Consider the following 144179-nt stretch of genomic DNA (forward strand, 5'->3'; position numbering starts at 1 on the left):
TTGGCTACTGTGCTGCAGCTCAGTTTCAGGGTGTTGGCAATCTTCTTGTAGCCTTGGCCATCTTCATGTAGCGCAACAATTCGTCTTTTAAGATCCTCAGAGAGTTATTTGCCATGAGGTGCCATGTTGGAACTTTCAGTGACCAGTATGAGAGAGTGTGAGAGCTGTACTACTAAATTGAACACACCTGCTCCCTATGCACACCTGAGACCTAGTAACACTAACAAATCACATGACATTTTGGAGGGAAAATGACAAGCAGTGCTCAATTTGGACATTTAGGGGTGTAGTCTCTTAGGGGTGTACTCACTTTTGTTGCCGGTGGTTTAGACATTAATGGCTGTATATTGAGTTATTTTGAGGGAAGAATAAATTTACACTGTTATATAAGCTGCACACAGACTACTTTTCATTGTGTCAAAGTGTCATTTTGTCAGTGTTGTCCCATGAAAAGATAAACTTAAATATCTGCATATATATATATATATATATATATATATACAGTGTATCACAAAAGTGAGTACACCCCTCACATTTCTGCAAATATTTTATTATATCTTTTCATGGGACAACACTATAGAAATAAAACTTGGATATAACTTAGAGTAGTCAGTGTACAACTTGTATAGCAGTGTAGATTTACTGTCTTCTGAAAATAACTCAACACACAGCCATTAATGTCTAAATGGCTGGCAACATAAGTGAGTACACCCCACAGTGAACATGTCCAAATTGTGCCCAAAGTGTCAATATTTTGTGTGACCACCATTGTTATCCAGCACTGCCTTAACCCTCCTGGGCATGGAATTCACCAGAGCTGCACAGGTTGCTACTCGAATCCTCTTCCACTCTTCCATGATGACATCACGGAGCTGGTGGATGTTAGACACCTTGAACTCCTCCACCTTCCACTTGAGGATGCGCCACAGGTGCTCAATTGGGTTTAGTCCATCACCTTTACCTTCAGCTTCCTCAGCAAGGCAGTTGTCATCTTGGAGGTTGTGTTTGGGGTCGTTATCCTGTTGGAAAACTGCCATGAGGCCCAGTTTTCGAAGGGAGGGGATCATGCTCTGTTTCAGAATGTCACAGTACATGTCGGAATTCATGTTTCCCTCAATGAATTGCAGCTCCCCAGTGCCAGCAACACTCATGCAGCCCAAGACCATGATGCTACCACCACCATGCTTGACTGTAGGCAAGATACAGTTGTCTTGGTACTTCTCACCAGGGCGCCGCCACACATGCTGGACACCATCTGAGCCAAACAAGTTTATCTTGGTCTCGTCAGACCACAGGGCATTCCAGTAATCCATGTTCTTGTCTTCAGCAAACTGTTTGCGGGCTTTCTTGTGCGTCAGCTTCCTTCTGGGATGACGACCATGCAGACCGAGTTGATGCAGTGTGCGGCGTATGGTCTGAGCACTGACAGGCTGACCTCCCACGTCTTCAACCTCTGCAGCAATGCTGACAGCACTCATGTGTCTATTTTTTAAAGCCAACCTCTGGATATGACGCCGAACACGTGGACTCAACTTCTTTGGTCGACCCTGGCGAAGCCTGTTCCGAGTGGAACCTGTCCTGGAAAACTGCTGTATGACCTTGGCCACCATGCTGTAGCTCAGTTTCAGGGTGTTAGCAATCTTCTTATAGCCCAAGCCATCTTTGTGGAGAGCAACAATTCTATTTCTCACATGCTCAGAGAGTTCTTTGCCATGAGGTGCCATGTTGAATATCCAGTGGTCAGTATGAGAGAATTGTACCCAAAACACCAAATTTAACAGCCCTGCTCCCCATTTACACCTGGGACCTTGACACATGACACCAGGGAGGGACAACGACACATTTGGGCACAATTTGGACATGTTCACTGTGGGGTGTACTCACTTATGTTGCCAGCTATTTAGACATTAATGGCTGTGTGTTGAGTTATTTTGAGAAGACAGTAAATCTATACTGCTATACAAGTTGTACACTGACTACTCTAAGTTATATCCAAGTTTCATGTCTATAGTGTTGTCCCATGAAAAGATATAATGAAATATTTGCAGAAATGTGAGGGGTGTACTCACTTTTGTGATACACTGTATATACATTATTACTTTTTTTTTGGTATGTGGAGGGGTATAAATATACATGTTCAGGTAAATGTCACCTTTCTATTACGAGAGGGTGTCAGACAGCAACATGGGGATCTTGGTAAAAACTGCACCTTTAGTCAAAGTCTGTGATGGATTTTGGCATTCTGGAGGTTTGGATCTTTACCATGTCCATGAGGGCTTCCAGGCTTTTCGGTTTCCTCCATCCTTTTTAAAATCTGATAATAATTATGTGCTGATGTACTTTATGTACACAGAACTCTACACATATTGCACAACCATACAGTATAGAAAAAAAAAACAGTAAGGGAGATACACAGGGGCATCACTATATACAAATATGGAGCATAACGTAAAGAATCAATATACACATTTATTATTACCATTATAATTACCAATACCATTATCACCACTATTATCAACAATATTACCATTACTATCACCAGATTAATAACAATAATAATAATAATATAACAATAATAATAATAATGTGACAGTATTTTACTGTAAGTTGAAAAAGCATTTTTCAGGTGTCATTTGGAGCATTCAAGTAAGAAACATCATTTGTTAATAGCATATTTCTTAATGGCATTAAATATGTCCGATTTATCTATCAACTGCATGTCTCATTTGGAGTCTAGACTTGTTACTGGTTACTGCTACACTAATAAATCTGAATTAAATTAGGAACTGTAAGCAGGCTGTCTTTGAATGAGCCAGCCGTCATCTTTCACAATATTAAAGATGTTTAAAGTCTTAGGAGAAATGATCTATGAACATTGGTTACAGTCCACAGACTTCCTAAAATCCACAGAAAAATAAAGGTTTCAGACGAGGTTTACTATTTGATTTAGTTCTGTGGTTTTGATTCACTAGTGTACTTTTAAAGTCTTAAAGGTTTATTCATGAGAACATCATGTGTTATATAATATGTAACTATACTGTTAGTATTGCACTAATCAGAGATAGTATTAAGTATACTAGGGATGCAGTTCGGATTTTTCTCTAAACATTTATACCATTACTGATAAAATCTAGTCTTGTGAGATTTAAAAATAAGAAGAACCACCACACATCTTTTATTAATGGTAAGTTTAATCATCACACACAACTTAAAAAAGCAAAAGATTTTCAAGTATCATAAAGGTTAAAATATTTTGTTGACATTGTTCAACAGTTAATACAAATGTAGAATTAATTACATTTTTATTGTATTAAACTAAGTCATATATGATGTAAAAAATGAGAAAATACAAACTAGTTTTAACTTATAAAAAATGTAACTGGAATTACATTCATAAAAACATTAAAAAGAAGAAAATATCAAAGTAAATAACAAAATAATAAAAAAGCTCATATATATATGATTATAGCTGAAACACAACATGCATACATACAACCATCAACTGTTTTGTAACTGTAAAACTTAACAGTAAAACTATTTAAGGTCTGCTTACAGTGTGCTTTACACCACTCTTCTATAAGTATTTTCTCTAATGCAACTTTGACATGATTAAAGGTAAATAAATCCAAAACATTCAACTTATTCAACATAATTTTTGATCTCAGACTAAAATTTAAGAGAATTCTAATCTTTAATTAGAGTAAATTTATTTAAATTGAACTAAATAACTGTTAAATAATTGACATGTCAGACAAAACTGGTTAGAAACAATTTTCTCCACACATTAACTGAGTATCTGTTAAACTCTGTTCAGATGCTGCTGATGTCTAGAATGTTTATACTTAAGTACTGAAACAAAACTCTCTTTCCAAGACTTCACCCACCAGAATCCACATGTAACCTGGTCTCTGTTAGTATCCGCATTGATCATCCTTAAGAAGTCATGACTTTCTTCATATACCTATAGAAAGAACCTTTGTGCAGTTAGCAAAAACTTATTTACTCCTTTCTTCAGCATCTTTAGTAGTGCTTTGTGACTTTTTGCCATCACTAAGAGTGTTGCACTTTTGTTTCAGACCATTGTGAGTTTAAAGCCAGGCATGATCCTGGGTCCTGGGTATTGATCTGGTTCATCTAAAAAAATGCTGGGTTGACTATAAATGAGATTGCATGTGGACCACACTGTGTGTAAATGCAGTTCTACTCCTGAGGTCAGGAAAAGAGAAATGTATCTAGTCACCCATGTTAGATTATTTCTATATCAGGTTTTATACTGGAGGGAACAAGATGCTGTCATCAGCAGATGAATCATGCATATAGTGTGTGTTTGAAAACCTAGGGATCTCTCTATATAGTCAGTATTTTACGTCATCCTATGCGTGCTCCCGAGAAGGAGGCTGTTCGAAATCCTAGATGCCTTAAAATATTGTCTACTAAGGTACCTTAAAATGTCAATGTTATTCTGATTCAAGAACGAGTGAGCATCCAATGCTGCCTTAGCGGCCAAGGCAATCTCAGCATTCATTGCGGCACAACTTTTCTCACAGAAATAAAAAAACATGGTGGATAGTGCGGAGAACCAAACAAAGTTATTTTCAAACCTAAATAAATTATTATTGATTTTTAATTTGTATAAACTTGTACAAGTGTATTTATTTGCAAGTTCGGGCTTGTCAGGGACAGTTTAACCGTTTTCAGTACACAGAGGGAGATGGTATTTGACATGCTAGCATGTTGTGCTTAGCTTAGTAAGCGCAACCAGATGTTATGTCTGTCTAAGTAGTGCGTTCGAGTACCCTGCCTTATGAGTCAATGACTTATTAGAATCCTCTCTACTGATGCAGCTGCCTGTGTAGACAGTAAGACAGCAAGGCAGCTCACTAGGTTTTCGAACACACCCATATTGTATATATTATATTCTTTAATAAAACAGAATTACACTGTGGGAATTATTAGCTACAACTAATAAAAGTCTGAAAAGCTTCAACAGTTGCTTCAACTGAATACTTAATTACTGTAGCTATTAACATTCATTAGCTATTAGCTATTGATTTGAAATAAACATGTATTCATTCAGCAATTTACAGAGGCACAAAATGAGTCACAGTATGTGTCCCCCCTGGTCTACACCAATAACTGTTGTAAAACACAAAATTACAAAATAAAAGTATAAACATCATGAAAGGCACATGAATAAATATGTATTGGAATATGAGGAGTTTATTGTCTGTCACCTCATCCTAACCTGCTTACTCGTTGTTCTGTTCATATGAGAGGTAAGGGTCACTTTGACCTGCTTAGGAACCCTGATCCTTTTCTTAACATATTGACGCAGATGTTACTTATCAGATGTTCTTTGCATGTTTTAGTGGTCAAGATTTGTCTGGGCAGGCCACCATTTAAACTTACTTTTGCGTATTTTGGTAAACTGAATATTTTGGGAAAACAGTCATGTTCTTATTACCATTTCCAGAATAACAGTCTAGGAATAGAGGCACATTTCCTGTGCTGATATAAAAAAAAGTGTGTTTTGCGCCTGAGGGAGTTTTTGACTTCTTAGATCCAGACATGGTGAGATTAAGTGAATCCATAGCTGTTTGGTGAGGTTGTGCTTATTTTTCTTTTATTTTGCCATATGCTACATAGGTTAGTAATGTTACAGTCATTAATGTGCTTTATGTATCATTTATAGTACTTTGCTTGTTATTGCTTGTTTGTTAATAAATATATACATTATTAATTCATGAAAGCTTCGGTCCTGTGTTGATATTGTTTTCAGTTAAGTTTAAATTTTACTTGATACTAATTTTGGTCAGGAAAATCAAAATCCTACCTGTTTTACCTTTTTTGCTCTTTTTATTAACCTGTGCATATGTCGAATCAGTGGCTTCAACGGCATTACCTGGAGAAATGCAACACAAAAACAGTTTCAGAATGTGAGGATGGTACTTCAATATCTGAACTGCAGAAAAATAAAGATGTTAAAGAAATGCAAAGTGGATTGGTGAACACAACATCCAGCACTAAAGTCACATTTTAGATTTCTAATATAAAAGCTATTAAATGTACTATTACAATGTTGGAAAGTTGCTGATTGGTTTTTTTTTTGTTTGCATTAATTAAAAAACATGTTTATAAATGCTTTGCATTATTATTTACTATTAAGTTAGTTGTAAGCCATGATGGGACAGTAGCTCAGCGGTTAAGGTACTGAATTACTGATTAGAAAGTCGATGGGTTAAAGCTCCTGAGCAAATCCCTTTACCTCCTCTGCATGATTACTGTAGCTAACAACATCTATTAGCTACTGTTATCAATAAACATTGATTCATTTAGCTATTTAGAGAGGCACAACTTAAAATGAAAGAGTTACAGCCTGTGTTTGTCTGTTCTACACTAATAACTACTGTAAAACACAAAATGTTATAAAGTAAAAGTAAAAACATCATAAAACGCACATGAATAAAATGTATTGGAATATGAGGAGTTTATTGTCTGTCACCCACTTACTTGTGGTTCTGGTTATTGGAGAGATAAGGGTCACTCTGACTCACTTAGGAAACTTGTTTTGCACATATTGATGCAGATGTTACTTATGTTACTTATTGATCAGATGTTCTCCTCTACCTCCTCTGCATGATTATTGTAGCTAACAACATCTATTAGCTACTGTTTTTTAATTAAACATTTATTCATTCAGCTATTTACAGAGGCACGACTCAAAATGAAAAAGTCACAGCCTGGGTTTGTCTGTTCTACACCAATAGCTGTTGTAAAAGACAAAGTTACATCCTAAAAGCACACATGAATAAATCTTACCCGTTTTACCTTGCTTGCTCTTTTTATTAACCTGTGCATATGTCGAATCAGTGGCTTCAGAGGAATCACCTGCAGAAATGCAACAGGAAAAGCACAAAAAATTCAGAATGTGAGGATGGTACTTCTGTATCTGAACTCTAAAAAGATAAAGAAGTTAAAGAAATGCAAAGCAGCATCCAGCATGATATTTAATATAAAAGCTATTTAACGAGGCATGGTAAGGTTTACAAGTTGAAAATGAAAAAAAAGTACCTGAAATAGTGAATCCAGCTACAAGAGAATACGCAAGAGAGCAACAAGCAGGTATGTAGATCAGCAGGTAACAGAAATACTTAAAATGCAAACAGGCAAAGAAACATGCCAGACCAAACATGTTAAGCATTAAAGCATGAAAGCTCGATCAGCGAAAGGATTAGATGAAGCATTTCACATGTTGATAAACTTTCTTTTTCTACATCAGTTATATAAATTAGGTGGGTTTTAAACACATCTTTATTTTTTTTTGCAGTTGTTAGTATATTTTAAAATATACATTATTCAAACAAATTAAATATACAATTATGTATTAATTTGTTTGCAGGATAAGCTTTTTTCTGATGTATCAGCTATTAAAAAGAATATTCCACTGGTGTTACACTGTATATCTGTAACCACACTGACATGGTGTTTCCCAAAAATCAGATGTTTACATACAACATTTAAGGTATTATTTTACACACGCAATACTGAGTGTGAACTGAACAGACACACTGCTGGTTTTTAGGCACAAAATAACTGCGTGCTTTACTGGGTTCAAGTAAGGAGTGTTCATGTTGGTGTTTAGAATTAAACTGACTATGTAAAAAGATTTGTTGAATAAGATTCACCAAAAAACTATTTCTTACCTTTGTCTGTGTTTTGCTTCAGTTCTGAATAAACGGTGTCAGCAACCACACTTGTCTTTCCTGGTGGGTATGAAAAGAAACAGATTTTACTAGGGCTGCACAATAATGGATAAAATTGATCATATGCATTTTTTCAAGTATTGTAATCATGACTTTAAACTTATTTAGGAACTAAGTGGATCATTTGCACAACTATACAGTGTTTTACATTGTGGCTCAGCAGTTAAAATACTAGACTATTAGGGTACGATTTGACTCCGAGGTGGCGCATCTGTCGGCAAACGAAAATCAGGGCAAATCAGGACATGATCTTTGGGGACAGAAGCATCTTCCAAATGCCATAAATGTAAACGTGTCTCGTAGACCTGTAAAACTTTTTAAAAAAATCCTGAGTCACATGAACACATCACATTTCACACTTGTGTTGTGTGATGCACCCAGGTCCTGAAGGAGCGTTGTTTCATTAATATGTACTTGCTTAATTAGCTTTTTGCTGTGGGGATTTAAAAATGATCATTGTGATTTATTTTTTAAAACACAAACACACAGCTGTGAACGAATAAAAAAGCTAGCACCGTGGCCATGTTTAATGTTAATTAGGTGTTTAGCTTTTATTTTAAATGGAAAAGTCCTGCCTTTGCTTTTTTTTGGCTTCTTGGGTTTCAGGTCAATATCAGCATAAGTCGTATCACTGGGTTCAGCAGCAGCATCTAAAATGAGAACAGAAACAGTTTTCATCTCCTTCAGTAATTGTATAACAACAAATAATGTGTATTATGTGGTGTTACCTTTAATGGGAGTTTTCAGGTCTTTCAGATTAATATCAGAGTATAGGACATCCTTTGCTCCCCTGACAGCATCTAGGGCAGGTAAGAAATTACAGAGAGGTGATTGTTGCAAAAACTGGGAAAATGTATTTTGCAAGTAAATGTAATGCAGTAAAAATAAATATTATTATTTGTTGGGTTTGAACTGCAGACTGTGTTGTAGCATTAGAACAAACCTCTATACAGGAGGTAAATACAGTAAATAGGTGGGTTTTATATTGCTATTAGGGCACTAGATGAAGCCCTGCAACTGCAAGATTTAAAGATGGACCCAAGTGCAAGATACTTGAATCAAATGCAGAACAATATTTTGTGCAAACAAAAAGGAATGACATAATAGAAAATGGACAATGTGATAAAAGTATTAAAAGAAATCCCATTAAAATAATCTACAGCCCCAAGGAAAGACAGATAACAGAAAACGTGAGGACTGGTCACAAATGCTCAGTTCACCAATATGTGACAACATAGTTCCTAAAAATTATGTCACGCTGTACGGTAAGTGAGTCTGTTACAGTTAAAGTCAATAATGGTGCACTGGATCTAAACACCTCCAATGGAACTAAATAAAATGGTTCCTCAGTTTTTGAAACATTAGCTTTCAAGATATGTCTTGTTTAGACAGGTTTGCGACATTCTGTGTGTATTGTTGCATTTTTTAAAGTTAATTTAGGGGGCCTTTAACAAAATAATATTACAATTATTTTCTTTATGTAAGTAAACAGCATTTTATTTCATTAGAACATTATTACCTTTGTTTTTCTTTTGTTTCTTCTTGGTTTTCAGGTCAATTGCAGCATAAGTAACATCACTGGGCTCAGGGGCAGTATCTAAAAAATAAAAACAACAAAGTCTCCATCTTTTTATCTTACAGGCTAGTCATAACCAATTACCCAGATGTTACTCCTCACCACTGCAGACCCCTAATCTGACCAAGAAGAGCCATGCCTAACGTATAACCCTTCAACATTTGTGCAATAGCTACCGGCACAAGAAACTGTATCACATTTGGGAAGTCACATACTGCTCTCCATTATTCACCGTCTATGTGCAGGTACTTTTGACCAGCCAGCAGAGACAGCAATTTCAGCAGTAATGAAGAATCACTTTGGCCCTCCCACCATGAGACATAGCCTGTCACATCTGTGTAGGCTAGCACATTAAACCACTGCACATAGTGCTAAAATAATTCTTAAACTTCTAAAGATCCACTGTGTTATTACACAGCGTCATCAACTACTAATACAGTCTTAGATGCCAACACAAAGCTAGAGAAGGACTGTTGGTCACTGTAGGTGCCTAGATAATTTAATCATTTATGTTTTTTATGTTTAAGTTATATTCATATGTGGATATGTTTGTATTGAAATAATTTTGTTATTTCTGAGTTTGAAAGTCCATATTTGTTTATATTAATCATTGTTGTTTTCACATGTTTAAGTGATAGCTGTCACTTTAAGAATGACAGTCATATTTGCTATGCTGAGTGCGAGTGAGCAGGTTAGATTTAAGATGATGTAGGACGGAGCCAAATGGTTTTCTGACCATGTCACATAATTTAGATTAATTTATTAAAATAATTAGACACTGTGAAGTACATGCATTTTTAGTTACTTTATATGTTTATAGTTACATAAAAGTTGAACATATAAAGAAAAGTGCAGTCTTTTTTTGTTTTTATGGATTGAGTGGACTGGATATCACACGTCAGCCATAGGTCTCCGCATCATCTTAAAAGTTTTATGAACTTAGGATCTACAGACACCAAAAGATATTTAAAATAAAATGCAGTATGAAACAGTATCAGTGAGCCTGGTCAGCAAAAAAGCCCAAGGTTCTGTATCTTATCAGTAAGCTGCTGGAATGATCACCTCTGTACCAAATTTGTTGCGTTAAGTCAGAATAAATGTGAAAGTTTGAGTTTTCTTTTGCTGTCCTCTAAAAGAGTCAGTGCATATTTTTGATCAAGGTATTATCGAACCATAATACACAGAATAATGTGCAGTATTTTGTGTTCTGATGTTGATTTCTTACCATTCTGATCATGTGCTGCACTGCTGGAGTTGACAGCAGCAGAATCATCTAGAACAGCAGATGATGTCATTAGAGAAGCTATTGCAAATCTCTCTTACATTAAAAAGCATTAAATATCTTTTAAGATTAAATTTACTTCTGCTCTGGTTAGTCAGTACATGAGTATTTGCATAAATATCACCAGCACCTAAAAATAAACCAGGAGGTTTAGTGAAAATCATCAGTGAGTATAAACACAGTGGATTTACTGGTACTGCAGACTGACCTGCAACCTGATCAGTGTTGTGATTTGCAGTAGATGAGGGCCTTATCAACAAATGCAAAAAAAAAAAATGCACTTTATAAACAAAAGTACACTACATGGAAAAATATTGGGACACTTGACCATGAGCTTGTTGGACATCACATTCCAAAACCACAGGCATTTACATCAAATTGCTCCCTCTCTCCTTTGTAGCTTTATTACTATCCTCCTTCATTTTTGTCCAAAGCGACTTATATTATGCAGTCTACGCAATATAAGGTTAAAAGCCTTGCTCAAGTGCCCAACAGTGGCAACCTGGCGGGATGAGAAGCTTTTCCATAAACCTTTGGAGTGTATCTTTGGGGATTTGTGGCCTTGGATGAGCTTATTTGGCCTTGAATTGGTTATTTACATGGCAGGAAAGGTAGGTAATTCTCATATTTTATTTTATATTCCTTGTCAAGTGTTGTTCTTTTGATGTGCCACTTTAGACCAATTTTTGTTTCAAAAACTTAAGAATTTAAAGATTTTTCTCATAGTCTTAAGAATTTCTATAGATTGTTGTTGTATTTAGGACATTCAGTTAGTATATGTTTCATATAGACAGGTATACAGTGGGTATCAAAGAGTTTTTGGATCAGTTTATTATGCTTTATGATTTAATTATAGACAAATCTGAATTTGTCAGGGTGTAACTTTTGGTCATGTTTGTAATATGTATATATACACCAATCAGCCATAACATTAAAACCACCTCCTTGTTTCTACACTCACTCCTTGTTTATCAGCTCCACTTACCATAAAGAAGCACTTTGTAGTTCTACAATTACTGACTGTAGTCCATCTGTTTCTCTACATGCTTTGTTACCCCTTCATGCTGTTCTTTAATGGTCAGGACCACCACAGTCCTGCCCACGGGGCGCTGTTGGCTGGATATTTTTGGTTGGTGGATGATTCTCAGTCCAGCAGTGACAGTGAGGTGTTTAAAAACTCCAGCAGCGCTGCTGTGTCTGATCCACTCATACCAGCACAACACACACTAACACACCAGCACCATGTCAGTGTCACTGAAGTGCTGAGAATGATCCACCACCTAAATAATACCTGCTCTGTGGTGGTTCAAAGAGCTTCTATATGGTAGGTCTTAATCTTTTTTAAAAGTTAAAAGGCTAAAGAACAAAATAAATTCATCAGTCATAGATTATCAAATCAAACCTTTGTTCCTCTTGTAGCGACAAAGTAAGATTATCAGCACGAGCAGCAACAAAGCTGAACTTAATCCTACAGCAACTCCTATAATAGTGGCTAAAGGTTTTGAAACTGGAGAACAAAAAGAACCAGATTTATTATTTATTCACTGCACTGTTTATGAATTAAATAGAATTAAATAGCAAACTGTCTGTATCACCTCTGATGATCACCCAACTCTTTGGTGAGTCTCCTCCCTCGGGGTATTTACAGTGGTAGAAACCTTCATCTGACTTTGAGACTTGATGGATCATCATCTCTCCTGAGGTCTGGTTCTGCACGACTGATCCATCTTTATAGAAATCAGCTCGGAGGTTTGAGGGTTTAGTTTTGTGATGCAGACAGTGTAAAGTAAGAGATTCTCCTTCAGTAAGAGGATGAACAGGACTCTCCAGAATCACGTCACCATCTTCAGAAGAGAAAGATCTGATGATGAATTCTGAAAGCTTCACAACTTTTTATTAGCCCTCCTGTCGTGTTCGGGTCAAATCTGACCGATTTACAACTTAAAACACTCATAAATATTGTGTTTTACATCTGATTGCCTCAAGGCATCATGATATCCTCCACAATATGCACTTGAACATATAAAAGTGATGATCACCTTGTTCATTGAATTTTGAGTGTTTTAGTCAGCCTTGTTACACCTGTGGTGTTCCCGGTCAAAAGTGACCGCCATAGGAAATGAATGGGTATCCAGACTATATTCATCCATCAGACAGAAAACATCCCCATACACACCACCCAAACTCACTCACTCACTCACACACACATTTCAGACTGAACAATGTCTTTTGCGGGTACACATCTCTTTCCCGCGCTTATGTGCCGATCCTCCCACGTGAACCAACTTCCTGATGAAACAATGGATCATATCTTGACTAGACTAAACAGGTGTCTGTTATGTGAACCCATCTCTTTCCCGTGCTTATGTGCCTATCCCCCACGTGAACCACATGTTAACCACACCTTCCAGACTAATCAATGTATCATCTTCACACAGACCCCATATATATAGCTTGATGTTTGCCTTGCACTCCTTTTACTCTGAGCACAATGAGTAGGCGACTGACCAAGCGGTTATCTGTCGAAGAGGTTCTGGTCCAGGTTTTTGGACATGATGAAGAGGGCACTGAAATTGAACCAGAGATAGAGGAGGATGTCTCGGAAGTGGAAGACAACACAGATTTAGATCCAAACTTTGAGGAGACTGACCAGTCAGATGGGGAGGGAGAGGCACCTGAAGAACAGGCACCTGAGGAGAGATTCCAGTCCAAAAGTGGACACTTGCTCTGGTCTTTATCCCCCCAGGACAGAGGAAGTAGAGCAAGAGTGGAAAACATCATAAAGATGACGCCAGGGCCAACACAGTATGCGACATCTAGTGTGGATGACATCAAGTCCAGCTTCCAACTCTTTTTACCAGAGTCCATTGAGGGAATTATACTGGAGATGACAAACCTAGAGGGGAAGCGTGTGTTTGGGGACACCTGGAGAGAAATCGACCTGGTAGACCTCCAAGCCTACTTAGGTCTGTTGATTTTAGCAGGAGTATATCGCTCAAACAATGAGGCTACAAAAAGTCTGTGGGATGCAGAGTCTGGCAGGCCTATATTCCGGGCAACTATGTCCTTACAACAGTTTCATGTCCTTTCAAGCTTACTGGTACATACACCTGCAAGCGAATGACAGCCCGCTGGCCTGTGGCACTGTTCCACAACATCCTTGATGTGTCTGCTTACAACGCATATGTGGTGTGGACAGCCATCGACCCAACCTGGAATCAGGGGAAGAGTTTCAAGAGGAGACTTTTCATAGCAGAGCTGGGAAAAGCCTTGGTGACTCCTCTTATTCAACGGTGTCAGCACATTCCCCGCACACCAGCCTCTGCCAGTCTGGTTAGGAGTGTGCAAGCCCCAGCCCCAGCCGCTGCCCTGGCTGCTCTCCCCCAACAAGGACATGGGCAGAAAAAGAAGCGCTGTGAGAACTGTGCCCCTAGAGACAACAAAACAAGCCTGAGATGCTGCAAATGTGATGCCTATGTTTGCAAGGCCCACTCTGACCTGAGTGTCACATGCCACACATGTGCATGAATTCACATGCACACACACACACACACATACACACACACGACTTCATGTTGAGTTTGGTCTTTGGTTTTCAATTTATTTTTTACATTACATGTTCATTTTGTATTTTCACTGCAGTTATTTTATGTCTAATTCTATAAATTCATGTTAAACACTACTTTGAGACATTGATCACAGCTAAAGAATGTTGAATAAAAATTTGGTGGTGAAAAATGGTTTTTGTGCTAATTTAAGAGCAGTTAAAACAGACCGGTCAATTTTGACCGGGAACACTAAAGTAAGGGGCGGGAGGTGAACATGACAGGAGGGTTAGTTCCACTATTAATCATTAACATACACTTCTGGTTCTACCCACCATTCAATCCACTATAGATAATTATTATTATTTCACAGTAATGGTTTTCACCTACAGATTTATACTCCTATCAATATCACTTAGTTATGCAATTTACATATTAACTGTCATTGTATGTGTTATGTTTTAGGGCTCAAACATTATAATGATTAAAACACATAGTGCTGTGAGTTTGATTACCTGAGTGAGAGAAATGATCAACCAAACAAATTAAATCTACTCATCTGTTATGAATTTAATTTTCATGGTAATTCTCCCTTAAAAATGCCAGTGGTGTCCCATAATTGATTATTATCTATCAATTATATAATTAATTAATTGATTTCTACAATCTTCCCAAGAGTGGATATGTAGATAAAGTAAAGATAAAGAAAGTATTTCAGCTTTTATTTCATCCCATTCTTTCTGCAAACACATCTGCTGTGCAACAGTAGCTTTATTGTAGTGCTTGCCAAACTAATCCCTTGCCCATGTGGTTCTATCAGCTGTGGATGAATGATGGTTCTTGATGCAGCTCTGTCTGAGGGATCAGAGATCACAGGTGTTTAGCTAAAGCTTGTGCCTTTGCCCTTTATGCACTGAAATTGTTCCAGATTCATTGAATCCTTTATTAATATTGTGCACTGTAGAGGGAGAAATATGCAAATTCCTTCCAATTTTAAACATTTTAATAATTTTCTCACACATTTGTTGGAAGACTGAAGATCTTCTGCCTGTCTTTGTGCGTAATAGACTCAGCCTTTTGAGGATGCTACTTTCTTTACCAAATCTTGATTATTGATTCTGGCAAAAGCAAATATAGTATTTTACAGTGAGATCATTATACCAGCACTCAAACATACCAGGGTAAGTGTGATGATATGGGGGTTCTTTGCTTCATCAGGTAATAATGTCTTGCAGTAACGTGACTAATATCAAATTACAGAAAGTGTTTGGTTGCATTTATATTATGCATGTATCTTACTAAATTAACACTCCATCTATAAGCCTTACCAATAATTTCTTAGATTTGAAAATGGACTCTTCAGTTTTGTAAGATGAAGATTAATAATAAGAGCTCTGTAGACTCACCATGTACTGTGATGTTGACAGGATTACTGCCTCCAGATTCAGATTCACACCAGTACACTCCAGTGTGGGATGTGCTGAGGGAGCTGATGTTGCATGTAGATTCTCTAGCTGATCCTGATACTGATGAACAGTCTAACACTCCCTGATGGTCAGTGTATCTTCTCACTCTCCATTCAGTAGATTTACTCTGATCCACACAGCTCAGTGAGAGAGATTCATCAGTAAAGTGTTGAGTTCTGCTGGGACTGATGATCAGAGAAACTGAAGAAGATTCACCTTAAACACACACATGATCGTTTACATGATTTTTCTTTTAACATCCCTCTGGTAAAATATCTACATTGTACAGACTCCTGCCAACATCTGCTTTATAAAACATTGTTACTTATTAAAATTAACAAATATTATTTCTAGATTACAAAGATAAACTCATTATTAACCATTATGTAAACCATCAGAATATGGAACCAGTGGAAACACTAGTGCAGGGTAAGAATACTGTAGGTTTTCTCCAGGTACTTAATTTTTATTCCACCCCCCAAAACAGACTGAAGGTAGATTGGCTGTGCTATATAGTCCCTACATGTAAATGAGGGAATAGGTGTATGGTGTGTATGGTGTACTGCAATTGATTAGTGACCTGTCCTGGGTGTGTTTTTACCCTGCACTAGTGTTTCCACTGGTGCCATATCCTGATGGTTTACATAATGGTTAATCATTAGTTTATCTTTGTAATTTAGAAATAATATTTGTTAATTTTAATAAGTAAAAATGTTTTATAAAGCACCAGGAAGTTCACTAACTATGAGGTTCACAAGCAGTACAAATGTGAAGGATTCACTATTTTAGAGATGACCAGTTTAGATAGAGTCTATAAGAACTCTAACTAAGATAAGATAAGAGTCTAATAGAACATAATATTGGCTCCTCTTTTGGGTAAAAAAGACAGGATTCATATCTTTACTATTTATTACAGTAACACTAGCACCATCTATGAGTTTAGGAGTATAGATTATAGCAATGAACACCCCTGAGAACATGACAAGTTGAATATCTGCAAGGGAACATGGCAAACTTCTCAAATAAACAGAGACATCCAGGAAACAGTTTATGAGTGACACAGGAGGAACAATTTTACTCACCAGTAACATTTACCCAGAGTGCATTGCTGTAATGTGTGTAATAGACTGGGTTTCCTCTTCCGGCTCTGCACCAGTACTGGCCTCCATCAGAGACACTAACTGAGTAGATGGTGTAGGAGGGGTGTGTTGTAGTCTCAGTCTCAGTGTTCTGTGTGTGTTTGTACCAGTAGAAGTTCCATCCAGCAGTTGGGTTCACTTCACAGTACAGAAGCACTAAGTTTCCTGCTAGTGCAGCTACTTTATGGTTAGATGTGAGTTCAGGTTTTAGTTTTTCTGTTAGAGATGAAACAAAGTTCAGTTCACATGTTGATCTGTTTATCACAGTAATCACTTGTACAGAAACACACACTGTTACTGATCATGTGATCCACTGTATCAGATAAACTAAGACTTCAACAAACATTACAATTATAAACATTTATAAACAATATAAGAGATAAAACATCAGTGTGATCACAGTCTGGATTAGAAAGGAACTGCAGTGAGATAATGTAGGTCTCTAATCTCTGTCTCCTCTACACCAGTACTGAATACATGCTGATGTGATACAGATGTTAATCCATACAGATGATCAGACTCACCTGATACAGTCAGTAGAACAACATCACTGGGGTGTGAGGAACGTGAGCCTCCTGTCTCTCTTCCTGTACAGGTGTATTTACCTGCATGATTCTCTGTAACATCACTGATTATGTACTGCTGATCATTACTGACAGTTTGGTCTGAACCTTCTTTATTCCAGCTGTACCTCCAGTTCTGGACACCTCCTCCATTCTCTATGTTACATGTAAGAGTAACAGTCTCTCCTATAAACACGTGATTATCAGGATTTGTGGTTACAGTGGGTTTTGGTCTCTCTGTAGAAAGAAAATCAAATGAATTAATGAATGAAAACTGCTTTGATAAATTAGTCTTCATAAGTGTGCATGATAATTAAAACAACAGAACACATGAAGCAGAAGTTATAAACAGGTGCAAATAATATATAGGAGTAATAGTTCTATTAATGGCTCCTACACTAACTGTGATGAATTTGTGCCCTGTTCATAACCCAGCTGTGGGGAGGACATTCACATCAGGATTTTCTGATAGAAAGCTGATTTTATTGTTCCATCAGTAATGACAAGTCGTCTAGGTCCTGCAGGAGCAAAGCAGCCCCAGAACATCATACAACCACCACCATGTTTCACTGTTGGTATGATGTTTTTATGGTGGAATGCAGATGTAACAGGACCCCTGTCTTCCAAAATGTTCCAACTTCGACTCACAGACTATCATCCAAAAAAGTCTTAAGGGTCATCTAGATGTTTTTTGGAAAATGTGAGACACACCTTTGTGTTCTTTTTGGTCAGCCGTGGTGTGCACCTTGCAACACGACCATGGACGCTATTTTCCCCCAGTGTTTTTCTTATTGTGAAATTGTGTATATTGACCATAACTGCAGTTCTTTAGATGTTTGTCTGGGTTCTTTTGGGACTTCCTGAGTGAGTCGTTGATGCGTTCTTAATAAAATTTTGGTAGGCCGTCCACTCCTGGGAAGGTTCACAACTATTTCAGGTTTTCTCCATTAGCTCTCAATATGGTTTGCTGGAGTCCCAAAGGTTTACCAATGACGTTGGTATTTAGATTCAGCAGGTCTGGCAGTGATCATGTCTGGGTGTGGCGAGTAAAATTAAACGCAATTGTAAACTGAAATAGTATAACTGTACACAGGACAGGTAGGGCTTAACAGCAATATTTCATCAACAAATAAAATCATCATTTAAAAAAATCACTTTGTGTTTATTTGGGTCTTTGCTTATTTATTTAATTAATACAAGTGTAACAAATATGCAAAACGAGAAGAAAGTGGAAAAGGGGGCAAATACCTTTTCACAGCACTGTACAGATGTTATTAAATACAAAAGAGATGATCAGACTCACCTGATACAGTCAGTAGAACAGCATCACTGGGGTGTGAGGAACGTGATCTTCCTGTCTCTGTTCCTGTACAGGTGTATTTACCTGCATGATTCTCTGTAACATCACTGATTCTGTACTGCTGATCATTACTGACAGTTTGGGCTGAACTTTCTTTATTCCAGCTGTACCTCCAGATCTGGACACCTCCTCTATTCTCTATGTTACATGTGAGAGTAACAGAGTCTCCACTGAACACATGATCACTAGGCACTATAATCACCACTGGTTTTGGTCTCGCTGTAGAAAGATAATAAAATATTAAATGAATGAATAAATAATTTTAATTAATTTTTCCCAATAAATGCAGATGACAATAAAATAGTGAAACATGAAATATTAACAATTATTAACCACCAAATACTAACTAATATTAACTAATAATCTCTGTATCAGTTTTAAATATTTGGAATTCAAACGTCCTCAAATTCTCTCCTAAATACAAACTCAACTAGCTGCATCATGTAGAAAATCATTCAGTGTAAAACTCAACAGCTTAGCAAATAAAACCTCTGAAATTTAAACAAATGATTCTAATTTCTCATGATGTGATTGTTATTAAACTATTATTGAATTATTTAACATTAATCTTTATTTAATAAAGTAAAAATAGTTTTACCACCTTGGAAAGATTAATTTTGGCATTAACTAAAGTTAAATAATGTTAAAGTTAAGAAAAACTTTTAATTAAAAAAAAAAATTACGAAGAGATCATTCTTCAGCCCTCAAAGTTTTATGGAATAACATGGACCTAATTAAATTATCACATTACTTTCTTGACTACATTAAATCTGTAATAAAAAGTATAAAACACGGCAAACCTTCAACTGTAACAGTAACTGGATCACTGAACTCTGAGTCGTAGTATTTGTAGTTGAAGTAGCTGTAGTAGTAGTTTAATCTTTGTGCTCTACATTTGTACTTTGTTGTTCCTGTATAATAAAGTTTCTCACTGAGTTTGTTGGTTTTATCTGCAGAGATCTGAGGATTTACTTCCCAATTATTTCTGTACCAGGTGAAAGTCCATCCTGTAGACCACAGATCACAGGTCAGAGTAACGGTGTCTCCAGTGTAGATGAAGTTCTGAGGTTCTAATCTCACAGTTGGTTTGGGTTTTGCTGTTAACAGAAAATAATAAAGATTTTAAAGCTGTTTGTTCTTTTACAGCTAAATCAGCAGTTTAATCACTTTTATTCCCTTATTTTCTCCAAATTTAATCCCGAAGCTGCTGAAAAAGCTACACTGCTACAACTTCCCTAAATATACCACATCGCCAAAAGTTTGTGTACAGCTGATGTTTAAATTTCACATCAAAACTATATACAGTGTTGTGAACATGTGAAACAGTATTTGCCCCCCTGATCAACTCTCTTATTGTTTATTTCAGAGATTCAAGGAGCTTTCAGTTTATGTGCTGCTTACATTTAATTACACACACATGCACACAATTACAAACATACACACACACACACATGCACACAGCTACAAACATACACACACACAAGCACTTAAATAATTACACATTTAGCTACACTAGCACACACAATTACAAACATACATACGTCTACATTTATATACAATCTACACACACACACCTACACATGCATATCCACACACATACAAACACACACTCACAGACGCATACACAGGAACAAAGACATACATTTACACACACACATGCACACACATTTACAGTCCCCTCCACAATTATTGGCTGGTACAGATCAGATGAGTATCAGATTCATCTCACACTAAAAAAAAAAGAAAAGTCCAACATTTAACTAAAGTTTCCATCAGATTACGGACCATGCCAACAGATTATTTGGAAGGCTTACAAGGAAAAGGCCTTTCATGTTTGTTAAAGGCTACTGGGACTTTGACTGGAACCTTGTTCTATGGTCTGATCACTCAAGGTGGGACTACACTGAAAAGAACCTGATGCCCACTGTTAAGTATGGTGGAGGGTCTGTGATCTTGTGAACTGTTTTTCTTCCAAAGGCCCCAGGAGCCTAGTCAGGATACATGGCATCATGGACTCCACAAAGTACCAGGACATTTTAAATCACACTTCATCATTGAAGAGACTAAGAATTGGTTGTCACTGGTCTTCTATCAGAATTCAAAACATATGTCCAAAATAAACCAATTATTTATTGATGATCATTTACATCAACAAAAATCAAGCTTCTGCCATCAGCCCCCTGATCTAAAGCCCATAGAAGAGCTGTGTGGTAATATAAAGAGAAGAAAGCACCAAAGAGGACCTGAAACCCTGGACGATCTGAAGAGATACATGGGTGCCAATAACTGTGGTTGTCAGATTTTTTATTTAATGAAATGATTTTTCTCATTTTTTTGTGAGATTAAGCAGTTTTACCAGATGCTGTATTTTTATAACCCTTCTATTATTTGTTTGTGGAGAAGACATTCACACACTCGTGTCCACAGAAAATTTCACAATTATACACACACACACACACACACACAGAGTTTTAGCTATATATTCTTTATAATACAGCTCACTGTGCTCTTACATTCATCCCTTGAATAAAAGTGTAAATGTTTCTCAGTTTAATTATGTTTTTAAGATACAAATTTTAATTTCACTGAATTTGAGGTTTATTTCTGTAAATGTTTCTAAATGTATATCTGTGGTTCTAGTCTCTTAACAATAGAAGCACATGTGCTAAAAAACTGTTCGATTTCAGCTCTAATTAAATGACAACAAATCAGGTCACTAACGAGCGTTCTTGAGGTGGAATATTAGTGCTGCACCAGAAAGGCAGAAATTATATTACAGATGATTCTTTAATAATGAAACAACCACTAACTGCTCCAGCATTTTACCTTCTGTTACATTTATACTGAATCCTAAATGGAAGAGAAAATTTTATGTAATATGACGAGCACCAGCAGTGTAAATATTTTCAGATGTTAATACTCATGTAGCTCTAATCAGATCTTACACTGTGACTGAGTTACTGTAACATCTAAACAATCCTCTCACTTCTACACCAGTACTGAATACATGCTGATGTGATACAGATGTTTATCAATACAGAAGAGATGATCAGACTCACCTGATACAGTCAGTAGAACAGCATCACTGGGGTGTGAGGAACGTGATCCTACTGTCTCTGTTCCTGTACAGGTGTATTTACCTGCATGATTCTCTGTAACATCACTGATTCTGTACTGCTGACCATTACTGACAGTTTGGGCTGAACCTTCTTTATTCCAGCTGTACCTCCAGTACTGGACACCTCCTCCATTCTCTATGTTACATGTGAGAGTAACAATCTCTCCTACAAACACGTGATTATCAGGATTTATGGTAACAGTGGGTTTTGGTCTCTCTGTAAAAATAAAATCAAATATTATTCTCATTAATAAAGACACTTTGTGGTTTGTGGTTGTGAGTGTTTAATGGTGGAGAATTAAAACACAGTTTTAGTCACAGTGCAGTTGGGTTTTGCAGCAGGAAAATAATCTGATGCACACAAGCAAGTCCATCACTGAATGGCTCAAAACACAAACAAACAAACAAAATGAAGCTTTTGGAGAGATCGACTTGAATCCCATTGAGAGTCTGTGGCGAGACCTTAAACAGGCAGTTTATACTAGAAAATCCTTCAGTGTAGCTGAATTAAAACAATTCTGTAAAGAAGAACAAAACTAAATATCTCCACAGTGACATAAAAACTCTTCACAAGTATCACAGACGTTTGATTGAAGTCGATACTGCCAAGGGTGGCACAAGCAGTTTTTAGGTTTAGAATCAGGGGCAATTAATTTTGCTCATGAGTGATATAAGTTTTAAATAAATCTTTATACATAATAAATTAAATGATGATATAAAAGCAGAATCTTGTGTTTACACGTTTTGTTTCTTCTATTAAAATAAGTTGATCTGAAACATTTTTTTACAGTTATTTAAAGCGGGTCAGTGGTAGCTCAGTGGTTAAGGTATTAAACTAGTGATCAGAAGGTTGCTGGTACAAGCCCCACTACCACCAAGTTGCCATTGTTGGGCCCCTGAGAAAGGCCCTTAACCCTCAGTTGCTTGAATTGTATTTGGCCACAAAAATTAGTTGTTTTGGATTAATTTGTTGTTGTATTATTATATATTATTAATCTTTATTTATTTGAAGTAAAAACAGTTTAACTGCATTAAAATGATGACTTTTAAATAATTGGGCTATTTTTTACAAGCTAAGAGATCATTCTGCAAATTATTTGGTGAAATTATTACATTGATTTCTTGACTACATTAAATCTGTAATAAAAAGTATAAAACATGAAAAACCTTCCAGTGTAACAGTAACTGTAAATGTACAGTAACTGGATCACTGTACAGTGAGTAGTAGTGGTAGTAGTTATTAACTCTTTGTGCTCTACATTACTACAGAGCGACATTAAAGACTCTTTATAAGCATCACAAACGTTTGCAGTTGATTGCATTTACTTTTTTACATTGGTGATACAATTTGAAAAATGTTTATAATTAATAAACTGAATGATTATTTACAAGCTGCATTTTGTGTTTGTGTGTCACCTTTAGTTATTAGAGGCCGCTCAGGTGGTGCAGCGAAAAAACACACACTAGCACACCCGAGATGGGATCTTGAATACATCGTATCGAGTCTCAGCTCTACCATCCGGCTGGGCTGAGTGGCCAGATGAAACCAAAATGGAACTTTTTGGTAGAAACTCAACTCGTCGTGTTTGGAGGAAGAAGAATGCTGAGTTGCATCCCAAGAACACCATACCTACTGTGAAGCATGGGGGTGGAAACGTCATGCTTTGGGGCTGTTTTTCTGCAAAGGGGACAGGACGACTGATCCGTGTTAAGGGAAGAATGAACAGGACCATGTATAGTGAGATTTTAAGCCAAAACCTCCTTCCATCAGTGAGAGCATTGAAGATGGAACGTGGCTGGGTCTTCCAGCATGACAATGATCCCAAACACACCGCTCGGGCAACGAAGGAGTGGCTCCGTAAAAAGCATTTCAAGGTCCTGGAGTGGCCTAGCCAGTCTCCAGACCTCAACCCCATAGAAAATTTGTGGAGGGAGTTGAAAGTCTGTGTTGCCCAGCGACAGCCCCAAAACATCACTGCTCTAGAGGAGATCTGCATGGAGGAATGGGCCAAAATACCAGCTACAGTGTGTGCAAACCTGGTGAAGACTTACAGGAAACGTTTCACCTCTGTCATTGCCAACAAAGGTTATGTTACAAAGTATTGAGTTGAACTTTTTGTTATTGACCAAATACTTATTTTCCACCATAATTTACAAATAAATTCTTTAAAAATCCTACAATGTGATTTCCTGGATTTTTTTTTCTCATTTTGTCTCTCATAGTTGAAGTGTAGCTATGATGAAAATTACAGACCTCTCTCATCTTTCTAAGTAGGAGAACTTGCACAATCAGTGGCTGACTAAATACTTTTTGGCCCCACTGTATACGTTTAATGTGAGAAACTCAGCCTGTAATTTAAACAAATGGATCTTATTTCTAATGTGATTGTTATTAAATTATTATATAATTATTCAACATTTATCTTTATTTTATCTTTATACAGTAAAAACATGCATTGGAAAGAAGAATTTTATTATTAATTGAAGTCTTTTTTTACAAACTAAGAGATCATTCAGCAGCGCTCAAAGTTTTATAAAATAACATGGATCGGTGAAATTATTACATTAATTTTGTGACTACATCAAATCTGTAAAAAAAATTATAAACATGACAAACCTTCCACTGTAACGATAACTGAAGAACTGAGCTCCGAGTCGTAGTATTTCTTGTGGTAGTTTTTTCTTCGTGCTCTACATCTGTACTTTGTTGTTCCTGTATTAGAAAGTTTCTCACTGAGTTTGTTGGTTTTATCTGCAGATATCTGAGGATTTACTTCCTGATCATTTCTGTACCAGATGAAAGTCCATCCTGTAGACTGATTCAGATCACAGGTCAGAGTAACGGTGTCTCCAGTGTAGATGAAGTTCTGAGGTTCTAATCTCACAGATGGTTTGGGTTTTGCTGTTAATAGAAAATAATGAAGATTTTAAAGCTGTTTATTTTACAGTTAAATCAGCAGTTTAATCACTTTTATTCTCTTATTTTCTCCACATTTAATCCAGAATCTGCTGATAAAAGCTACACTGCTACAACATCCCTAAATATACCACGTGACCAAAAGTTTGTGGACAGCTGATGTTAACCTCTCTTGTTTATTTTACAAAAACAAGGAGCTTTTAGTTTACATGCAACTTACATTCAATCACACACACACACAAACACATAATCACACACCATACAAGCACACACATCTCATACAGAAATCTACACTCATACAGGCTGTGGATTCGAACCCTGGATCTTAGAGGTAGTGGGTCAGCGTAACAAGTGCACAAAACGTTTAGTTCTAATCACAATCTACATACATCCTTATACACCCACACATCCACACAGATACAAATACACTCACACACACACACAGGCACAAAGACACGTGTTTACACACACAAACACACAAAAACCTTAAAATTTCTGTTTTAATGAATATCGGGCATAGACCACTGAAGTCGTGTCGTCATTTGTAATTCACACCACGTTGTTATGCCCATATTTATTGCAATTACCTTCAGGATAAATAAAGTGTTATCTTATGTTATATTATATTATCTTATTTGGTAATCCGGGTCTAAGAGAAATTTTGAATAGGAAAAATGAATGGAGATTTTGAAATATTGCCTCTCTCACATCCTGTAGTCATAAAAAATGTTCCAGAGCTGTTACGTTTTGTTTTATGGAGGTTCTTCTGTCTATTATCACTGGATCCTCTGAATTATGAAGCGTCAATATATGAATATTGCTACATATAAGCTAATGCTACTGCGCACTTAATTGACGTCACTAGACTGGAAGCCACTTAACAAGTGCTACAAGATGACCTGCACTGAGGCTTCACTGCTCAACATGACCTGACAAAGTGGTTTTCACCTCTTTTAATACTTTTGTAATCATCCTTGAAAAAGGAGGACAAACCACAAAGCGATACGACCACCATAGTACGCCTTGCTTTGGTGTAGTTCAGTGATGTCTAATTAATGTGCAGTAGCATTAGCTTTCGTGTAGCATTATTAGTATTACGATCCTTTAACAACCTCGTAATTCAGAGGATCCGTACAGGGTTCTGAACATGTTTATTTAGCACAGGATGCGTTAGAGACGATTTTTTGAAAACCCCGTTCATTTTTGCCATTGAAAATCTGACTTAGACCCGGGTCTCCAAATTTGGGCATAACGAGGACTACAGAATGATACACGACTTCAGTGGTCTATTTTACAACGGATTCGAACGCGGCTAAGCCAATCAGATTTTAGGACCAGAACTATCCATTTCATAATACACAGTTTACAACTTCTTCCTGTTAATAAACCAGTTTAAACCAGGTTTGAGTGTTTACATTCACCCCAACTCAGCTTTAATAATCTTACTCTTTATAAGCAAGTGCATGAATTGCATCAACATGATCTAAATCACTTCTCAGGACCATAGTGTTGTATAAAGTATCATTTAGATTTCTTGTTTTTGTTGCTGATTGTGTAAATTCTGTAAAATATTTTGCTGTTTCATATGTGCAGAAAACAAATCAGGTCAATAACGAGGTACATTTAAGGTGGAACATCAGTGCTGCACAGGAAAAACAGAGATTATATTAAAATAATACAGATTATTTATGTATCCTGAAACAAGCAACAAACATTCAAACATTTTACCTTCTGTTACATTTATACTGAGTGAAGAGGACAGTAAAAGTAATAAGACGATCACCAGCAGTGTAAAAAGTTTAGATGTTATTTTGCGGAAATGAACTTTAATCTATTTTTAAAAAGTTTGTGGTTCAATAATCCTACATTGTCCGAGTTACTGTAATATCTTAAGAACCCTCTCTCCTCTACACCAGTACTGAATACATGCTGATGTGATACAGATGGTAATCAATACAGATGATCAGACTCACCTGATACAGTCAGTAGAACAGCATCACTGGGGTGTGAGGAACGTGAGCCTCCTGTCTCTGTTCCTGTACAGGTGTATTTACCTGCATCAGCTACTATAACACTATTGATTTTGTACTTCTGTTTATTACTGACAGTTTGTTCTGAACCTTCTTTATTCCAGCTGTACCTCCAGTTCTGGACACGTCCTCCATTCTCTATGTTACATGTGAGAGTAACAATCTCTCCTCTAAACACGTGATTACCAGGATATATGATCACAGTGGGTTTTGGTCTCTCTGTAGAAAGAAAAAGAATATTATTTTCATATTTTACATATTATTAAAGACACTTTGTGGTTTGTGTTTGTGAGTGTATAATGGTGGAGAATTAAAACACAGTTTCAGTCACAGTGCAGTCGGGTTTTGCAGCAGGAAAATATTCTGATGCACAGAAGCAAGTCCATCACTGAATGACTCAAAACACAAACAAACAAACACAATGAATCTTTTGGAGTGATCATCTTGAATCCCATCAAGCAATTAAAACAATTCTGTAAAAGATTTTTCACCACGGCTGGTGTTGTGTTTTACGGAAGCGTATTGCTGCCACACAGTTAAAAAAAAAATACCGTCAGTATGTCGTTATAACGAGAAAGGATGTCGTTATAACGAGAAAAGGATGTCGTTATAACGAGAAAAGGATGTCGTTAAAACGAGAAAAGGATGTCGTTATAACGAGAAAAGTTCATTACCTCAAATGCTGCACAGCTGATGGAGCGTATCTGCTGATGGAGAGACAGTTTGCACACATGCATGATGCTGTAACTTGTGTAACCTTACAGCTTGTGGTGCCGATCAAGATTCTCCTTTAGGATCTAAACTTGGTTTAATATTCAACATTTGTCTGACATTCGGCATTCCGATCTAAATAAGTGCTTCAAAAAACACCTAAGACCTTCTTATTTGATGATTTCTTACACAAATGAAAATAGTCAACATACTACAAAAACAAGTTTATGTTCAATTTAAGATTACGTCTATTTATCTAAAGAAAGGTTATAATGAAACCGTTTATCCAGCTCCCACTTCATGTAACGAGTTAGGGACCGTCATAAAACTAACTGAGAAACGTAGGAAACATGCACTTATCCACACTAATAAATCCATTTAAATCTGGTATGATTTGTATTTTTGGAAATATAATTTGTATATTTGAAATATAAATTTATTACAGATTTATTTATCTTTATTTAAATGTAATGTAAAATAAATACCATGTTATTTCAAAAAATAAGGTTTTTGTAGTAGGTGAGAAACATTGATGTGTTTTTGTAAAAACTGTTTGACATTAATTCATCAAATCATACCAGATTTAAATGGATTTATTAGTGTGGATAAGTGCATGTTTCCTACGTTTCTCAGTTAGTTTTATGACGGTCCCTAACTCGTTACATGAAGTGGGAGCTGGATAAACGGTTTCATTATAACCTTTCTTTAGATAAATAGACGTAATCTTAAATTGAACATAAACTTGTTTTTGTAGTATGTTGACTATTTTCATTTGTGTAAGAAATCATCAAATAAGAAGGTCTTAGGTGTTTTTTGAAGCACTTATTTAGATCGGAATGCCGAATGTCAGACAAATGTTGAATATTAAACCAAGTTTAGATCCTAAAGGAGAATCTTGATCGGCACCACAAGCTGTAAGGTTACACAAGTTACAGCATCATGCATGTGTGCAAACTGTCTCTCCATCAGCAGATACGCTCCATCAGCTGTGCAGCATTTGAGGTAATGAACTTTTCTCGTTATAACGACATCCTTTTCTCGTTTTAACGACATCCTTTTCTCGTTATAACGACATCCTTTTCTCGTTATAACGACATCCTTTTCTCGTTTTAACGACATCCTTTCTCGTTATAACGACATACTGACGGTATTTTTTTTTTAACTGTGTGGCAGCAATACGCTTCCGTAGAAAAGAAAGAATACAAAAGCAGAAAGAAAAGGAACTACAGCAAGCACCTCAGGGTAGCAGCTCTCTTTTATGGAGTAAACCATCTACCATCTAAAGCGAATGAGGGAGATGTATCAGTATCAGTTGTTTGGTTATTAAAAAGCGTGCACAATATGGCCGTGTTTTTGCCTGTTTTTCATTTATTTATGCAATTTGATAATTTGAGTTATTTGATTAGATGTGTATTGATTGAAGTTAAATATCCTACTGTTTTGTTTTGTTTTTTATTTATAATTTTGGCGATGGGTGCCCTTTTTTTGGCTTGAGCACCTGCCCCCAAAAATGTCTGTGCATGTGCCTGCATGAATTGCATTAACATGATCTAAATCACTTCTCATTACCATAGTGTTGTATAAAGTATCATTTAGATTTCTTGTTTTTGTTGCTGATTGTGTAAATTCTATAAAATATTTTGCTGTTTCATGTGTGCAGAAAACAAATCAGGTCAATAACGAGGTACATTTAAGGTGGAACATCAGTGTTGCACAGGAAAAACAGAGATTATATTAAAATAATACAGATTATTTATGTATCCTGAAACAAGCAACAAACATTCAAACATTTTACCTTCTGTTACATTTATACTGAGTGAAGAGGACAGTAAAAATAATAAGACGATCACCAGCAGTGTAAAAACTTTAGATGTTATTTTGCGGAAATGAACTTTAATCTATTTTTAAAAAGTTTGTGGTTTAATAATCCTACATTGTCCGAGTTACTGTAATATCTTAAGAACCCTCTCACCTCTACACCAGTACTGAATACATGCTGATGTGATACAGATGTTAATCAATACAGATGATCAGACTCACCTGATACAGTCAGTAGAACAGAACTGGGGTGTGAGGAACGTGATCCTCCTGTCTCTGTTCCTGTACAGGTGTATTTACCTGCATGATTCTCTGTAACATCACTGATTCTGTACTGCTGATCATTACTGACAGTTTGGTCTGAACCTTCTTTATTCCAGCTGTACCTCCAGTTCTGGACGCCTCCTCCATTCTCTATGTTACATGTGAGAGTAACAATCTCATCTATAAACACGTGATTATCAGGATTTATGATCACAGTGGGTTTTGGTCTCTCTGTAGAAAGAAAAAGAATATTATTTTCATATTTCACATATTATTAAAGACACTTTGTGGTTTGTGGTTGTGAGTGTATAATGGTGGAGAATTAAAACACAGTTTCAGTCACAGTGCAGTTGGGATTTGCAGCAGGAAAATATTCTGATGCACAGAAGCAAGTCCATCACTGAATGACTCAAAACACAAACAAACAAACACAATGAATCTTTTGGAGCGATCATCTTGAATCCCATCAAGCAATTAAAACAATTCTGTAAAAGATTTTTCACCACGGCTGGTGTTGTGTTTACTTGTGTAGTTTTTTCTTTTTTTAATTAAAATTAGATGCCATTTAATGAATTATTGAAAAAGAAAAAAACATGTCAGAAATAATTTTTGACAAATATTTGTCTCCAGTGTTTGTGAACTCTGACCAGTTTAAAGAAGGTAATAAAAATAAAATAAATAAATATTGGAATATTTGAACATTTACTTGAAGTGGGTCAGTAGTAGCACAGCATTTAAGCTACTGAACTGGTGATCAGACGGTTGCTGGTACAGGCCCCACTACCACCAATCTGACACTGTTGGGCCCCTGAGAAAGGCCCTTAATTTCTTTGTTCTAGTTTCATTGTTATTGCATGTTTAAATACTACATTTAATAATGAGGTTACTTTACATTTTCAATTACAATCTTTAAACTTATTTTTCATTGTGTTTATATTTGTAGCGTTTTTAAATGTATCTAATATAGATTTTAAAAAGCTTTTTAAAAATTGTAAAAACTTTGGTTTATTTTTTATTTTTAACATTGTTTAACACTGAACCTCTTCAAGTCAGTAGATGTGATGTAAGTTTCTGTTTACTGAAATCACTCCACATTAAAACTCTACATGTTATTAGAAAGTGCCTTTTTTAAATAAGTTTAGGTGGTATTTGGGTCTCTGTGCTCTGTGTTAGTTCTTGAGCTCATCATTTCTTGTAGTGTTACTGTAGTGCAGGGGTCACCAGCATGGTGCCCGAGGGCCACTGGTCGCCCGCAGGGCATGTTCTAAAATAGCACTAGTGACTATAGAGCTCTGTCTAAACATTATATCTGCCTTGCTGTTCTTATTGAATCAACACGACTTGCATTGATGTAGATTTGTAAATGACAATAGTGAATATACCATTTTAAAAACAGAAATGTTGGATGTTTATATGAACTCTGGTCTGGTCTGGGTGCAGAGTTTTATATCGTGTGCATATTAACGCTGAGACAAGCGAGGTACGCATGAGCAGCTGCGATTCGGAGAGAGATGCGGGTTTTACCCCGAAATAATAATAATAAAGAAACACACAAGAAAAGCGAAAGAAAACTTAATACTGAATACATGCTGATGTGATACAGATGTTAATCAATACAGATGATCAGACTCACCTGATACAGTCAGTAGAACAGCATCACTGGGGTGTGAGGAACGTGAGCCTCCTGTCTCTGTTCCTGTACAGGTGTATTTACCTGCATGATTCTCTGTAACATCACTGATTCTGTACTGCTGATCATTACTGACAGTTTGGTCTGAACCTTCTTTATTCCAGCTGTACCTCCAGTACTGGACACCTCCTCCATTCTCTATGTTACATGTGAGATTAACAGAGTCTCCTATAAACACGTGATTATCAAGATAGATGGCCACAGTGATTTTTAGTCTCTCTGTAGAAAGAAAAATAATATTATTTTTATATTTCACATATTATTAAAGACACTTTGTGGTTTGTGTTTGTGAGTGTATAATGGTGGAGAATTAAAACACAGTTTCAGTCACAGTGCAGTCGGGTTTTGCAGCAGGAAAATATTATGATGCACAGAAGCAAGTCCATCACTGAATGACTCAAAACACAAACAAACAAACACAATAAATCTTCTGGAGCAATCATCTTGAATCCCATCAAGCAATTAAAACAATTCTGTAAAAGATTTTTCACCACGGCTGGTGTTGTGTTTTCTTTTTTTAATTAAAATTAGATGCCATTTAATGAATTATTGAAAAAGAAAAAAACATGTCAGAAATAATTTTTGACAAATATTTGTCTCCAGTGTTTGTGAACTCTGACCAGTTTAAAGAAGGTAATAAAAATAAAATAAATAAATATTGGAATATTTGAACATTTACTTGAAGTGGGTCAGTGGTAGCACAGCGTTTAAGCTACTGAACTGGTGATCAGACGGTTGCTGGTACAGGCCCCACTACCACCAATTTGACACTGTTGGGCCCCTGAGAAAGGCCCTTAATTCTTTTGTATTTGGCCACAACTGTAAGTTGTTTTGGATAAGAGTGTTTGATAAATGTAATAAATATATAAATGCATCATTTCTTTGTTCTAGTTTCATTGTTATTGCATGTTTAAATACTACATTTATTAATGCAGTTACTTTACATTTTCAATTAAAATCTTTAAACAAATTACTTATTTTTCATTGTGTTTATACAGGTGCTGGTCATAAAATTAGAATATCATGAAAAAGTTGATTTATTTCAGTAATTCCATTCAAAAAGTGAAACTTGTATATTATATTCATTCTTTACACACAGACTGATATATTTCAAATGTTTATTTCTTTTAAGAAATGTTTCACTTTTTGAATGGAATTACTGAAATAAATCAACTTTTTCATGATATTCTAATTTTATGACCAGCACCTGTATTTGTAGCATTTTTAAATGTATCTAATATAGATTTTAAAAAGCTTTTTAAAAATTGTAAAAACTTTGGTTTATTTTTTATTTTTAGCATTGTTTAACATTGAACCTCTTCAAGTCAGTAGATGTGATGTAAGTTTCTGTTTACTGAAATCACTCCACATTAAAACTCTACATGTTATTAGAAAGTGCCTTTTTTAAATAAGTTTAGGTGGTATTTGGGTCTCTGTGCTCTGTGTTAGTTCTTGAGCTCATCATTTCTTGTAGTGTTACTGTAGTGCAGGGGTCACCAGCATGGTGCCCGAGGGTCACTGGTCGCCCGCAGGGCATGTTCTAAAATAGCACTAGTGACTATAGAGCTCTGTCTAAACATTATATCTGCGTTGCTGTTCTTATTGAATCAACACGACTTGCATTGATGTAGATTTGTAAATGACAATAGTGAATATAACATTTTAAAAACAGAAATGTTGGATGTTTATATGAACTCTGGTCTGGATCTGTGGTCTGGGTGCGGAGTTTTATATCATGCACATAACGCTGAGGCAAGTGAGGTACGCATGTGCAGCTGCGATTCGGAGAGAGAAAAGCGAAAGAAAACTTTCACAATGTTTGGGAGGAACGTGGAGAGACACTTCAGTACGTGTCACAAAAACGTCCATGTACATCACAGCTTTTTTTTTTATCGTACATAACTGATCATTTGTACAAACATGGGACAGAGTTCATGATTTGTTCTAAAATGTTGCAAAGGAAGTGATGAGTACAAACAAGACATGATTTGAAGATGTGACTTAATGATTTTCTAAAAGATGGTACAGAAGTGATCACTTGTGAAAAGATTTTGATCAAAATACTACAAATGTGCTCATTTATACAAAACTGTCAGGAACAAAATTTACAAAAATATCAGAGATGTGATAGCTCTGACTTTCAAATATTGAAATATTGATATTTAGATTAATAGAGATGAATAATGTTACATGCTGAAATATATCTGTGTTTCCTACCGTAGTAAATCGTTGTTAATAATTTTTCTGAGGAATCATTAACATTAACATATGATCACACTCTTCATATATATGAATAATATTAATAATGCTAATAATAATGCTAATAATAATAATAAAAATAAGAAGAAGAAGAAGAAGAAGAAAAATTATAATATTATAATATTCATTGCGAATTTCCCCACTGTGGGACTAATAAAAGAATATCTTATCTTATCTTATCTTAATTAAAGGTGAACCGTGCAGCTTTATGTTATTCAGGAAGTTTGTATCAAACAAGTAGCTTCGTATTATTCAGTACCCTTAAAGTAGCTCTCGGTCTCAAAGGTTGGTGACCCCTGCTATAGAGTCTCATCAACAAAGAAATGAGTTTGTTTTTCTCTTCAGTTACTGAATAAATTGTTTTAAAAACATAAACAATAATCAGAATAATATTGTAGATTCAACCTTAAGAAATGATGATATTTTTCTAGATCACTCACCCCCTCGGTCCATCCCTGCTCATAAACATTTTTCATTAACACTTATGACATCATTAATTGTCTCCAAAACAGCTGTTTTTGACAAAATCATCTTATAACGCCCAGCTTTTTATTATTATAATTTTAATTCGTATGATTCAACATTAGTCTTTATTTATTTAAGTAAAAGTTGTTTAATTGCATTAATTAAAGCATTCTTCTGAGCTAAGAGATCGTTCTGCAAATTATTTGGTGAAATAACAACATATTTCCTGACTACATCAAATCTGTAATAAAAAGTATAAAACACGACAAACCTTCAACTGTAACTGTAACTGGATCACTGTACAGTGAGTAGTAGTATTTGTTGTAGTAGTTTCCTCTTAGCGCTCTACAGTTGTACTTTGTTCTTCCTGTATTAGAAAGTTTCTCACCGAGTTTGTTGGTGGTGATTTTATCTGCAGAGATCTGACGATTTACTTCCTGATCATTTTTGTACCAGAAGAAAGTCCATCCTGTAGACTGATTCAGATCACAGGTCAGAGTAACGGTGTCTCCAGTGTAGATGAAGTTCTGAGGTTCTAATCTCACAGTTGGTTTGGGTTTTGCTGTTAATAGAAAATAATGAAGTTTTAATCAGTTTAATCACTTTTATTCTCTCATTTCCCCCAAATGTTATTACATTTAAGTTAGAATGAACTCAAGATATTTCATGTTTTATCTGCTCAACTTCAATTCATTTATTAATAAACATCCATTCCTGCATTTCAGGCCTGCAACACATTCCAAAAAAAGTTGGGACAGTAAAGCATTTACCACTTTAATATGTTGTTATTCCTTTTTAACCCCTTAAAAGACGTTTTGGCACAGAGGAGACCAAGTAAACATGACAGACCCTGGTACTGACACACTCCATACCATGACAGACCCTGGTACTGACACACCCTCATACCATGACAGACCCTGGTACTGACACACCCCCATACCATGACAGACCCTGGTACTGACACACCCCCATACCATGACAGACCCTGGTACTGACACACCCTCATACCATGACAGACCCTGGTACTGACACACCCCCATACCATGACAGACCCTGGTACTGACACACCCCCATACCATGACAGACCCTGGTACTGACACACCCCCATACCATGACAGACCCTGGTACTGACACACCCTCATACCATGACAGACCCTGGTACTGACACACCCCCATACCATGACAGACCCTGGTACTGACACACTCCATACCATGACAGACCCTGGTACTGACACACCCTCATACCATGACAGACCCTGGTACTGACACACCCCCATACCATGACAGACCCTGGTACTGACACACCCCCATACCATGACAGACCCTGGTACTGACACACCCCCATACCATGACAGATCCTGGTACTGACACACTCCATACCATGACAGACCCTGGTACTGACACACTCCATACCATGACAGACCCTGGTACTGACACACCCCCATACCATGACAGACCCTGGTACTGACACACCCCCATACCATGACAGACCCTGGTACTGACACACCCCCATACCATGACAGACCCTGGTACTGACACACCCCCATTCCATGACAGACCCTAGTACTGACACACCCCCATACCATGACAGACCCTGGTAGTGACACACCCTCATACCATGACAGACCCTGGTACTGACACGCCCCCATACCTTGACAGACCCTGGTACTGACACACTCCATACCATGACAGACCCTGGTACTGACACGCCCCATACCATGACAGACCCTGGTAGTGACACACCCTCATACCTTGAAAGACCCTGGTACTGACACGCCCCATACCATGACAGACCCTGGTACTTACACACCCTCATACCTTGACAGACCCTGGTACTGACACACTCCCATACCATGACAGACCCTGGTACTGACACGCCCCATACCATGACAGACCCTGGTACTGACACACTTCCATACCATGACAGACCCTGGTACTGACACGCCCCATACCATGACAGACCCTGGTACTGACACACTCCCATACCATGACAGACCCTGGTACTGACACGCCCCATACCATGACAGACCCTGGTAGTGACACCCCCCCATACCATGACAGACCCTGGTACTGACACGCCCCATACCATGACAGACCCTGGCTTTTGGACTTGTTGCTGATAACAGTCTGAGTGGTCCTTTCTGTCTTTGGTCCTGAGTATGCAGCATACGCTTACCTACAAAAAATATCTGAAACACTGAATCATCAGATCACAAAATGTTTCCACTGTGTGATGGTCCATCCCAGATGCCTTTCGTGGATACAGCTTTTGTACCAAATCATGATTACAATCACCTGTTTAAAATAACAACATTATTTAGTTTGTTTTTACCATCATTACTAGCACTAAATTGTCCCTGTCCCAACATTTTTGGAATGTGTTGCAGGCCTAAGACCATTGAAGCTGGTGAGAGATAAACACTGGTTTAAAAATCTTTTCTTTGTATTTTTGTTAAATTAAAGTTTAAGAGAATTTAAAAATCTCAGATTCTGCTTTTTATTCCATTTTCCAAAATGGCCCCAAACCTTTACTGATTGGGGTTCTACAACTTCCCTAAATAAACCTCATGACCAAAAGTTTGTAAATACATGCTGATGTGATACAGATGTTATTAAATACAGAAGAGATGATCAGACTCACCTGATACAGTCAGTAGAACAACATCACTGGGGTGTGAGGAACGTGAGCCTCCTGTCTCTGTTCCTGTACAGGTGTATTTACCTGCATGATTCTCTGTAACATCACTGATTCTGTACTGCTGATCATTACTGACAGTTTGGTCTGAACCTCCTTTATTCCAGCTGTACCTCCAGTTCTGGACACCTCCTCCATTCACTATGTTACATGTGAGAGTAACAACCTCTCCTACAAACACGTGATTATCAGGATTTATGATCACAGCAGCTTTTGGTCTCTCTGTAGAAATAAAATAAAACGTTTTCATTAATAAAAACACTTTGTGGTTTGTGAGTGCTTTTGCTTTATTTTCTCAAACCAAACCATTTTAACATTTCTTTAAAAACATAACACCAACTTATTCCATCACCAACCTCTCTCACCTCAGATAAAATCAGTGTTCATGATTCCACCGTCAGAAAGAGACCAGGTTCAAATATCCAAGAGAGAATTTCTTCTATTTTTGCATATTTGTCACTCTTATATGTTTTACATCAAATTACTTTTAATATTAGACAAAGACCGCAGGAAACACATAAAAAAATTTTAATCAACCAGTCTAAAAAATTTGGTTTATTTTTACTAGCCACACCCAGACATGATCACTGCCAGACCTGTTGAACCTAAACATCACTTTAATAGAACCTGTGTGGCAATGTGAAGCATTATAAACTCTTTTTTTTTTTTTTACTTCAACCGAATTTGAAATAATTGAAGACAAAATTTAAGTTTCAAACTTTAGTTGATTCTATGTTTAGTATTTTTTATCACTTAGTCTAAAATTGATTAGAAAGAAAAAGTCTGCTCCATGGTACAATGACCACACACATGCTCTAAAAAGAAGAAGAACATAGATATACTTTGTCATATACAGGTGCTGATCATAAAATTAGAATATCATGAAAAAGTTGATTTATTTCAGTAATTCCATTCAAAAAGTGAAACTTGTATATTATATTCATTCTTTACACACAGACTGATATATTTCAAATGTTTATTTCTTTTAATGTTGATGATTATAACTGACAACTAATAAAAACCCCAAATTCAGTATCTCAGAAAATTAGAATATTACTTAAGACCAATACAAAAAAAAGGATTTTTAGAAATGTTGGCCAACTGAAAAGTATGAGCATGTACAGAACTCAATACTTAGTTGGGGCTCCTTTTGCCTGGATTACTACAGCAATGCGGCGTGGCATGGAGTCTATCAGTCTGTGGCACTGCTCAGGTGTTATGAGAGCCCAGGTTGCTCTGATAGTGGCCTTCAGCTCTTCTGAATTGTTGGGTCTGGCGTATCGCATCTTCCTCTTCACAATACCCCATAGATTTTCTATGGGGTTAAGGTCAGGCGAGTTTGCTGGCCAATTAAGAACAGGGATACCATGGTCCTTAAACCAGATCCTGGTAGCTTTGGCACTGTGTGCAGGTGCCAAGTCCTGTTGGAAAATGAAATCTGCATCTCCATAAAGTTGGTCAGCAGCAGGAAGCATGAAGTGCTCTAAAACTTCCTGGTAGATAACTGCGTTGACCTTGGACCTCAGAAAACACAGTGGACCAACACCAGCAGATGACATGGCACTCCAAACCATCACTGACTGTGGAAACTTTACACTGGACCTCAAGCAACGTGGATTCTGTGCCTCTCCTCTCTTCCTCCGGACTCTGGGACCTTGATTTCCAAAGGTAATGCAAAATTTACTTTCATCAGAGAACATAACTTTGGACCACTCAGCAGCAGTCCAGTCCTTTTTGTCTTTAACCCAGGCGAGACGCTTCTGACGCTGTCTCTTGTTCAAGAGTGGCTTGACACAAGGAATGCGACAGCTGAAACCCATGTCTTGCATACGTCTGTGCGTGGTGGTTCTTGAAGCACTGACTCCAGCTGCAGTCCACTCTTTGTGAATCTCCCCCACATTTTTGAATGGGTTTTGTTTCACAATCCTCTCCAGGGTGCGGTTATCCCTATTGCTTGTACACTTTTTTCTACCACATCTTTTCCTTCCCTTCGCCTCTCTATTAATGTGCTTGGACACAGAGCTCTGTGAACAGCCAGCCTCTTTAGCGATGACCTTTTGTGTCTTGCCCTCCTTGTGCAAGGTGTCGATGGTCGTCTTTTGGACAACTGTCAAGTCAGCAGTCTTCCCCATGATTGTGTAGCCTACAGAACTAGACTGAGAGACCATTTAAAGGCCTTTGCAGGTGTTTTGAGTTAATTAGCTGATTAGAGTGTGGCACCAGGTGTCTTCAATATTGTACCTTGTCACAATATTCTAATTTTCTGAGATACTGAATTTGGGGTTTTCATTAGTTGTCAGTTATAATCATCAACATTAAAGAAATAAACATTTGAAATATATCAGTCTGTGTGTAATGAATGAATATAATATACAAGTTTCACTTTTTGAATGGAATTACTGAAATAAATCAACTTTTTCATGATATTCTAATTTTATGACCAGGACCTGTATACATATACAGGTGTACAGTACATTGAAATTCTTCACATATCCCAGCTTGTTTGAAAGCTGGGGTCAGAGCGCAGGGTCAGCTGTCGTACAGCCCCCCTGGAACAGACAGGGTTAAGGGTCTTGCTCAAGGACCCAACAGCGGCTGTTTAGCAGAGCCTGGATTTGAACCACCAATCTTCTGGTTTATAGTCCAAAGCTCTACACACTAGGCTCCCACTGTCCTTAAGTAAAGCAGCACAAAAATTAGCACGAATGGCAGCACACTACACTGGAAGTGTAAAATAGCATGAAAGCATAAAAACATGCACTAATAAAAGTCACAGTTATGCAAACTTGACGCTGTTCTAACCCATTTACTCCCAGATTTACTCCCAGCCATTGTGGAGCCCCTGTTTACTTTAATAAATGCATCGCTTAGCCTTGGGTACGTAACTAAATTGTTCAAAAGTACTTTTAATAAACCCCTGATTAAAACCTAATCTTGATCCATATGGTCTGTCCAAAGGCAGATTTTAAATCTTCCTTTTGTCTCCAAGATTCTATAAAAAGTTTCTAAACCGTTCTTTTCTTATCTGCACAAAAACAGTATCATGAAAGATTTCAGTCAGGATTTAGCCCAACCACAGTAACTGCATTAATTAGGGTAGTTAATGATTTATTAATGTTCTCTGGTAATGGATGCGTCTCTTTTCTTGTTCTATTAGATCTTAGTGCAGTAAATGCAGGTTAAAAAAGGTATGTAGATAAACAGATGGACTACAGTCAGTAATTGTAGAACTACAAAGTGTTTCTATATGGTAAGTGGAGCTGATAAAATGGACAGTGAGTGTAGAAACAAGGAGGTGGTTTTAATGTTATGACTGATCAGTGTAGGGGGTGATTACTTTTAACATGATTGATACAGTTTTCAAATAAATTTTAAATAAATTATTTTCCATAAACATTTGATGTGATAAATGAACTTTTACAGTAGTGCATGTTGTGTAAACTCACCTGACACAGATACAGTAACAGAATTACTCATTATGATCTGTTGTTTATTATCGTTCTGTGTTCCACTGCATGTGTATCTGGTATATTTGGCCTCTTCATTCACCTCAAAGCTAAATTCACTTTTATTTTCAGAAGGAACTTCAGTTTCATTCTTATACCAACTGTAACTGTAACTCTGACTGTAAGTGTAACTCTGACTGTAACTCTGACTGTAAGTGTAACTCTGTAAGTGTAACTCTGACTGTAACTCTGACTGTAACTCTGACTGTAACTGTAACTCTGACTGTAACTCTGACTGTAACTCTGACTGTAACTCTGACTGTAAGTGTAACTCTGACTGATCTCTCCTCCTACAGAACATGTAAGAGTGATTCTCTCTCCTATGAAAAAATCTTTCCTATCAGACTTCACTGTAAGAGTAACTTTTAGCTTCTCTGTAAAACAAAAATATTGAAGTTTTAATAAAACCATCACTGATCGACATAATCTCACATAGAAAAACCAGATTCATTTCAATGAGTTTTAAATTATGGGTCATATAAATTTTTGCAGAACTTCTTCATTACATACAGGTGGATGTAAAAAGGTAGAACAGTTGGTTAGTTACTTTTTACATTTTTAAGTAGGATGAATTTAACAAGCAGATTGGAAAACAGTGATTAATAACATTACTACATAATGACTGACATGCAGTTATATATATTTTATACAGTGGGGCCAAAAAGTATTTAGTCAGCCACTGATTGTGCAAGTTCTCCTACTTAGAAAGATGAGAGAGGTCTGTAATTTTCATCATAGGTACACTTCAACTATGAGAGACAAAATGAGAAAAAAAAATCCAGGAAATCACATTGTAGAATTTTTAAAGAATTTATTTGTAAATTATGGTGGAAAATAAGTATTTGGTCACCCACAAACAGGCAAGATTTCTGGCTCTCACAGACCTGTAACTTCTTCTTTAAGAAGCTCTTCTGTCCTCCACTTGTTACCTGTATTAATGGCACCTGTTTGACCTCGTTATCTGTATAAAAGACACCTGTCCACAGCCTCAAACAGTCAGACTCCAAACTCAACCATGACCAAGACCAAAGAGCTGTCGAAGGACACGAGGAAGAAAATTGTAGACCCGCTCATGATCCAGAAGAGGATTTGGAGAATATCATGTGGTCAGATGAAACCAAAATGGAACTTTTTGGTAAAAACTCAACTCGTCGTGTTTGGAGGAAGAAGAAAAACCCAAGAACACCATACCTACTGTGAAGCATGTGGGTGGAAACATCATGCTTTGGGGCTGTTTTTCTGCAAAGGGGACAGGACGACTGATCCGTGTTAAGGGAAGAATGAACGGGGTCATGTATCGTGAGATTTTAAGCCAAAACCTCCTTCCATCAGTGAGAGCATTGAAGATGGAACGTGGCTGGGTCTTCCAGCATGACAATGATCCCAACCACACCGCTCGGGCAATGAAGGAGTGGCTCCGTAAAAAGCATTTCAAGGTCCTGGAGTGGCCTAGCCAGTCTCCAGACCTCAACCCCATAGAAAATTTGTGGAGGGAGTTGAAAGTCTGTGTTGTCCAGCGACAGCCCCAAAACATCACTGCTCTAGAGGAGATCTGCATGGAGGAATGGGCCAAAATACCAGCTACAGTGTGTGCAAACCTGGTGAAGACTTACAGGAAACGTTTGACCTCTGTCATTGCCAACAAAGGTTATGTTACAAAGTATTGAGTTGAACTTTTTGTTATTGACCAAATACTTATTTTCCACCATAATTTACAAATAAATTCTTTAAAAATCCTACAATGTGATTTCCTGGATTTTTTTTCCTCCTTTTGTCTCTCATAGTTGAAGTGTACCTATGATGAAAATTACAGACCTCTCTCATCTTTCTAAGTAGGAGAACCTGCACAATCAGTGGCTGACTAAATACTTTTTGGCCCCACTGTAAGTTATTTCCCATAAATGACGCCACTGTCCTGTTAAAGCATTTATAAGTAAAGCTGCAGTAACCATTTGAGTCCAGTAGGTGGCGACCTGCACCTACATACACAGAGAAATAAACCATTCAGCTACAGTGACCCAAACTTTTATCTGCAGTGTGGAATTAGTATGATTTTTAATCAGATGTCACTGAGAAATCATCCTAAAACTGACCTGTCAGCAGTCCATACCTGTCTCCTAATGAAAACGTGGGGCACATTATCAAGCGCAAAAACAGTTTTGACACACTGAGGAATGGACGCCACAAGATCTCTGTAGTATTTAGCACCATAACAAAAGCAGAAGCTCCGTTAAGACCTATAAGTTGTGAGGTGAGGCCTCCATAAATCTTACTGATGTGTAATCGTACTGAGTCTGAGAAAACTGGAGCATAAAACTTTATCCTTAAACTCTTTGTTCTTATACAATTTTTGCAGTGTGGCAGGGTGTGTTATCCTGCTGAAAGAGGGCACTGCTATTAGGGAACACCTTTGCCATAAAAAGATAGTCTTACTCTACTTAGTCTTAAACAATGTTTAAGTAGATGGCATGTATCAAAGTAACATCCTATGAATGGCAGGACCCAATGTTTCCCAGCAGCACCTGCTCAGAGCATCACAACACGTCTGTTGGTTTGCCTTCTTTCCACAGTGTATCCTGGTGCATCTCCTCCTCAGTTAAGCAATACACACACACACACACACACACACACACCTGACCATCCTCACAATGTAAAAAGAAACATGATTTATCATGATACTCACAGAGGTGTTGTGATGCTCTGAGGTACTGCTGGGAAACATTGGGTCCTGGCATTCCTGCTCTGTGGGGGTCCTGACTAGGGGTGGGCGATATAATATCGTTCATGATAATACCGGTATAGTTGTAAATTCGATATGATTTTTGTCGTATCGCAATATTATCAGCAAACGCGCGTCACTCGCTCTCAAGCTCGTAACAGTGAAATAATGGTGACCAATGCAGAGAGTCGTACCGGAGTTAGCACTGAGGATGAACTAGTCCCTACAAGGAGAGCTTCATCACTAGTGTGAAAGATTTTCGGATACAGAAGGTCAGACTCCAAACAAACGACTGTAATCTGCAAAACGTGCAAAAATACTGTGACGACAAAAGGTGACAACACATCACATTTATTTCAGCACCTAAAGCAAAAGCACCCGCGTGAGTACAAGGAGGGTCAATCACTGCATGAGCCCCAGAATGATGTGAGGCCAAAAACTGTGTCAGTGAACGAACATAAAATAAACAGGTTACCAGGTTACCACACAGGTTACCATCTGAGAAGGTTTAAAAGACAAGAGCGCTAAGCGGAACGCTTTCCTTCACATATGAGCATGGAAACTGAATCACTGAGTCAATGAGTCAGAAACGACTCTTTTCAGAAGAATTATTCATTGGAATCGAATCAGAAAACTGTGCTCTTATCTGTGGTAAAGATTCATTAGTGTTACTGACTCTGTGGGCAAAACAACTCCTGTTCAAGAGATTCAGATGTATAAACCAATCAGAGCTTCTGAATTTACATTTTGGGCAGAATCTTTCTCTTCATTGGTTGCTGTATAATTGACAGATAATTATCTGCGCTCTCACTTTGCAATGACAGAAAAGCATTATCAAATATTAAACGTTTTTGGGATTTTTTGATGCTCATTAATTTGAAGTTAAACGGAGCAGAAATGTGATTGTGAGATTCTGCTGGTTTGTTTAATATAAATGTTGTTAATATTAATACAAATACAGCCTGTAATAATACACAATATAAACAATGTAAATAGTCAGAATTGATCAGAACTACAGTGTTTTGTGTTTTTAAGAGAACTTATAAACATAATAAGGTAAAATACGGGCGGTGGCCTGCCATTGTACTTTAAGTTTACATTATATCGTATCGTATATCACCACTTCTCAAAAGCATATCGAGATATGAGTTTTTTAGCCATATCGTCCAGCCCTACTGGAAGTGATGCTTAATTTGATGTACATTTTGTAACATTTGGACCTTAGATTTCCTGAGTGTCTGCAAAACAAAAGTGTTTTTAAAATAAACTTTAAAAAAAGTGTTCTTATATATCGTTGAATATCGTTATCACAAAAATATCCCTAAATATCATTATATTATTTAAAGGCCATATCACCCACCCCTAGTCCTGACCATTGAAGAACAGGGTGAAAGCAGGTTAAAAAGTATGTAGAGAAACATATGGACTACAGTCAGTAATTGTAGAACTACAAAGTGCTTCTATATGGTAAGTGGAGCTGAAAAAATGGACAGTGAGTGTAGAAACAAGGAGGTGGTTTTAATGTTATGGCTGATCAGATTATATCATTGCAAAACATCAAGGTACATTATAATGTAAATATAATTATACAACAAAATAAAATAAACATAAATTACCTTCAGTTACTCCACAGTGGAAGAGTCCAGTCAGCACTGAATGTGGGGAGAAAATGTAATCACAGACAAAATGTATAAATCTTTTCTTATAATTTGCAGGGTGCTTAATCAAAGTAGCACATGTATGTATAGTTATAGTTAAAAAGCCACAAACAAATAGAGCAATAAAAATGATAAGATTAGATTAGATTAAACTTTATTGTCATTACACATGTACAAGTACAAGGCAATGAAATGCAGTTTAGCATCTAACCAGAAGTGCAATAAGCAGCAAGTGCAGGATAAACGGCATCTACAATATACATTATTTACAGGATATGGGCAGTGGTATGAACAAGATATACAGGTGAATATATTATTGAATGTACTATAAACAAGATATATAGCTAAAGACATAATATACAGATTAAGGTGCAGATTAAGATTAAGGTGCTGTGTAGATTAAGGTGATACAGATTAAGGTGCTATGAACATAATAGAGGAATGTATATATAAAACATAGTAAACAGATGTATACAGTATAGATGGAAATTATGAATAAATGAGATATGAGGTATGTACCAATGATATAATATACTAAGCAGAAAAAGGATAAAAAGATTTGTAGTGCAACCTTTACCAGGAGCAGAGATGTGGGGGGGTTAACGGGGGACAGAGTTCAGTATGGAGACAGCTCTGGGAAAAAAGCTGTTCCTCAATCTGCTGGTCTTGGTCCGGAGGCTCCTGAAGCGCCTGCCAGAGGGCAAAAGGGCAAATAGTCTGTGTGCAGGGTGGGATGAGTCCTTAAGAATGCTGTGAGCTCGACACAGACAGCGTTTCCTTTGGACGTCCTCAATGGGTGGAAGTGGAGTCCCTGTGATGCGCTGGGCCGTTTTCACCACTCGTTGCCTTGCGGTTCGCAACAGTGCAGTTCCCATACCAGACTGTGATACTGCTGGTCAGGATACTTTCAATTGCACAGCGGTAAAAGTTCACCAGGATGGTCGGAGATAGGTGGTGTTTCTTAAGTGTCCTCAGGAAGAAGAGGTGCTGGTGAGCCTTCTTGGCCAAGCTGGAGGTGTTGGTGGTCCAGGACAGGTCCTCCGATATGTGGGTCCCCAAGGACTTGAAGCTGGAGACACGTTCAACAGCTATCCCATCGATGTGGATGGGTTCATGCGTGCCTCCTCCTTCCCTCCTGAAGTCCACGATGAACTCCATAGTTTTGTTAGTGTTAAGGAGCAGGTTGTTGTCCTCACACCATGTGGCCAGGTGCTGTACTTCCTCCCTGTAGGCTGTCTCACCATTGTTACTGATGAGGCCAATCACCATGGTGTCGTCAGCAAACTTAATGATGGAATTCGATCCATGCACAGGCCTGCAGTCGTGGGTGAAAAGGGAGTAGAGGAATGGGCTCAGCACACAGCCCTGTGGTACGCCTGTGTTGAGTAAGATGGTGATGGAGTAGGTGTGGCCTGACCTAACATGCTGAGGTCTGTTGGTAACAGAGGGGGGTGTTAATACCCAGATCTCCAAGTTTAGTGACTAACTTAGAAGGGATTACGATATTAAATGCTGAGCTGAAGTCAACAATCAGCATTCAGCTGATGTGGGTCCAGTGTGGGTGGGAGACAGTTCTTCAGGTGTGCCAGGACCAGTCGCTCGAAGCACTTCATAACAATGGGTGTAAGTCATGAGAATGAGTAGTCATTAAGGCATGTCGAGCTGGAGTGTTTCGGCACAGGTATGGTGGAGGTGGATTTGAAGCATGTTGGTACAGCTGCCTGGGTGAGGGACAGGTTGAAAATTCCAGTCAGCTGCTCTGCACATCCACAACCAGCAGCTTTGCGTGCGTTGATTTGGTTCAGTGCGGTGTAGACGTCTGTGGAGGAGAGTGTGAGGGGCTGTTGGTCTGCAGAGAGTCTGGTCTGGGTAGCAGTCTCCAAAAAAGTCATTTAGCTCGTTCAGGAAGGAGACCGGGGTGGAGTTGCTGGGCTTGTAGTCGCTGATGACCTGGATGCCCTGCCACATGTGTCGGGGGTCGGAGTTGGAGAAGTGTTCCTCTACCTCTAGCTTGTAGCAGTGCTTGGTCTTTTTGTTGCCCCTCCTCAGGTTCGCCCTGGATGTGCTGTAGGCCTGTGCGTCACCTGTTCTGAAGGCGATGTTGTGGGCTTTCAGCAGAAGACGCACCTCCTTATTCATCCATGGCTTCTGATTTGGGTACGTGGTGATCTGTTTCTGTGTGGTAACACTGTCAGTGGTGGTTTTGATATAATCCAGCACAGAGGAGGTGGAAGTGTCGATATTCGTGTGAGAACCACAAGTAGCCTGTGAAGCTGAAACCTGTGTGTTGGAACCCGTCCTGAAGTACAGCGTCTGATCCCGCTGGCCACACTGTCATGGTTGATGTTGATGGCTTCACATGTTGGATAAGTGGAGAGTACTTAGGGATGAGAAACAAAGAAAGATGGTCTGACTGTCCCATGTGGGGGAGGGGGGTCGCAGTGTAAGCTCCAGCAATGTTTGTATTGACATGATCCAAAGTTTTCTTTCCTCTTGTATTGCAGGAAACATTACTTACTTACTTACTTACTGACTTACTGACTTACTTACTTACTTCCTCCTCTTCGTCCCCTGTGGGACATAAGGCTTCAATGAGCTCTCTCCATCGCATGCGGTCCTTGGCAGCATGTTGTGCTTCACCCCACGACAGGTTCATCTTTTGAAGCTCCTGTACCAAGGTTCTACGCCAGGAGATTTTTGGTCTTCCAGGTTTTCTTTTTCCAGGTGGTGTCCATCTTAAGGCAACTCTTAGGATGTGGTTTTGCTCCATCCTTAACACATGTCCAAGCCATCTTAAGCATCTTAATGTAATGTCCTTGGTGATGATTTGACTGCTGATTTTCTTATATAGTTGTTGGTTGGATATTTTGTTGGGCCAAAAGATCTGGCAGATTCATCTGAGGCATCTATTGTGAAAGACCTCAAGTCTCCTCATGTCTGTGCTGACCGCACGCCAACACTCTGAACCATACAGGAGGACAGACTTTACGTTGCTGTTGTACTGGAGCATCTTTGTTTTTAGGCTGTATTGTTTAGAGCTCCAGATGGAACGGAGTTGGGAAAAGGCACCCTAAACCTTTCCCAGCCTTGCTCTAATGTCTTTATGGACAGCGCTGTACTTGCTGATAAGGCTGCCAAGGTAGGTGAAGTCCTCCACAAACTCGATGGTGCTCCATTCACCTGGATGGGTACTGTGGAGGTGGAGTTTATGCACATCACTAGGGTCTTGGAGGTATTGATGTTAAGTCCGACCTGTCTGGCATATTTGTTGAGCCTGTCAGTTTTCGATTGCATGTTAGAGTGGTTTGTTGAAAGAAGAGCAAGGTCATCTGCAAAGTCAAGGTCTTCCAACTGAGAGGACAAAGTCCATTGGATGCCTCTAGGTTTGTCTGCTGTTGTGTTGGTTGTGATCCAGTCTATTGCAAGTAGGAAGAGGATGGGAGAGATGATGCACCCCTGTCTCACACCGTACTGTACAGAGAACCATTCAGTGAGAGTGTTGCTCATAAGGACGCTGCACTCAAATTTTCCATAGAAGATTTTTATGCAGGAAACATGCTGGTGGAATTTTGGGAGTGCTGTCTTTAAGTTTGAGTGATTAAAATCACCTGAAACTATAAATGCAGCCTCCGGGTGAGCAGTCTGTTGTTTGCTAATGGCTGAATAAAGTTCCTTTATAAGCAGCAGCCAGAATAATGGAAGCAAAATAACAAAAAAAAAAAAAACACATTAAAAAAAATAAAATAATGAATAAAAAAACCACAAAACATCCAAACACAGGACCGCTCTGAAACAAGTGGTTTTGCCACGATGGCTGAAAAGTGCAGCAACACCGGCTGAGTCTGTGTTGACAGAAAACTGGACTAGATTGCCCAGCATCATGGTTCTAAGATAAAGCAGGTTACTAACAGAAGAGCTGGCAAGTTCAAGCAAAGAAAAGCTTAATAAATAGAAACCCTTCCACCTGGAGTCAGCAGTGCTTCTAGATTGTACTGATCATGACTATCACTGTATGTAGTTTAGTCTTGCATTTGTAGACACAGAGACACAGTGTTTATACCTGCAAGTGTTTTCTAAAGGATTTCTGAGCCCATGTTCATCTAGTTTTACAAAATAAGAAAGCTTGAACCATCCTTGCTTGGCGATGACTGAGGCATCTGTTCATTTTGTTCCAAACTTTGGTGTTTTTTAATTATTCTACAAACTACTCAGTCTAACTTCACCTGTCCCAACTTTTATGGAATGAGTTTAAGATATGAAATTATAAAGTAGTACAATATGGACAGTAGTAGCTCAGCAGTTAAGGTTGTTCAAACCCCACGGAAACTCCTTTGTGCTGTTTTCATTTAAATCACCACTTTCTGTTTTAATTCACATCTTTCAGTAACTGTGTGATGAAAAACACATGGGAACAAAAACACCTCATATATTTTAATACACACAAACACAAACGTACATGCACACATGTACAGAAGCCCCAAAAAATGAATTTCTTTTACCAGGGTGCCAGTAATTGAGGAATGAACTGTAAATGCATCTCATTAATAAAAAAAAAAACCCCATTAGACCCCCACTCACCAGAAATTATTGGTGGACTATTTTCAGTATTGCGGTGACATTAACGTGGTGCTGACATGTTTGTGTGTGGTGTACTTGTATGAGTGCATCAGGTGCAGTAGTGTTGTTGGGATAGTTAATACTGAGAATAGTGCTCCAACCAACAATATAAAGCCAACAGCATCATGTGATCAAAAAGTAATGAAAAAAGACCGGAGTAACATTAACATACTTTGTGCATGATAAAGTTCTAGTTTCTAACTGTACACCTACAACTAGTGTGTTCCTAATAAAGAGGCCAGTAAGATTAAACAGTATTCAAAATCCCAACAACATTGCTGCACCTGATGCAGTACCAGTGCAACATACATTACTGCAGTAGTGTCATTTCAGTGCTAGGAATGGTTCATCTGGTCAGTAGGGGATTCTATGGGGACAAATAGAGTATTGGGGTCACAAAGTGTACAGAAAAACAGACAGGCTACAGTCAGTAATTGTGTACCCACACAGTTCATCTGTACGGTAGGTGTAACTCATAAAATAATCAGTGAATGTATGTACCAGAGAGGTGTAGCTAACTGTGTTCTCAGAGAGTGTATACTGGTATCAGAATCAACATCTGCACATATATCAGCATCTGTATTATATCAGCAACTGAAAATAACTCAGCATCAGACCGGAGTTTCAGTATCACTACATCATCATCCTGTCAGGGTAATTTTGGATCGTTAGTTGCCCTGGAGGGGTTTGGTGTCATTTAAATTCTTTAACATTTGTACTGCGTGATGTGATTCTGACACAGTAGAAAAAAGCTGCTGCAAGGACTCAACACGCTGCAAAAAAAAAAAAAAACTAATCTGTAAAGTTAACTTCCCTTTTTTCTTAGGGTAAATCATTAGAGGAATTAAATTAATGTCATAGTTTAGTGTGAACCTGGATTATATTAATATTAATAAAGCTTAGACAAAAAGTTCAATAGTTATTTACTAACAGATTATAAATACGCTACATCTTTAAAAACTATACTGCTGTATTTTATTACATCAATTATTTCTATACTAGTTCAGAGCTATACACTTAATAGAGTAAAATGACATTATCTCCCAGTATAGAAAACTTGGAACAGTGGTAAATTACCCAAACGTAACTGGCCTTTGAAAGTGCATTGGTGGTTCATCTAGCAAGTCGTGCATCACAGTGGCTCAGTGGGTAGCACTAACACCTCACAGCAAGAAGGTCATGGGTTTGATTCCCAGGTCCTTTCTGTGTGTAGTTTGCATGTTCTCCCTGTGCCTGTGTGGGTTTTCGCCAGGTGCTCCGGTTTCCTCCCACAGTCTAAAGTGAGGAGCAAGTGAGGTGAACTGGAGACACTAAATTGTCCATGACTGTTTGATATAACCTTGTAAACTGATGGATCTTGTGTAATGAGTAACTACCGTTCCTGTCATGAATGTAACCAAAGTGTAAAACATGACAATCTGAGGAACCTCAGGACTCGCTGGACTCAGATGAGATAGTTTATGATTTCCCCAGCAGAAAGTAACTGGGTTTGGTATCTATGGGAGATTGTCAAGAAACTTAAAGGTGCTCACATTTTCCACAAGTGACCCACAAGTCTTTAGGTGTAATGTTGGAGTGAATGTAGATGGTAAGTGGAGCTGATCAAATGGACAGTGAGTGTAGAAACAAGGAGGTGGTTTTAATGTTATGGCTGATCAGTGTATATTAGAATCTAAAACACAGATTCCTTTATACACACTAGTGCTGGATGATTTTCACGATGAATTCGGTTAATTCGAATGAATGTTTTCACACGATGTTAGAAATGTGACAATCGAGATTAAAATACCAACAAAAGCTGTTCTCACAGGCCACCTCTCACAGGTCTGTGCACTAACCTTAGACATGCGTGGAAGAAGAAAAAACACTTTAGTGTCTGTTGGAAGTAGCTCTCTACATAGACTCTCTACATCTCTACATACATTTTACATCATCCTGTGTGAGCTCCCGACAAGTAGGTGTTCAAAATCCTAGATCCCTTAAAATGCTCCCTAGTTAGATATCTTAAATGTAAACTGTACTTTCAGTGAATAATGAGGAAGCATCCCAGCATTCAGTGCGGCACTATTGGCACTATACGGAGTTATTTACAAATGTAAATAAATTATTACTGAATTTCAGTTTGTTTAACCTTGTACAAGTGTTTAAACTTGACAAGTTCGAGCTTGTCAGGGACAGTTTAATTATTTTCGGTACACGAAGGGAGATGTTAGTTGACATGCTAGCACGTTGTTAACCGTGTTAGCTTAGAAAATGGAACCTGATGTTATCTCTGTCTAAGTAGTGTGTTCGAATAATCTGACTTATAAATCAGTGACTTATTAGAATCGTCTCTACTGAGGCAGCTGCATATGTAGGCAGTAACACAACAAGGCAGCTCACTAGGTTTTGAACACACCCAGGGTAATGTTAATGTAAGGAGGTTATGTTTGCACATGATTTAAAGTGAGAGTTTGTTTGTGAGCTAATCTTACAAAGAATAGAGCTCATTAAGATTTCTATTTTGTTTTAATTGTTGTTATAATTTTTGTTACAGATTTTGTTGTCTGCACAGTCTGAGTCCCTTGAAAGGATATTTTAAAGTACCATTATTTGCACAATTTAATAATTATAGGTGATGCTGTTACTCTGTTTGCACTTCTGCTTCTACTGTCTTTTAAATTCAAATGCAAACAAGAGATTTGTGTCTTTTTTTAATGGCATTATACAAGAATAAACAAAAAAATCACAATGGGCATCAAGAATCATTAATACATTTAAAAATAATTAAGATTTATTCTTTTTGCAATATTGCTCAGCCCTAATACACACTCCAAAATCTTGTGGAAAGCTTTTTCAAAAGAGTAAAATCTGTTAAAGCTGCTGAGGGGTGGAGTGGAATAAGAGGAAACCAAAGTACCTGATGGGGGAAAAAACAGACGGTAACAAAGACGAGGACTGAACTCGGGGTACCAAAGTCCATGTTGCTGTGAGGCACCAACTCTAGTAGTTTGTCACTGGGCTGCTCTAAACTGGGTGTAATTAGGATGATGTAGGTCTGACTGAAGTCACTCCTTAACACTGGGTGATTCACACTGCAAGGAGGCATTTTTGGCAGGTCATGACCTGATCATTTCTGTGACAATACAGGCAGGAGTCATAAACATCAACCATAAACTAAACAAACTCATCATAAAGTGCAAGAGAGCAACATCCAATCTCTACACTTTACATTCAGTATCAGAGGAAAGTCTGAAAGCTGAACTCTGCACAGAATCTCATAAATTCTCATTCTGTTCTCAGACTGTTAATTAACATTATTAACCCTCATTTCTTAATTATTATTTATCATCCCTCATGTTAATGAAGATACAAGAACAATTTATTACTCACAGAGCATCACAGGAAGTGTCCTGAACTCCATCCTGTCCAACTAACTGATCGACTGAGTGAGAATTAAAGTGTAAATACTTCCTGTAGGTTTGTTCTCAGAAAGAGAGAGAGAGAGAGAGAGAGAGAGAGAGAGAGAGAGAGAGAGAGAGAGAGAGAATAATGGTTGGACGGTTGGGCTAAAAAAATGAATTAAAATCAAGTAAAATACAGTTCTATCAATTCTACATCAGATTTGAGTTTTTAACATAAACTCTATAAATCTAATAAATAATAAAATGAGCAGTTATTTAGGGACATGAGGCCAGGGTGTCCAAACATGGTGAGATAAGTGTAAAAACAGAGAAGTGCAGAAGTGCAGCCGGAACAGGTTTTATATGATGCTAACACTTGTGGTATTGCTGAATGTAACAGTGTTAGTTAAAACTGTCATGTAACAGCCAGTAATGTCTAGTTCACACTACACGACTTTTGCCCTGATTTTTGCTCGGCGACTGGTCGGCACTAGATTTGTCGGCTCGGGAGCAACTCGGCATTCGCTCGGCAATCGAAACTCGGCTCTCAGTCGCTATGTGTGAACTACTCAACAACTCGACCCGACTGGCTCGCCGAGTAATCGCAGAGTGCTCGCCAAGTGAAACGAGATTTCTAGCATGTCACATATCTCAATCTGAGTTGCACAACTGGCAATGAGTGCGGTGTCAAACAGCCAATGAGAACGCAGGATACAGTGTGAGGGGGAAACGCAGGGGAGGTGTGTAAACAGGTGGGACAGGGGCTTAATATAGTTTATATCTGAATATTTTTTTAAGTAAGTTAAGTTTTACAGTATTTCTGACCTGATCGTTCTCTACAAACCTGTGGTCAGCAGGATGAAGAAATGGACTAATGAGGCTAAAGAAAGGCTTCAGGACTGCATGGAATTAACAGACTGGTGTGTGTTCGATGATGCCACAAGCAGCCTGGATGAATACACGGACACTGTGACCTCTTACATCAGCTTTTGTGGAGACATCTGTGTTCCCACCAGGACTCGCATTAAATATAATAATGACAAGCCCTGGTTTAATGCCAAATTAAAACAGCTGCGCCGGTCTAAGGAGGTAGCATATAGAAGTGGGGATCGAGCACTGTACAACCAGGCAAGGAACACCCTAACCAAAGAGATCAAGGCTGCAAAGAAGAACTATTCCAACAAGCTAAGCAGCATGATGTCCACAAATGAGCCATCAACCACCTGGAGGTGTCTGCAGAACATCACCACCAACACAGACAATGGGAGATCGTCAACTGGCCGACAACCTTAACAGATTCTACTGCAGGTTTGAATAGCCCAGCAACAAGCACCTATCCAACACCACTTCACACCCATCTGATTGTCAGTCATTCATCCAGCCTGCCCTAAAGATCTGTGAGGAAGACGTGCTTAGACTTTTTAAAAAAACAGAAAGTCCAGAAGGCCCCGGGCCCTGATGGAATCTCTCCCTCCTGCCTGAGGACCTGTGTGGACCAGCTTGCACCTGTCTTCACTAAGATCTTCAACAGATCACTGGAGCTGTGTGTTGTTCCATCCTGTTTTAAATGCTCCACAATAATACCCATTCCCAAAAAGGCAACTACCACAGGACTAAACGACTACAGACCTGTTGCCCTGACCCTGTGGTCATGAAGTCCTTGGAAATCACGGACTCCCTGCTAGACCCCCTGCAATCTGCAACCGGTCGGTGGACGATGCAGTGAACATGGGTCTCCACTTCATCCTCCAACACCTTGATCACCCAGGAACTTATGCAAGAATTCTGTTCCTGGAGTTCAGCTCAGCCTTCAACACAATTATTCCAGGACAATTACACAGCAAACTCACTGAACTCAGCGTACCAGCCTCCACCTGCCAGTGGATAACTGACTTTCATACTGGCAGAAAACAGCAGGTGAGGCTGGGAAAGTGTACTTCAGGGACCCGAACCATCAGCACGGGTGCCCCTCAGGGTTGTGTACTCTCCCCACTCCCCACAAATTAACTAAAAACGTCAATGAAACTGAATCTAATATACCGCCTGACTGTACCAGCGATGATTTTTTAAAATTCTTTAATGACAAGATAGAAAAAATACGACTTCAGAGTCAAAGTGTGTCACTTGCCAACATTAAGTATGGACTCACTCTGAGCAGCATTGGTGAGAATAGTGATGATAATGGTAACGAGTTAATCCAACTAAATTCCGTTAATCCAATCTCCCAAAATGAACTAACTGTGTTGATTAAATCATCGAAGTCATCATCATGTATACTCGATCCTGTTCCAACTCGTTTACTTAAAGATTTACTCCCAGCTATTGTAGAGCCCCTGCTTACATTAATCAATGCTTCCCTTAGCCTTGGATATGTACCTAAATTGTTTAAAAGCGCCGTTATTAAACCCCTGATTAAAAAACCTAATCTTGATCCACATGTTTTATCTAATTAGAGGCCAATTTCAAACCTTCCTTTTGTCTCTAAGATATTAGAAAAAGTCGTTTCCAAACAATTATGTTCTTATTTGAATGAAAATTGTATTCATGAAAAATTTCAATCTGGTTTTAGACCCAACCATAGTCCCGAAACCACATTAATTAGAGTAGTTAACGAGTTGTTAATGTCTTCTGATAATGGATGTGTCTCTTTTCTTGTTCTATTAGATCTTAGTGCAGCGTTTGATACGGTCGATCAGAACATTTTACTGGAGAGGCTAGAAAATACAGTAGGTGTTAAAGGACTCGCACTCTCTTGGTTTCAATCATATCTGGCTGACCGCTCGCAATTTGTTTATGTAAATAATAAATGCTCGGAAACTACAAAAGTAAAGTGTGGTGTTCCACAGGGGTCGGTACTGGGACCGCTATTATTTACACTTTATATGCTACTAGGTGAAATTATTCATAAACATGGCATAAAATTTCACTGCTATGCAGATGACACACAGCTGTATATATCAGCCAAACCAAATGATACTGACACAATCAGTAAGATAGAAAATTGTGTAAACGACATAAAAAACTGGATGTCGTGTAATTTTCTTTTACTTAATTCAGATAAAACTGAGGTTTTACTTGTTGGCTCTAAAGCTGCAAGAGACAAGTTGTCTAACCTGGTGCTAAACCTAAACACTTTCTCTGTTACTCCCAGCTCAGATGTAAAAAACTTAGTCTGGTTCCTCTCAAGGTTTCTTCCTGTAATTTTCAGGGAGTTTTTCCTTGCCACAGTCGCCCTCGGCTTGCTCAACAGGGGTTTTTGTATCTGTTGGTCCTGGATTTTGTAAAGTTGCTTTGAGACAATGTCTATTGTAAAAAGCGCTATATAAATAAAGTTGACTTGACTTGACTACAGTCATTGGTCTCATCAGTGACAGTGATGAGTCTGCTTATAGACGGGTGGTTGATCAGGTTGTCCTCTGGAGCAGTCAGAACAACCTGGAGCTGAACACAGCAAAAACAGTGGAGATGACCGTGGACTTCAGGAGGAGACCCCCAACCCTGCCAGCACTCACCATCTTAGACAGAACTGTGATGGCTGTGGAGCCCTATAAGTTCCTGGGTACAACGATCTTCAAGGTCCTGAAGTGGGACAGCAACATCAACTCCATCATCAAGAGGGCTCAACAGAGGATGTACTTCCTGTACCAGCTGAGGAAGTTCAACCTACCCCAAGAGCTGATGGTGTAGTTCTACACAGCCATCATAGAGTCCATCGTCACCACATCCATCACAGTGTGGGGCAGCGCTGTCACAAAACACGACACCAAGAGACTGCAGCGCATCATCAGGTCTGCAGAGAGGACCATCGGTGTAAAGCTGCCCATGCTGCTGGACCTGCATGCCTCCAGAACCAGGAAGCGTGCAGAGAAAATCATCACTGACACATCTCACCCTGGCCACCACCTGTTTCGGCGCCTTCCATCAGGCCGACGCTTCAGCCACATGAAGACCTGAACGACCAGGCTACAGAGAAGCTTTTATCCAAACTCCATTATGCTCATGACCAATTGAACACAACTGTACTGTTAATACTCAAGACACTTGCACATCAAAAACTATTAAAAAAAATATCTTTAATTTATGTAATGGCATACACAGGATTTTCACATTTACTTCCATTTCTTATTGATATATTTTTCTATTTTCTATAGTTTTTATATTGCACAAAACTGCACCTTTTTGAAACCACAATGTAAATTGCACATGCTGATGTTTACAATGTTTTCTATGTTTACGGGTATGAATGTGTGTGTTAGAGAGAGAGTGAGCTGTGTGAATAAGATTGTCTTTACTGTATGTTTCGTGCACTGCAAGCATCTGTGTAACCAAAACAAATTCCTTGTATGTGTGAGCATACTTGGCCAATAAAGCCTGATTCTAATTCTGATTCTGATTCTGATTCACGTTTTTACTGCTGAGACTACGCGCATGCGCGGTGAGAGTGCGTCTCAGTTCTGTGAGAGTTGTCTTGTAGAATAGAATAGAAGAATAGAATCTTTATTGTAACTATACACAGGTTGGTACAATGAAATTTTGTATGGCATCTCTTCAGTAGAGGTAGTAGCAGCAGTATATAAAAAATAGTAGCAGTAAAAATCACAAAAAAACTTATTTACACTTAAAAATAACAAATAAAAATAAATTACACTTTGCATAAATAATGTACATTTTGTACTTTTTAATTTTTATTATTTTAAATAATTTTAGAATTATAAAAATGCAGAACTTTTAAAAGTAATTTAGGTTCTAATTGTTATTAGAACTTTATACAACAGTTAGTTCCGACGTTACAATCTGATTGGTTGAGAAGCCTTCTAACCGTGCTGATATTCGTGACAACAGCACGGGCTTTTCACACCACAACGGTATTACTCCGCTGACGCGTTGCCAGTAACGACAAGCTGCATGCACACTGTTGGGCCTTTAAGACGTTAAAGGGTTAACACAGAATACGGAGTTATGCTTGATGCCATATACGCATGCGTGGGTTCAGTTTAAGGATGCAATAAAACAAAGCTCTACGGAACAGTTTATCTCCTGTATTTCTTTCCAATAATACTTCACACACAAACGTGCACGCAGGCGACACAGCTCCCGATCACGTTTTAAATCCGTGATCTGATGTACAATCTATCGCACTGTATAGGGAACATAACCAGTTGTCTAATTCACTATCTAGTGCACTGTGTAGCGAACATAAATCCGTGTTTTGATACACATTCTAGCGCACTATGTAGGGAACTTTAATGCTTCTAAGAGTTCTGCTATCACCCGTATATCCTCTGGTGTGTGCAAGATGTTTTTTATTTCTTTTTTTCCCTTCGGAGGTTCTTACCTTTTTCTTGTTGTTGTTCTTACCTCCCTGAAATGAGTTTTTGCAACTTGGGATGTCTGCTTTGTAGTGTTAAACTTTATATTCGTTGTGGAACTACTTTTTGGCGGAAGGTATTGTCAATATTAAAGCATATTTATTATTAAATTTAGGGCTTCTTTGATTTATTTTCTTTATTTATTTTGTTAAAACTGTTGTATAAAAGCAATAGAACACTTGAGGTCGTGTGTTATCACGAATATCATCACGGCTGTGATGATCTACTCGCCTTCGGCTCGTGCCTGCGACCGAATCACAGCCGTGATGTTATTCGTGATAACACACGACCTCGAGTGTTCTATTGCTTAAGTAGCGCTCTTCACGTTTTCACTGCTGTACGCGCATGCGCGGTGAGAGTGAGTCTCAGTTCGGGGAGCGTTCTCTTGTAGCTTCACTATCAATCTGAATTTAAGGTCAGCTGTTAGAAATAATATTAAATAACATTTTAACCTCCAGCATTAACCCAACAATTAATTCTTCTTCAAATAATGTTTAATCCATTATTCATGCACATTCCTAATCCTAAATAGGTAATAAACAGGTGAGAGACCCCACATTTAAAGACAGATTTAGATTATTCTGTCTATAGGTTTATAGAATTAATTATTATTTCTAGATTTGTTGCTTTCACCAAACCATGAGGGTTCAAGAGGACGATCCATGACAGGATTAAGTTGCTCTGAAGTGATGTAGCCATGTTGACCAGATCCCTATCTGCCCAAATGATCCCTACACCAAATTAGGGACGATAGTCCTCCAGGTATTCATACAGATTCCACTGCAGTGACAACAGTTGGAAAAATGCCTTAATATGAGTCTATCAGAGCAAGAAAAATTGTCCAGAACAGTCACAGTTAGTTTAACACTGAGGTAGATCTTCCCCTTCACGCTTTGGTGGTGCATCACCAGATCTCCATAATGAACGAGCTGCTCCTGCTGTCCAGGGTGTAGTAAATTGATCACAAATACAAGTGTAACAGTGTAAAAAAAATATGCTTATGTTTGTGTATAGTTGTGAAATTCTTGCAAATGAGTTTAGCACCACCTTTTGGTCACATGCCGCCAGCACCTTTTTATATAAACAACTGAATGCTGGGAGATCAACAGCAGATAGACGGAGCAGTGCTGTGGGTAAGTTCGTCTCAGCAAAGCTCCCAGAATACTGCTAAAAATATACTTTTATCAAGTTAGTAACTATTCAGCTCTGCTATATTTTGTTTAATAGCAATATGTAAATTTATTTTTGTGAGCTGGTAGTTAATATAAGCTATTTTGCATCTTTTTAATCGAAGTTTGTAAATCGCACGTGCTCGGTTACTAATGAGCCCATTCTGTTTAGGCTGGCTGGTTGATCATTCTTTGTAACTATGTGGTTGCTGAACTCATTGCAGGTGGGTTTGTTTGTTTGTTTTGTCATACAAGATGTATTAATTAATTTGTCATTAAGTTTACGTTGAAATGTGTTTTGGCATCGCCGCCATTGTAGTATTTGTCCGCTACAAGACGGCAGTGTTCTTTTTATTTTATCATATGTTCGTCATGGAAAAATACAAAAACGGATGGCGTGGTAACAATATTCATATGTAGTAAGGAATATAGAGGTATGTATTATTATTGATTACTGTTATTAGAAGTATAAGAATAACTATATTAGATTGCTATAATAGATACTAGAAGCTATAATAAATAATATATCAGAAGCTACAGATAGTAGTTATAATATGTAATATGTATTATATTTATAATTAAGGATTTATATGTAATGTATTATATTTATGAATATAGAATTATATGTATTTTTAGGAACATGTATTTTAATTATTATACAAGAATGTATGTAATTATATCTATATTATACTATACGATCAATGGTTTGATAATGTTATATGTGTATAAGGAAAAATGTGAACAGCCACAGCAGATAGACAGAGCAGTGCTGAGGGCTGGCTGGCTGATCATTCTTTGTAAACTATGTGGTTGCTGAACTCATTGCAGGCATATGAATAAAGAAACCCTTCATCCACCAACCAGTGTCGTGTGATAAAGGACAGGACGAGACACTAAAGGTCACACAAGCATGATATTATGAACAGCTAAACTTCAGTCTTCTACTGAACACATGTTGAACACAAACACTCAGACTGAACAGTAAACTCACACTGACCTTTTACACAGGTCATAACTCAGTATTTCTAATGTACTGCTGCCCCCTACTGGCTCTGAAACTGTTTAAACACAGGGTAAACAGGGTATTACTGCCTTACACCAAGTGCCATTTGAACCCGCAGCTACTCTGACCAGGATAAAGGATAATAACAATGAAATGTGAAACCTCATGTTCTCTGTGATAAACTGATATGTTATGTTTTCTTTTTTTACCAGACACAAACAATCCAAACTGTCACAGGTGATTAAAATTTCTGTGTGATTGATGTGACATGACGGTGTATTCACAGGTGACAGGTCTCTCATGAGAGAATCAGATCGTACACTGATCAGCTATAACATTAAAAACCACCTCCTTGTTTCTACACTCACTGTCCATTTTATCAGCTCCACTTTTACCCTGTTCTTCAATGGTCAGGACCCCCACAGAGCAGGTATTATTTAGGTGGTGGATCATTCTCAGCACTGCAGTGACACTGACATGGTGGTGGTGTGTTAGTGTGTGTTGTGCTGGTATGAGTGTATCAGAAACAGCAGCGCTGCTGGAGTTATTAAATACAGTGTCCACTCACTGTCCACTTTATTAGACACTCCTACCTAGTTGGTCCACCTTGTAGATGTAAAGTCAGAGACGATCGCTCATCTATTGCTGCTGTTTGAGTTGATCATCTTCTAGACCTTCATCTGTGGTCACAGGACGCTGCCCACGGGGCGCTGTTGGCTGGATAATTTTGGTTGGTGGACAATTCTCAGTCCAGCAGTGACAGTGAAGTGTTTAAAAACTCCAGCAGTGCTGCTGTGTCTGATCCACTCATACCAGCACAACACACACTAACACACCACCACCATGTCAGTGTCACTGCAGTGCTGAGAATCATCCACCACCTAAATAATACCTGCTCTGTAGTGGGTCCTGACCATTGAAGAACAGCATGAAAGGGGGATAACAAAGCATGGCTCATCGACGGTTGATTCAGTGCTGCTGAGACTATAAACTGTCGACAGAAAATGTTCTAGCAGTGTAAGAAAGTTCTGATTAAAATCTGACCACTTGATTGCTGCTACGAGACTCAGCAGATTATGACGCAACACTAATGTGTGCAGCACTGTGACATCATTATATGAAATAGTATTATTAGAACAGTGATGCATTATAATGGAGTCTAATAGAGTCACAGTAGAGTACAGTGATTTATAAACATATAACAGACTTTAGAACACAGAACTGAAAACAAATTACTGTGTGTGTAAAGTCATAGACACAGTGGACAGGATGACATTAAAAATGTGGGTGGTTTTAACATCTAAATGTTAAATCTATAAAAACATCTAAGGGGAGATATAAATTGTAAACTATAACCGTGAAATGTAAATAAACGAATATAAAAATATTAAAACACATTCATAAGAAATACACTGTAGTTGAGTGTTTTATATATTTTATTAGAAGTCTGATTAAAACAGGTTTTAAAAGAACAATGATGTTTAAAAGAGCAGTGATGTTTTGGGGCTGTCGCTGGGCAACACGGACTCCACAAATTTTCTATGGGGTTGAGGTCTGGAGACTGGCTAGGCCACTCCAGGACCTTGAAATGCTTTTTACGGAGCCACTCCTTTGTTGCCCGAGCGGTGTGGTTGGGATCATTGTCATGCTGGAAGACCCAGCCACGTTACATCTTCAATGCTCTCACTGATGGAAGGAGGTTTTGGCTTAAAATCTCACGATACATGGCCCCGTTCATTCTTCCCTTAACACGGATCAGTCGTCCTGTCCCCTTTGCAGAAAAACAGCCCCAAAGCATGATGTTTCCACCCCCATGCTTCACAGTAGGTATGGTGTTCTTGGGTTCTTCTTCTTCCTCCAAACACGACGAGTTGAGTTTTTACCAAAAAGTTCCATTTTGGTTTCATCTGACCACATGATATTCTCCCAATCCTCTTCTGAATCATCCATATGCTCTCTGGCAAACTTCAGACGGGCCTGGACATGTACTGGCTTAAGCAGGGGGACACGCCTGGCACTGCAGGATTTGAGTCCCTCTCGGTGTAGTGTGTTACTGATGGTTACTGATGGTAGCCTTTGGTCCCAGCTCTCTGCAGGTCATTCATCAGGTCCCTCTGGGATTTTTGCTCACCGTTCTCATGATTATTTTGACCCCACGGGATCGAGGGAGATTATCAATGGTCTTATGTCTTCCATTTTCTTAAAATTGCTCCCACAGTTGATTTATTCACACCAACCTGCTTGCCTATTGTAGATTCACTCTTCCAAGCCTGGTCTACAATTTTCTTCCTGGTGTCCTTCGACAGCTCTTTGGTCTTGGCCATGGTTGAGTTTGGAGTCTGACTGTTTGAGGCTGTGGACAGGTGTCTTTTATACAGATAACGAGGTCAAACAGGTGCCATTAATACAGGTAACGAGTGGAGGACAGAAGAGCTTCTTAAAGAAGTTACAAGTCTGTGAGAGCCAGACATTTTGCCTGTTTGTTATTGACCAAATACTTATTTTCCACCATAATTTACAAATAAATTCTTTAAAAATCCTACAATGTGATTTCCTGTAATTTTTTTTTCTCATTTTGTCTCTCATAGTTGAAGTGTAGCTATGATGAAAATTACAGACCTCTCTCATCTTTCTAAGTAGGAGAACCTGCACAATCAGTGGCTGACTAAATACTTTTTGGCCCCACTGTAACTATCAACTGCATGTCACATCTGGAGTCTAGACTTTGGTTACTGTGAAGCTGTTTTGCTGCTTTGTTAAAAGTGCTACACTAATAAATCTGAATTAAATTAGGAACTGTAAGCAGTCTGTCTTTAAATGAGCCAGCCGTCATCTTTCACAATATTAAAGATGTTTAAAGTCTTAAGAGAAATGATCTATGAACAGTGGTTACAGTCCACAGACTAAAATCCACAGAAAAATAAAGGTTTCAGACGAGGTTTACTATTTGATTTAGTTCTGTGGTTTTAATTCACTAGTGTACTTTTAAAGTCTTAAAGGTTTATTCATGAGAACATCATTATATAATATGTAACTATACTGTTAGTACTGCACTAATCAGAGATAGTATTAAGTATGCTCGGGATGCAGTTCGGATTTTTCTCTAAACATTTATACCATTACTGATAAAGTCTAGTCTTGTGAGATTTAAAAATAAGAAGAACCACCACAGATCTTTTATTAATGGCAAGTTTAATCATTACACAAAACTGAAAAAAGTGAAAGCATTTTAAAGAATTATAAAGGTTATAATATATTTTGACATTGTTCAACAGTTAATACAAATGTAGAATTAATTAAATACAGTGTATTATCAAATTAATCAAATTATTTTATAAAACTCTAAATCATATATGATGTAAAAAATGAGAAAATACAAAAGTCTTAACTTATAAAAAAATGTATAAAAACATTAAAAAGAAGAAAATATCAAAGTAAATAACAATAATAAAAAAGCTCATATAATTAATTATAGCTGCCACACAACATGCATACATACAACCATCAACTGTTTTGTAACTGTAAAACCTAATAGTGAAACTATTTAAGGTCTGCTTACAGTGTGCTTTACACCACTCTTCTATAAGTATTTTCTCTAATGCAACTTTGACATGATTAAAGGTAAATAAATCCAAAACATTCAACTTATTCAACATAATTCTCACTTCATCTCACACTAAATATAAGAGAAATATAACCATTAATTACAGTAAATGTATTTAAAATGAACTAAATAACTTATATTTATATTTTATACAAAGCTGTGTCACAATTACTGGCACCCCAGGAAATTCTTAAACACAACATGTGACTGAAGAATGTTTCACAGTGAAGACACAACACAAATCATTTCTGTAAGGATCATGGTTGTAAAGCTGCAGAAAATTCTGAGGTCACCTAGTCAGCAACCCTAGAAATACTTAAAGAATCCTAAAATTCACACAAAATGGTTTTGATGTCCATGGAATCAAGCTTTACTCATAGCCACCCCAGTCCCCTGAGCTCAACCCTTAAAAAAGCTATAGGGTGAGCTGAAGAAGAGAGTCCATAAGAGTAGACCCAAGAGTCTAGAATCTGGAGAGGTTCTGGATTAAGAAGTGCTCTCAGTTCTTGTTCTAGATTACTATTAAGCATTATAAAAGAAGACTCAGTGCTGTTGTGTTGCACACAGTACCCAAAGCAGCCAACAATTGTTACACATGGTTTATTATTACTTCATTCATTTGGTTTCAATAATTTCCTTATCCTGAGGGTTCTGATGAGTCCAACTCAGGACAGGATATCCCACTCCCACTCATCTACTCACTGTCACATTTATGGGTATTTAGGAGTCAATCCACCTTCTGCATAGTTCTTCAGGTTCTCAGGAACCATGTTGCTGTAAGAAATCTACTCTCCCAGCGGTGTTCTTGTTCATAATCATTTTTATTACATTTGTTTTATTAAAGGTTAAATTTCTCTTATATAGTCAGTGTGAGATTTGAACTTGTGGATAAATTTGTACTCATTTATGTCCTGATTGTAGGTTAGAGAATTGAATACTGATAGATAAAATACAACAATAGACAACAATACAACAATACTTACGCAACACTAACCTGCAAGTAAAAGGTTTAGCTAAAGCAGTTACACATTTACCTGTGGACAGTCTGCTGTCATAAACATAAAGAAATAGGTCCAGACTGACACAACCACCACCATGTACCATCTAACACATCATAACATCAGTTGTTAAATATTTTATGCTCAATATTAAATGTCATAAGAACATGTTATCTTCAGGCTTTTTGTCACAATTTTTTTAAACATTACAACCAAATACTGATTTAATTTGCTGATTTAAGCTGAGCAGGTTTGTGTTCAATACCCAACACTTGCAGTTTGGTAAATAACAACAACAAATACAATATCTGCTCTGTGCTGATATTGTACTTGGATTAGATAAAGTCAAACCATGTATTAATGGACTTTGTGCACAGGGTTGCTGGAACTGATAATGGCTTCATCAGTAGCCTGTTTGGTTCAATTCGGGCAAGAACACTGCAAAGTTTTGTTCATACATGGAAGAAACTGAACGAGAAACTTTAACCCTACAATCTGACATTCATGTGAAGTCAAGCGCCTCTGCTGGACAGTTTTGGAACTTGCTGGTTGAAGAAAAATATCCAAATACAAGAAAATGTGCCATATATGTCTTTTACAGCATTTTTGGATCAACCTACTTGTGTAAATCAGTCTTTTCTATAATAATTAAAAATAATTAAGTTTAAATAAAGATCCACCCTTACTGATGAACACTTGGAACAAAGCTTGAGATTACATAAACCTGACTGACACCATTCAGTACAAATCATCAGAATAAGGTCAGTGTGATTTTTCAGTCTCTTGTCCTGTAAATCTGAACATCAATACAGGAACTGAAGTGCATTTTAAAAAAGCTTCAAAGCTTTTGTAAAAAATAATGAGGCCAACCCTAAAAAGTACAGTACCAGTCAAAAGTTTGGACACGCCTTCTCTTCAGTGGTTTTTCTTGATTATTTTTATTTTCTACATTGTAGATTAATACTGAAGACGTCCAAACTATGAAGGAACACATATGGAATTATGTAGTGAACAAAAAAAGTGTTAAACAAACCAGAATATGTTTTATATTTTACCAACTCTACCTCTGCACAACACAACTGATGGTCTCAAACACATTAAAAAAGCAAGAAATTCAAGAAAATAACTCTAGACAAAGCACAAACATTAATTGAAAACCATTCCAGGTGGCTACCTCATGAAGCTGATTGAGAAAATGCCAAAAAGTGTGCAAAGCTGTCATCAAAGCAAAAGATGGCTACTTTAAAAAATATAAAACATATTCTGCTTTGTTTAACACTTTTTTGTTTACTACATAATTCCATATGTGTTTCATCATAGTTTGGATGTCTTCATTATTAATCTACAACGTTGAAAATAAATAAAAAAATCAAGAAAAACCACAGGAATGAGAAAGTGTGTCCAAACTTTTGACTGGTACTGTAGATCGTGATGACCTGTTGACTGAGAATAGTAGATCTCAAGCCTCGAAAGTGTGGGACCCCTGGTTTAGAAGTTTCATTTATACTGTATATTAATTTCCACTAATTGCTTTATCCTTACCCCACAATAGGAGTGTCCACATGTTACATAGGCCATTTGGTGTACTAATTAATGATGATAAAATACTTTAATATTCATTATTTTTGTTGTAATTATTTTGTTATAATTATTTTTGTTTCTGCTTAAAAACACACTTATTTATATTTATAAGTACAAGGTTAAAAGACGTCATGTGTGAAAACGTAAAGTGTGTATATAATCAATTAGTACATTAATTAAGAAAAAAATGAAGTGGTTTAGTACACTGGATTTGGGCGACGACTTAAATGTAGGAACCTAAAATTAAAGTAAGAAGAGTCCGAGTTTCAGGTTTACTGGATAAACAAACCTTTAAAAATTTGACATCTTAGACTAAACTGGTTAGAAACAATTTTCTCTACATTAAATTCACTTTTATCTGTTAAACTCTGTTCAGATGCTGCTGATTTTTAGAAGTTGTTGTAAATGTTACAATAATACTTAAGTACTGAAACTCAGGCTTTCCAAGACTTCACCCACCAGATCCACATGTAACCTGATCTCTGTTAGGACCCTCAGTGATCATTCTCAGAAAGTCATGTTTTCTTCATAGACCTATAAAAGAACCTTCATACAGTTAGCAAATACTTATTTAGTCCTTTCTTTAGCAACTTTCACACATTGACACAGCTGTAACTTATCAGGTGTTTTTTTGCATATTTTAGCGGTCAAGACTTGTCTGGGCAGGCCGCCATTTAAACTTCCTTTAGCGTATTTTGGTTTGTGTAAAACTGAGTATTTTGGGAAAACAATTTTATAAATGTTCTTATAACCATTCCCAGAATAACAGTCTAAGAATAGAGCCACATTTCCTGTGCTGATAAAAAAAACCTTAACAAAGAAGTGTGATTTGTGACGGAGGGAGGTTTTAGCACCTGACTAACACACACACACACACACACACACACACACACACACACACACATAACCTTTGTTATAAAGTGAAGAGTCGCCCCTCGGCTTGGCAGAAGCTCATCTATGAACTTATAGTGCAAAGTGTCCAGTGTTTTCCCAAACAGTTAAGCTCTTGCCAGGATCATATGGACTTCTCCGATCCAGACATGGAGAGATTAAGTGAATCCAAAGCTGTTTGGTGAGGTTGTGCATAGTTTTCTTTTCTGTTGCCACACGCTACATACAGGGGTTGGACAAAATAACTGAAACACCTGGTTTTAGACCACAATAATTTATTAGTATGGTGTAGGGCCTCCTTTTGCGGCCAATACAGCGTCAATTAGTCTTGGAAATGACATATACAAGTCCTGCACAGTGGTCAGAGGGATTTTAAGCCATTCTTCTTGCAGGATAGTGGCCAGGTCACTACGTGATGCTGGTGGAGGAAAACGTTTCCTGACTCGCTTCTCCAAAACACCCCAAAGTGGCTCAATAATATTTAGATCTGGTGACTGTGCAGGCCATGGGAGATGTTCAACTTCACTTTCATGTTCATCAAACCAATCTTTCACCAGTCTTGCTGTGTGTATTGGTGCATCGTCATCCTGATACACGGCACCGCCATTGGATGCACATGGTCCTCCAGAATGGTTCCGTAGTCCTTGGCAGTGACGCGCCCATCTAGCACAAGTATTGGGCCAAGGGAATGCCATGATATGGCAGCCCAAACCATCACTGATCCACCCCCATGCTTCACTCTGGGCATGCAACAGTCTGGGTGGTATGCTTCTTTGGGGCTTCTCCACACCGTAACTCTCCCGGATGTGGGGAAAACAGTAAAGGTGGACTCATCAGAGAACAATACATGTTTCACATTGTCCACAGCCCAAGATTTGCGCTCCATGCACCATTGAAACCGACGTTTGGCATTGGCACGAGTGACCAAAGGTTTGGCTATAGCAGCCCGGCCGTGTATATTGACCCTGTGGAGCTCCCGACGGACAGTTCTGGTGGAAACAGGAGAGTTGAGGTGCACATTTAATTCTGCCGTGATTTGGGCAGCCGTGGTTTTATGTTTTTTGGATACAATCCGGGTTAGCACCCGAACATCCCTTTCAGACAGCTTCCTCTTGCGTCCACAGTTAATCCTGTTGGATGTGGTTTGTCCTTCTAGGTGGTATGCTGACATTACCCTGGATACCGTGGCTCTCGATACATCACAAAGACTTGCTGTCTTGGTCACAGATGCGCCAGCAAGACGTGCACCAACAATTTGTCCTCTTTTGAACTCTGGTATGTCACCCATAATGTTGTGTGCATTGCAATATTTTGAGCAAAACTGTGCTCTTACCCTGCTAATTGAACCTTCACACTCTGCTCTTACTGGTGCAATGTGCAATTAATGAAGATTGGCCACCAGACTGGTCCAATTTAGCCATGAAACCTCCCACACTAAAATGACAGGTGTTTCAGTTATTTTGTCCAACCCCTGTAGGTTAGTAATTGGTTAGTAATGTTACAGTCATTAATGTGCTTTATGTATCATTTATAGTACTTTGCTTGTTATTGCTTGTTTGTTAATAAATATATACATTATTAATTCCTGAAAGCTTCGGTCCTATTTTGATATTGTTTTCATTTGAGTTAAAAATTTTACTTGATACTAGTTTTGGTCAAGAAAATCCAAATCCTACTTGTTTTATCTTTTTTGCTCTTTTTATTAACCTGTGCATATGTCGAATCAGTGGCTTCAGAGGAATCACTTGCAGATAGCAACACAAAAAGCACAAAAACACTTTCAGAATGTGAGGATGGTACTTCTGTATCTGAACTGCAGAAAAATAAAGAATGAAAAGCTGATTGGTGAACACAACATCCAGTACAATGTTTAATATAAAAGCTATTAAATGTGACATTGTAAGGTTTAAATGTTGCTGATTGTTTTAGTTTACATGCTTTACTCACTAAACCAAAATTAACATTAAAAATGGAAAAAAACATGAAGTACCTGAAATAGTGAATTCAGCTGCAAAAGAATGAGCAAGAGAGTAACGAGCAGGTACGTAGAACCACAGGTAGTAGAAATGCTTAGATGGTAGCCGCTCAAGTGGCCCAGCGGTAAAGTGCGCTAATACATCGTATCGAATCTCAGCTCTGCCTTCCGATTGGGTTGGGTGGCTGCATGAACAACGATTGGCTGTTGTTCAGGGTTTGGGGTAAAAAGTCGGATCATGGGTCCTTAAAACTGGTGCAACTGCGGCCCCTGCTGGCTGACTGATGGCGCCTGCACAGGGCTGAGGAATAATGCTGATGGGGGTGTGGCCCTCCATACACAGTGGCCGTCTGTGTATGAACTCGACTCGTGCAGGTGAAAAATGCAGTCTGTACTGACTGTACGTGCCGGAGGGGGCGAGTGTCAGTTGAGAGGCGTCCTCAGTCAGCTGTGAAGGGTCGAATCAGTATAGAGGACGCAATCAGGGTGATTGGACACGACTAGATTAGGGGAGAAAAATTGGGGGAAAAAAAGTTGGAAAAATAGAACATTCAAAAAAAAAAGCTTAGAATGCAGACAAACAGGCAAACAAACACGCCAGATTAAATGTGTTAAGCATTAAAGCATGAAAGCTCGATCAGAGAAACAATCAGATGAAGCGTTTCACATGTTGATAAAAAAGCTTTATATTTCTTTGCTTTATTTACAGATCTTTTTTTATAATATTTACATCAGTTAGTATTGTACTGTAAAATCTGCATAGTTTAAACTAATAAAATATACAATTATTATTTTTTTGTTTGCAAGATAAGTTGTTCCTGATATATCAGCCAATAAACAAATTCTTCCACTGGTGATATGACAGATGTTTACATACAACATTCACTTGAACTGGAACATAAACACAATACTGAGTGTGCACTGAATACTTAAGCAATTAAATTTTTTAATTACTATTCTGCTTTAGATCAGACACACCGCTGGTTTTCATTTACAGTGTAACTGGGTTCTTTACTGGGTTCAAGTAAGGATTTTGACTAGGTAAGTTTGGAATGAAACAAAAACAAATTGAGAGTACAGGAGTGCCACAGCACTTTATTAAACTAGCCCACCACCACTGAGATCCAAGTTTGAATCCCATCAGTGCTATCTCCTGGCTGGGCGTTTACATAGACAGGACTTGTTAAGTCTGGACTGGGTTTGGTGTCTGAAGCCCTGCGATGGATTGGCTCCCTGTCCAGGGTATTACTGCTTTGTGCCCACCACAACCCTGATTAGAATTAAGTGGTTCATTAAAATGAAAAAAGTGCATTCATATTTGTTTTAAGTGGCATTGTGGTCTCTGTGCTCTGTGTTAGTTCTTGAGATCATGATTTATTGTATCCGTGTAGATTTTCATGTCAGTTGCCTTATTTAAACAATCAAACTCTTGGTGTTTAGAATTAAACTGACTACATAAAAAGATTTTATAAATAAGATTTCCCCCAAAAAAATCTTACCTTTGTCTGTGTTCTGCTTCAGTTCTGAGTACATAGTGTCAGCACCCACACTTTTCTTTCCTGGTGGGTACAAAAAGATACAGATTTTACCAGGGCTGCACAGTAATGGATAAAATTAATCATAAGCATTTTTTCAAGTATTGTAATCATGACTTTAAACTTATTTAGGAACTAAGTGGATCATTTGCACTACTATACAGTGTTTTACATTGTGGCTCAGTAGTTAAAATACTAGACTATTAGGGTACGATTTGCCTCCAAGTTGGCGCATCTGTCGGTGAGTGAAAATCAGGATATGATCTTTGGGGACAGAAGCATCTTCCAAATGCCATAAATGTAAATGTGTCTCGTAGACCTGTTAATCTTTTTAAAAAAATTCCACATTTCACACTTGTGTTGTGTGATGCAGGTCCTGAAAGAGCGTTGTTTCATTAATATGTACTTGCTTAATTAGCTTTTTGCTGTGTGGATTTAAAAATGATCATTGTGATTTATTTTTTAAACTCAAACATAGCTGTGAACGAATAAAAAAGCTAGCACCGTGGCCATGTTTAATGCTAATTAGGTGTTTAGCTTTTGTTTTAAATGGAAAAGTCCTGCCTTTGTTTTTTTTTGGTTTCTTGGGTTTCAGGTCAATATCAGCATAAGTCGTATCACTGGGTTCAGCAGCAGCATCTAAAATGAGAACAGAAACAGTTTTAATCTCCTTCAGTAATTGTATAACAACAAATAATGTGTATTATGTGGTATTACCTTTAATGGGAGTTTTCAGGTCTTTCAGATTGATATCAGAGTATAGGACGTCATTTGCTCCTCTGACAGCATCTAGGGCAGGTAAGAAATTACAGAGAGGTGATTATTGCAAAAACTGGGAAAATGTATTTTGCAAGTAAATGTAATGCAGTAAAAATAAATATTATTATTTGTTGGGTTTGAACTGCAGACTGTGTTGTAGCATTAGAACAAACCTCTATAAAGGAGGTAAATACAGTAAATAGGTGGGTTTTATTTTGCTATTAGGGCCCTAGATGAAGCCCTGCACCTGCAAGGTTTGAAGATGGACCAAAGTGCAGGATGCTTATCCAATGCAGAACAATACTTTGTGCAAACAAAAAGGAATGACAAATGGACAATGTGATAAAAATACTGAAAGAAATCCCATTAAAATAATCTACAGCCCCAAGGAAAGACAGATAACAGAAGATGTGAGAACTGGTCACAAATGTGCCAAATGCTCAATTCACCAGTAAGTGACAACACAGTTCTTAAAAACTATGTCAAGCTGTACGGTAAGTGAACCTGTTACAGTTAAAGTCAATAATGGTGCACTGGATCTAAACACCTCCAATGAAACTAAATAAAATGGTTCATCAGTTTTCTGAAACATTAGCTTTCAAGGTATGTTTTTTAGATAGATTTGCCACATTCTGTGTGTATTGTTGATTAAACTCTTAGATTGTTTAAGTTAATTTAGGGGGCCTTTAACAAAATAATATTACAATTATGTTCTTTATGTAAGTAAACAGCATGTTATTTCATTAGAACATTATTACCTTTGCTTTTCTTTTGTTTCTTCTTGGGTTTCAGGTCAATTTCAGCATAAGTAACATCACTGGGCTCAGGGGCAGTATCTAAAAAATAAAAACAACAAATGCATTCTCCAACGCTTTATCTTACAGGCTAGTCATAACCAATTACCCAGATGTTACTCCTCACCACTGCAGACCCCTAATCTGACCAAGAAGAGCCATGCGTAACACATAACACTTCTACATTTGTGCAGTAGCTACCGGCACAAGAAACTGTATCACGTTTGGGAAATCACATACTGCTCTCCATTATTCACCATATACAGTGTATCACAAAAGTGAGTACACCCCTCACATTTCTGCAAATATTTTATTATATCTTTTCATGGGACAACACTATAGAAATAAAACTTGGATATAACTTAGAGTAGTCAGTGTACAGCTTGTATAGCAGTGTAGATTTACTGTCTTCTGAAAATAACTCAACACACAGCCATTAATGTCTAAATAGCTGCAACATAAGTGAGTACACCCCACAGTGAACATGTCCAAATTGTGCCCAAAGTGTCAATATTTTGTGTGACCACCATTATTATCCAGCACTGCCTTAACCCTCCTGGGCATGGAATTCACCAGAGCTGCACAGGTTGCTACTGGAATCCTCTTCCACTCCTCCATGATGACATCACGGAGCTGGTGGATGTTAGACACCTTGAACTCCTCCACCTTCCACTTGAGGATGCGCCACAGGTGCTCAATTGGGTTTAGTCCATCACCTTTACCTTCAGCTTCCTCAGCAAGGCAGTTGTCATCTTGGAGGTTGTGTTTGGGGTCGTTATCCTGTTGGAAAACTGCCATGAGGCCCAGTTTTCGAAGGGAGGGGATCATGCTCTGTTTCAGAATGTCACAGTACATGTTGGAATTCATGTTTCCCTCAATGAACTGCAGCTCCCCAGTGCCAGCAACACTCATGCAGCCCAAGACCATGATGCTACCACCACCATGCTTGACTGTAGGCAAGATACAGTTGTCTTGGTACTTCTCACCAGGGCGCCGCCACACATGCTGGACACCATCTGAGCCAAACAAGTTTATCTTGGTCTCGTCAGACCACAGGGCATTCCAGTAATCCATGTTCTTGGACTGCTTGTCTTCAGCAAACTGTTTGCTGGCTTTCTTGTGCGTCAGCTTCCTTCTGGGATGACGACCATGCAGACCGAGTTGATGCAGTGTGCGGCGTATGGTCTGAGCACTGACAGGCTGACCTCCCACGTCTTCAACCTCTGCAGCAATGCTGGCAGCACTCATGTGTCTATTTTTTAAAGCCAACCTCTGGATATGACGCCGAACACGTGGACTCAACTTCTTTGGTCGACCCTGGCGAAGCCTGTTCCGAGTGGAACCTGTCCTGGAAAACCACTGTATGACCTTGGCCACCATGCTGTAGCTCAGTTTCAGGGTGTTAGCAATCTTCTTATAGCCCAGGCCATCTTTGTGGAGAGCAACAATTCTATTTCTCACATCCTCAGAGAGTTCTTTGCCATGAGGTGCCATGTTGAATATCCAGTGGCCAGTATGAGAGAATTGTACCCAAAACACCAAATTTAACAGCCCTGCTCCCCATTTACACCTGGGACCTTGACACATGACACCAGGGAGGGACAACGACACATTTGGGCACAATTTGGACATGTTCACTGTGGGGTGTACTCACTTATGTTGCAGCTATTTAGACATTAATGGCTGTGTGTTGAGTTATTTTCAGAAGACAGTAAATCTACACTGCTATACAAGCTGTACACTGACTACTCTAAGTTATATCCAAGTTTCATGTCTATAGTGTTGTCCCATGAAAAGATATAATGAAATATTTGCAGAAATGTGAGGGGTGTACTCACTTTTGTGATACACTGTATGTGCAGGTACTTTTGACCAGCCAGCAGAGGCACCAATTTCAGCAGTAATAAAGAATCACTTTGGCCCTCCCATCATGAGACGTAGCCTGTCACATCTGTGTAGGCTAGCACATTAAACCACTGCACATAGTGCTAAAATAATTCTTAAACAAACTTCTAAAGATCCACTGCTCAATAACACAGCGTAATTATTAACTACTAATACACAAAGCTAGAGAAGGACTGTTGCTCACTGTAGGTGCCTAGATAATTTAATCATTTAAGTTTTTTTTATGTTTAAGTTATATTCATATGTGGATATGTTTGTATTGAAATAATTTTGTTATTTCTGAGTTTGAAAGTCCAAATTTTGTATATTAATCTCTGTTGTTTTCACATGTTTAAGTGATAGCTGTCACTTTAAGAATTTCAGTTATATTTGCTATGCTGAGTGCGAGTGTGCAGGTTAGATTTAAGATGATTTAGGATGGAGCCAAACAGTTTTCTGACCGTGTCTAGTAATTTAGATTAATTTATTAAAATAATTAGACACTGTGAAGTACATGCATTTTTAGTTACTTTATATGTTCATAGTTACATAAAAGTTCAACATATAAAGAAAAGTGCAGTCTTTTTTGTTTTTATGGATTAAGTGGACTGGATATCACACGTAAGCCATAGGTCTCCGCATCATCTCAAAAGTTTTATGAACTTAGGATCTACAGTCACCAAAAGATATTTAAAATAAAATGCAGTATGAAACATTATCAGTGAGCCTGGTCAGCAAGCCTAAGGTTCTGTATCTTATCAGTAAGCTGCTGGAATGATCACCTCTGTACCAAATTTGTTGCGTTAAGTCAGAATAAATGTGAAAGTTTGAGTTTTCTTTTGCTGTCCTCTAAAAGAGTCAGTGCAGTTTTTTGATCAAGGTATTATCGAACCATCATACACAGAATAATGTGCAGTATTTTGTGTTCTGATGTTTATTTCTTACCATTCTGATCATGTGCTGCACTGCTGGAGTCGACAGCAGCAGAATCATCTAGAACAGCAGATTATGTCATTAGTGAAGCTATTGCAAATCTCTCTCACATTAAAAAGCATTAAATATATTTTAAGATTAAATTTACCTCTGCTCTGATTAGTCAGTACATGAGTATTTGCATAAATATCACCAGCACCTAAAAATAAACCAGGAGGTTTAGTGAAAATCATCAGTGAGTATAAACACAGTAAATTCTCTGGTACTACAGACTGACCTGCAACCTGATCAGTGTTGTGATTTACAGTAGATGAGGACCTGGACTCTGCACCTTATCAACAAATGCAAAAAAAAATGCACTTTATAAACAAAAATACACTACATGGAAAAATATTGGGACACTTGACCATGAGCTTGTTGGACATCACATTCCAAAACCACAGGCATTTACATCAAATTGCTCCCTCTCTCCTTTGTAGCTTTAATAATATCCACTTACATTTTCAGCATTTAGCAGACGCTTTTGTCCAAAGTGACTTACATTATACAGTCTACACTATATAAGGTTAAAAGCCTTGCTCAAGTGCCCAACAGTGGCAACCTGGCGGTGGTGGGGTTTGAACCAGCAACCTTCTGCTTACTAGTCCAGTACCTTAACCGCTAGGTTACAACTGCCCCATCCACTCTTATGAGCAGCTTTTCCATAAACCTGTGGAGTGTGTCTTTGGGGATTTGTGGCCTTGGATGAGCTTATTTGGCCTTGAATTGGTTATTTTCATGGCAGGAAAGGTGGGTAATTCTCATATTTTATTTTATATTCCTTGTCAAGTGTCGTTCTTTTAATTTGCCACTTTAGACCAATTTTTGTTTTAAAAACTTAAGAATTTAAAGATTTTTCTCATAGTCTTAAGAATTTCTATAGATTGTTGTTGTATTTAGGACATTCAGTTAGTATATGTTTGATATAGACAGGTATACAGCGGGTATCAACGAGTTTTTGGATCAGTTTATTATGCTTTATGATTTAATGATAGACAAATCTGAATTTGTCAGGGTGTAACTTTTGGTCATGTTTGTAATATGTATATATACACCAATCAGCCATAACATTAAAACCTCCTTGTTCCTACACTCACTCCTTGTTTATCAGCTCCACTTACCATATAGAAGCACTTTGTAGTTCTACAATTACTGACTGTAGTCCATCTGTTTCTCTACATGCTTTGTTACCCTTTCATGCTGTTCTTTAATGGTCAGCCACAGATCGGGTATTATTTAGGTGGTGGATCATTCTCAGCACTGCAGTGACACTGACATGGTGGTGGTGTGTTAGTGTGTGTTGTGCTGGTATGAGTGGATCAGACACAGCAGCGCTGCTGGAGTTTTTAAATACTGTGTCCACTCACTGTACACTCCTAGTTGGTCCACCTTGTAGATGTAAAGTCAGAGACGATCGCTCATCTATTGCTGCTGTTTGAGTCGGTCATCTTCTAGACCTTCATCAGTGGTCACAGGACGCTGCCCATGGGGCGCTGTTGGCTAAACGTTTTTGGTTGGTGGACGATTCTCAGTCCAGCAATGACAGTGAGGTGTTTAAAAACTCCAGCAGCGCTGCTGTGTCTGATCCACTCATACCAGCACAACACACACTAACACACCACCACCATGTCAGTGTCACTGCAGTGCTGAGAATGATCCACCACCTAAATAATACCTGCTCTGTGGGGGTCCAAAGTGCTTCTATATGGTAGGTCTTAATATTTTTTAAAGGTTAAAAGGCTCAAGAACAAAATACATTCATCATCATAGATCATAAAATCAAACCTTTGTTCCTCTTGTAGCGACAAAGTAAGATCATCAGTACCAGCAGCAACAAAGCTGAACTTAATCCTACAGCAACTCCTATAATAGTGGCTACAGATTTTGAATCTGTAGAAAGAAAAGAACCAGATTTATTATTTAATCACTGGAATTGATTAAATAATCATAAATAAATATTTAATAAATGGAATTAAATAACAAGCTGTCTTTATCACCTCTGATGATAAAGAAAATCAAATTAATGAATGAATGAAAACAGTTTTAATAAATTAGTCTTCATAAGTGTGCATGATAATTAAAAAAATTGAAGTAGAATTCAGACCATTTAGATCTTGCAGATAACCCCTGTGCAGATCACACATTGAAAATTGGACATCTTTTATAAAGCTTTAAAGTTAAATATTCATTTATTTTTTAAACCTGGGACTCACACTGAGGAAATGTTGTCGCTCGATCCACTCACATACAGGTCCAGAACACATGAAGCAGAAGTGTAGACTAATAATATGATACATTTTTATTGAATATTGTTATTTTTATAAACAGATGCAAATAATATATAGAAGTAATAGTTCTATTAATGGCTCCTACACTAACTGTGATGAATTTGTGCCCTGTTCATAACCCAGCTGTGGGGTGGACATTCACATCAGGATTTTCTGATAGAAAGCAGATTTTATTGTTCCGTCGTCTAGGTCCTGCAGGAGCAAAGCAGCCCCAGAACATCATACTACCACCACCATGTTTCACTGTTGGTATGATGTTTTTATGGTGGAATGCAGATGTAACAGGACCCCTGTCTTCCAAAATGTTCCAACATCGACTCACAGACTATCATCCAAAAAAATTTTGAGGGTCATCTAGATGTTTTTGGAAAATGTGAAACACCTTTGTGTTCTTTTTGGTCAGCCGTGGTGTGCACCTTGCAACCCGACCATGGACGCTATTTTCCCCCAGTGTCTTTCTTATTGTGAGATTGTGTATATTGACCGTAACTGCAGTTCTTTAGATGTTTGTCTGGGTTCTTTTGGGACTTCCTGAGTGAGTCGTTGATGTGTTCTTAATGAAACTTTGGTAGGCCGTCCACTCCTGGGAAGGTTCACAACTATTTCAGGTTTTCTCCATTATCTCTCAATAACCCACCTGTGGTGTTCCAGGCAAGGCCATTAACCCTCAATTACTAACTCTACGCCTAAACTATTAGTTTTTTTTTTTTTTTTCTTTTTTTCTATTTACAAAAAAAATCTACAGTGGTATTTCCACTAGTTTCCTGTTTACTCGTGACATCATTGAGGGGTTTGCTGGTAGGAGTTGAAGAAGATCTGGACTGGAGTCCTACATCTCTGGACTGGACTGCTCCAAGCTTTTTACCATAAATCGTGAAAATGAAGGCTGAAATGTTGCTGCTGCTTGCAGCATTTTACTTTGTAGCTTGGAGGTGGACCTTGGGGGGTCCCCAGGTTAATGAGAATTTGCAAGGCAATCTATTATTTTCTCTTCCAAAGACTCATGGAACATGTGACATTTATTATGGGTTGCTTCCGCATCCCACGCTTCAATTTTTTCCTGACTGTGAATTTGAAGAGTTTAGCTAGTATTATGATACTTCAAGATAATTTTATTGTTCCATCAAGTTATTTGGTTCTTTTTACATCAAACTTACACACTAAAAGAGAAACACACTTTGAATCAATGAAGTCTAGGTGTTTGATTATTTTATTGTCAATGATCTCAGGAAACGTTGAATTAAATCCTGAACCAGATGCTAGTTTATCCTTTGATACACCTGCTGATTTGAAATCAAGAAATGGTCTTGGTTTTATTCACTTGGATGTTCGGAGTTTATTGGCAAAAATGGATATGGTTCGTATTTGGGCACATGCCACTGATGCTGATGTTATTGTACTGTCTGAATCATGGCTAACTAAATCTATACTGAACAAGGAGGTTTCCATCAATGGTTATAATGTTTACAGAACTGATAGACCAAAAAGAGGTGGTGGTGTTGCCATCTGTAAAATCTAAGTTTCAGTCAAAGATGCTTCTTTCCAAGTCGGTGACAAAACAGTTAGATTTTTTAGCAGTGGATTTACAAATTCCGGATACCCAACATATCACTGTAGTTGGTTGCTATAGAACTCCATCAGCTACCAGTGAAGCTCTTTCAGCTTTGATACAGCTCATTGTTGGACTGAATGCAAAGGATCTTATAATTATGGGTGATCTAAATTGGAACTGGCTGTTGCCTGTTTCGGATGAATTTAAAGCTCACTGTAATGCTTTGAATCTATTTCAGTTGGTTAGTAGTCCTACCAGACCTAACTCCAAAATTCCTAAAAAGGCATCATTAATTGATCTCATACTGACAAATGTTCCTCATAAATATACCAGTGCCTCTGAGTTTCCAAATGACATCAGTGATCACTGTGTCATTGCCACAGCAAGTAACATCAAGATTCCTAAAGCTAAACCTCGTATTATCATGAAACGAGATGTGAAGCATTTTTCTGAACAAGGTTTCATTCATGACTTATATCATGTAAACTGAAATAGAATTTATGCAATTCCTGATGTGGAACATGCTTGGAATTTTTTCTATGACAGCTTTTCCAAAATAGTTGATAGGCATGCTCCTTTCAAATAATTCAGGGTAAAAGGTCGTAACAATGCTTGGTTTACATCGGAGCTTTCAAATTTGCTTCATCAATGCAATATGGCATGGGCCAAGGCACAGAAAACAGGTTCTAACTCTGACTGGCTCAGTTTTAGGAAGCTTCGTAATTCTACAACTGTGGCTATAAGAAATGCAAAAGCTCAGCGTTTTTTATCTGAAACATCAAAAAACCTAAATAACCCTTTGAAATTTTGGAAGACTATTAAGTCACTAAACTGAGATATAAGTCACTCAGAGCGTCCAACTATGGAGGTAAATATGTAGCAAAAGTTTTGCACCTGTGAAAACGAAATCTATAAAATTTGTACCTGTAAAAAAAAAAAAAAAAAAAAAAAAAAAAAAAAAATCTGTAACTGTGAAAACGATTTGTACCTGTAAATAATAAATTTGTAACTGTAAAAAAAATATGTACAATTATTTTTTTGAATTATCTATTTTTTTCCCACTTTTTTCCCACAATTTTTATCCCTATTCTAGTCGTGTCCAATTACCCTGATTGTGTCCTCTATACTAATTTGACCCTTTGCCGCTGACTGAGGATGTTATTCCTCAACCCTGTGCAGGCGCCGTCAGCCAACCAGCAGGGGCCGCAGTTGTACCAGTTATGAGAACCAATGCTCCGACTCTACCCCTAAGCCCCTGAACAACAGCCAAATGTTGTTCATACTGCCGCCCAACCCAGTCGGAAAGGTAGAGCTGAGTTTCGATACGATGTATCTAGAAACCCAACTCTGGTGTGCTAGCGTACTTTAGCGCTGCACCACCTGAGCGGCAATATGTAAAATTTTTATCTGTAAAAATAAAATCTGTAACTGTAAAAAAGATTTGTACCTGTAAAAAAAAATCTGTAACCATAAAAACAATTTGTACTTTTATTTTCGATGTGAGAATAAAAACATTCAAATCTGCCCGCCACGAGTTTTGCAACAAATATCTCAGTCAGTGTGCTGCAGAACTGATCTGTACCTGTCGCTCCTGAGGGGCGGGGCTTAGGGGCACAGGGGGCGGGACAACTGGGGAGATAATATTACGTAATTACCGACCAATCAAAGGAGCTGGTTTTTAAAACAGCAAGAGGCGTTTCTGTTTTGGCTGCCTGAAGCCAAACAATCACAAAGTTTCAGTGTAGCTGAATTTTTATTTTTATTTAACGCTATTTTGTGATTGTGAGCTTTATCTGCCTTGAAAAGCCAAGGGAGCCTCTCAAAAGTGCATAAAGCCAGGTTATAGTTCTGTATTACCTAGTGACATGTACCACACCTGTATTAAATCCTACATCAGAATGGAACCAACTTCAGAACAGTTTGAAGCTGAATGAGTTGGTCTCTTTAAATGTTTTTAAGACAAGACTAAAACATTACGTTTCAAAATGTTTGTTTTATGTATTGAAACAGATGTGTGTTGCTGCCATTCTTGACCAGGTCTCTCTTGAAAAAGAGATTTTAAATGTCAATGAGATCTTCCTGGTTAAATAAAGGTTAACAAATAAATGAATAAATATGTTTTGTTGGAGTCCCAAAGGTTTACCAATGACTTTGGGTCTGTATCAAAACCTAGAACAAAAAGCTCACTACATTTTAAGTCATTTTATGCACTCAAGAAAAGAAGTGTCTCAATTTTCACATGCCTCAGAATGCTGCCTACTGAGACGCCTTATTCTGACCGATATTCTGACTAAGCTCTGTGTGATTCTTCAGCCACAAAGACAATCCCAGCATTCAGTGCAGCACAAATTTTGTCACAGAAAATCTCCAAAATTGAGGATGGATAACGGTATTAATATTCATATTAGCTTCGTTAGCTAAAACTGAGGTGGTGGGCGGGGACAGTCGATGTCAATCACTGTGAAACTAGAGCATCTCAATGATCTGCTTTCTAAAGTCAGTTAGAATTTAGCTCTACTGAGGCAGCTGCCTGGACAGGTGATGGGCAGCAGGGCAGCTCACTAGGTTCTCAGACAGACCGTTTTAGATCCACCTTTTCCAAACTGGTAGATTTCAATGACTTTGTTTTGCATCTGTTTATTGAATCTCTTTAAAATGTGGCATCATGTTGTTCCTTTCTGAAACCTTCTAGGCTGCTTCACATTACCAGACAGGTTCTGTTTAAGTGATATTTAGATTCAGCAGGTCTGGTCAGGTGATCATGTCTGGGTGTGGCTAGTAAGATTAAACGCAATTGTAAACTGAAATAGTATAACTGTACACAGGACAGGTAGGGCTTAGCAGCAATATTCCATCAACAAATAAAATCATCATTTAAAAAAATCACTTTGTGTTTATTTGGGTCTTTGCTTATTATTGATTTGATGATTTGAAACTACGGTGGCCTGCTGAGTCAAAACACAATAACATTTAAAAAACAAACAAAAGCTGACAACACAACAACATTAAGGAAAAACGCGAATACAAAAAGCACAACACAACAACATTAAGGAAAAACGCGAATACAAAAAGGTCAACACAACAACATTAAGGAAACACAAATACAAAAAGGACAACACAACAACATTAAGGAAACACAAATACAAAAAGGACAACACAACAACATTAAGGAAACACAAATACAAAAAGGACAACACAACAACATTAAGGGAACACAAACACAAAAAGGTCAACACAACAACATTAAGGAAACACGAATACAAAAAGGACAACAACAACATTAAGGGAACACAAACACAAAAAGGACAACACAACAACATTAAGGAAACACGAATACAAAAAGGACAACACAACAACATTAAGGAAACACAAATACAAAAAAGACAACACAACAACATTAAGGAAACACAAATACAAAAAGGACAACACAACAACATTAAGGAAACACGAATACAAAAAGAACACAACAACTGTCACACTTTGAGTTTGTGTGCTCCAGTGTGCCTGTGTGCCACACCCCTCTCTCACTGGGAGCACACGCTGTCTCCTGCCTGTTCCTGATTGGTTCATTTGAACTAATTGTCCCCAGCTGCTCCTTATTTAAGGAGGCAGCTTTGGTACACACAGTGGGAACTATTAAACTTCTATGGTGGCGTTGGTTTGCTCTTTGTTTAGAGACTCTGTGAATGTATCTGTGCCGTTTCATCCGGTCTGTTCATGCTTCTGGTCTTGCTAATGCTAAGTCATGTTTCTAGCTCTTGCTCAGGTTTAGTCATGTTTCTAGCTCTTGCTCAGGTTTAGTCATGTTTCTAGCTCTTGCTAATGCTAAGTCATGTTTCTAGCTCTTGTTCATGCTAAGTTATGTTTCTAGCTTGTGTTTCTATGTAGATAGCACTTGTCTTTATTAATAAATAATATTAGTATACATCTCTAGATTTATTAATGTAAACTATTTTATATTTACACATACAGTACATATCCCTCACCTATAAACTTCTTTATATTATTAAATCAACTATTTTAATTTCTAGTTAGGATCAATAATTGTATAATAATTATATTTTACAGTTGTGTCCATTTATGCGTCTATATAAATACAGTTTTACATTAATCTAAGTGCTTTTTCAAGCACTTATTTAAACCAGAATGCTGAATGTGAAACGAATGTTGAATATTAAACTAATGGGCATGAGTATGTACACTTAAAATGGTTATTGATAACTAACTAATACATTGTCAATATACTGTGAAATGGTTTATGCCATTAAAACATGTTAAACTGTAAAAGCGTGGCACAATATGACAGTCTGGTTAAAGCTCAAGTTAGTTGATTTTGCAAATATATTAGAAATTTGACAAGCTAATAGCTGCCTGATGTTTAAAAAACAAAAAAGGTGCTATACAGTCAAACCACCGACACTAAAAAGCTCGATTTTATTTAGAATTATATCACTGAAAGTTAAAGTAAAACCGAAGCCAGATGCTCTGCAATACGCTGCTCTGCTTCTTGCTTCTTTTCCTGCAGTGTTCATACAGATAAAAAATGATAGAGATGCCCTCTAGTGACCGGGAGCACTTCTGTTGTGGAAATGTATTTGTTTCCTTAATGTTGTTGTGTTGTCCTTTTTGTATTCGTGTTTCCTTAATGTTGTTGTGTTGTCCTTTTTGTATTCGTGTTTCCTTAATGTTGTTGTGTTGTCCTTTTTGTATTCGTGTTTCCTTAATGTTGTTGTGTTGTCCTTTTTGTATTCGTGTTTCCTTAATGTTGTTGTGTTGTCCTTTTTGTATTCGTGTTTCCTTAATGTTGTTGTGTTGTCCTTTTTGTATTCGTGTTTCCTTAATGTTGTTGTGTTGTCCTTTTTGTATTCGTGTTTCCTTAATGTTGTTGTGTTGTCCTTTTTGTATTCGTGTTTCCTTAATGTTGTTGTGTTGTCCTTTTTGTATTCGTGTTTCCTTAATGTTGTTGTGTTGTCCTTTTTGTGTTTGTGTTTCCTTAATGTTGTTGTGTTGTCCTTTTTGTATTCGTGTTTCCTTAATGTTGTTGTGTTGTCCTTTTTGTATTCGTGTTTCCTTAATGTTGTTGTGTTGTCCTTTTTGTATTTGTGTTTCCTTAATGTTGTTGTGTTGTCCTTTTTGTATTCGTGTTTCCTTAATGTTGTTGTGTTGTCCTTTTTGTATTCGTGTTTCCTTAATGTTGTTGTGTTGTCCTTTTTGTATTTGTGTTTCCTTAATGTTGTTGTGTTGTCCTTTTTGTATTCGTGTTTCCTTAATGTTGTTGTGTTGTCCTTTTTGTATTCGTGTTTCCTTAATGTTGTTGTGTTGTCCTTTTTGTATTTGTGTTTCCTTAATGTTGTTGTGTTGTCCTTTTTGTATTCGTGTTTCCTTAATGTTGTTGTGTTGTCCTTTTTGTATTCGTGTTTCCTTAATGTTGTTGTGTTGTCCTTTTTGTATTCGTGTTTCCTTAATGTTGTTGTGTTGTCCTTTTTGTATTCGTGTTTCCTTAATGTTGTTGTGTTGTCCTTTTTGTATTTGTGTTTCCTTAATGTTGTTGTGTTGTCCTTTTTGTATTCGCATTTTTCCTTAATGTTGTTGTGTTGTCTTTTTTGTATTCGTGTTTTTCCTTAATGTTGTTGTGTTGTCCTTATTGTATTTGTGTTTCCTTAATGTTGTTGTGTTGTCCTTTTTGTATTTGTGTTTCCTTAATGTTGTTGTGTTGTCTTTTTTGTATTTGTGTTTCCTTAATGTTGTTGTGTTGTCCTTTTTGTATTTGTGTTTCCTTAATGTTGTTGTGTTGTCTTTTTTGTATTTGTGTTTCCTTAATGTTGTTGTGTTGTCCTTTTTGTATTTGTGTTTCCTTAATGTTGTTGTGTTGTCCTTTTTGTATTCGCGTTTTTCCTAAATGTTGTTGTGTTGTCCTTATTGTATTTGCGTTTGTCCTTAATGTTGTTGTGTTGTCCTTTTTGTATTTGTGTTTCCTTAATGTTGTTGTGTTGTCCTTATTGTATTCGCGTTCTTCCTTAATGTTGTTGTGTTGTCCTTTTTGTATTCGCGTTTTTCCTAAATGTTGTTGTGTTGTCCTTATTGTATTTGCGTTTGTCCTTAATGTTGTTGTGTTGTCCTTTTTGTATTCGTGTTTCCTTAATGTTGTTGTGTTGTCCTTATTGTATTCGAGTTCTTCCTTAATGTTGTTGTGTTGTCCTTATTGTATTCGCGTTCTTCCTTAATGTTGTTGTGTTGTCCTTTTTGTATTCGCGTTTTTCCTTAATGTTGTTGTGTTGTCAGCTTTTGTTTGTTGTGTAAATGTTATTATGTTTTGACTCAGCGGGCCACCGTATGAAACATAAAAGTGTAACAAATATGCAAAAAGAAAAGAAATTGAGAAGGGGGCAAATACTTTTTCACAGCACTGTACAGATGTTATTAAATACAGAAGAGATGATCAGACTCACCTGATACAGTCAGTAGAACAGCATCACTGGGGTGTGAGGAACGTGATCCTCCTGTCTCTGTTCCTGTACAGGTGTATTTACCTGCATGATTCTCTGTAACATCACTGATTCTGTACTGCTGATCATTACTGACAGTTTGGTCTGAACCTTCTTTATTCCAGCTGTACCTCCAGTTCTGGACACCTCCTCCATTCTCTATGTTACATGTGAGAGTAACAGAGTCTCCCTTGAACACATGATCACCAGGCACTATAATCACAACTGGTTTTGGTCTCACTGTAGAAAGATAATAAAGTATTAAATAAATAAATAAATAACTTAAATAAAATTTTCCTAATAAATGACAATAAAATAGTGAAACACTGAAATATTAACAATTATTGACAACCAAATACTAACAAATATTAACTAATAATCTCTGTATCAGTTTTAAATATTTGGAATTCAAACGTCCTCAGATTCTCTCCTAAATACAAACTCAACTAACTGCATCATGTAGAAAATCATTCAGTGTAAAACTCAACAGCTTAGTGAATAAAACCTCTGAAATGTAAACAAATGATTCTAATTTCTCATGATGTGATTGTTATTAAATTATTATTGAATTATTTAACATTAATCTTTATTTAAAAAAGTAAAAATAGTTTTACCACATTGGAAAAATTAATTTTAGCATTAACTAAAGTTAAATAATGTTAATTAAAGTTAATTAAAACTTTTAATAATTTTTTTTACGAAAAGATCATTCTTCAGTGCTCAAAGTTTTATGGAACAACATGGACCTAATTAAATTATTACGTTACTTTCTTGACTACATTAAATCTGTAATAAAAAGTATAAAACACAACAAACCTTTAACTGTAACAGTAACTTGATCACTGTAGTCTGAGTCGTAGTTGTATTTGTTGTTATTGTAGTAGTTTAATCTTTGTGCTCTACATTTGTACTTTGTTGTTCCTGCATTAGAAAGTTTCTCACTGAGTTTGTTGGTTTTATCTGCAGAGATCTGAGGATTTACTTCCTGATCATTTCTGTACCAGATGAAAGTCCATCCTGTAGACTGATCCAGATCACAGGTCAGAGTAACGGTGTCTCCAGTGAAGATGAAGTTCTGAGGTTCTAATCTCACAGTTGGTTTGGGTTTTGCTGTTAATAGAAAATAATGAAGATTTTAAAGCTGTTTGTTATTTTACAGCTAAATCAGCAGTTTAATCATTTTTATTCTCTTATTTTCTCTACATTTAATCCAGAATCTGCTGAAAAATCTAAACTGCTACAACTTTCCTAAATATATCACATGACCAAAAGTTTGTGTACAGCTGATGTTTAAATTTCACATCAACACTATATACAGTGTTGTTAACTTGTGAAACAGTATTTGCCCCTCTGATAATCTCTCTTATTGTTTATTTCAGTTTATGTGCAGTTTGCATTTAATTACACACACACAAGCACACAACTACAAACATACATACATCTACACAGATACACACACACACACACACACAAGAACACAAGAACACAAGAACTTAAATAATTACACAACTAGCTACACTAGCACACACACACAATTACACACACAAACACACATCTACATTTATATACAATCTACACACACACCTACACACGCATATCCACACACATACAAACACACACTCACAGACACTCACACAGGAACAAAGACATGCATTTACACACACACACACACACACACACACACACACACACACACACATTTACAGTCCCCTCCACAATTATTGGCTGCTACAGATCAGATGAGTATCAGATTCATCTCACACTAAACAAAGAAAAATCCAACATTTAACTGAAGTTTCCATCAGATGACGGACCATGCCAACAGATTATTTGGAAGGCTTACAAGGTAAAGGTCTTTCATGTTAGTTAAAGGCTACTGGGACTTTGACTGGAACCTTGTTCTATGGTCTGATCACTCAAGGTGGGACTATACTGAAAAGAACCTGATGCCCACTGTTAAGTATGGTGGAGGGTCTGTGATCTTGTGAACTGTTTTTCTTCCAAAGGCCCCAGGAGCCTAGTCAGGATACATGGCATCATGGACTCCAAAAAGTACCAGGACATTTTAAATCACACTTCATCAGTGAAGAGACTAAGAAAGTCTTTTAGCAGAATTCAAAACATATGTCCAAAATAAACCAATGATTTATTGATGATCATTTACATCAACAAAAATCAAGCTTCTGCCATCAGCCCCCTGATCTAAAGCCCATAGAAGAGCTGTGTGGTAATATAAAGAGAAGAAAACACCAAAGAGGACCTGAAACCCTGGACGATCTGGAGAGATACATGGGTGCCAATAACTGTGGTTGTCAGAATTTGTTTTTAATTAAATGATTTTTCTCTTTTTTTTTTGTGAGATTAAGCAGTTTTACCAGATGCTGTATTTTTATAACCCTTTTATTATTTGTTTGTGGAGAAGACATTCACACACTCGTGTCCACAGAAGATTTCACAATTACACACACACACAAACACACACACACACACACACACACACAGAGTTTCAGCTATATATTCTTTATAATACAGCTCACTGTGCTCTTACATTCATCCCTTGAATAAAAGTGTAATTGTTTCTCAGTTTAATTATGTTTTTAAGATACAAATTTTAATTTCTATGAATTTGAGGTTTATTTCTGTAAATGTTTCTAAATGTATATCTGTGGTTCTAGTCTCTTAACAATAAAAGCACATGTGCTAAAAAAACTGTTCTATTTCAGCTCTGATTAAATGACAACAAATCAGGTCAATAACGAGCGTTCTTGAGGTGGAACATCAGTGCTGCACCAGAAAGGCAGAAATTATATTACAGATTATTCTTTAATAACAAAACAACCACTAACTGTTCAAGCATTTTACCTTCTGTTACATTTGTACTGAATCCTGAATGGAAGAGAAAATTTTATGTAATATGACGAGCACCAGCAGTGTAAATATTTTCAGATGTTAATACTCATGTAGCTCTAATCAGATCTTACACTGTGACTGAGTTACTGTAACATCAAACAATCCTCTCACTTCTACACCAGTACTGAATACATGCTGATGTGATACAGATGTTAATCAATATAAAAGAGATGATCAGACTCACCTGATACAGTCTGTGGAACAGGATCACTGGGGTGTGAGGAACGTGATCCTCCTGTCTCTGTTCCTGTACAGGTGTATTTACCTGCATCAGCTACTGTAACATACCAGATACTGTACTGCTGATCATTCCTGACTACTGAACCTCCTTTATTCCAGCTGTACCTCCAGTTCTGGACACCTCCTCTATTCTCTATGTTACATGTGAGAGTAACAATCTCTCCTATAAACACGTGATTATCAGGATTTATGGTAACAGTGGGTTTTGGTCTCTCTGTAGAAAAGAAAAATATGTGATTCTCATTAATAAAGACACTTTGTGTTTTGTGGTTTGTGAGTGTTTAATGTTTGGAAAATTAAATTTACATTAAAATTAAAGTTTGATTGCAGTCGATACTGCCAAGGGTGGCACAACCAGTTTTTAGGTTTAGAGTCAGGGGCAATTAATTTTGCTCATGAGTGATCTAAGTTTTAATTAAAGCTTTATACATAATAAATGAAATGATATAAAAGCAGAATCTTGGGTTTACTCCTGTTGTTTCTTCTATTAAAATAAGTTGATCTGAAACTTTTTTACAGTTATTTAAAGCGGGTCAGTGGTAGCTCAGTGGTTAAGGTATTAAACTAGTGATCAGAAGGTTGCTAGTACAAGTCCCACTACCACCAAGTTGCCACTGTTGGGCCCCTGAGAAAGGCCCTTAACCCTCTGTTGCCTGCATTGTATTTGGCCAGAACGATAAGTTGTTTTGAATAAGAGTTTTTTATTGTATTATTATATATTATTAATCTTTATTTATTTTAAGTAAAACAGTTAAACTGCATTAGAAAGATGAATTTTAGCAATAATTGGGCTATTTTTTACAAGCTAAGAGATCATTCTGCAAATTATTTGGTGAAATTAGTACATTGATTTTTTGACTCCATTAAATCTTATTATTATTATTATTATTATTAACTCTTTGTGCTCTACATCACTATAAAAGATCACAAACGTTCACAGTTGATTGCATTTACTTTTTCACATTGGTGATACAGGTTTAATAATTAATAAACTGAATGATTATTTAAAAGCTGCATTTTGTGTTTGTGTGTCTTTATTTTTTTTATCAAAATTAGTTGAAAGAAACATTTAAATGTGACAAATTAGAGGCCACTCAGGTGGTGCAGCGGTAAAACACACACTAGCACACCGGAGCTGGGATCTAGAATATATCATATCGAATCTCAGCTCTATACCATCCGGCTGTGCTTAGCGGCCACATGTACAATGATTGGCCTGTTGTTCATATAGGGGCGGGGTGCTAATAAGCCGGATAGGGTCTCCTCATTACTGATTCAACTACGACCTCTGCTGCTGATTGATGGCGCCTGCACAGGGCGTTGATCAGGGTGTGTCTCTCCGTACACAGTGCTGATCCGCATTATGTGCCGTACACAGTGCTGATCCGCAGATGAAATAATGCATACGGATGCTGTCCATGTGTCGGAGGGGGTGTGGGTTAGCTTTGTTCTCCTCAATCAGAGTGGGGATCGGCATCAGTGGAGAGGAAGCATGCTGCAATTGGGTGATTGGATGCGCTAATAGTGCTAAAAGAAAAAGGGGAGAAAATGCATTAAAAAAAATATACACTATATTGCCAAAAGTATTCGCTCGCCTGCCTTCACACGCATATGAACTTGAGTGACTCCCATTCTTAATCCATAGGGTTTATTATGATGTTGGCCACTCTTTGCAGCTATAACAGCTTCAACTCTTCTGTGAAGGCTTTCCACAAGGGTTAGGAGTGTGTTTATGGACATTTTTGACCGTTCTTCCAGAAGCACATTTGTGAGGTAAGACACTGATGTTGGACGAGAAGGCCCGGCTCACAGTCTCCGCTCTAATTCATCCCAAAGGTGTTCCATCAGGTTGAGGTCAGGACTCCAAACTGGCTCATCCACGTCTTTATGGACCTTGTGCTTTATGGACCTTGTGCCTTGGTGCACAGTCTTGTTGTAACAGAAAGAGGCCATCCCCAAACTGTTCCCACAAAGTTATGAGCATGAAAATCTCTTGGTGTGCTGAAGCATTAAGAGTTCCTTTCACTGGAACTAAGGGGCCGAGCCCAACTCCTGACAAACACCCCCACACCATAATCCCCCTCCACCAAACTACACTCGACACAATGCAGTCAGACGAGTACCGTTCTCCTGGCAACCGCCAAACCCAGACTCGTCCATCGGATTGCCAGACATGTCTCCACTGCTCTAGAGTCCAGTAGCGGCATGCTTTACACCACTGCATCTGATGCTTTGCATTGTGCTTGGTGATGTAAGGCTTGGATGCAGCTGCTCGGTCATGGAAACCCGTTCCATGAAGCTCTACATTCTGTTCTTGAGCTAATCTGGAGGCCACATGAAGGTTGGAGGTCTGTAGCGATCGACTGCAGAAAGTTGGTGACCTCTGTGCACTATGTGCCTCATCATCCGCTGACCTGCTCTGTCATTTTACATGGCTACCACTCCATGGCTGAGTCGCTGTCGTTCCCAATCGCTTCCACATTGTTATAACACCACTGACAGTCGACAATATTTAGTAGTGAGGAAATTTCACGACTGGACTTGTTGCACAGGTGGCCTCACGGTACCACGCTGGAATTCACTGAGCTCCTGAGAGCGACCCGTTCTTTCACTGATGTGTGTAGAAGCAGTCTGCATGCCGAGGTGCTCGGTTTTATACACCTGTGGCCATGGAAGTGATTGGAACACCTGAAATCAATGATTTGGATGGGTGAGTGAATACTTTTGGCGATATAGTGTATATAAAATGGCAAAAGGAAAATAGGTTTTTACAGCAGTGTATTTAATGTTACTTTTGACCCACAAATTTGCAGATTTAAACATTGGTTTTATTTTAACTGATTCTGTTTTTGTTTTGTTTTTTTTATCATGTGAGAACAACATGTAGAAGATGAGTGCTGGAGGAACAACACAGATTCCTTCAAACCTGATTTCATTACAGAGTCAGATCTTAGAAATGTTAGGATTGTGGATTGAAACATGACTTCTGTTACTGGATTGTTTTTGGAGCATTTTGTAAACGATGGATCCAAACATGTATTTATATTTATATACGTTTAATGTGAGAAACTCAGCCTGAAATTTAAACAAATGGATCTTATTTCTTGTTATGTCATTGTTATTAAATTATTATAGAATTGCTCAACATTTATTTTTATTTACAGTAAAAACTGTTTTAATGCATTGGAAAGAAGAATTTTATAATAAATTGAAGTACTTTTTACAAGCTAAGAGATCATTCAGCAGTGCTCAAAGTTTTATAAAATAACATGGATAAAATTATTACATTAATTTTGTGACTACAGCAAATCTGTAAAAAATTATAAACATGACAAACCTTCAACTGTAACGATAACTGAATAACTGTGCTCCGAGTCGTAGTAGTTGTTGTTGTAGTTTTCTCTTTGTGCTCTACATGTGTAGTTTGTTGTTCCTGTATTAGAAAGTTCTTCACTGAGTTTGTTGGTTTTATCTGCAGAGGTCTGAAGTTTTACTTCCTGATCATTTCTGTACCAGGTGAAAGTCCATCCTGTAGACTGATTCAGATCACAGGTCAGAGTAACGGTGTCTTCAGTGTAGATGAAGCTCTGAGGTTCTCCACTCACAGTTGGTTTGGGTTTTGCTGTTAATAGAAAATAATGAAGATTTTAAAGCTGTTTGTTATTTTACAGCTAAATCAGCAGTTTAATCACTTTTATTCTCTTATTTTCTCCACATTTAATCCAGAATCTGCTGAAAAATCTAAACTGCTACAACATCCCTAAATATATCACATGACCAAAAGTTTGTGTACAGCTGATGTTCAAATTTCACATCAAAACTATATACAGTGTTGTGAACTTGTGAAACAGTATTTGCCCCCCTGATCAACTCTCTTATTGTTTATTTCAGTTTATGTGCAGTTTGCATTTAATTACACACACACACACACAAGCACACAACTACAAACACACACACACACACACACACACACACAAGAACACAAGAACTTAAATAATTACAAAGTTAGCTACACTAGCACACATACACACAATTACAAACATACATACGTCTACATTTATATACAATCTACACACACATACACACATATCCACACACATACAAACACACACTCACAGACACTCACACAGGAACAAAGACATGCATTTACACACACACATCTACATTTAAATACAATCTACACACACACACACATCTACATTTATATACAATCTACACACACACACCTACACACACATATCCACACACATACAAACACACACTCACAGACACTCACACAGGAACAAAGACATGCATTTACACACACACACACACACACACATTTACAGTCCCCTCCACAATTATTGGCTGCTACAGATCAGATGAGTATCAGATTCATCTCACACTAAACAAAGAAAAATCCAACATTTAACTGAAGTTTCCATCAGATGACGGACCATGCCAACAGATTATTTGGAAGGCTTACAAGGTAAAGGTCTTTCATGTTAGTTAAAGGCTATTGGGACTTTGACTGGAACCATGTTCCTTGGTCTGATTAGTCAAGGTGGGACTATACTGAAAAGAACCTGATGCCCACTGTTAAGTATGGTGGAGGGTCTGTGATCTTGTGAACTGTTTTTCTTCCAAAGGCATCATGGACTCCATAAAGTACCAGGACATTTTAAATCACACTTCATCAGTGAAGAGACTAAGAAAGTCTTTTAGCAGAATTCAAAACATATGTCCAAAATAAACCAATGATTTATTGATGATCATTTACATCAACAAAAATCAAGCTTCTGCCATCAGTCACCTGATCTAAAGCCCATAGAAGAGCTGTGTGGTGATATAAAGAGAAGAAAGCACCAAAGAGGACCTGAAACCCTGGACGATCTGAAGAGATACATGGGTGCCAATAACTGTGGTTGTCAGAATTTGTTTTTAATTAAATTATTTTTCTCTTTTTTTTTTTGTGAGATGAAGCAGTTTTACCAGATGCTGTATTTTTATAACCCTTTTATTATTTGTTTGTGGAGAAGACATTCACACACTCGTGTCCACAGAAAATTTCACAATTACACACACACACAATCACACACACACACACACAGAGAGAGAGTTTTAGCTATATATTCTTTATAATACAGCTCACTGTGCTCTTACATTCATCCCTTGAATAAAAGTGTAATTGTTTCTCATTTTAATTATGTTTTTAAGATACAAATTTTAATTTCTATGAATTTGAGGTTTATTTCTGTAAATGTTTCTAAATGTATATCTGTGGTTCTAGTCTCTTAACAATAAAAGCACATGTGCTAAAAAAACTGTTCTATTTCAGCTCTGATTAAATGACAACAAATCAGGTCACTAACGAGTGTTCTTCAGGTGGAACATCAGTGCTGCACCAGAAAGGCAGAAATTATATTACAGATTATTCTTTAATAACAAAACAACCACTAACTGTTCAAACATTTTACCTTCTCTTACATTTGTACTGAATCCTGAATGGAAGAGAAAATTTTATGTAACATGACGAGCACCAGCAGTGTAAATATTTTCAGATGTTAATACTCATGTAGCTCTAATCAGATCTTACACTGTGACTGAGTTACTGTAACATCTAAACAATCCTCTCACTTCTACACCAGTACTGAATACATGCTGATGTGATACAGATGTTAATCAATACAGAAGAGATGATCAGACTCACCTGATACAGTCTGTGGAACAGGATCACTGGGGTGTGAGAAACGTGAGCTTCCTGTCTCTGTTCCTGTACAGGTGTATTTACCTGCATCAGCTACTGTAACATACCAGATACTGTACTGCTGATCATTCCTGACTACTGAACCTTCTTTATTCCAGCTGTACCTCCATTTCTTAACACCTCCTCTATTCTCTATGTTACATGTGAGAGTAACAATCTCTCCTATAAACACGTGATTATCAGGATTTATGGTCACAGTGGGTTTTGGTCTCTCTGTAGAAAAGAAAAAAAATATGATTCTCATTAATAAAGACACTTTGTGTTTTGTGGTTTGTGAGTGTTTAATGTTTGGAAAATTAAATTTACATTAAAATTAAAGTTTGATTGCAGTCGATACTGCCAAGGGTGGCACAACCAGTTTTTAGGTTTAGAGTCAGGGGCAATTAATTTTGCTCATGAGTGATCTAAGTTTTAATTAAATCTTTATACATAATAAATTAAATGATATAAAAGCAGAATCTTGTGTTTACTCCTGTTGTTTCTTCTATTAAAATAAGTTGATCTGAAACTTTTTTACAGTTATTTAAAGCGGGTCAGTGGTAGCTCAGTGGTTAAGGTATTAAACTAGTGATCAGAAGGTTTCTAGTACAAGTCCCACTACCACCAAGTTGCCACTGTTGGGCCCCTGAGAAAGGCCCTTAACCCTCAGTTGCCTGCATTGTATTTAGCCAGAACGATAAGTTGTTTTGAATAAGAGTTTTTTTGTTAACTTTTTTTTTATTGTATTATTATATATTATTAATCTTTCTTTATTTTAAGTAAAACAGTTAAACTGCATTAGAAAGATGAATTTTAGCAATAATTGGGCTATTTTTTACAAGCTAAAAGATCATACTGCAAATTATTTGGTGAAATTAGTACATTGATTTCTTGACTCCATTAAATCTGTAATAAAAAGTATAAGACATGAAAAAGCTTCCACTGTAACAGTAACTGGATCACTGTACAGTGAGTAGTCGTAGTTATTAACTCTTTGTGCTCTACATCACTATAAAAGATCACAAATGTTTGCAGTTGATTGCATTTACTTTTTCACGTTGGTGATACAGGTTTAATAATTAATAAACTGAATGATTATTTAAAAGCTGCATTTTGTGTTTGTGTGTCTTTATTTTTTTTATCAAAATTAGTTGAAAGAAACATTTAAATGTGACAAATTAGAGCCGCTCAGGTGGTGCAGCGGTAAAACACACACTAGCACACCGGAGCTGGGATCTAGAATATATCATATCGAATCTCAGCTCTATACCATCCGGCTGTGCTTAGCGGCCACATGTACAATGATTGGCCTGTTGTTCATATAGGGGCGGGGTGGTAATAAGCCGGATAGGGTCTCCTCATTACTGATTCAACTACGACCTCTGCTGCTGATTGATGGCGCCTGCACAGGGCATTGATCAGGGTGTGTCTCTCCGTACACAGTGCTGATCCGCATTATGTGCCGTACACAGTGCTGATCCGCAGATGAAATAATGCATACGGATGCTGTCCATGTGTCGGAGGGGGTGTGGGTTAGCTTTGTTCTCCTCAATCAGAGTGGGGATCGGCATCAGTGGAGAGGAAGCGTGCTGCAATTGGGTGATTGGATGCGCTAATAGTGCTAAAAGAAAAAGGGGAGAAAATGCATTTAAAAAATATACACTATATTGCCAAAAGTATTCGCTCGCCTGCCTTCACACGCATATGAACTTGAGTGACTCCCATTCTTAATCCATAGGGTTTATTATGATGTTGGCCACTCTTTGCAGCTATAACAGCTTCAACTCTTCTGTGAAGGCTTTCCACAAGGGTTAGGAGTGTGTTTATGGAAATTTTTGACCATTCTTCCAGAAGCACATTTGTGAGGTCAGACACTGATGTTGGACGAGAAGGCCCGGCTCACAGTCTCCTCTCTAATTCATCCCAAAGGTGTTCTATCAGGTTGAGGTCAGGACTCCAAACTGGCTCATCCACGTCTTTATGGACCTTGTGCTTTGTGCACTGGTGCACAGTCTTGTTGTAACAGAAAGAGGCCATCCCCAAACTGTTCCCACAAAGTTGGGAGCATGAAAATCTCTTGGTGTGCTGAAATTTTCAAATAAAATCTTTAAACAAATAACTTATTTTTCATTGTGTTTATATTTGTAGCGTTTTAAATGTATCTAATATACGTTTTAAAAAGCTTTTTAAAAATTGTAAACACATTGGTTAACTTTTTATTTTTAACATTGTTTAACACTGAACCTCTTCAAGTCAGTAGATGTGATGTAAGTTTCTGTTTACTGAAATCACTCCACATTAAAACTCTACATGTTATTAGAAAGTGTCTTTTTGTAAAGTAGTTTAGGTGATATTTGGGTCTCTGTGCTCGGTGTTAGTTCTTGAACTCATCATTTCTTGTAGCGTCACTGTAGAGTCTCATCAACAAAGAAATGAGTTTGTTTTTCTCTTCAGTTACTGAATAAATTGTTTAAAAAACATGAACAATAATCAGAATAATATTCTGAATCCAACCTTAAGAAATGATGATATTTTTCTAGATCACTCACCCCCTCGGTCCATCCCTGCTCATGAACATTTTTCATTAACACTTATGACATCATTACTTGTCTCCAAAACATCTTACAACGTTCAGCTTTTTATTATTTTAATGTTATTATATTTATTATTATAATGTTAATTCAAATGATTCAACATTAGTCTTTATTTAAGTAAAAGTTGTTTAATTACATTAATTAAAGCATTCTTCTGAGCTAAGAGATCGTTCTGCAAATGATTTGGTGAAATTATTACATATTTCCTGACTACATGAAATTTGTAAAAAAGTTTAAAACATGACAAACCTTTAACTGTAACAGTAACTGTATTACTGAACTCTGAGTAGTAGTAGTTGTTGTAGTTTCCTCTTTGTGCTACACAGTAGTACTCTCCTGTATTAGAAAGTTTCTCACTGAGTTTGTTGGTTTTATCTGCAGAGGTTTGATGATTTACTGGGTGATTATTTCTGTACCAGAAGAAAGTCCATCCTGTAGACTGATTCAGATCACAGGTCAGAGTAACGGTGTCTCCAGTGTAGATGAAGTTCTGAGGTTCTAATTTCACAGTTGGTTTGGGTTTTGCTGTTAATAGAAAATAATGAAGCTTTAATCAGTTTAATCACTTTCATTCTCTCATTTCCCCCAAATTTTATTACATTTAAGTCAGAATGAACTCAAGATATTTCATGTTTTATCTGCTCAACTTCATTTCATTTATTAATAAACCTCCATTCCTGCATTTCAGGCCTGCAACACATTCCAAAAACAGTTGGGACAGTAAAGCATTTACCACTGTGTGATGTTGTTATTCCTTTTCACCACTTAAAAGAGGTTTTGGCACCGAGGAGAGCAAGTGATTTAGTGTTTCAGCTTTTATTTTGTTCTATTCCTCCTGTAAACACAACAGTACGAGATTGTTGTTTTATTTCACACATTCTCTACTGGGGGCAGATCAGGACTACAGTCAGATCAGTCCAGTACCCATAATCCTCTTCTGTAGCCACGCCTTTGTAATGTGTGCAGCAGGTGGTTTTGTACCCCCCATATCATGACAGACCCTGGTACTGACACCCCCCCCCCCCCCATATCATGACAGACCCTGGTACTGACCCCCCATATCATGACAGACCCTGGTACTGACACCCCCCCCCCCCATACCATGACAGACCCTGGTACTGACACCCCCCCCCCCCATACCATGACAGACCCTGGTACTGACACCCCCCCCCCCCCCCATACCATGACAGACCCTGGTACTGACACCCCACCCCCCCATACCATGACAGACCCTGGTACTGACACCCCACCCACCCATACCATGACAGACCCTGGTACTGACACCCCCCCCCCCCCCCCATACCATGACAGACCCTGGTACTGACACACCCCCCCCCATACCATGACAGACCCTGGTACTGACACCCCCCCCCCATACCATGACAGACCCTGGTACTGACACCCCACCCCCCCCATACCATGACAGACCCTGGTACTGACACCCCCCCCCCCCCCCATACCATGACAGACCCTGGTACTGACACCCCCCCCCCCCCCATACCATGACAGACCCTGGGACTGACACCCCCCATACCATGACAGACCCTGTTACTGACACCCCCCCCCCATACCATGACAGACCCTGGTACTGACACACCCCCCCATACCATGACAGACCCTGGTACTGACCCCCCCCCCCCCCCCCCATACCATGACAGACCCTGGTACTGACACCCCCCCCCCCCCCCATACCATGACAGACCCTGGTACTGACACCCCCCCCCCCCCCATACCATGACAGACCCTGGTACTGACACCCCCCCCCCCCCATACCATGACAGACCCTGGTACTGACCCCCCCCCCCCCCCCCCCATACCATGACAGACCCTGGTACTGACACCCTCCCCCCCCATACCATGACAGACCCTGGTACTGACACACCCCCCATACAATGACAGACCCTGGTACTGACACACCCCCATACCATGACCGACCCTGGTACTGACACCCCCCCCCCCCCCCCATACCATGACAGACCCTGGTACTGACACACCCCCATACCATGACAGACACTGGTACTGACCCCCCCCCCCCCCCCCCCATACCATGACAGACCCTGGTGCTGACACCCTCCCCCCCCATACCATGACAGACCCTGGTACTGACACACCCCCATACCATGACCGACCCTGGTACTGACACCCCCCCCCCCCCCATACCATGACAGACCCTGGTACTGACACACCCCCATACCATGACAGACACTGGTACTGACACACCCTCATACCATGACAGACCCTGGTACTGACACACCCCCATACCATGACAGACCCTGGTACTGGCACACCCCCATACCATGACAGACCCTGGTACTGACACCCCCCCCCCCCCATACCATGACAGACCCTGGTACTGACACACCCCCATACCATGACAGACACTGGTACTGACACACCCCCATACCATGACAGACACTGGTACTGACACACCCCCATACCATGACAGACCCTGGTACTGACACACCCCCATACCATGATAGACCCTGGTACTGACACACCCCCATACCATGACAGATCCTGGTACTGACACACGCCCCCATACCATGACAGACCCTGGTACTGACACCCCCCCCCCCCCATACCATGACAGACCCTGGTACTGACACACCCCCATGCCATGACAGACACTGGTACTGACACACCCCCATACCATGACAGATCCTGGTACTGACACACGCCCCCATACCATGACAGACCCTGGTACTGACACGCCCCCATTCCATGACAGACCCTGGTACTGGCACACCCCCATACCATGACAGACCCTGGTACTGACACCCCCCCCCCCCCCCATACCATGACAGACCCTGGTACTGACACACCCCCATACCATGACAGACACTGGTACTGACACACCCCCATACCATGACAGACACTGGTACTGACACACCCCCATACCATGACAGACCCTGGTACTGACACACCCCCATACCATGACAGATCCTGGTACTGACACACGCCCCCATACCATGACAGACCCTGGTACTGACACGCCCCCATTCCATGACAGATCCTGGTACTGACACACGCCCCCATACCATGACAGACCCTGGTACTGACACGCCCCCATACCATGACAGACCCTGGTACTGACACACCCCCATACCATGACAGATTCTGGCTTTTGGACTTGTTGCTGATAACAGTCTGAGTGGTTCTTTCTTTCTTTGGTCTTGAGCACACAGCATGCTTTTTCTACAATAAATATCTGGAATACTGAATCATCAGATCACAAAATGTTTCCACTGTGTGATGGTCCATCCTAGATGCCTTTCGTAGATACAGCTTTTGTACCAAATCATGATTACAATCACCTGTTTAAAATAACAACATTATATAGTTTGTTTTTACCACCATTACTAGCCCTAAATTGTCCCTGTCCCAACATTTTTGGAATGTGTTGCAGGCCTAAAACCATTGAAGCTGGTGAGAGATAAACACTGGTTTAAAAATCTTTTCTCTGTATTTTTGTCAAATTAAAGTTTAAGAGAATTAAAAAATCTTAGATTCTGCTTTTTATTACTTTTTCCAAAATGGCCCAACTTTTTCTGACTTCCCTAAATAAATCACATGACCAAAAGTTTGTAAATACATGCTGATGTGATACAGATGTTATTAAATACAGAAGAGATGATCAGACTCACCTGATACAGTCAGTAGAACAGCAGCACTGGTGAATGAGGATTGTGAGCTTCCTGTCTCTGTTACTGTACAGGTGTAATAACCTGCATCAGCTCCTGTAACATACATGATTCTGTACTGCTGATAATAACTGACAACAGAACCTCCTTTATTCCAGCTGTACCACCAGTTCTGGACACCTCCTCCATTCTCTATGTTACATGTGAGAGTAACAGTCTCGTCTATAAACACGTGATTATCAGGATTTATGATCACAGCAGCTTTTGGTCTCTCTGTAGAAAGAAAATAAAACGTTTTCATTAATAAAAACACTTTGTGGCCCTGGTACTGGCACCCCCCCCCCCATACCATGACAGACCCTGGTACTGACACACCCCCCATACAATGACAGACCCTGGTACTGACACACCCCCATACCATGACCGACCCTGGTACTGACACCCCCCCCCCCCACACCATGACAGACCCTGGTACTGACACACCCCCATACCATGACAGACCCTGGTACTGACACACCCCCATACCATGACAGACCCTGGTACTGACACACCCCAATACCATGACAGACCCTGGTACTGACACACCCCAATACCATGACAGACCCTGGTACTGACACCCCCCCCCCATACCATGACAGACCCTGGTACTGACACCCCCCCCCATACCATGACAGACCCTGGTACTGACACCCCCCCCATACCATGACAGACCCTGGTACTGACACACCCCCCATACAATGACAGACCCTGGTACTGACACACCCCCATACCATGACCGACCCTGGTACTGACACCCCCCCCCCCCCATACCATGACAGACCCTGGTACTGACACACACCCCCCCCCCATACCATGACAGACCCTGGTACTGACACACCCCCATACCATGACAGACACTGGTACTGACACACCCCCATACCATGACAGACCCTGGTACTGACACACCCCCATACCATGACAGACCCTGGTACTGGCACACCCCCATACCATGACAGACCCTGGTACTGACACCCCCCCCCCCCATACCATGACAGACCCTGGTACTGACACACCCCCATACCATGACAGACACTGGTACTGACACACCCCATACCATGACAGACCCTGGTACTGACACACCCCCATACCATGACAGACCCTGGTACTGACACACCTCCATACCATGACAGACACTGGTACTGACACACCCCATACCATGACAGACCCTGGTACTGACACACCCCCATACCATGACCGACCCTGGTACTGACACCCCCCCCCCCCCCATACCATGACAGACCCTGGTACTGACACCCCCCCCCCCCCATACCATGACAGACCCTGGTACTGACACACCCCCATACCATGACAGACACTGGTACTGACACACCCCCATACCATGACAGACCCTGGTACTGACACACCCCCATACCATGACAGACCCTGGTACTGGCACACCCCCATACCATGACAGACCCTGGTACTGACACCCCCCCCCCCATACCATGACAGACCCTGGTACTGACACACCCCCATACCATGACAGACCCTGGTACTGACACACCCCCATACCATGACAGACCCTGGTACTGACACGCCCCCATTCCATGACAGACCCTGGTACTGACACACCCCCATACCATGACAGATCCTGGTACTGACACACGCCCCCATACCATGACAGACCCTGGTACTGACACGCCCCCATTCCATGACAGACCCTGATACTGATACACCCTCATACCATGACAGATTCTGGCTTTTGGACTTGTTGCTGATAACAGTCTGAGTGGTTCTTTCTTTCTTTGGTCTTGAGCACACAGCATGCTTTTTCTACAATAAATATCTGGAATACTGAATCATCAGATCACAAAATGTTTCCACTGTGTGATGGTCCATCCTAGATGCCTTTCGTAGATACAGCTTTTGTACCAAATCATGATTACAATCACCTGTTTAAAATAACAACATTATATAGTTTGTTTTTACCACCATTACTAGCCCTAAATTGTCCCTGTCCCAACATTTTTGGAATGTGTTGCAGGCCTAAAACCATTGAAGCTGGTGAGAGATAAACACTGGTTTAAAAATCTTTTCTTTGTATTTTTGTCAAATTAAACTTTAAGAGAATTAAAAAATCTTAGATTCTGCTTTTTATTACTTTTTCCAAAATGGCCCAACTTTTTCTGACTTCCCTAAATAAATCACATGACCAAAAGTTTGTAAATACATGCTGATGTGATACAGATGTTATTAAATACAGAAGAGATGATCAGACTCACCTGATACAGTCAGTAGAACAGCAGCACTGGTGAATGAGGATTGTGAGCTTCCTGTCTCTGTTACTGTACAGGTGTAATAACCTGCATCAGCTCCTGTAACATACATGATTCTGTACTGCTGATAATAACTGACAACAGAACCTCCTTTATTCCAGCTGTACCTCCAGTTCTGGACACCTCCTCCATTCTCTATGTTACATGTGAGAGTAACAATCTCGTCTATAAACACGTGATTATCAGGATTTATGATCACAGCAGCTTTTGGTCTCTCTGTAGAAAGAAAATAAAACGTTTTCATTAATAAAAACACTTTGTGGTTTGTGAGTGTAGGTAAAACATTAAAGCACAGTTTCTCAGGTCACTCTGTCTCCATGATCCACCCAATATTTCACCACCCAGGAACTCAATCTAATCTAAATCACATCTAAATAATTTATGTTATGAATACCAAATAAAACATGATCAAATTAGATTCTGAAGGATATTGGAGAAATAAAGCAATGAAAAAGTCTGGAAAGGTTTACTAAGTCACGTCTAAGCCACAGTGAACAGCAGTTTCCTTTTGGCTTTTTGGGTTTCAGGTCAATATCAGAATCAGAATCAGAATCAGATTTATTGGCCAGGTATGTGGATACACACAAGGAATTTGTTTCCGGCTGATGGTATCTCTCTAGTAATGGTACCATACAGTGTACAAGCAACGTATACATTAAACATTAAACACAAAATCACAAAAATTATCCAAACTATAAGATTATATACACACAATATACAGATATGTAATTTAGCAGCATCTGAAATATTTACAAAACAGTAAAGTGCACAACATGTAGGATGAGTACTACAGTGTAGTCAATTTGGCAGCAGATGAATATTTTTACGCTTACGTGTTATGTATTATCAGTCATTTATTTATTTAGTAGGGAGATCGCCTGTGAGAAGAAACTGCTTTTAAATCTGGTGGTTTTAATGTGGATGGATCTATAGCGCCTGCCGGAGCGGAGGGGGTTGGATAAAGTAATGTCCAGGGTGTGAGGAGTCAGTGATAATTTTCTCTGCCCGTTTCTTGGTTCTTGAAGTATACAAGTCCTGGAGAGAGGGGAGAGGAGCACCAATGATTTTTTCAGCTGACTTCACCTGTCGCTGCAGTCTGTTCCTGTGTTGTGTTGTGGCTGCACCAAACCAGACTGTGATGGAAGTGCACAGAACTGATTCGATGGCTGCAGTGTAGAATTGTCTTAGCAGCTCCTGTGGCAGACCCAGCTTTCGCATTTTCCGCAGAAAGAACATTCTCTGTTGGGTTTTCTTGATGGTGGAGTTGATGTTATACTCCCACTTCAGGTCCTGGGAAATGATAGTGCCCAAAAACTTGAAGGACTCCACAGTTGAAACAGGACTGCCTAAAATTGTGAGTGGGAGCCGTGCTGGTGAGTGTTTTCTGAAGTCCACTGTCATCTCTACAGTCTTGAGCGTGTTAAGCTCCAGGTTGTTCGTACTGCACCAGTGCACCAGCTGGTCGACCTCTCGCCGGTAAACAGATTCGTCTCCGTCGCGAATCAGACCAATGATTGTAGTATCATCTGCAAACTTCAAGAGTTTCACAGATGGGTCACTGGAGATGTAGTCATTGGTGTAGAGTGAAAAGAGCAGTGGTGAGATAACACTTCCCTGAGGAGTACCAGTACTGACTGTCCGAGTGTGAGAAGTGACTTCTCCACATCACCAACTTATTCCATCACCAACCTCTCTCACCTCAGATAAAATCAGTGTTCATGATTCCACCATCAGAAAGAGACCAGGTTCAAATATCCAAGAGAGAATTGCTTCTATTTTTGCATATTTGTCACACTTATATGTTTTACATCAAAATACTTTTAATATTACACAAAGACCCCAGGAAACACATTTTTTTAATCAACCAGTCTAAAAAAAATGGTTTATTTTTACTAGCCACACCCAGACATGATGACTACCAGACCTGTTGAACCTAAACATCACTTTAATAGAACCTGTGTGGCAATGTGAAGCATTATAAACTCTTTTTTTTACTTCAACCGAATTTGAAATAATTGAAGACAAAATTTAAGTTTCAAAATTTAGTTGATTCTATGTTTAGTATTTTTAATCACTTAGTCTAAATTGATGAGAAAGAAAAAGTCTGCTCCATGGTACAATGACCACACACATGCTCTAAAGCAGGGGTGTCCAACTCATTTTCACCGAGGGCCACATCAGCATTATGGTGGCCCTCAAAGGGCCGATTGTAACGTATCCTGCTCTGATTGCAGTCTGTTGTTTTTCTTGGAGGCTGAATTCTGCATTTATATTGTCCTACTTTACCACAGACACGGCCTCATAACACAAGAGACGCACCGGTTTCTCTTCCTGAACTTGTTTTCACTTTATTAAATTTCTTCTTTCTGAGTAATTTTCTTACTTATCTTCTTGTACATTTTAGGATCATGTGTAAATATGTGTAACATCATCTACTGGTGAGATGTGTCACTTTACAGGTCACAAAATCAGCCTGCATTCTGAGAGATGCAGTTTATTTAGGATTTTACAGTGTATTTTTAATACAATCATTCTGCCCTCACTAATAGTTTATCCCCCTTTCTCAGACAGACATACAGACACACAGACAGACAGACAGACAGACAGACAGACAGACAGCTCTCTTCAGAATACAGTCGGTTTATTTGCTTCCCAGCTGTGTGATACACTGTGTGCATCAAAATGAAGTAAAAATACAAACAATAAAAACAAATAAAGAACTTAATAGAGTAAAAGCACACAGCTGTAGTCAAGTGTAACATCTGATACAATATGAGATTTAACCAAACATAAAATAACGAGTTAGCATTGTGTGTAAAGATACTAGTTGCTATAGTAACGGTAACAGTTGTATTTAATTACGGTAAATGTGTAACTAAAACGCTGTGATATACTCACTAAACATTTACTAACAACAGAGAATATAAACGCCACCACTTACAGACGATGCTTCTGTATTATACTGCAATATAATTATCTGTATTTATTGATTATTGTTTACATTACTGACTGGTTGTCTCTTAAAGGCGCAGGAGCGCATTAAATTATAAGCGCGTCTCTGTAACTACTTTTAATAAACCCTGATTAAAACCTAATCTTCATCCACATGTTCTGTCCAAAGGCAGATTTCAAACCTTCCTTTTGTCTCCAAGATTCTATAAAAAGTTTCTAAACAGTTCTATTCTTATCTGCACAAAAACAGTATCATGAAAGATTTCAGTCAAGATTAGCCCAACCATATATACAGTCCCTGACAGAAGTTCTGTCGCTTATCCATGTTGTGGAAACAGAAGCTTATAACCTGACTTTAAATTCATCCATTGGTTTTAGAAATGACTCATATGAAAGCTGAAACCCTCCCAAATGAGGTTTAATTTACGAAAATAAATTTGCTTCACTGCAGAAATATTGATCATTTAATGAACACAGAAAGGTCAGATTTTGGCAAGACAAAAGTTTTGTCGCCCACAGAAAGTAATGTGAAAATCAAACAAATAATTTACTTCAAATACAAAGATATGTTTCATAACATTGGTGAATGAAGTTGTGGTGCTATTAGAGCCATATTTAATATTTTGTGTGACTTCCATGAGCTTTAAGGACTGCATCCATGCGGTTCGACAATGATTCATACAATTTATTGATGAAGTCATCAGGAATAGCAAAGAATGCAGTCTTACATGCCTCCCAGAGTTCATCAAGATTCTTTGGTTTTGTCTTCCAAGCTTCCTCTTTCATCCTACCCCAAACATGCTCAGTGATGTTCATGTCTGGTGACTGGGCTGGCCAGTCCTGGAGCACCTTGATCTTCTTCGCCTTGAGGAACTTTGATGTAGAGATGGATGTATGAGATGGAGCACCATCCTGCTGCAAAATTTGACCCCTTTTATGATTGGGAATGTAAGAGGTAGCTAATACTTCTTGGTATTTTAGGCTATTGATATTGCCTTCCACCTTGCAAATGTTTCGCACACCCCCATACTGAATGTAACCCCAGACCATGATCTTTCCACCACCAAACTTAACAGTTTTCTGGGTGAATCTTGGATCCATACGGGCTCCAGTAGGTCTCCTGCAGTATTTGCGGCGGCTGTGGTGTAATTCAACTGAAGATTCATCTGAGAAATCCACCTTCTGCCACTTTTCCAGCGTCCATCTGTTTAGCAGGCTGTGGGCCTTGGCAAATGCCACACGGTTTTTTAATTGCCTTTTGTTTAGTGCTGGCTTCTGGGCACTGATTCGACCATGGAGGCCATTTCGAGACAGAATCCTACAAACTGTTCTAGTTGACACAGGGACTTGAGGTGACCAGGCCTGGTGGAGCTCTGCTGCAGTGGAAGAGGGGCTGGCTTTGGATTTTCTAACCAACAAACGTTCCTCCTTAGCAGTTGTCTTGCGGGGTCTGCCGGACCTGGGCTTGTCAAAAACATCTCCAGTCTCTTCAAATCTTTTTTTAATTCTTTGTACTTGACGCTGAGACACATTAAAGGTGCCAGCCACCTCTGCAGTGGATCTGGTCTTCAGCCTCTTGATAATCAAGGCTTTGGTCGCAGGGTGGATTTTTGGCATGTTGTCAGAGGTGAAGTTGCAGTTCAAGTGAAGGTCTGGAGTGCTGGGGTTCTTTTTATACACACCCACTAATTAACCGATCAATTAGTGAGCACAGGTGAGGCTGTAAACTAGGATTGGGTGCATTATATGACAAGGCGACAAAACTTTTGTCTTGCCAAAATCTGACCTTTCTGTGTTCATTAAATGATCAATATTTCTGCGTGAAGCAAATTTATTTTCGTAAATTAAACCTCATTTGGGAGGGTTTCAGCTTTCATATGAGTCATTTCTAAAACCAATGGATGAATTTAAAGTCAGGTTATAAGCTTTTGTTTCCACAACATGGATAAGCGACAGAACTTCTGTCAGGGACTGTATATATATTTATATATATATTTATATGAAGTCAAGGGTCTCTGCTGGACAATTTGGAACTTTCACATATTTTACTGCCACATATTTGACAGCTTTTTCGGATCAACCTACTTGTGTGAATCAGTTTTTTTTTGTTTTTTTGAGAATCAGTATCAGCGGCTCCTGTCCAGATACATAAACCTAACTGACACCATTTAGAGCAAATCATCAAAATAATGTCAGTGTGATTTTTCAGTCACTTGCCCTGTAAAGCTGAATATCAATACAGGAACTAAAGTGCATTTAAAATGCTTCAAACATTTTTTTGAAAAATGATGAGTCCGACCTTAAAAAGTAGATGGTGATGACCTGTAGACTGAAACAGTAGATCTTAAGCTATGAAAGTGTGGGCACTCCTGGTCTAGATGTACAGAATAGAGAGGTATTTGACAGGGATAAAGAGAAAAACAGCCACTAATACAGTGATGAAATAAAATCTTTTTTTTGCAAATTTTAGTCCAGTGATGTCAAAAGTGGTTTGATAAAGACAAGTACAACAGAAATTACTAATATAAAGGTGAAAGGAAGATTCATGATCTTTGAAGTTATATGAACAAACTAAAAATTGGCCTAATTGGCTGACAGAAAACGTTTGAGAACCGCTGTAATAAACTCATAAATGACGCCACTGTGTTGTTAAATTATTTATAAAGCTGCAGTAACCATTTGAGTCCAGTAGGTGGCGGCCTGCACCTACATACACTGAGAAATCAGCCATTCAGCCACAGAGACCCAAACTTTTATCTGCAGTGTTTAATCAGTATGATTTTTAATCAGATGTCACTGAGAAATCATCCTGAAACAGCAGTCCATACCTGTCTCCTAATGAAAACATGTGGTACATTATAAAGCGCATTTACACCAACCAGTAAATAAATATATATATATTATAACATTAAAACCATCTGCCTAATATTGTGTAGGTTCCCTCTTGGGATACAAAACCAGTTTTGCCCCACTGAGGAATGGACACCACAAGATCTCTGTAGTATTTAGCACCACGACAAAAGCAGAAGATCCGTTAAGACCTATAAGTTGTGTTTGTTGTGTTTGTCCCTTTTATACGGATTCACTTTTAATCCTTCACAAACACAATAAATAATAATAAACACGGACAAGGAGAGAGCGTTACTGCTGCTGTTCTTTATACTCAATCACTTTCACATTCAGTCTACAGGTATGGCAATTACTTACAAAGTAAAAGTCTCAATATTCAAATAAACATAAATATACAAATACACAACAGGTTGTGAGGTGAGGCCTCCATAAATCTTACTGATGTGTAACCATACTGAGTCTGAGAAAACTGGAGCATAAAACTTCATCCTTAAACTCTTTGTTCTTAAACAGTTTTTGCAGTGTGGCAGGGTGTGTTATCCTGCTGAAAGAGGGCACTGCTATTAGGGAACACCTTTGCCATAAAAAGATGTACTTAGTCTTAAACCAGGTTTAAGTAGATGACAGGTATCAAAATAACATCCTATGAATGACAGGACCCAATGTTTCACAGCAGCATCTGCTCAGAGCATCACAACACCTCTGTTGGTTTGCCTTCTTTCCACAATGTATCCTGGTGCATCTCCTCACCAGTTCAGCAATATACACACACACACACACACACACACACCTGGCCATCCTCATGATGTAAAAAGAAACATGATATATCATGATACCCACAGAGGCGTTGTGATGCTCTGAGGTACTGCTGGGAAACTTTGGGTCCTGGCATTTTTAGGATGTTACTTTGACACGTACCTTGTTCCACTGCTTCATGGTCCAGTTCTACAGTATTACTCAAATGCTGCAAGTGTACATCTACAACCAATGCTAACAGAATCTGTGTTCATTAATTATGAACATTTATGTCATTTACATTAATTTACATTAACAATTAGTAGATTGATGGTAGATGGCTGTGTCTGATCCCCTCATACCAGCACAACACACACTAACACACCACCACCATGTCAGTGTCACTGCAGGGCTGAGAATGATCCAGAGCTGATAAAATGGACAGTGAGTGTGGAAACAAGGAGGTGGTTTTAATGTTATGGCTGATCAGTGTATATCATTGCAAAACAGTAAGGTACATTATAATGTAAATATAATTATACAATAAAATAAAATAAACATAAATTACCATCAGTTACTCCACAGTGGAAGAGACCAGTCAGCACTGAATGTGGGGAGAGAAACAGAGTAAAAATCATTATTATTATAAAATGTAATCACAGACAAAACTTATAAATCTTTCTTATAATTTGCAGGGTGATTAGTCAAAGTAGCACAACAAATTATAGTTAAAAACCCACAAACAAATAGGGCAATACAAACGATAAGCAGCAGCCAGAATAATGGAAACAAAATAATCAATAATAAAAAACACAAAACATCCAAACACAGGGCCGCTCTGAAACAAGTGGTTTTGATATGATGGCTGACAAGTGCAGCAACACTGGCTGAGTCTGTGTTGACAGAAAACTGGACTAGATTGCCCAGCATCGTGGTTCTAAGATAAAGCAGGTTGCTAACAGAAGAGCTGGCAAGTTCAAGCAAAGAAAAGCTTAATAAATAGAAACTCTTCCACCTGGAGTCAGCAGTGCTTCTAGATTGTACTGATACATGGCTATCACTGTATGTAGTTTAGTCCTGCATTTGTAGTTCATCTAGTTTTACAAAATAAGAAAGCTTGAACCATCCTTGCTTGGCGATGACTGAGGCATCTGTTCATTTTGTTCCAAACTTTGGTGTTTTTTTTTACTATTTTCAGCAGCGCGGTGACATTAACGTGGTGCTGACATGTTTGTGTGTGGTGTACTTGTATGAGCATATCAGGTGCAGCAGTGTTGTTGGGATAGTTAACACTTATGTTAATACTGAGAATAGTGCTCCAACCAAAAATATAAAGCCAACAGCATCATGTGATCAAAAAGTAATGAAAAAAGACTGGAGTAACATTAACATATTTTGTGCATGATAAAGTTCTAGTTTCTAACTGTACACCTACAACTAGTGTGTTCCTAATAAAGAGGCCAGTAAGATTAAACATTATTCAAAATCCCAACAACATTGCTGCACCTGATGCAATACCAGCGCAACATACATTACTGCAGTAGTGTCATTTCAGTGCTAAGAATGGTTCATCTGGTCAGTAGGGGATTCTATGGGGATCCATTTTGATTGATAAATGGAGTATTTGGGGGGGGTCACAAAGTGTACAGAAAAAGCGATGGGCTACAGTCAGTAATTGTGTACCCACACAGTTCATCTGTATGGTAACAGTCAATGAATTGTACCAGAGAGGTGAAGCTAACTGTGTTCTCAGAGAGTGTATACTGGTATCAGAATCAACATCTGCACATATATCAGCATCTGTATTATATCAGCAACTGAAAATAACTCAGCATCAGACCAGAGTTTCAGTTTCACTACATCATCATCCTGTCAGGGTCATTTTGGATAGTTAGTTGCCTCGGAGGGGTTTGTTGTCATTTAAAACATTTGTACTGCATGACGTGATTCTGACACAGTGGAAAAAAGCTGCAAAAAAAAACCTAAACTGTTAAACGGCTGTTAAAATTTGGCTTCCCTTTTTCTTATAGTAAGTTTCCATTCATTAGAGGAATTAAATTCATGCCATAGTTAAATTTATTACTGACTTCTTCTACTACTTCAACTACTACTTCTATTACTGACTACTACTAATACTTCTTTTAGCCTGTGAACCCAAATTATATTAAAATTAATAAAGCTTAGACAAAAAGTTCAATAGTTATTTACTAACAGATTATAAATACGCTACATGTTCAAAAACTATACTGCTGTATTTTGTTACATCTATTATTTCTATACTAGTTCAGAGCTATACACTTCATACAGTAAAATCACATTATCTCCCATTAAAGAACAGTGGTAAATTACCCAAACGTGACTGGCTTTTGAAAGCACATTGGTGGTTCATCTAGCAAGTCGTGTGGCTCAGTGGCTCAGTGGGTAGCACCGTCGCCTCACAGCAAGAAGGTCATGAGTTTGATTCCCAGGTCCTTTCTGTGTGGAGTTTGTATGTTCTCCCTGTGCCTGTGTGTGTTTCCTCCGGAAGCTCCGGTTTCCTCCCACAGTTTAAAGACATGCAAGTGAGGTGAATTGGAGACACTAAATTGTCCATGACTAACTGATATAAACTTGTGAACTGATGAATCTTGTGTAATGAGTAACTACCGTTCCTGTCATGAATGTAACCAAACTGTAAAACATGACAATCTGAGGAACCTCAGGACTCGCTTGACTCAGATGAGATAGTTTATAATTTTCCCAGCAGAAAGTAACTGGGTTTAATTGGTATCTATGGGAGATTGCCAAGAAACTTAAAGGTGCTCGAATTTTCCACAAAATCCCTCATTCTCTTAGTGACCCACAAGTCTTTAGGTGTAATGCTGGAGTGAAAGTAGATGGGCCCTTGAACAAGGCCATTGGCTCTGTACAATGGCTGACGCTGCACTCTGACCCCAAATAAACAAAGCTGGGATAAGCAGAAAAAGATCCTCACTGTACTGTACACGTGTAAACATGCATGTAACAAATAAAGGCTTTCCTTCTGATCGATGGATTACAAGAGTAAGTTCATCTCTAACTGGTCAAAATAGGCAAAATTATACATTTAGAGTGGGTGTAGTAAAGGTCCTGATTTGAACCCATTACAACTCCAGCAGCACTGCTGTGTCTGATCCACTCATACCAGCACAACACACACTAACACACCACCACCATGTCAGGGTCACTGCAGGGCTGAGAATCATCCACCACCTAAATAATACCTGCTCTGTGGGGGTCCTGACCATTGACGAGCATGGTGAAAGGGGGCTAACAGAGAATGTAGAGAAACAGATGGACTACAGTCAGTAATTGTAGAACTACAAAGTGCTTCTATATGGTAAGTGGAGCTGATAAAATGAACAGTGAGTGTAGAAACAAGGAGGTGGTTTTAATGTTATGGCTGATCAGTGTATATTACCATCTAAAACCATGTACCGTGTTCATGTACCACTTTATTATAAAACTACAGAAACAGGCATAATTATAGAAATACTAAAAATATTTGTACATTGTAATGTGACGGGTCAGGCTTCAACATGAGGAAACAAGTTCATTTAACACCTTGCAGATAAATTAAATGCTGTTTGTAAGTCAGACCTTCTCTCCCAGCAGTAGACCCTGACCTCAGAAATGCTGTATGAACTAAAGCACAGATTCCTTTATACACACTAGTGCTGGAGGATTTTCACGATGAATTCGGTTAATTCGAATGAATGTTTTCACACGATGTTAAAAATGTGACAATCGAGATTAAAATACCAACAAAAGCTGTTCTCACAGGCCACCTCTCACAGGTCTGTGTGCTAACCTTAGACGTGTGTGGAAGAAGAAAAAACACTTTGGTGTCTGTTGGAAGTAGCTCTCTACATAGACTCTACATCTCTACATACATTTTACATCATCCTGTGTGCGCTCCCGACAAGTAGGTGTTCAAAATCCTAGATCCCTTAAAATGCTCCCTAGTTAGATATCTTAAATGTAAACTGTACTTTCAGTGAATAATGAGGAAGCATCCCAGCATTCAATGTGGCACGACTTTTCTCACAATAAAATAACAAATATGTCGGGTGATGCAAGGCAAAGAACTGAGTTATTTACAAATGTAAATAAATTATTACTGAATTTCAGTTTTTTAAAACTTGTACAAGTGTTTTTATTTGCAAGTTCGAGTTTGTCAGGGACAGTTTAGTTATTTTCGGTACACGGAGGGAGATGTTAGTTGACATGCTAGCACGTTGTGCCACCTCATCCCATTGGTTTGGATGGCATAATGCTAACTGTGTTAGCTTAGTAAACGTAACCTGATGTTATCGCTGTCTAAGTAGTGTGTTCGAATAATCTGACTTATAAATTAATGACTTATTAGAATCCTCTATACCAGACCTGGGCATTGTACTGCCACATCCGGCCCGCGAGACATCCCTAACAGGATTGATTTTGACGGCAGTGCCGTGTCTTTTGAATTTCCGCAAGTTTTGAGTACGTGTGTGTGAGTGTATCCAGCTTCACCTTAATGCAAACAGAACTGAGTGTGACTGACAGTGGAGGTTTTAACAAGACATGAACTTCTGAATTATTTATTAACTGTAAAGCTGTTTAACGATCACAATTTAGGCTCTAAATCATGGTACTAAACAGAGAAATACAAGAACATGAACGATGCTGAGCATCACACCTGAAGCTTCATTAACTAAACTGAAAAAGCAACACAGACTTTTTTATAAAGTTTAACACGTCCAGAACTGAAGCAGTCAGGACCAGCTCTGTGATTTTAAAAATAATATCCAACAATTACAAATAACTGAAAAACAAATGAGGTAATTAGACTCAAAACAAAATAGTGTAAAGTTTAATTAAAAACCTGCACATTTTGTTCACTTTTGTTTTTTTATTTTTTATTTATTTGTTTAAATAGTGGAATAATGTTGATGTTTTTGCTCTGCCTACTTCTAATTTTCTGTAACATCTAAACATTAACAGCTTATAAGAACTGTACAATTTACTGCTTCTCATAAAGAGTGGGCAGTTGTAGCCTAGTGCTTAAGATACCGGACTAGTAATTAGAAGGTCGCTGGTTCAAGCCCCGCCACTGCCAGGTTGCTGCTGTTGGGCCCTTGAGCAAGGCCCTTAACCCTCAATTGCTCAGACTGTATACTTTAACTGTAACTGTAATGTAAATTGCTTTGGATAAAGGCATCTATTAATTGCTGAAAATGTAAATGAAGAGATCAAATTAATATTGAGCAGAATTAAGTTCACCTTATTGGTCCGGCCCTCCACAACAGTCCCAGTTTCTTATGTGGCCCCTTGGAAAATGTAATTGCTCACCCCTGCTCTATACTGAGGCAGCTGCATATGTAGTCAGTAAGACAACAAGGCAGCTCACTGGGTTTTGAACATACCCAGGGTAATGTTCATGTAAGGAGGTTATGTTTGCACATTATTTAAAGTGAAAGTTATTTGTGAGCTAATTTAAAAAGGATAGAGCTCATTAAGATTTCTATTTTGTTTTAATTGTTATAATTTTTGTTACAGATTTTGTTTTGTCTGCACAGTCCCTTGAAAGGATATTTTAAAGTACCATTATTAGCACAATTTAATAATTATAGGTGGTGCTGTTACTGTTTTTGCACTTCTGCTTCTACCGTCTTTTAAATTCAAATGCAAAAACGAGATTTGTGTCTTTTTTCAATGTCATTATACAAGAACAAACAAAAAATCGCAATGGCCATCAAGAATCATTAATACATTTGAAAATAATTAAGATTTATTCTTTTTGCAATATCGCTCAGCTCTAATACACACTCCAAAATCTTGTGGAAAGCCTTTTCAGAAGAGTGAAATCTGTTAAAGCTGCTGAGGGGTGGAGTGGAATATGAGGAAACCAAAGTACCTGATGGGAAAAAAACAGTGACAAAGACGAGGACTGAACTCGGGGTACCAAAGTCCATGTTGCTGTGAGGCACCAACTCTAGTAGTTTGTCCAGGGGTCATCAAACTACGGCCCGCTGCTTTCATCTGACCGGCCCCTGTAACTACAGCAGTAATGCATGTTGTCTGGCCACTGTTCATGTTTGAACTCACAGTAATATAGGGAAAAAAACAGTGAATACAGGAATTGGCCACACGGAGTCTCTGTAGATTTTACGACGGTTAATGCATTAAAAAATGCTTTTTGCTGCCGTAATTAATCACTATAATATTAGCATTATCTTACTGCTTTTCGTTAACGTTCTGCAAACCCGCATATCCTATATAATGTCGAAGAAAAGAAAAATTTACTCTGAGTGTAGGATATTTAATCAACAGTGGACCTCTGATTACTTTTTTGTCCAGTGCAAGGAAAGGGGAGTTTGTCTCATATGTCAGGAGTCAGTCGCTGTGTTTAAGGAATACAACCTGCGTCGCCATTATGAATCGCACCATAAAAACAAATTTGACTGTTTGACGGGGCAGGCGAGCGCAGATAAAATATCAAAACTGAAACAAGTACTGACAACTCAACAGAATTCTTTTTTAAAGCAGAAACGTCTAAATATATCGTCGGTTCGAGCTAGCTTTCAAGTGGCCAGGCTTATAGCTAACAGTGGGAAGCCGTTCACAGAAGGAGAGTTTGTGAAACAGTGCCTGACTTCTGTTGTCATGGAGATATGCCCGGAGAAAGCGGACTTGTTCAATGCCGTAAGTCTGTCCGCACCGACAATTACAAGAAGAGTAGAAGAAATGGGGGACAATTTGCACATGCAATTGCAAACTAAGATAAAAAGCCTTTGTTATTTTTCACTGGCACTTGACGAAAGCAACGATGTGCGCGATACGGCACAACTTTTGATTTTCATCCGCGGAATCACTGATAAGTTCGAAGTCACAGAGGAGCTTGCTGCACTACAAAGCATCAAAGGAACGACAACGGGAGAGGACATATACGAAAAAGTTCAACAGACTCTGACTGATTTGGGTCTCGACTGGGCTAATCTAACAAGTGTGACAACCGATGGTGCTCCAAGCATGGTGGGTTCTGCGAGAGGAGTTATTGCACGTATCAAAAGAGAAATGAGTGACCGCGGCCACTCATTTCCGATCGCCATACACTGCCTGATCCACCAGCAAGCACTGTGCTGCAAAGCAGTTAAGTGGGATTCTGTTATGAAAGTCGTCGTGTCCTGTGTTAATTTTATTAAAGCAAACGCACTTAACCACAGGCAGTTTCAGGAATTTTCAGCTGAATGCTGCTTACACAGATGTGCTCTACCACACTGAGATCCGCTGGCTGAGTCGGGGGCGAGTTTTGAAACGTTTTAACGACCTGCTCCCCGAGATCAACACGTTTATGCTGTCCAAAAGCAAAACTGTGCCCGAACTCAACGACGCAGAATGGAAATGGCACCTTGCTTTCTTACCAGATGTAACAGAGCTACTCAACGGCCTTAATGTACAGCTCCAAGGCAAGGGAAGACTTATCTGTGACATGCATTCGTATGTAAAAGCATTTGAAGTAAAACTGTGTCTCCTTCTTAAACATGTAACTTCTGCCATCTCCCCACTACTCAGAAACTGTCAGCTGAGAAGCCATCACTTGCATTCCCGACAGAAAAGTGTGTTGAGGCCCTGGAAATGTTACAAAGTGCATTTCAGGCAAGATTCCGAGAGCTTCCTGTCCACGAGAAAGAGATCCGACTTTTCCAGAATCCTTTCGCAGCAGACATTGACTGTGTCGATCCAATTTACCAGATGGAATTGGCAGAATTACAAAATTTTGACAGCCTCAAAGACACATTCAAGTCAAGCACTTTGATTGATTTCTATGCCTCTCTCCCCATTGAGAGCTACCCCAATCTTTAAAAAATGCACTCAAAATGACAACCATTTTTGGGAGCACTTATATCTGTGAGCAGACTTTTTCGAGGTTGAAACACCTGAAATCTTCAACCAGATCCAGACTCACTGATCAACATTTGCACCACCTATTAAGACTGGCAGTAACAAACATGGAACCTGACATTGACTGTCTCGTCAGCCAAAAGCAGGCTCACAGTTCACACTGATTCTTGGAAAAACACTGGATGAGTTAGGATAATAATTGAAATTATTAAAAAAACATGTCTGTATTATTACTATAAACTACAAACATACATAGCACAAACAATACATCTATGATACATGGTAAATATTTTATTTGGTATGTTTACATTTGCGGCCCGGCCCCCTAAATGACTGAAGAACATTGATCTGGCCCTTTGGTTAAAAAGTTTGAGGACCCCTGAGTTTGTCACTGAGCTGCTCTAAACTGGGTGTAATTAGGATGATGTAGGTCTGACTAAAGTTACTCCTTAACACTGGTTGATTCACACTGCAAGGAGGCATTTTTGGCAGGTCATGACCTGATCATTTCTGTGACAATACAGGCAGGAGTCATAAACATCAACCATAAACTAAACAAACTCATCATAAAGTGCAAGAGAGCAACATCCAATCTCTACACTTTACATTCAGTATCAGAGGAAAGTCTGAAAGCTGAACTCACACAGAATCTCATAAATTCTCATTCTGTTCTCAGACTGTTAATTAACATTATTAACCCTCATTTCTTAATTATCATTTATCATCCCTCAAGTTAATGAAGATACAAGAACAATTTATTACTCACAGAACATCACAGGAAGTGTCCTGAACCCCATCCTGTCCAACTAACTGATAGACTGAGTAAGAATTAAAGTGTTAATACTTCCTGTCTCTGTTCTCAGAAAGAGAGAGAGAGAGAGAGAGAGAGAGAGAGAGAGAGAGAGAGAGAGAGAGAGAGAGAGAGAGAGAGAGAGAATAATGGTTGGACGGTTGGGGTAAAAAAATAAATCAAGTAAAAATAAATTCTATCAATTTTACATCAGATTTGAGTTTTTAACATAAACTCTATAAATCTAGTATATAATAAAACGAGCAGTTATTTAGGAACATGAGGCCAGCGTGTCCAAACATGGTGAGATACTCACATGTGTGAAAACAGAGACGTGCAGAAGTGCAGCCGGAACAGTTATTATTTGTGTGTGTGGTACTAACACTTGTGGTGTTGCTGAATGTAACCGTGTTAATTAAAACTGTCATGTAGCAGCCAGTAATGTCTAGTTCACACTACACGACTTCTTCCCAGATTTTCGCTCGGCAACTGGTTGACATTATATCGTATCGTATATCACCACTTCTCAAAAGCATATCGAGATATGAGTTTTTTTAGTCATATCGCCCAGCCCTACTGGAAGTGATGCTTAATTTAATGTACATTTAGTAACATTTGTACCTTAGATTTCCTGAGTGTCTGCAAAACAAAAGTGTTTTTTAAATACACTTTTAAAAAAAGTGTTTTTATATATCGCTAGTGAATATCGTTATCACAAAAATATCCCTAAATATTGTTATATTATTTAAAGGTTATATTACCCACCCCTAATCTGCAGTGTTGTTTCTATCAGCCTGAACTGTAAACACAACATTAGTTTTACTGTGAGAACTGGTAAAAATCACCCTGAAACCAGTTACACCTATTTTACTCCCTCTGTCTGTGGTGTGGTACTTCATCGTTAGATGATGGACGAGGTCATGAGGATTAATTACTGTATGGTGTGACAGTCAGTGCTGTTGTATGTGTGGTAAACGTCTGTTGTACAGTTTCCTGATGCTGCTGAGGGTCAGAGTCCCCACACAAACCCACTAATGTACAGAAATAAATCAAATACCTTTCATATATAAGTGCAGTTCAGATTAGGAAACCATGTTGTGGGGTGTAACAGCTCACACCTACACTACTTGCATGCTCTACTTGAATAAAATATGAGGGAAACCTGAAGTTCATTTACATAATAAGAGAGAATTTTTCACACTCCTGCAAGATAATTGATTTGCAACAGTTGCATCTTGACTATTAGTGTCACCTAACACCTCAACTAGTACTTTTTATATCAACTACCTGAATTTATACCAGACCCATCATTCAGTTAAAGAGTGCTGGAGCCTATCCCAGCTTTTCAATGGGTGCAAGGCACACAGTACTACCCTGGACGGGGCGCCAGTCCATTGCAGGGCACACACACACACACCCATTCACCTATAGGGCAATTAAGTTTCTCCAGTTAACCTGACTGCATGTTTTTGGACTGTGGGAGGAAACCGGTGCTCCCGGAGGAAACCCACGCAGACATAGGGAGAACATGCAAACTCTTCACAGAAAGGACCCGGACCGGCACACCTGAGGATCGAACCCAGGACCTTCCTGCTGTGAGGCGACAGTGCTACCCACTTAGCCACCGTGATGCTCGTGGGTGCATCAGTACCTATAAAATATAGAGACATATAGGGCCATCAAGGCAATAAGTTGGTCAGTAAAAACATGAGGTTTTTTCTTTGTAATCAGTTAAATAAAGGTTCAAGAAAATCAACAAATCACATGAGCTTGTTTTTATTGCATTTAACAACATGTCCCATTTTTTCTGGAAACAGGATTTATATTTATTCATCTCGCCATTTCTTGTGTACAAAACCATAAACCAGCACTGAAACTAGTATTTTTAATGTGTGGCTGTTTTAAGTTTTGGCTTTAGAGTGAACAGGAAAGGGGGAGCAAATCATTTCCTCTTTATTAAACATCAGTTAGAGTGGAAAACAGAAACCGAACCACAACAACCACGTTTAACTTGTTAACTGCCACATATAACTGAGGCTAAATGTATATTATATAGTTTAATAATTACTGCAATTGTTCTTTTTATGTGGCTAAATAATTAAATCAGTCATTTTGTATGTAAAAATATAAAATAATTTTGGTGAAAAATGTACATACAGCAACTGAAAGAAAAAAAAATAGAAATTAATAATTAATCAACTGATTATTTTATTTATTGAAACAAATTAAGTACAGAAAAGATTTTCAAAACTACCTTTATACTGTATGTGTATATATACGCTGATGAGCAATAACATTAAAACCACCCCCTAACATGCTGTCAAAACAGCTCTGACCCACAAAACCGCATGGACTCCACAAGACATCTGAAGGTCTCCTGTAGTTTAGGACATCACCACCAGCTTCTTCAACTTCTGTACATTATGAGGTGGATAATTCTGCTGATATTGAAATCTCCTGATCTTATTATCTCCTCCATGGCTAAATGCACACTTGCCTCGCTGTCTGCATGATTTTGAAGAAAACAGGATTTGTTGGATCAATCCTCCTTCTTCTATTGCTTTAATGTCTGATTCTGATGCCTGTGTGCCCATTGTGGGTGTTTTTAATGATGAACAGAGGCACAAACACTTCCTGTAACTGTCTTGCAACTACAAAGCCCAGTACACAGTAGAGTTTGATACTCTGTGTGTGACACATTCACCTCATCACCAGAATTGAAATGATTTGCAGTTTGAGACACAGTAGATCTTCTGCTGGTTTGTACCAGACACCAGAGTCTACATGTTCTCTGGCATCAGTGAGTCTTGGCTGGACAACAACCTGTTGGCTATTTGTGGTTTGTCCCTGCTTGGAACACTGATTGTGTATACAGTGGGGCCAAAATGTATTTAGTCAGTCACTGATTGTGCAAGTTCTCATACTTAGAAAGATGAGAGAGGTCTGTAATTTTCATCATAGCTACACTTCAACTATGAGAGACAAAATGAAAAAAAAAAAAAAATCCAGGAAATCACATTGTAGGATTTTTAAAGAATTTATTTGTAAATTATGGTGGAAAATAAGTATTTGGTCAATAACAAAAGTTCAACTCAATACTTTGTAACATAACCTTTGTTGGCAATGACAGAGGTCAAATGTTTCCTGTAAGTCTTCACCAGGTTTGCACACACTGTAGCTGGTATTTTGGCCCATTCCTCCATGCAGATCTCCTCTAGAGCAGTGATGTTTTGGGGCTGTCGCTGGACAACACGGACTCCACAAATGTTCTATGGGGTTGAGGTCTGGAGACTGGCTAGGCCACTCCAGGACCTTGAAATGCTTTTTACGGAGCCACTCCTTCGTTGCCCGAGCGGTGTGTTTGAGATCATTGTCATGCTGAAAGACCCAGCCACGTTCCATCTTCAATGCTCTCACTGATGGAAGGAGGTTTTGGCTTAAAATCTCACGATACATGGCCCCATTCATTCTTCTCTTAACACAGATCAGTCGTCCTGTCCCCTTTGCAGAAAAACAGCCCCAAAGCATGATGTTTCCACCCCCATGCTTCACAGTAGGTATGGTGTTCTTGGGATGCAACTCAGCATTCTTCTTCCTCCAAACACGACGAGTTGAGTTTTCACCCAGAAGTTCCATTTTGGTTTCATCTGACCACATGATATTCTCCCAATCCTCTTCTGGATCATCCATATGCTCTCTGGCAAACTTCAGACGGGCCTGGACATGTACTGGCTTAAGCAGGGGGACACGCTTGTCACTGCATGATTTGAGTCCCTCTTGGCGTAGTGTGTTACTGATGGTAGCCTTTGTTACTTTGGTCCCAGCTCTCTGCAGGTCGTTCATCAGGTCCCTCTGTGTAGTTCTGGGATTTTTGCTCACCGTTCTCATGATCATTTTGACCCCACGGGATGAGATCTTGTGTGGGGCCCCAGATCGAGGGAGATTATCAATGGTCTTGTATGTCTTCCATTTTCTTACAATTGCTCCCACAGTTGATTTATTCACACCAACCTGCTTGCCTATTGTAGATTCACTCTTCCCAGCCTGGTGCAGGTCTACAATTTTCTTCCTGGTGTCCTTCGACAGCTCTTTGGTCTTGGCCATGGCTGAGTTTGGAGTCTGACTGTTTGATGCTGTGGACAGGTGTCTTTTATACAGATAACGAGGTCAAACAGGTGCCATTAATACAGGTAACGAGTGGAGGACAGAAGAGCTTCTTAAAGAAGAAGTTACAGGTCTGTGAGAGCCAGAAATCTTGCTTGTTTGTGGGTGACCAAATACTTATTTTCCACCATAATTTACAAATAAATTCTTTAAAAATCCTACAATGTGATTTCCTGGATTTTTTTTCTCATTTTGTCTCTCATAGTTGAAGTGTAGCTATGATGAAAATTACAGACCTCTCTCATCTTTCTAAGTAGGAGAACTTGCACAATCAGTGGCTGACTAAATACTTTTTGGCCCCACTGTACTCACCAGAGCTGCAACCCTGAGCACCTACTAAACCACAAATAACATAAACACTGTGATTATATTTGGCTTCATGGCGTGAGTTCTGTTATAAAGTATAAATACCATTATCTTCTGATGGGGTAAATACTTGAAGTAAAAACTACTATCATGGTACAATAATAAACAACTCACTTCCACTGCACACTTTCATTAAAATATAAAACATCTCAGAGTTTCATATCAACAAGTATTTGTTCTTTATTTAATAGTAAACAGCCACATTTAGTGAACAAGAGAGTGATGTAGAACATTAAGATAAACATAAACACCAAGAGCAGAACCAGTTCAGAACCAGTTCAGCACTCAGAAATTACATTTTATACAGTCTGTACCAAACAGTTCATTAAAAGAGAGAAAGCTATTTTTGAAAAATATATAATAACCAGTTGTACATTCATACTGGAACATAAAGAATATAAACTTTGTTTTTGTATAAATAAATAAAATAACGTTACCCACAGATCCACACGTGCAAAGTTTAACATGTAGTCAGACTCCATACCGACACAGCTTCCGTTTATGATGTGAGTACACAATAATTCCTCTTTTATCATGTAAATCTCATAAAAGCGTTAAAAAGTTTTAAGGTTAGAACTGCAGCGCTCTTCACGTTTTTACTGCTGAGATTACGCGCATGCGCGGTGAGAGTGCGTCTCAGTTCCGTGAGCGTGGTCTTGTAGAATAGAATAGAAGAATAAAATCTTTATTGTCACTATACACAGGATGGTACAATGACATTTTGCATGGCATCTCTTCAATGGAGGTAGTAGCAGCAGTATAGAAAAAATAGTAGCAGTAAAAATGACAAAAAAAAAAACTTATTTACACTCTTTAAAATAAACAATACACTGCAAAAGTAATGCACATTTTTACTTTTTTATTTTTATTATTTATAATTGTATAATACGTGTATATTATATTATATTAATATTGTATATTAAGTTTATCACTTAAAAAATAATTTTAGGTTCTAATTGTTATTAGAACTGTAGCGCTCTTCACGTTTTCACTGCTTTACGCGCATGCGCGGTGAGAGAGTCTCAGTTCGGGGAGCGTTCTCTTGTAGCTTCACTATCAATCTGAATTTAAGGTCAGCTGTTAGAAATAATATAGAATAACATTTTAACCTCCAGCATTAACCCAACAATTAATTCTTCTTCATATAAAGTTTAATCCATTATTCATTCACAATCCTAATCCTAAATAGGTATTAAACAGGTGAGAGACCCCACATTTAAAGACAGATGTAGATTATTCTGTCTTTATAGAATTAGATTAGTTGCTTTTACCAAACCATGAGGGTTCAAGAGGACGATCCATGACAGGATTAAGTCAGAGCTCTCAAGTTTTCAAGTTTGCTAGGAGTGAGATGGGGGGGGGGGGGGTGTTTAGATTGTAAATTTACATTTTCAGCATCTTTTTGAGTAATTGAGGATTAAGGACCTTGCTCAGGAGCCCAACAGTGGCAACTTGGCAGTGGTGGGGCTTGAACCGGCAACCTTTTGATTACTAGTCCAGTACCTTCACTGCTGAGCTAGGCCTCAATTTCCTTCGGGATTAATAAAGTATCTATCTATCTATCTATCTATCTATCTATCTATCTATCTATCTATCTATCCATCCATCCATCCATCCATCCATCCATCCATCCATCCATCCATCCATCCATCCATCCATCTATCCATCCATCCATCCATCCATCTACCTACCTACCTACCTACCTACCTACCTACCTACCTACCTACCTACCTACCTACCTACCTATCTACCTACCTATCTATCTACCTACCTATCTATCTACCTACCTATTGTTGTGGGAATTCAAAATAACCCTTAAAGATTGACACAGACAACCGGAATAGTGATAAAAGCAAATAATCAATTTATTACTCAGCTGAGGACCAATCTCAATGCAAACGCTCACACAGCTTTACAGAGGAGAGAGGCCTATGTCGTCTGTAGTATTGCAGTATTTATACCCCGCTTTACTGCCCCTTCAGGCTAACTCTTCTGAGCGACCCAACTCAAGGTCAACTTTCCACACCAAACTTGCTTATCATCCTACAAGAATAGTCAGTTTGTTAGAAACATGGCGTACTTCCACAAGAATGCACCTGTACCAAAACTGCGCGTGCACCCCCGCACACACAGTCCTGACACCCATGCACTCCCACAGAAGCAAGCAGCCCATTCCAAGGTCAACATATCTCTGGACCTAAGAAACCTTCCAAAAGTCTTTTCTACCTCTGCTAATTGAACTAAGAAAGCAAAAACTAAAATTTCCATTCACACTATCTATCTATCTATCTATCTATCTATCTGTCTGTCTGTCTGTCTGTCTGTCTGTCTGTCTGTCTGTCTGTCTGTCTGTCTGTCTGTCTGTCTGTCTGTCTGTCTGTCTGTCTGTCTGTCACTGCCCAGGTCTTATAAAAAGAGTAGGAAAACTATAGTGACTATATTAATTAATAAAAGATTAAAATAAATTAAGATATTACCTAGGGTGACCATATTTTGTTTTTTAAAAAAAGAGGACGCCTGGTTCGGGGAACAATGTCGTTGGTGACTCCATGGCAGTGTGTATGGGGTGGAGGTTTAAATATTGACAAATGAGTCAATAACCATCCAGCTGTGTTACTAAACTTTAATAAATGTACAGCTGCTCTTTAACAAGGGCCTTTATGGTCAGATAATCTTATTCCTTCACGTTCAGCGTTAAGCCCTAAACAATAATAACAACAAATTAAAAAAACAGTTGTCACCTATAAATAAAAATCCCTTTATTTTTTTTAGTTTCTTTGATGTATTGTACAATCGTATCAGACGACTTATTAGGAGTGTTTTTAACTTTAACTTGCTCCCATCAGTAGAAACCTAGCAGTAAGGTGAGTCTTCTAGTGCTTGCTGAGCAATTTCCACAGAATGCAGCAGCATCACGGTGTCGATATTAGTGATGGGAATTATGGCTCTTTGAAGGGAGTCGGATCTCTTGGCTCGGTTCCTTTCAAAAAATGACTCTTCATTCTTCGGGAGGCGCTACTGGGTAAACTATAAGATATATAGCCCTGATGTTAATATCACTTTTACTGATGAAAGCAGAATGCGTGGATTACAGTCGATAAGAACTGCGCAGAAATAAAAAATATATGTGTATATTATAACGGCTCCCTGAGGCGCGACTCGGTTCCTTTCGTTCATTTCAAAGAGCCGTTCAAAAGAATCGGATCATCACGAACGACTCATCACGGTGTTGACAAGAGCCTCTGTGTTAGTACGTGCAGGTGAAAATCAGACTTATTTTAACAGAACAGATGCACTCCTAACAAGACCTCAAAACAAACCAATGCAAAAACATACACACAATAGCGAGTGCAGACTAGATTTTGGTGATTTAAAAATCCCGGCCGGAACCATTTTTAGGTCTCAAAAAGAGGACATGCGAAGTTAATAATTTCTCAGCGTGAGAAATAGCATGTGTGGCGTGTGAGCTTGTTAAAATGCGTGAGACTTGATAGCCCTGATTAAGTTGCTCTGAAGTAGCCATGTTGACCAGATCCCCATCTGCCCAAATGATCCCTACACCAGATTAGGGATGATAGTCCTCCAGGTCTTCATACAGATTCTATTGCAGTGACAACAGCTGGAAAAATATGAGTCTATCAGAGCAATCTTGGGTGGTACTGTATGGGACACAACTTCACCCTGATTGGATTATAATATTCAGATATTCAGAAGCAAAACAAACTGTCCAAAAAATTCTTCTCCTTCACCCTTTGGTGGTGCATCATCAGATCTCCCTAATAAACGAGCTGCTCCTGCTGTCCAGGGTGTAAATTTATCACAAACACAAGCATGATATTATGAACAGCTAAACTTCAGTCTTCTACTGAACACATGTTGAACACAAACACTCAGACTGAACAGTAAACTCACACTGACCTTTTACACAGGTCATAACTCAGTATTTCTAATGTACTGCTGCCCCCTACTGGCTCTGAAACTGTTTAAACACAGGGTAAACAGGGTATTACTGCCTTACACCAAGTGCCATTTGAACCCACAGCTACTCTGACCAGGATAAAGGGATGATAAAGATGAAATGTGAAACCTCATGTTCTCTGTGATAAACTGATATGTTATGTTTTCTTTTTTACCAGACACAAACATTCCAAACTGTCACAGTTTCTTTCTCTTCACCAAACTTTCACCCTGTTCTTTAATGGTCAGGACCCCCACAGAGCAGGTATTATTTAGGTGATGGATCATTCTCAGCACTGCAGTGACACTGACATGGTGGTGGTGTGTTAGTGTGTGTTGTGCTGGTATGAGTGGATCAGACACAGCAGCGCTGCTGGAGTTTTGAAATACCGTGTCCACTCACTGTCCACTCTATTAGACACTCCTACCTAGTCGGTCCACCTTGTAGATGTAAAGTCAGAGACGATCGCTCATCTATTGCTGCTGTTTGAGGCGCGTCTGACTGGAATTAAGCGCGGAACAAATGTTCTAACGTCGGATTTCTTTTTACGGTGGACGATAAACAAAGCGTGTTTTCAGGTGTGTGAGGATTCACTCTGACAGAGAGTCTAGATCGGGGAGTCCAGTACATCTATCGCTCAGTACACGCTGGGATAGTTCCTCATTCAAACAACCAGCGGGACTCACATGAAACGTGACCACTGTTTGTTTACGGTTTGTTACCATGACTACGCCTCAGTCCGCAAAAAGCAGCGCTGATCTGATCTGATCTGAAGTCGAGGCCTCTGCTGGACAATTTGGAACTTCCACATGATTGACAGCTGGTTCTTCTCAACCTACATGTGTGAATCAGCCATTTTGTTAAATATGATGTAACGCTCTTATTTTGATATGGAATGTTATGTTATGGTTCAGCAGCCAATCAATCACACTGATGTGATATAGTGTGTGATGTAATGACGCATCCTATGTAGTCGAGTGAAGCATACCCAAGAGAACGGTCATGCTCAAGTTCAGTTCTGTGTTTATAATAAAGAAAAATAATTGAGAAACTCCGCTCCGCTTATTATTCGCCACGTAGGTTAAGTCTGCGCAAGTAAGAAAGACACCTCAACAGGTTATGGGCCCAGAGCCGAAGATTAGCGAGCGTGAGTAGTTAGTTAAGCGCGACGTATTACGCGGGAAAAGTAAAGTTTGGAGCTGAGGAGAAAATTAGCTTGTGGTGAAGATGGCTAGCCGAGCCACTGGAGCTCCAGCACCACAGCTGTTGTTCGACGGGTCTGAGGAGAAATACGACCTGTGGGAAACAAGGTTTTTGAGCTGCCTACACATCCTGAAGCTAAAGGGGACAATATTAGAAGAACCAGATCAGCCAAACGACGATGACCGACGAAAGAATGCCGACTGCTACGCCGAACTGGTAAGGCTAATCGATGACAAGAGCCTTTCGCTAATCCGACATGAGGCTGCTGAAGATGGCAGAAAAGCACTAAAAATACTGCGAGAACATTACGCTGGTAAAAGTAAGCCGAGAATCATTAACATGTACACATCGCTGACAAAGTTGCGCATGGGAGAAAAAGAGACTGTTACTGATTATCTGATAAGGGCAGAGAACATTATCACAGCGTTAAGAGAAGCGGGGGAAACCCTCAGTGATGGACTGATCGTGGCCATGGTGCTAGGCGGGCTACCAGATTCGTTCAAGCCGCTAGCGGTGCATGTGACACAGAATGAGGATAATGTCACGTTCGCCGACTTCAAGAGAAGGCTGCGAGTTTATGAAGAATCGGAGAAAATGAAAATGACAGAACAGAGTACAGACAATGTGATGAAAACGTATGCAAGACAGGGCAAAGGGCAAAGCAGACCAGAAAATGGAAGAAAAGACAACGATGCAGACATTACGTGCTATAAGTGTGGAACAAAGGGACACAGAGCGCGAAAATGCTACAGGCGAGTCTGGTGCAGCCATTGCAAGAACGCCACGCATGCAGAGTCCCTCTGCAAGAAGAAGCATGGGCAAGATGACGCCAGGAAATTCGCGGAGGAGCAAGATGGAGCCAACGATTCCCTCTTCATGGCCAACTACGTCCAGAGAGAGAGACCACCGGGCCAAGTAAAGAAGAAGGGGATCATGGTGGATGCGGGAGCGACTTCTCACATCGTCAACGACATCAGCAAGTTCGAGAGCTTCGACCACTCGTTCCAGCCAAGCACCCACTTAGTGGAGTTAGCGGATGGAAGCAAGTGCAGCGGGATGGCGCAACAGAGAGGAACCGCGGTGATCCACCTGCTGGACAGCAGGGGACAGCAACGCAGAGCGCAGCTCTGGGATGCGCTCTACATGCCTACATACCCACACGACATCTTCTCGGTGTCGAGAGCAGCCAACGGAGGTGCGACGGTGATCTTCGAGAAAGGGGACAATCGCATACTCACCAATGACGGTCGCAGGTTTGACATACATGAGAGTGGTAACTTGTATTATTTACCTACTGTTAAGAATGATGCTGACCAATTGAAAGTGTGTCATGATGTCCAGACCTGGCATCAGATATTAGGTCATTGTAATTTTGAGGATGTGAAAAATTTACAAGGTGTGGTGAAGGGCATGGAGATTAAGGGAGGTTCATCTGGGTTGAATATGTCATGTGAGGTGTGCACACAAGGGAAATTCACACAGACACGAAATAGGGAGCCAGATAGGAAAGCAAAAAGACCCCTAGAGCTAGTACACACTGATTTAGCAGGCCCCATGCGTACTCCGAGCATGGAAGGGCACCGATATGTGCAGTCTTTTACAGATGATTATTCAGGCACTATGTTTGTGTACTTTCTCAGATCCAAAAGTGACACAGTCAAGGCCACAGAGAAATTCTTGGCAGACGTAATCCCCTACGGGCAAGTCAAGTGTATCCGTTCAGATAACGGCACTGAATTTACAGGTCACGACTTCCAGACACTGTTAACCAGAAACAGGATTAGACACGAGACGTCTGCGCCTTACTCACCCCACCAAAACGGTACTGCAGAAAGAGGTTGGAGAACACTCTATGAAATGAGCAGATGCCTACTGATTGAAAGCGGGTTACCTGATAACATGTGGAACTACGCTGTTCAGACCTCAGCATATGTGAGGAATAGGTGCTACAATAGGCGCACAAAGAAGACAGCATACGAGCTGTTCACAGGAAATGTACCCAATCTGTCCAGATTGCAGAAATTCGGATCCGCGTGTTTTGCTTACAAGCAAGAGAAAGGCAAAATGGAATCGCGATGTGATCAAGGGGTTTTCATAGGCTACGACAAAAACAGCCCGGCGTACTTAGTATACTACCCAGACACAGAGAAGGTCCAAAAGCATAGGTTGATAAAATTTACAACAAAGATGACAAACGAGAAAGGTACACAAACAGTTCAGTCACAAACAGGTTATGGGAACCTACATACCATGGTTGACAACACTGATGAGAGGGTTGATGAGAAACCTGAAAATGCACAAGGTCAGAGTGTTCAAAATGGTGGTGTTGGTGCTTCACCTGAAAAGACTGAACGTACCCAGCCAGGTGAAGTCACAGAGACTGTTTACAGAAAGAACCCACCAAGAGCCAAAAGGAGACCAGCTCACCTGCAGGACTATGACACAGGTGAAACAGAGGACAATCTAAACACTTGCATGGACTTTTGTTACAGGGCAGTGTGCGATGTGCCTCATACTTACCAGAATGCCATTGCGTCAACCAAAGCAAGGCAGTGGAAAGCTGCCATGAGAGAGGAGATGCAATCTCTCGAGGAGAACGAAGTCTTCACCCTGACCCAGTTGCCACCGGGCAAACAGACAGTGGGGGGTAGATGGGTTTATGCGCTGAAAACAGAAATTGATGGGTCTGACAAATACAAGGCAAGGTACGTAGCAAAAGGCTACAGTCAGAAACCAGGTACAGATTACGACGAAACATTCTCACCCACAGCTGACATGACAAGTGTGAGGGTTGTGATGCAAAAAGCAGTCCAGGATAACTTAGTCTCACACCAGATGGATGTTAAGACAGCTTATTTGCACGCTCCAATCGATTGTGAGATTTACATGGAGCAACCTGAGGGTTTTGAGGAAAAATCAGACAAGGGTGAGAAGCTAGTGTGCAAGCTTCAGAAATCCATTTACGGATTAAAACAATCGGGGAGGAATTGGAATACGATGCTGCATACATGCTTGGTTGAGAATGATTTCGTCCAAAATTTTGCTGATACATGTGTTTACACACGGGAAAGAAACAATGAGAAAGTGATCCTAATAATTTGGGTTGATGATCTCATCATTGCTGCCAACAATGAGAATGTGATGAAAAAGGTGAAGCGGATGCTCACTGAAAGGTTCAAAATGAAAGACATGGGAAAACTGAAACATTTCCTAGGGATCGATTTTGAACAAACAGATGGTGTAGTAATAATGTCACAGGAGAGATTTGTGAACAAGGTTTTAGACAGATTTGGCATGCAGAACTGCAAGCCTAGAGAAACACCATGTGAACCTAAACTAGAATACACAGAAAATGCAAAGGAAATGCAAGAACCAAGAAAATACAGGGAGGCTGTAGGAAGCTTAATTTACTTGTCCACATGCACGAGGCCAGACATTAGTTTTGTGGTCAGTAAGCTCTCCCAGCACTTTGCTGAACCAACTGTTGAGCACTGGAACACTGTTAAACACGTGTTCAGTTACCTCAAAGGTACAATGAAAAAGGGATTGTACTTCAGGAGAAATGACACTGAAAAACTAGGCCTAAGAGTCTACAGTGATGCTGATTGGGCATCAGATTCGGCCGACAGACGAAGTACTTCAGGGTATTGTGCCAGTTTAAGTGAGGGTAGCTCTTTGATATCCTGGAAAACAAGAAAACAACCAACAGTAGCTTTATCAACATGTGAGGCAGAATATATGGCCTTAGCATCAGCCATACAGGAAGGCATTTACCTAGAGCAACTGCTTAGTGGTATTGACAATTATCAGTATGCACAGACAAAGGTGTACGAAGACAACCAAGGTGCTATAGCATTGGCCAAAAACCCTGTAAACAGACAGAGGTGTAAGCATATTGACATTAAGTACCACTTCATAAGGGAAAATGTAAATAATGGAAGGTTTATTTTGGAGTATTGTCCTACTGAGCAAATGATTGCTGATGTTTTGACCAAGCCAGCTACTAAGCTGAAATTGAGGAGCTTTACAAGACATATGTTTGGTAATTGAATGTAATGAGTTATATTTTCTGGTTTAATGAGTTGTTATTTTGTTTTCTATGTGATGCAATGGAATAAGAGCGAGTGGGGGTGTTAAATATGATGTAACGCTCTTATTTTGATATGGAATGTTATGTTATGGTTCAGCAGCCAATCAATCACACTGATGTGATATAGTGTGTGATGTAATGACGCATCCTATGTAGTCGAGTGAAGCATACCCAAGAGAACGGTCATGCTCAAGTTCAGTTCTGTGTTTATAATAAAGAAAAATAATTGAGAAACTCCGCTCCGCTTATTATTCGCCACGTAGGTTAAGTCTGCGCAAGTAAGAAAGACACCTCAACACATTTCCCTAAATATGGGTCCATCCTTACTGGTGAACACCTGAAAAACATGCTTGAGCACCAGCAGCTCTTGTCCAGATACATAAACCTGACTGATACTGTTTAGAGTAAATCATAATGTCAGTGTGATTCAGTTACTTGCTCTGTAAATCTAAATATCAATACAGGAACTGAAGCGCATTTCAATGAGAAATGATGAGGGTGGGCACTCCTGGTCTAGATGTACAGAATGGAGAGGTAATTGACAGGGATAAAAAGAAAAAGAGCCACTAATACACTGATAAGTCTTGAACTCTCACAAATTGGCACCGATTGAACTTGTGTTTTAAATGTTTGAAATAGCAGACTAATTGAAGGAGCAGTTCAGTGATGTCAAAAAGTAGTTTTATAAAGTCAGGTACAACAGAAATGACTGATATAAAGGTTTTTATATCAACAAAGTTAAAATTGGCCTATTTTTGTCAGCATTTTGTTTGGGGGGGGGGGGGGGGGGGGGGGGGGCGTGACAGATTTTCATCTTCCAAAGGGGGTCGTGACCGAAAAAGTTTGGGAACCACTGTTCTAGACCTTCATCAGTGGTCACATGACGCTGCCCACGGGGCACTGTTGGCTGGATATTTTTGGTTGGTGGACAATTCTCAGTCCAGCAGTGACAGTGAGGTGTTTAAAAACTCCATCAGCTCTGCTGTGTCTGATCCACTCATACCAGCACAACACACACTAACACACCACCACCATGTCAGTGTCACTGCAGTGCTGAGAATGATCCACCACCTAAATAATACCTGCTCTGTGGGGGTCCTGTGGGGGTCCTGACCATTGAAGAACAGCATGAAAGGGGGGTAACAAAGCATGTAGAGAAACAGATGGACTACAGTCAGTGATTGTAGAACTACAAAGTGCTTCTATATGGTAAGTGGAGCTGATAGAATGGACAGTGAGTGTAGAAACAAGGAGGTGGTTATAATGTTATGGCTGATTGGTGTATAATCTTACACTAATTCACATTACATCAGACAGTGTGTCATATAAAACTGGACAAGAAAAAGAGTATCTATGTTTTAATGATCTCATACAGTGAGACAAGTGAACACTGTTACCACTGAAATCACACTGTGTAAAAGTGCCTGAATTTTACTGTTACAGACAGAATAGCTTGTTGTAGGAGATGTTAGTGGTGGAGCTCATCGACGGTTGATTCAGTGCTGCTGAGACCATAAACATGAAAAATGTTCTAGCAGTGTCAGAAAGTTCTGATCCAAATCTGACCGCTTTAAGCGCTGCTACGAGACTCAGCAGATGATGACGCAACACTAATGTGTGCAGCACTGTGACATCATTATATGAAATAGTATTATTAGAACAGTGATGCATTATAATGGAGTCTAATAGAGTCACAGTAGAGTACAGTGATTTATAAACATATAACAGACTTTAGAACACAGTACTGAAGACACATTATATAGTGGACAGGGTGACATTAAAATGTGGGCGTGGTTTTAACATCTAAATGTTAAATCTATTAAAACATCTAAGGGAGATATACATTTTAAATTATATTGTGAATTCATAAATATAAAAATACTAAAGCACATTCATAAGAAATAAACTGTAGTTGAGTGTTTTATATATTTTATTAGAAGTCTGATTAAAACAGATTTATAAGAACAATGATGCTGATGTTTCTAAATATTACACATTAAGTATTAAAACACTTATTTTCATTTTTGAATTGTGGTCATGGTCCTGATGGGAGCATACCTGAAAATACTGCATGCAGGGCAGGGCATTACACTCTCACTAACAACCAGGGGTGATATAGAGCAGCAAATCCACCTTCTGCATGTGTTTTGTGGGAGAAATATAAAAATACCCAAAGAAAAATAAACCTACAGAGAAAGAACATGCACAACTCGTCTCAACAAACTACCACGAGGAGAGGATAGAACCCAGGTCCCCCAGAATAAAAACCTAACTTTAACCTTAACAGCAAACAGTATTGCATGTTTTCTTAACAATGAATAAAATGTCAAAACTGAAATAAATCAAAGTAAAAACTGAAGCTGAAAGCAGTTTGGTAGAAATCATCAGAATCATCAGAAGTCATCCCTCCCTAGCAGAACCAGTAGCCAATCAGTGTCTGCTGCAGATGAGTTAGATGAGTTTCGGACCTGAATATCCTGCTGCACCACCTGTGTACCATGAAGGATACTTTTGTTAAATTAATTAAGTTCAATAAAAAATAGTTCAAACAAACATAACAATCACTTCTAAACCACAAAGGAAAGCAATTCATACACTATTAATAATTCTAAATATTAAATTACAGCAAACGGTACAGGTTGTAGGTTCTTTTGTTTACATTATAAAAATATGGTGAAGGTAAAAAACTGAATCTTTCTAAAAGCAGAAATGAATGTATCAGCAATAGATTACATTTCTTTATAATGAAGTATTTGATAGTCTAACAATAATCTAATTAAAAGAGTTTAATACTGCAGATGTTATTAGATTTACTAAGTGAACTTTATTAATGAGTGGTTGTTATTTAAAAGCTGGATTATAATTCTAATGTAAAAACAGAACATTTAACACTCAGATGGAAGTTTCAGCCTCAACCACTGCGTCCAGTTTAATCTCACCAGTTACAGCTGTAAAATACACATTAATAAACATTTGTTATGTGTTTCATGGCTGATGAATACATGAATAAATGTGAATGAAACAGTGACTTTTTACCTCCAGCTCTGTAACATTTCACCAGGATGATGGTGGACAGCAGATACGGAAAAGCTGCCACAGCACTACTGATCATCTTCAGCACTGATAACGAAGCTTCAGACACTAAATAAAATAAAATACATCAATGTTTATACATTCAGATTTCAAATCCTACTTCAATACAAACATAAAGTCCAGAAGTTTTTCTTCACCAAGCACCACAGCATAAACTCAGTCCAGTCTTTATTATTATTATTATTATTATTATTATTATTATTATTATTATTATTATTATTAATCCTCACCTCTGATGATTTTTGGTGATTCTCCTCCCTCGGGGTATTTACAGTGGTAGAAACCTTCATCTGACTTTGAGACTTGATGGATCATCATCTCTCCTGAGGTCTGGTTCTGCACGACTGATCCATCTTTATAGAAATCAGCTCGGAGGTTTGATGGTTTAGTTTTGCGATATAAACAGTGTAGAGTCAGAGATTCTCCTTCAGTAACAGGATGAACAGGACTCTCCAGGATCACGTCACCATCTTCAGAAGAGAAAGATGAAATCTGATGATGAATCCTGAAAGCTTCACAACTTTTTATTTGTTCCACTATTAATCATTAACATACACTTCTGGTTCTACCCACCATTCAATCCACTATAGATAATTATTATTATTTCACAGTGATGGTTTTCACCTACAGATTTATACTCCTATCAATATCACTTAGTTATGCAATTTACATATTAACTGTCATTGTATGTGTTATGTTTTAGGGCTCAATAATCATTATAATGATTAAAACATATAGTGCTGTGAGTTTGATTACCTGGGTGAGAGAAATGATCAACCAAACGAAGTAAATCTACTCTGTTTCATCTGTTATGAATTTAGTTTTCATGGTAATTCTCCCTTAAAAATGCCAGTGGTGCCCCATAATTTATTATTAGCTATTAATTATATATTTATTTAATTGATTGCTACCATCTTGCCAAGAGTGGATATGTAGATAAAGTAAAGATAAAGTATTTCAGCTTTTATTTCATCCCATTCTTTCTGCAAACACATCTGCTGTGCAACAGTAGCTTTATTGTAGTGCTTGCCAAACTAATCCCTTGCCCATGTGGTTCTATCAGCTGTGGATGAATGATGGTTCTTGATGCAGCTCTGTCTGAGGGATCAGAGATCACAGGTGTTTAGCTAAAGCTTGTGCCTTTGCCCTTTATGCACTGAAATTGTTCCAGATTCATTGAATCCATTATTAATATTATGCACTGTAGAGGGAGAAATATGCAAATTCCTTCCCATTTTAAACATTTCAATAATTTTCTCACACATTTGTTGGAAGTCTGAAGATCTTCTGCCTGTCTTTGTGCGTAATAGACTCAGCCTTTTGAGGATGCTACTTTCTTTCCCAAATCTTGATTATTAAGTCTTGCAAAAGCAAATATAGTATTTTACAGTGAGATCATTATACCAGCACTCAAACATACCAGGGTAAGTGTGATGATATGGGGGTTCTTTGCTTCATCAGGTTATAATGTCTTGCAGTAACGTAACTAATATCAAATTACAGAAAGTGTTGGTTGCATTTATATTATGCATGTATCTTACTAAATTAACACTCCATCTATAAGCCTTACCAATAATTTCTTAGATTTGAAAATGGACTCTTCAGTTTTGTAAGATGAAGATTAATAATAAGAGCTCTGTAGACTCACCATGCACTATGATGTTGACAGGATTACTGCCTCCAGATTCAGATTCACACCAGTACACTCCAGTGTGGGATGTGCTGAGGGAGCTGATGTTGCAGGTAGATTCTCTAGCTGATCCTGATACTGATGAACAGTTTAACACTCCCTGATGGTCAGTGTATCTTCTCACTCTCCATTCAGTAGATTTACTCTGATCCACACAGCTCAGTGAGAGAGATTCATCAGTAAAGTGTTGAGTTCTGCTGGGACTGATGATCAGAGAAACTGAAGAAGATTCACCTTAAACACACACATGATCATTTACATGATTTTACTTTTAACATCCCTCTGGTAGAATATCTACATTGTACAGACTCTGGCCAACATCTGTAAGTAGTTTTTATGTTCATGTTGGTTTTCTCCAGGTACTTAATTTTTATTCCACCCCACAAACAGACAGAAGTAAATGCATTATAGTCCCTACGTGTAAATGAGTAAATAGGTGAGTGTATGGTGTACTGCAATTGATTGGTGACCTGTCCTGGGTGTATTCGTACCCTGCACTAGTGTTTCCACTGGTGCCATATCCTAATGATTTACATAATGGTGAAAAATTAGTTTATCTCTGTAATCTAGGAATAATATTTATTAATTTTAATAAGTAACAATGTTTTATAAAGCACCAGGAAGTTCATTAACTATGAGGTTCACAAGCAGTACAAATGTGAAGGATTCACTATTTTAGAGATGACTAGTTTAGATAGCTGAGAGTCTAATAGAACATAATATTGGCTCCTCTTTTAGGTGACATGATTCATATCTTTACTATTTATTAAAGTAACACTAGCAGCATCTATGAGTTTATGAGTATAGATTATAGCAATGAAAACCCCTGAGGACATGACGAGTTAAATGTCTGCACGGGAACATGGCAAATAACTCAAATTAAACATAGACAACCAGGAAACAGATTATGAGTGACACAGGAGGAAATATTACTCACCAGTAACATTTACCCAGAGTGCAGTGCTGTAATGTGTGTAATAGACTGGGTTTCCTCTTCCAGCTCTGCACCAGTACTGGCCTCCATCAGAGACACTAACTGAGTAGATGGTGTAGGAGGGGTGTGTTGTAGTCTCAGTCTCAGTGTTCTGTGTGTGTTTGTACCAGTAGAAGTTCCATCCAGCAGTTGGGTTCAGTTCACAGTACAGAAGCACTAAGTTTCCTGCTAGTGCAGCTACTTTATGGTTAGATGTGAGTTCAGGTTTTGGTTTTTCTGTTAGAGATGAAACACAGTTCAGTTCACATGTTGATCTGTTTATCACAGTAATCACTTGTACAGAAACACACACTGTTACTGATCATGTGATCCACTGTATCAGATAAACTAAGACTTCAACAAACATTACAATTATAAACATTTATAAACAATATAAGAGGTAAAACATCAGTGTGATCACAGTCTGGATTAGAAAGGAACTGCAGTGAGATAATGTAGGTCTCTAATCTCTGTCTCCTCTACACCAGTACTGAATACATGCTGATGTGATACAGATGTTATTAAATACAGAAGAGATGATCAGACTCACCTGATACAGTCAGTAGAACAGCATCACTGGGGTGTGAGGAACGTGAGCCTCCTGTCTCTGTTCCTGTACAGGTGTATTTACCTGCATGATTCTCTGTAACATCACTGATTCTGTACTGCTGACCATTACTGACAGTTTGGTCTGAACCTTCTTTATTCCAGCTGTGCCTCCAGTTCTGGACACCTCCTCCATTCACTATGTTACATGTGAGAGTAACAATCTCTCCTATAAACACGTGATTATTTATGGTCACAGTGGGTTTTGGTCTCTCTGTAGAAAGAAAATCAAATGAATGAATGAAAACAGTTTTAATAAATTAGTCTTTATAAGTGTGCATAATAATTAAAACAAGTGAAGTTGAATTCAGACCATTTAGATTTTGCAGATAACCCCTGTGCAGATCATATATTGTCAGTTGGACATCTTTTCTGAGATGTGCTTTAAAGTTAAATATTCATTTATTTTTTAAACCTGGGACTCACACTGAGGAAATGTTGTCGCTCGATCCACTCACATACAGGTCCAGAACACATGAAGCAGAAGTGTAGACTAATAATATGATACATTTTTATTTAATACTGTTATTTTTATAAACATATGCAAATAATATATAGGAGTAATAGTTCTATTAATGGCTCCTACACTAACTGTGATGAATTTGTGCCCTGTTCATAACCCAGATGTGGGGTGGACATTCACATCAGGATTTTCTGATAGAAAGCAGATTTTATTGTTCCATCAGTAATGACAAGTCGTCTAGGTCCTGCAGGAGCAAAGCAGCCCAGAACATCACACTACCATCATGTTTACTGTTGGTATGATGTTTTTATGGTGGAATGCAGATGTAACAGGACCCCTGTCCTCCAAAATGTTCCAACTTTGACTCACAGACTATCATCCAAAAAAATCTTGAGGGTCATCTGGATGTTTTTTTTGGAGAATGTGAGACACCTTTGTGTTCTTTCTGGTCAGACATGGTGTGCACCTTGCAACCCGACCATGGACACTATTTCCCCCAGCGTCTTTCTTATTGTGAAATTGTGTATATTGACCGTAACTGCAGTTCTTTAGATGTTTGTCTGGGTTCTTTTGGGACTTCCTGAGTGAGTCATTGATGCGTTCTTAATGAAACTTTGGTAGGTCGTCCACTCCTGGGAAGGTTCACAACTATTTCAGGTTTTCTCCATTATCTCTCAATATGGTTTGTTAGAGTCCCAAAGGTTTACCAATGACTTTGGGTCTGTATCAAAACCTACAAAAAAAGCTCACTACACAGGCAGCATTTTAAGTCATTTTACTCACTCCAGAAAAGATGGCTGTCTCAATGTTCACATGCCTCAGAATGCTGCCTACTGAGACGCCTTATTCTGACCGATATTCTGACTAAGCTCCGTGTGATTCTTCAGCCACAAAGACAATCCCAGCATTCAGTGCAGCACAATTTTTGTCACAGAAAATTACAAAAATTAAGGACGGAAAAGGGTATTAATATTCATATTAGCCTAGTTAGCTAAAACTGAGGTTGTGGGCGGGGACAATCGATGTCAATCACTGTGAAACTAGAGCATCTCAATGATCTGCTTTCTAAAGTCAGTTAGAATTTAGCTCTACTGAGGCAGCTGCCTAAACAGGTGATGGGCAGCAGGGCAGCTCACTGGGTTCTCAGACAGACCGTTTTATATGGATTTAAATATGTAGCAAAAGTTTTGCACCTGTGAAAACAAAATCTGTAAAATTTGTATCTGTAAAAAAGATTTGTACCTGTAAAAAATAAATCTGTAATTGTAAAAAAAGATTTGTACCTGTAAAAAATAAATTTGTACTTTTATTTTCGATGTGAGAATAAAAACATTGCAGCACAGTTTCAAATCTGCCCGCCACGAGTTTTGCAACAAATATTTCAGTCAGCGTGTAAAACTGATCTGTACCTGTAGCTGCAGGGGTGGGGCTTAGGGGTTCAGGGGGCGGGACGAAGGGTTAAATAAGCCTATTTACCGACCAATCAAAGGAGCTTGTTTTTAGAGTAGCAAGAAGCATACTGCAGAGTCAGTTCGTGCAGGTTTATTTATTTTTGAATGTTTATTAGCCGAGAACGAGATGAAAGAAACTCGAATGTCAGGCGAATGTCCACTATAAAACTAGCAGGGTTAAACGCATTACCACATTAACTAGCAGACAACACGCAGGCAACATCCAGCATAAAACCCACAGCAACACTAATAAGGAAGTTATAACGCGAGTTATGATGTTCTGATCCAACTACACTGAAACGTTGTGATTGACAGGCTTCTTGCTGCTCTAAAAACAAGCTCCTTTGATTGGTCGGTAATTAGGTCTATTTCACCCTGCGCCCCGCCCCTGCAGCTACAGGTACAGATCAGTTTTACACGCTGACTGAGATATTTGTTGCAAAACTCGTGGCGGGCAGATTTGAAACTGTGCTGCAATGTTTTTATTCTCACATCGAAAATAAAAGTACAAATTTATTTTTTACAGTTACAGATTTATTTTTTTACAGGTACATATCTTTTTTACAGTTACAGATTTTTTTTTTACAGATAAAAATTTTAACAAAATTTTTAAACTTACACCTTTTTTTACAGGTACAAATCTTTTTTACAGTTACAGAATTTTTTTTTACAGATAAAAAAAAAAAAAAAAATTTTAAGTTATACTTTCTTTACAGGTACAGATTTTTTTTAACAGATACAAATTGTAGTTTTTTTTTTTTACAGTTACACTTTTTTACAGGTACAAATCTTTTTTACAGTTACAGATTTTTTTTGACAGATAAAAATTTTACAGATTCTTTTTTACAGTTACAATTTTTTTTTTACAGGTACAAATCTTTTTTACAGTTACAGATTTTTTTTTTACAGGTACAAATTTTACAGATTTTGTTTTCACAGGTGCAAAACTTTTGCTACATATTTACCTCGATACTTTTAGATCCACCTTTTCCAAACTGGTAGTTTTCAATGACTTTGGTTCGCATTTGTATTTGAATCTCTTTAAAATGTGGAATCATGTGCTTCTTTTTGAGACCTTCTACCTTAAGTGATATTTAGATTCAGCAGGTCTGGTCAGGTGATCATGTCTGGGTGTTGCTTGTAAGAATAAACACAATTGTAAACTGAAATAGTATAACTGTGCACAGGACAGGTAGGGCTTAACAGCAAGATTCCATCAACTAACAAAATCATTTAAAAATCCCTTTGTGTTTATTTCGGTCTTTGTTTATTATTCAATTGATGATTTGAAACATAAATGTGTAACAAATATACAGAAAGTAAAGAAATTGGGAAGGGGCAAATACTTTTTCACAGCACTGTACAGATGTTATTAAATACAGAAGAGATGATCAGACTCACCTGATACAGGCAGTAGAACAGCATCACTGGGGTGTGAGGAACGTGATCCTCCTGTCTCTGTTCCTGTACAGGTGTATTTACCTGCATGGTTCTCTGTAACATCACTGATTCTGTACTGCTGATCATTACTGACAGTTTGGACTGAACCTTCTTTATTCCAGCTGTAGCTCCAGTTCTGGACACGTCCTCCATTCTCTATGTTACATGTGAGAGTAACAGAGTCTCCCTTGAACACATGACCAGGCTCTATAATCACCACTGGTTTTGGTCTCACTGTAGAAAATATTAAATGAATTAATAAATAATTTTAATAAATTTTTCCCAATAAATTCACATGACAATAAAATAGTAAAACACTGAAATATTAACAATTATTAACAACTAAATACTAACAAATATTAACTAATAATCTCTGTATCAGTTTTAAATATTTGGAATTCAAACGTCCTCAAATTCTCTCCTAAATACAAACTCAACTAACTGCAGAAAATCATTCAGTGTAAAACTCAACAGCTTAGTGAATAAAACCTCTGAAATGTAAACAAATGATTCTAATTTTTCATGATGTGATTGTTATTAAATTATTATTGAATTATTTAACATTAATATTTATTTAATAAAGTAAAAATAGTTTTACCATATTGGAAAGATTAATTTTGGCATTCATTAAAGTTAATTAAAACTTTTAATTAATTTTTTTTAATATGAGATCTTTCTTCAGCGCTCAAAGTTTTATGGAATAACTTTGAACTGATGAAATTATTACATTAATTTCTTGACTACATTAAATCTGTAATAAAAAGTATAAAACACGACAAACCTTCAACTATAACAGTAACTGGATCACTGGAGTCTGAGTCATAGTATTTGTAGTTGTAGTTTTTTCTGCGTGCTCTACATTTGTACTTTTTTGTTCCTGTATTAGAAAGTTTCTCACTGAGTTTGTTGGTGGTGATTTTATCTGCAGAGATCTGAGGATTTACATACTGATCATTTCTGTACCAGAAGAAAGTCCATCCTGTAGACTGATTCAGATCACAGGTCAGAGTAACGGTGTCTCCAGTGTAGATGAAGTTCTGAGGTTCTAATCTCACAGTTGGTTTGGGTTTTGCTGTTAATAAAAAAAGGTTTAAATGTTTTAAAAGCTGTTTGTTCTAAATCGTTAGTCGTAGCCTAGTGGTTAGGGTACTGGACTAGAAATCAGAAGATCGCTGGTTCAAGCCACTGTCAGGTTGCTGCTGTTGGGCTCTTGAGCAAGGCCCTTAACCCTCAATTGCTCAGACTGTATACTGTAACTGTACTGTAAGTCGCTTTGGATAAAGGCGTCTCAAAAATGTAAATGTAAATCAGCAGTTTAATCATTTTTATTCTCTTATTTTCTCCAAATTTAATACAGAATCTGCTGAACAAGCTACACTGCTACAACGTTCCTAATTATATCACATGACCAAAAGTTTGTGTACAGCTGATGTTCAAATATCACATCAAACCTATATACAGTGTTGTGAACTTGTGAAACAGTATTTGCCCCCCTGATAAACTCTCTTATTGTTTATTTCAGTTTATGTGCAGTTTGCATTTAATTACACACACACACACATGCACACAACTACACACATCTACACACATCTACACAAATACAAACACACACACATATCTACACACACACGCACACAAGCACTTAAATAATTACACAGCTAGCTACACTAGCACACACGTACACACAACTACAAACATACATACATCTATACAAATACAAACATACACACACATCTACACACACACACATACACACTACAAACATACACACATCTACACACACATGCACACAACTACAAACATATATACATCTACACAACTACAAACATAAATACATCTACACAACTACAAACATACACAAACAAGCACTTAAATAATTACACAGCTAGCTACACTAGCACACACATACACACAACTACAAACATACATACATCTATACAAATACAAACATACACACACATCTACACACACACATACACACTACAAACATACACACATCTACACACACATGCACACAACTACAAACATAAATACATCTACACAACCACAAACATAAATACATCTACACAACTACAAACATACACAAACAAGCACTTAAATAATTACACAGCTAGCTACACTAGCACACATACACACAACTACATACGTACATACATCTATACAAATACAAATACAAATGTAGCAGATGTGAAAATAAATTTGATTTATATTGCTCATATTTCACTTAAAATCCTTGTTTAATTCATTATTTATTTATGTAGTGAATAAGCCTTATTTTTATGTACATTTTGCTTGTTAATTTCATAATGTTTTGTTTTTTAGCCGATTTATGTAAAGAGCTTTTATTTTGAATTTTACGCCTGTTGTGGTGAGTTATATCGGTGTTGAGAGATTCACCGTCCTCGGTTCGCGCTGGAAGAGCCGGAGGAAGGTATGTGTTTATAGAGCTCTGTATTAAAAAGTTGTTTAAGTTGTTTAAAGTGTGTTTTTCATGTATTAATCGTCTGTTTATTATGTTTAATGTAATTTCTAAGTAAGATGGCCTATATGTTACATGTATTTCGGATATGAGAGATTTATTGTATGTAGTAATTTTCCATCAGTGAATGTATTGCCGCCAGTTAG

General features: G+C 38.5%; 1 protein-coding gene across 1 annotated transcript; it reads right to left on the reverse strand.

Annotated features, from left to right (window-relative positions):
* Positions 1–6692: 6692 nt before the first annotated feature.
* Positions 6693–87467, reverse strand: LOC134311984 (hemicentin-1-like). Its single transcript, XM_062993633.1, has 21 exons — positions 87434–87467; positions 86220–86513; positions 36608–36883; positions 34355–34528; positions 31186–31461; positions 29511–29783; positions 26703–26978; positions 21754–22029; positions 19491–19791; positions 17296–17567; positions 16715–16987; positions 15573–15848; positions 12205–12465; positions 12024–12113; positions 10565–10612; positions 9283–9360; positions 8492–8563; positions 7704–7763; positions 7072–7089; positions 6820–6888; positions 6693–6700 (listed from the first exon to the last, which is right to left on the reverse strand). Exons 1-21 carry the CDS (start codon positions 87465–87467, stop codon positions 6693–6695), a joined length of 3705 nt encoding a protein of 1234 aa, XP_062849703.1.
* Between the last annotated feature and the right edge of the window lie 56712 nt (positions 87468–144179).

This window comes from Trichomycterus rosablanca, chromosome 4 (genome assembly GCF_030014385.1).
Source record: "Trichomycterus rosablanca isolate fTriRos1 chromosome 4, fTriRos1.hap1, whole genome shotgun sequence".
Classification (NCBI taxonomy): domain Eukaryota; kingdom Metazoa; phylum Chordata; class Actinopteri; order Siluriformes; family Trichomycteridae; genus Trichomycterus; species Trichomycterus rosablanca.

What these genes read in the sequence shown, in the direction of transcription:
- LOC134311984 (XM_062993633.1), bottom strand. Translation starts at nt 87,467, where the DNA reads ATGTCCTGGTACTTTTTGGAGTCCATGATGCCAT. An exon ending in AGTTACTGTTACAGTTAAAG is followed by an intron (nt 36,884 to 86,219) that starts GTTTGTTGTGTT and finishes TTATTTCTACAG; the next exon opens with AGAGACCAAAAGCTGCTGTG. An exon ending in TGTTCTACTGACTGTATCAG is followed by an intron (nt 19,792 to 21,753) that starts GTGAGTCTGATC and finishes TTCTGTTAACAG; the next exon opens with CAAAACCCAAACCAACTGTG.